Consider the following 144,179-nt stretch of genomic DNA (forward strand, 5'->3'; position numbering starts at 1 on the left):
GGAGATTTATACCCCGCCCTTCTCCCTGAATCAGAGACTCAGAGCGGCTTACAATCTCCGACGTCTTCTCCCCCCACAACAGACACCCTGTGAGGTGGGTGGGACTGAGAGGGCTCTCACAGCAGCTGCCCTTTCAAGGACCACCTCTGCAAGAGCTCAGGCTGACCCAAGGCCATTGCAGCAGCAGCAAGTGGAGGAGTGGGGAATCAAACCCGGTTCTCCCAGATAAGAGTCCGCACACTTCACCACTACACCAAACTGGCTCTCCTGCGGGCACCTCTGGAATAATGATGCAGGGTAGCGGGCATAACCACAAAATGGCGGCCACAGGAGGCGGAGCCACAATGCACATAACAAAAGGAAATCCAACTGTTGGGGAGAAGAAGGGTGGTTTAAAAAAAGAAATTGACCGGGAAAGAGAAGTGGGAGAATAAAACCATCACCGCGGTGGCAGCTGCTGTCAAAGCAATGTTATTTGAATCGGCACAGCCCATCAGATTTGCAGTGGCCAATCAGAAGTTCAGGGCTTTTCTTGTAGCAGGAACTCCTTTGCATATTAGGCCACCCCCCCTTGATGTAGCCAAACCTCCTGAAGCTTACAGCAGGCCCTATACAAAGAGCCCTGTAAGCTCTTGGAGGGTTGGCTACATCAGAGGGGGTGGCCTAATATGCAATGGAGTGCCTGCTGGAATTCTATCTCTGGACCCTGTATTAAGAGCCCTGTAAGCTCTTGGAGGGTTGGCTCCATCAGAGGGGGTGGCCTAATATGCAATGAAGTGCCTGATACAAAAAATGCCTTGGCTAGGCAAAAGTCCCACCTGGCAAAACCCAATTTCTGAAAACGTCTGGTGGGCACCACGCAAGATGTTTGTGGGCAATACGGTGCGTACGGGCACAATGTTGTGGACCCCAAGAAAAAGTGGTAATTCATGACTGCAAATTGACGGAGACCCATATATGTCTGAGAGAAGTACCTGAGGATGAAGAAACTGATTTGAAAGAATATATAATAAAAATAATTGCAGAATTTTTGGAGGAAGATCCTGAAGGGACTAGAAACATGTATGACTATATGTATAGAGTGACCTCACTATATGCAAAAAAAAAAAAAAATCTACCAAGAGATGTGGTTATAAGATATATGACAAAAGAAATGGTGAGAAAAATCATGAATAAAAACTTTGAAAAGACATTGATAGTGGGAGGCAGCAGAATAAGAATTATGAAGGAGTTGCCAAGACAAGTGATAAATGACAGAAGAGCATATAAGAAATTGACAGAAAAATGACGGGACAATGAAATGAGGTATAGATGGATAATACCTGAAGGTTTGAGCTTTGAGCTATAAGGATTACAATTACAAGCACACAGGAACTGCATGGATTTTATGAAGAACATAAAGAATTTGCATCATGATGGATTACAAATTATTATCTTGGAATGTAAATGGACTAAATTCACCACAAAAAAGAAAGGCAACGTTTCATTGGATTAAAAAGCAAAATTGTAATATAGTTTGTTTACAAGAAGTACATATCAAACAAAAGGATTACAAATTTTTATGGAATAAGCAATTGGGACTAGAATTTCATTCATTGGCTGAACAGAAGAAAAGGGGAGTGATTTTTTATATTAAACAAGAATTGGACCTGAAATTAGTGTTTAAAGATAAAGATGGAAGATTTGTAGCGGTAGAAATAATATTAAATGCAAAAAAACCCCCGTTGTTACTGGGACTGTATGCACCAAATGGAGCAAAGGATGCTTTTTAAAAAGACATTATACAACAATTTGATGAAGTGATATATGATCAAGTTTTGATAATGGGGGACTTTAATGGAACAATTAAGAACACACTGGATAGGTCTGGGGAAAAAAATAATAAGGAAGGAAAATTGCCAGTCTTTTTTTGAATTGGTTAAACAAGAAAACATGGAGGATATATGGAGGAAATTTAATCCTGAAGTGTGGGGCTATACCTTTTTTTCAGCAAGACATAAAACTTTTTCCAGAATTGACATGTTGTGGGGTACTAAAGATTTAGACCTTATAACAAAGAAAATAGAGATTTTACCTAAAATAGGGGCTGATCATAACCCAATAATGTGGATTACAAAATTGTCTAAAAAGTCGAGAAGATGGAGATTGAATGAAGATTTACTACAGAATAAAGAAATAGTGACATCACTAGAAAATGAAACTAAAGCTTTCTTCCAAATAAATGATAAAGAAGATATAGAATTTCAGACAGTGTGGGATGCTTATAAAGCAGTAATGAGAGGAATATTGATTACTTTGAATAATAAAGACAAGAGGGCAAAAGAAAAACAAATGCTGGACATTCAAAATGAAATAAAGAAAAAAGAAGGGGAACTGAGAAAAGGCCAGGGGGAAAAAAATTATGAGGGAGATTACAATATTACAAACATAAATGAGACATTTGTTAAATAAAGAACTGGAATGGAATCTGAAAAGATTGCAGCAGAAATCTTTCGAGGGAGCAAATAAACCTGGAAAATATTTGGCCTGGTAACTGAAGAAAAAGACAGAAAGTAAAATTATTAATAAAATTGTGGTGGATGGAAAATAGGTGGTAGATCAAGAAGGAATAAAAAGAGAATTTTTTAAGTATTATGCCAAATTATTTAAGGGTGTTAAAATAAAGAAAGAAAAGATGGAAGAGAATTTACAAAAGATTAAAATAGCACCCTTAACAGAAAATATGGGGAAAGTTTTGAATGACCCAATTGAAAAAATAGAAATTGAAGCAGCAATTAATGCAATTAAAAATGGAAAAGCACCTGTGCCAGATGGATATATAGCTAATTTTTTAAAAACTTTCAAAGAGGAGTTAATACCGAAACTTCAGACATTGATGAACACGATAGGAATAAAAGGGAAAATACCAAATACATGGAAGGAAACTGTTATTTCGTTGATTCCAAAGGAAGATAGAGATGTCACGAATGTAAAAAATTATAGACCAATCTCACTATTAAATAATGACTATAAAATATATACAAGAATCTTGGCAGAACGGCTTAAACAACATTTGACAAATTTTATAAAGGAAGATCAAGTGGGGTTTCTCCCCAAAAGGCAAATAAGAGACAATATTAGAACTGTTGTAAATATTGTAGAATATTATGAAAGACATCCAGAAAAGGAAGTAGCATTATTCTTTGCGGATGCAGAGAAAGCATTTGATAATTTAAATTGGGACTTTATGTTTGCAGTAATGGAGAAAATGGAGTTGGGGGAAAACCTTATAAGGATGATAAAAGCAATATATACTGAACAATGTGCAAGGCTATATATAAATGCAGATCTTACAGAAGACATGATAATTAGCAAAGGTACAAGACAAGGCTTTCTGCTTTCCCCACTGTTGCCTATAATGACTCAAGAAATCTTACTGATGCAAATCCAAGAAGATAAAGAAATAAAAGGATTAAAAGTAAAAGGATTCACTTACAAATATAGAGCATTTGCAGATGATATAATGTTTATAAATGAAAGTCCCATACAAGTCACACCTTTGTTGTTAGCTAAAATACAAGAATATGGGAAATTGGCGGGACTGTGTATTAATAAAGAAAAATCAAAACTTCTATGTAAAAATATGCAAGTAAATAAACAAAAGGAATTGCAGAGGCTAACGGGTTGTGAAGTTACCTCTAAGGTAAAATATTTGGGTGTGGAGATAACAATGAAGAATATTGATTTGTTCAAAAATAATTATGAGAAGCTATGGCGTAAAATGGATGAAGATATGTTAAAATGGAATAAACTTAATTTGTCATTGCTGGGCAGAATAGCTGCAATTAAGATGGATATTCTACCAAAAATAATGTATTTGTTTCAAACTATCCCGATTGTGAAAGACAGTAAACAATTTAATAGATGGCAAAGAAAAATTTCAGAGTTTGTGCGGGCTGGGAAGAAACCAAGGATTAAAATGAAAATTTTAACAGATGCAAAAGAGAGAGGTGGATTCCAATTACCAGATTTAAAATTATATCACGAAGCAGTTTGTTTAGTGTGGATAAAAGAATGGATGATGCTGTTAAACAAAAACTCTTAGCGCTGAAAGGTCATGGAAATAAATTTGGCTGGCACAATTGTATGTATTATGGGAAAAAAAAGATGGATGGTTTTTTCTCTCACCATTATATAAGAAATAATTTGCTAAATACATGGATGAAATATAAGAAATATGGAGATAAGAGAAAACCGTTATGGATAGTGCCAGCAGAAGTAATAAAGATAACATCTGAGACGGGAGAAGAAAAGTGGTTGTCATATAATCAACTATTAAAAATACAAAGTGGCAAAATAGAATTGAAAACTGCTGAAGAGCTGAATAATAAATATGGTTGGTTCCAAATGCAACAAATAAAGAGCTTGGTGGATAATGATATTAAAACGGAAGGAATAAGAAAGGAGCAAACAGAAATGGAAAAAGTTCTGCTTGGAGACAATGAAAAATTAATTTCAAAACGATATAAATTACTTTTAAAATGGTCTACGGAAGATGAAGTAGTGAAATCTCAAATGATTAAGTGGGCAATTAATGTAAATAAAGAAATACAGATGGAAACTTGGGAATATTTGTGGAAGAACTCTGAAGCTTTCGACGTGTCATAGTATTAAAGAGAACTGTTTTAAAATGATGTATAGATGGTATATGACTCCTAAAAAGTTGGCAAAGATGAACAATAAGATGCCAGACAGATGTTGGAAATGTAAAAAACATGAAGGTTCTTTCTACAATATGTGGTGGACTTGTGAAAGAGCGAAAAAGTATTGGCAGATAATTCAACAAGAAATTTCTAGGATCTTGGGATATGAATTTAAGAAAGTTGCAGAGACTTTTCTGTTGGGATTACAAATGGAAAAATAGAACTATAATTTGGTACTTGCTTTCAGCTGCTAGGACGTTATATGTGCAGTTGTGGAAGCAAGAAAAAATACCAGAGAAATGGGATTGGATTGTAAAAGTTATGACATGGAGTGAAATGGACAAATTAATAAGAATTTTAAGAGACTATGACTTAGAAGTTTTTAAGATGGAGTGGGAAAAGTTCAGAAGATATGTAGAAAAAGAGTGGAAAATAAAAGGACATTAGACAATTTTTGATAATGATTAAGTCTTAGAAGGAAGAAGAATGTAATTTTTTTTATTAGTTAAGGGTACCTTTTAATATTAGTATTATAAGTAAATAACACCGGCGGGGGTCAAATAACGGGGGGAGGGGTGGTTAGAAAGTAATATATGGGATAGATAAAAAGAAGTTATTAAAGATGCAGGAATAAGATATTGTTACCATATGTTACTAAATAAAAATTGTTTTAACCAATGTTGTGGACCCCAGCTCTAAACACTCTACTACAGTTTGGTGTAGTGGTTAATTGTGCAGACTCTTATCTGGGAGAACCGGGTTTGATTCCCCACTCTCCTCTTGCACCTGCTGGAATGGCCTTGGGTTAGCCATAGCTCTCCTAGGAGTTCTCCTTGAAAGGGCAGCTTCTGTCAGAGCTCTCTCAGTGTGTCTGTTGTGTGTGGGGGGGAGAAGATAGAGGACAGGGGTGGCTAACGGTAGCTCTCCAGATGTTTTTTGCCTACAACTCCCATCAGCCCCAGCCATTGGTCATGCTGGCTGGGGCTGATGGGAGTTGTAGGCAAAACCCCTGATATAGAAGATTGTAAGTCACTCCGAGTCTCTGATTCAGAGAGAAGGGCGGGGTATAAATCTGCAATCTTCTTCTTCGTCTTCTACAAGGCTCGCTGCTGTAAACAAAACAATGTTTACAGGCCGATGGGAAGTTATTATTTTGTATTTTTTAAGTGTCTCATCAAGCCTTGCTGAGACTGCATTTCAGCTCCCCGCTGAGAAGGCTGAGGTGGTTTCTCCTGACATTACTGCGGCTGAAGAAGACGGGCTCTCGTCTGCTCCGCCTCTCTCACCATGGAAGGCCCCGCTCTCTCCCTGCACACGTGTTTTATTGTGGGCAAACAAAGGGGGGGAAATGAATTCCTTTAGATAGCAAATGAGTTTAATAGAACTGGCGATGGAGTGAGAGGCTGAAGAGAATGCTAATCCCCGGCTCCCCGATGCGGACTGACTGCCAAGCAGGCTGGTGATGACAGAAGGAGAAGATGGAGCGTGGTTCCCAAATCCAGTCTCACTCTCAGGGTGGACAAGGCAGAGCAAAGGGGATGGAAGGGGCAGAGAGGATCCCTGGCAGAGGGGAATAGAGTGGAAAGTTGCCAGCTTCCAGAGGGGATTGGATCAACATCTGGAGCAGAGGTCCATCAGTGGCTCTTAGCCACAGCATATTGTTGGAACTCTCTGTCTGGGGCAAGTGATGCTCTGTATTCTTGGTGCTTGGTGTGGGGGGGGGCAGCAGTGGGAGGGCTTCTAGTGTCCTGGCCCCACTGGTGGACCTCCTGATGGCACCTGTTTTTTGGCTACTATGTGACACAGATTGTTGGACTGGATGGGCCACTGGCCTGATCCAACATGGTTTCTCCTATGTTCTTATATTCTTATGACCAGGCCTCGGATTCAGTGGGAGCTCACAGGAGCACAGCTCCTGAACCTTTCTGAGAGTTCCACCTCCTCCTTCTGAGAGTTCCACCTCTTTGTCCATTGAATAGTATGTGCAGCTGCATAACAATTCCTGGATGAGCTCCACCACCTATTTTTCTACAAAATGACCCCTGCTTCTTGCTTGCCTAGAAAGCCCCTTGCTGGAGTCACCATAAACTGGAAGCTAAGCAGGGCTGGTGCTTGAAAAGGAAACTACCGAGGATGGCTCCACAGGGGAAGGTGATGGTCAACCACCTGTTTCTCACTTGCTTTGAAAGCCCGTTTCTGGGGTCTCTTTAAATTGGAAGTGAAGCAGAGCTAGTACTTGGAAGGGAGACCACCAAGGGAGGCTCTGCAGAAGAAGGTAATGACAAACCATTTCTGCTTCTCACTTGCTTTAAAAGCACCTTGTTGGGTTCGACATAAGTTGGAAGCTAAGCAGGGTCAGAACTTGGATGGGAGACCACCAAGGAAGGCTCTGCAGAGGAAGGCAATGGCAAACAACCTCTGCTTCTCCCTTGCCTCCAGGTGGGACCACCATTGCTGGGATCACCATAACTCTTGGAAAGGTGACCACCACGGAAGGCTCTGCAGAGGAAGTCAATGGCAAACCACCTCTGCTTCTCACTTACCTTGAAAGCCCCTTGCTGGGGTCATCACAAGTTGGGTGTGACTTTCCTGCCTTGTGCAGGGGGTTGGACTAGATGACCCTGGAGTCCCTTCCAACTCTGTGATTCTATGATGGTACTTTACATGCTCATTCTAAAGTACAGGTGTCAAACATGTGGCCCAAGGGTTGAATCAGGTCCCCAGAGGGCTCCTATTAGGTCCCCGAGCATCCGGCTGTCACCTGCTTCCTTCTCCCTCTCTCTTGCTTGCTTCTGCATCACAGCTTACATTGGCAGGCTTGCTCAATCACACAGAGCAAAGCCTCTATTTTCTCCATTGTCTGAGGCTCCTCCCTTGGGGAGGAAGGGGGGGAGAATACCTTGCTTTGCCAGGCTCTCTCAATCGCACAGCAGAGCTACCGAGCCAAGCCTCTCTTCTTTCTGTTGGCTGAGAATCCTTCCTCTCCTTGTCCACTGGGAAGGAAGGAAAGAGGCAGAGCTTCCATTGCCCAATTCTCTGGATCCCAGGGGAGAGATACAAAGAAAACACCTATAAGACAACAAGTGCTAATATTTTAAGCATGTTTTAAGTTTTTAAAAAATCTTTAATTGTGTTTTGTCTGTGTTCTTTATAAAGGTTATATCTCTGCTACCTGCAGGGGTGGAATTCTAGCAGGAGCTCTTTTGCATATCATGCCCCACCCCCCTGATGTAGCGAATCCTTCGAGAGCTTACAAGGCTCTTTTTTGTAAGCTCTTGTAGATTGGCTACATCGGGGGTGGGGCCTAATATGCAAAGGAGCTCCTGCTAGAATTCTATCCCTGGCTCCTTGGCATTACATTTTATGACACACATGGCCCAGCCTGACAAGGTCTCATTTATTTCGAATCCGGCCCTCATAATGAATGAGTTTGACACCCGTTTAAAGAATACCATTGCTCCTGTCACAATAATGCCTTTTGCTAACAGGGGGTGTCATGATCCTGGGCCTAGTGAGGCCTGTGAGCCCCAGGGAAGCCTGTTTAGGAGTACTGGGAAAAGCCTACATTTTCCAGGATCCCCTCTATCTCTCTGACTGGGTAGCGAGGGTTTTGGACGGAAACAGGCCCAGAGAGGGGTGGGGCCTGGGAAGAGAATATAAAGGCCCAGCTCAGGAACTGGGGGTTCTTTCCCTGAAAGGCTGAGCTGGAGGTAGGCTGTGCCTGAAGAGCTTGAGCAGGGGAAAGGTCCCTCACCGATGGGAAGGGGTGAGTGCTGGTTAGTAGTTTAGGGGCTATAAGTTCAGACTTTTGTTTGTTTTCCCTTCACCCTTTTACTGTTTTATGCACCTTGTTAATTTATATTGCACTGACTTCAAAATAAACCTTTTTGTTGTTGTTCACTCTGCCTGGTCCTCACGCCTATTATTTGGCCTAAGCTACAAGAGGCTGGAAGGGCTTGGGAGGGGCCTTCTCAAGGGGAACCCTTAACCCAGAGTGGTGGCAGCAATTGGTAAGACCCCCCAGAGTTGTGACAGAGGGTGACCCCAGTCAACCATTGCTCTCATATTTCTTTAAGAAGCCGTTTGTCTGTCCAAAGGTAGCCAGAAGAATAATCTCTCTCTCCTCTTTTTTCCCTCTCTCTCTCTGTAGCGCTGTTCCATTTGGCAAGACTTTTCCTGACGCTTTCCTTGCTCCCTTTGGAAGGGAGAAGAGCTGCCCACGCATTGGCTGCCAGAGAGGATTTGGCTCTTTTGCTAACCTGACCTCGTTTAGTTCATTATAAACCTCCAGGACGTTGCGGCTCTAAACTGAATGGAGCGGGGGGAGGGGGGACAGGGAAAAGAATTCTCTGATCAATAGCACAGGCAACTGGAAAAGGTATAATTCAATTTGTCAGTGCACCATTGTTAGTTACTGTGATGAAGCTGTAGCGTCCGACGGGCTGCTGACTCTGAGCTCTTTAGGGCTGGGCAGAGGTAAAGCAGGAGGAGGACAGGAGGGTTCAAAAGAGCCAGTTTGGTGTAGTGGTTAAGTGCCCAGACTCTTATCTGGGAGAATGGGGTTTGATTCCCTACTCCTCCACTTGCAGCTGTAGGATCGCCTTGGGTCAGCCATAGCTCTTGCAGGAGTTGTCCTTGAAAGGACAGCTTCTGTCAGAGCTCTCTCAGCCCCACCTACCTCACAGAGTGTCTGTTGTGGGGGAGGAAGATAAAGGAGATTGTGAGACTCTGAGATTCAGAGTGGAAGGCAGGATGTAAATACAATATCATCATCATCTTCTTCTTTCTTCTTCTTCTCCCATTCTTTTAACACTGGCTTGGGTCAGATTAGGATTGCCAAATCCAATTCAAGAAATATCTGGGGACTTTGGGGGTGGAGCCAGGAGACATTAGGGGTGGAGCCAAGATCAAGGCTGTGACATCATTGAACTACAAAGGGAGTTCTGGCCATCACATTTAAAGGGACAGCACACCTTTTCAATTCCTTCCTTCCATAGGAAATAATGAAGGACACCTTCTTTGGGGGCTCATAGAATTAGACCCCCTGGTCCAATCTTTTTGAAACTTGGGGGTTATTTTGGGGAGAGGCACTAGATGCTATACTGAACATTTGCTGCCTCTACCCCCCCAAAAAAGCCCCCCCCCAGAGCCCCAGATACCCGCAGATCAATTCTCCATGATTTTCTATGGGAATAAATCTCCATAGGGAATAATAGAGTTCCCAGCAGACATTTCCCTCCCCTCCCCCCCGCTTTCTGATGACTCTGAAGCGGGGGGAGGGTCTCCAAATTGGGGGATCCCCTGCCCCCACCTGGGGATTGGCAACCCTAGGTCAGATAAAAGAGCCCCGTGGCGCAGAGTGTTAAAGCTGCAGTACTGCAGTCTTAAGCTCTGCTCACGACCTGAGTTCGATCCCCGGTGGATTTTCAGGTAGCCGGCTCGAGGTTGACTCAGTCTTCCATCCTTCTGAGGTGGGAAAAATGAGTGCCCAGCTTGCTAGGGGGAAAGCGTAGATGACTGGGGAAGGCAATGGCAAACCACCCCGTAAAAAGTCTGCAGTGAAAACTTTGTGAGAAGCAACGTCACCCCAGAGTCGGAAACGACTGGTGCTTGCACAGGGGACCTTTCCTTTCCTGGATTAGATATGGCACAAAACAGCATTTTGTTGTTGTGGCTGAAGCGATGGTCAGTTTGTTCTGACCTGGATAGGTGAGGCGAGCCCAGTTTCCTCAGATCTCTTAAGCTAAGCAGGATCAGCCATGACTAGTATTTGGATGAGCGGCCTCCAAGGAATACCAGGGTCGTGATGCATGGGCAGGCAATGGCAAACCGCCTCTGAAACATCTCTTGCCTTTTTAAAGAAAAGTCTAGTTCGCCACCTAGTGGTGCAGAATGCTAAAAGAGATAGAACATATGGCTGCCAGACAGTCTTAGGATCATCTGGCTATTCTACATACAATGGCATACGATGATTAATTAACTAATTCAGAAGCTAAGCTTGGTTGGCCCTAGATAGTACTTAGATGGGAGAGAGCCAAGAAAGTCTAGGGTTGCTATGCAGAGGCAGGCAAAGGCAAACCACCTCTGATCATCTCTTGCCCTGAAAAGTCATACTGTCCACCCTCCAAAGCAGCCACTTCCTCCAGGCGGACTGATCTCTGTCATCTGGAGATCGGATGTAGTTCTGGGAGATCTCCAGGCCTCGTTGGCAACACGAGCTCCTATTAGTCTCACCTCAGATGCAGAGAGAGGGAAGGGAGACCCTCAAAGACACGTTCACCCCCTCAAGTCTCTCACAGGATACAGACAAGAGGGGCTGCGGCTCGGAGGCAGAGCATCTGGCTGGCAACCAGAAGGTCCCAGGTTCAATCCCGGGCATCTCCAGTCAAAAAATGATCAAACAGTGAGTGATGGGGAAGACCTAGGGTTGCCAAGTCCAATTTGAGAAATATCTGGGGACTTTGGGGGAGGAGCCAGGAGACCTTGGGGTGGAGCCAGGAGACATTGGGGTGGAGCCTGGAGCAAGCATCATTGAACTCCAAAGGGAGTTCTGGCCATCACATTTAAAGGGACGGCACACCTTTGAAATGCCTTCCCTCCACTGGAAATAATGAAGGATAGGGGAAACTTATTTGGGGGCACCTTTCTTTCAAGGACAACACATTTCCTATCTGGAACCAATGCTCACAACAATATACACGCGACTAATGCCAGATAAAGAAACTGAGTAGTCGTGTGCATATTGTTGTGAGCATTGGTTCCAAAGAATATGAAGCGAATTGATCCAGACGAAGGTCTACGACCGAAATGCGGCTTTTTTTAAACCTAGGGAACGTGTTATCGTTTACACTTCGTTATAAAGACACGGCCTCATGCGTCGAGTCTGCAATGGACTGCAAATTAGTTTTTGACATCGTGGACGACATCCTCATCCATCAGGAGAGGCCAAAGTGCACCTACTAGAACTTTACACTCCTTGGAGCCTTTACTCCACATGGAATCTTTCATGATGAAAAATGGCAAATGCTTTGTTGTAATTTTGATTCATAAGTTTGGATCTATACGTTATATGCTATAAAATAGCATGAGATATTCCTTTAATGAGAGCCACTTTGGTGTAGTGGTGAAGCGTGCGGACTCTTATCTGGGAGAACCGGGTTTGATTCCCCACTCCTCCACTTGCAGCTGCTGGAATGGCCTTGGGTCAGCCATAGCTCTGGCAGAGGTTGTCCTTGAAAGGACAGCTGCTGGGAGAGCCCTCTCCAGCCCCACCCACCTCACAGGGTGTCTGTTGTGGGGGAGGAAGGAAAAGGAGATTGTGAGCTGCTCTGAGACTCTGATTCAGAGAGAAGGGTGGGGTATAAATCTGCAACCTTCTTCTACTTGTGGGCAAACACAACGACTTGATCCTGGAGAGCCAGTTTGGTGTATTGGTTGAGTGTGCGGACTCTTATCTGGAAGAACCGGGTTTGATTCCCCACTCCTCCACTTGCACTTGCTGGAATGGCCTTGGGTCTGCCATAGCTCTCTTATCTGGGAGAACCGGGTTTGATTCCCCACTCCTCCACTTGCACCTGCTGGAATGGCCTTGGGTCAGCCATTGCCCTGGCAGAGGTTGTCCTTGAAAGGGCAGCTGCTGTGAGAGCCCTCTCCAGCCCCACCCACCTCACAGGGTGTCTGTTGTGGGGGAGGAAGGAAAAGGAGATTGTGAGCCGCTCTGAGACTCTTCGGAGTGGAGGGCGGGATATAAATCCAATACCTTCTTCTTCTAATAGTCTTAATTTCTTTTTTTTTGTACTGAGCATCTACAGTATAGTCTTGTAAATTTCACCTGGGGATTGGCAACCCTAGGAAGACCTCTGAAAGACACCCTGGCAGACTACAATGATCTTGAGGGACCATGGATCTTATTCAGTAGAAGGTAGCTACATGCAGTCACCTGACAGGAAGACAGAGAGGAGCTATCTTCTCTACTCTACAGCGCTTGCTGGGCATTGTGCTCAAGGGCATGAGCGTGGATCGAGGCTTTATTTGGAGCAGGAACATATTTGCATATTAGGCCACACACCCCTGATGGAAGCCCGTCCTCCAAGAGGTGGTGTGCAGGCCTAATATGCAAACAAGTTCCTGCTATTAAAAAAAGCCCTAACGCTACTTAAGATCCACAGGTCAGAAGAGTAGAGCAGGGGTGGCCAACGGTAGCGCTCCAGATGTTTTTTGCCTACGACTCCCATCAGCCCCAGCCATTGGCCATGCTGGCTGAGGCTGATGGGAGTTGAAGGCAAAAAAATCTGGAGAGCTACCGTTGGACACCCCAGAGTAGAGGAAAGGAGGGAGGGTGGAAGGAAGGAAGGAATCATTTGCATTCTCCCTGTAGCCTGACCCAGTCTGGAGTCAATCCTTGCTGAAAACTTCCACATTGCCCAGATGCGATGCGCAAACTGATAGCTTCAGGAGAGCCAGGGAAGACGATGGCCAGGGCCATTTGGGTTGGCCCATGAAGATGCCAATTAATTCAGCGAACCAGGCTTGGAATGCTGGCAGATTTTGGGAGAGACCCTGGCCTTTGCTCAGTCAAGGGCCCTAAGTGTCTGTCCGACAGGGTGGGGGCTGGGAGAGCCCATAGAAGCCGGCAGCAGGACGTGACCTGGGTCCCCGCCATCGTCTCAAGTTCCTTCGGCCGGTGCAGGAACTGGAGCAAAGAGGCCGCACGGCAGGGCATGTTCGAGTGCTGAGAAAAATCAATTACCATGCCAAATGAGCGCCTTAGAGGCTTCGGGGTGCCTTATCGTAGGCCTTCGATTCCACTCTGTCTGCAGCCTAGCCTGAAATTACCTATCCACTGTTCCCGAGGTTCAACAAAACGGGGAAGGGGAGGGGTGAGACCGAGAATAAGGGCTGGCAGTGCGGAAGATAAAAGCAGGTTGCGACGGATTCCAATCCTGGCTCGGAGGCAGTTCTCTGTCTCCAAGCCCTGTCTCGTTTGCTCCTCCGACTCTCTGCGGATAAGCAGGTCCCCCTCGCGAAGACTCCGTCCTCCTCCCCAGTCCCCAGCCTCCGAGGTAGCTTCTTTCTGTCACTTCTGATCTCCGCTACTCTCGGAAGGGGGTCTTCAAGGTATCACAGATGTGCTCCGCCAGGTGCCGCGATAAGCGCCGCGACACGGATGTTTGCAGGCAGACTTCGTTATTTAATCTACCTGCAAATTGGAATAAATAGCTCTAATGATAATTGTAGAGCCGCTGTGTTGACAGAGAGCGACTCTTCCCGCCACGGTGAGCCAGAAATGCACATCGGGGGGGGGGGGTTGGGGGGGAGGAGGGGGGAGCTGAAAGATGTTGCCAACTTTCTTTAAAAGCCTGTGAAATTCGAGCGGTGCAGGTGACGCTGTGGCAAAGGGCACGCCTGTGACTCTCCGCGCCTTGAATCGAGCATAGAAGCATAGCGTTGGAAGAGGCCTCCAGAGTCATCTAGTCCAACCCCCTGCACTATGCAGGAAATTCACAAATCCCTCCCCCTAAGTTCACAGAATCAGCATTGCTGTCAGATGGCCATTTAGCCTCTAGTTTAAAAACCTCCAAAGGAGAGCCCACCACCTCCTGAGGAAACCTGTTCTGCTGAGGAACTGCTCTGTCCGGAAGTTCTTCCTAATGTTTAGTTGGAAACTCTTTTGATTCAATTTCCAACCCAATCCCCGCCTCCTCTTCCTCCTCCCTCCTCCTCCTCCAGTTTGGTGTAATGGTTAAGCGCGTGAATTCCACCCCTGCTTATTACCAAAATCAGACCCAACAGATCATGGGTCTGTCAAGGTATTTCCCAGTTCCTAATAGGGTTGCTAGTGCCTATTTGGGAAATCAGAGATTTGGAGGTGGAGCCTGAGAAGGGCAGGTTATGGGGAAGGAAGGGAGAGAGCCAGTTTGGTGTAGTGGTTAAGTGTGCGGACTCTTATCTGGGAGAACCGGGTTTGATTCCCCACTCCTCCACTTGCAGCTGCAGGAATGGCCTTGGGTCAGCCAGAGCTCTGGCAGAGGTTGTCCTTGAAAGGGCAGCTGCTGTGAGAGCCCTCTCAGCCGCACCCACCCCACAGGGTGTCTGTTGTGGGGGGAGACGATAGAGGAGATTGTAAGCTGCTCTGAGTCTCTGATTCAGAGAGAACGGCAGAGTATAAATCTGCGGTCGTCTTCTTCTTTTTCTTCTTCTTCTGCAGTTGCCACTGCAGCATGAGGATCTGTGGTGACCATTTTGTGGCTTTGCCCACCGCACTGTATCAGAATTCCCAAGTTGCCCATGAGCTCCAAAAGGCTGGAAACCCCTGGCCTAGGGAGAAGCAAGAGACAAGAGTGGGAAGCCAAGGAGAAGGAGGGATCTAAGACAGTCTTTTTCTCCGATGGTGACAACTGCACCAGCAGCTCAGCCTGCAGCCAATTATTTGCCTTCTCTACCCTAACGACCAGGGGGAACCCTTCTCAATCAACACTGGGAAGTCCCTCCGCACCCGACACATCAGCTGCCGCATGGAGGCTGACTCTTGTGCCATCTGCTCGGTGAATTCTCCCAAGGCCAGAGAGGAGGCATCTATAAATAAATGGGAAACTTATTAAAAAATTTACTGCCAAGTTGGCAGCTCCCTCCTCGCCATCACAACATTGCCCCTGGAGGTCTCTCTCTCTCATCTTCATCATGAAGAAGAAGAAATTGGATTTATATCCCACCTGATACTCTGAATCTCGGAGTGGTCACAATCTCCTTTACCTTCCCCCCTACAACAGACACCCTGTTTGGTGGGTGGGGCTGAGAGAGCTCTTACAGCAGCTGCCCTTTCAAGGACAACTCTGCAAGAATATGGCTAACCCAAGGCCATTCCATTTTTTTCCTTCCTTCCTTCCTTCCTGCTCTCAAACATCTGGTATTTATTCTGTGGCTCTTATGTTAAGCACATTTGGCCATCCCTGTTGTAGACCAAAGTACCTGTGTTTATTACAAAAACATATAAAAACCTTATAGGGGCCCAAATGAAGCCTCATAAGAACATAAGAGAAGCCATGTTGGATCAGGCCAATGGCCCATCCATTCCAACACTCTGCATGACAAAAAACCCACAGGTGCCATCTGGAGGTCCATCAGTGGGGCCAGGACACTAGAAGCTCTCCCACTGTGCCCCCCCAGCACCAAGAATACAGAGCACCACTTGCCCCAGACAGAGTTTCAATGATAAGCTGACGGACCTCTGCTCCATATAAGAACATAAGAGAAGCCATGTTGAATCAGGCCAGTGGCCCATCCAGTCCAACACTCTGTGTCACACAGTGGCCAAAAAAACCCCAGGTACCATCAGGAGGTCCATCAGCGGGGCCAGGACACTAGAAGCCCTCCCACTGTTGCCCCTCCCAAGCACCAAGAATACAGAGTATCACTTGCCCTATTTATCCAATCCCCTCTTGAAACTGTCTGCGCTTGTAGCTGCTGCCACCTCCTGTGGCAGTGAATTCCACGTGTTAATGTGTTCCGTGTGTGAAGGACTTCCTTTTATCCATTCTGACCCGCCTGCTCAGCAATTTCATTGAATGTTCACGAGTTCCCGTATTGTGTGTGAGAGAGAAAAGGACTTCTTTCTCTACTTTCTTTATCCCATGCATAATCTTGTAAACCTCTATCATGTCACCCTCATAAATCATCAAAGTAACAAATACATAGAAAAAAGAATGCTATATGACTTGACCCATTGTAGCCGGCAGAGGTAATCTTCAGAGGTCAATTGCCACAAATAACAACATATAATGAAGTCCCTATTACACTTGTCAGGCAATACACACTTAACATGGGACCCCAAATGGAGTGTTCCAATCCGGAAAGGAATGACACACCAAAAAAAAAAAAAATGTTTTTGAGAAGGCCACGAATGCATCTGGTCTTATGCCAGCAGCAATTACATGTACTGGAAATAGTAATATTACCAGCAGGAATTCATTTGCGTATTAGGCCACACCTCCTGATGCCAAGCCAGCCGGAACCGGTACCTTCCAGTTTAAGAGCCCCGTGGCACAGCGTGGTAAAGCTGCAGTACTGCAGTCCCAAGTCTGCTCACGACCTGAGTTCGATTCCGGCAGAAGCTGGTTCAGGTACCAGCTCCAGGTTGACTCAGCCTTCCATCCTTCTGAGTTCGGTTACAGGAGTACCCAGCTTGCTGGGGGAAAGGGTAGATGACTGGGGAAGGCAATGGCAAACCACCCCGTAAAAAGTCTGCCGTGAAAATATCATGGTGCGACGTCACCCCAGAGTCGGAAACGACTGGTGCTTGCGAAGGGGACTACCTTTACCTTTACCTTTTTACCTTCCAGTTTAGGTCCTAAGAGTACAAGTAAACTCTATCAGAGCCAGTGTAACATCAGTACGTATGTATCATTTGAAGAGTACAGCAGATGTTCTGCTCAGGATGTTAACTGCTTCTCTGGGGGGTGGGGATTAGAAGGGACATTTCTAACAAGTCCGGGTAGATCAGTTAGCCAAGAGAAGGGTGACACATGGCTAACAGGGCTTTTTTTGTTTTTTTTGAAGCAGGAACTCTTGGCATATTAGGCCACACCCCCTGAGCCAGTTTGGTGTAGTGGTTAAGTGTGTGGACTCTTATCTGGGAGAATGGGGTTTGATTCCCCACTCCTCCTATGGCCTTGGGTCAGCCATAGCTCAGGCAGAGGTTGTCCTTGAAAGGGCAGCTGCTGTGAGAACCCTCTCCAGCCCCACCCACCTCATAGGGTGTCTGTTGTGGGGGAGGAAGGGAAAGGAGATTGTGAGCCGCTCTGAGACTCTTCGGAGTGGAGGGCGGGATATAAATCCAATATCTTCTTCTTCTGATGTAGTCAATCCTCCAAGAGCTTAAAGGTAAAGGTGGTCCCCTGTGCAAGCACCAGTCGTTTCCAACTCTGGGGTGACGTTGTTTTCACGACGTTTCCATGGCAGACTTTTGACGGGGTGGTTTGCCATTGCCTTCCCCAGGTGCAAGTGGAGGAGTGGGGAATCAAACCCCATTCTCCCAGATAAGAGTCCACACACTTAACCACTACACCAAACTGGCTCAGGGGGTGTGGCCTAATATGCCAAGAGTTCCTGCTTCAAAAAAAACAAAAAAAGCCCTGTTAGCCATGTGTCACCCTTCTCTTGGCTAACTGATCTACCCGGACTTGTTAGAAATGTCCCTTCTAATCCCCACCCCCCAGAGAAGCAGTTAACATCCTGAGCAGAACATCTGCTGTACTCTTCAAATGATACATACGTACTGATGTTACACTGGCTCTGATAGAGTTTACTTGTACTCTTAGGACCTAAACTGGAAGGTAAAAAGGTAAAGGTAAAGGTAGTCCCCTGCGCAAGCACCAGTCGTTTCCGACTCTGGGGTGACGTCGCACCATGATATTTTCACGGCAGACTTTTGACGGGGTGGTTTGCCATTGCCTTCCCCAGGCATCTGCCCTTTCCCCCCAGCAAGCTGGGTACTCATTTGACCGACCTCAAAAGGATGGAAGGCTGAGTCAACCTGGAGCCGGCTACCTGAAACCAGCGTCCACCGGGGATCAAACTCAGGTTGTGAGCAGAGAGTTCAGACTGCAGCTTTACCACTCTGCACCAAGGGGCTCTTCCAAGAGCTTACAGGGCTCTTCTTACAGGATGTAAATACTTACGGGGGCGGGGGGGGGCTTATCTGCAAAGGCGTTCCTGCTACAAAAAAACCAACAACCTGGTTGCTAACTTTAGAAATTCCTGGAGATCTGCGGGTGGAGGTTGGGGATGGCATGGTTTGTGGAGTGACCTCAGTGGAATCTAAGGCCACTGCCTCCGATGCAGTCATTTTTCTCCAGGGGAAATGTCTTCTGTAATCTGGAGAGCAGTGGCAATTCGGAGACGTCTTCGAAAGTCGGCAACCGAAGCAGTCCCTCTCTCCTAGCTTAACTTATTGCAGAGTGTTGTCACAAGAAAGAAGAAGAAGAGAGTGGATTTATACCCCGCCTTCATTAGCCAAAGTAGTCTCAGAGCGGCTTAACATCTCCTTTCCCTTCCCCTCCCCACAACAGACACCCTGTGAGGTGGGTGGAGCTGAGGGAGCTCTGACAGAAACCACTCCTGAGCAGAACAGTTTTGAGAGAACTTGTAGCGAAACTATAGGATCTTAGCATTTATTTATTTATTTTATTATTTATATCCCGCCCTTCCCAACAAGTGGCTCAGGGTGGCATACAGCTGTGTAAATAAAAAAACCTCTAAAGAGACACCACAAATTTTAAACAACCAGACAATTTAATGTAGAGGTCAGTGGTGTTCTGACCACGCTTGCGCATAAAACTTCAAATAAACAAGAGCATGTAGCAAAAAGAGATTCACAGAAGACAGTTCAAAAACTGTCTTTCCAATCACAAAGGAGTAACAATATTCCAGTATTTAGTTCAGAGAACTAAAGGAAGCCCTTCCAAAGACATCTGTTCTAGATATAAAGACGTTTCATCCGTCTTTCTTCAGTTTGAAGACTTATTTATCACTGGAACCCAATCTTTACAATACATTCATAGAAGACCAACAAGGTTCAGAACATGTCTGTTAGATTTCCAGGTTCAACTTGTGGCTGAATCAAGGACACATCAGTAGGTCCATGTGGAGGAGTGGGAATCAAACCCAGTTCTCCCAGATAAAAGTGCACACACTTAACCCGTACACCAGGGGCGGGGAACATCCATCCCGAGGGCCATATACGGCCCTCGAGGTCACTTGCTGTGGCCCTCAGGGATTCCTGGGCTGAACCGAACAATGTAGCTGGCCAGTGAGGAACGTGGGGCCCAGCCGTGCTGTGCAGCAGCCTCCCCAGGGCCAGGCAGGGATCACAGGGCCCAGATGTACTGTGCGACAGCCTCCCTGGGGCCTGGCTGGCTGGCCAGAATTGCTGCAGGGCCTGGAAAAGTTACTGTCACAGTTCCGTTTGCACTTGATTATCCCAGATGGTGTGGCCTAATATGCTAATATTAGGGGATGTGGTCTAATATGCTACTGAGTTCCTGCTGGACTTTTTCTACAAAAAAGCCCTGGACCTATGCATTTGCCTAGGGCAGCGGGCCGGGTGTGTGTGTGTATGCCAGATTAGACTCTCCCCAAATGACTTCAAATAGAAAAACAATTATTTACATTAATTTTGCTGGCCTGAATCATTCTCCCTCGGCGGAGCACTCTTTTTTAAGTTGATAAATTTTTATGGCCTGCGAATGATGTTATCAATATCCATATGGCCCTTGGCAGAAAATAGGTTCCCCACCCCTGCACTACACCGAATTGGTGTTTATCTCCCAGAGAAGAGTTTGGGCACTTAACCACTACACCAAACAGAAGACTGAGGTGGTTTTTTTCCCCCTCTCTGTATAACTATGTTGTTGGGGTTTTTTTTAAACCCATAGTTATACAGATAGAAAAAAAGCAATCGGAGTGGGAATATTGAATCGGTAGCATGAATTTTGGTCTACTTAAAAAGGTGACTCTGATTATTAATTGAGCCACAGATTCTAATTGTTTAATACAGGAAAGGAAAGGTCTCCTGTGCAAGCACCAGTCGCTTCCGACTCTGGGGTGACGTTGCTTTCATAATGTTTTCACAGCAGACTTTTTACGGGGTGGTTTGCCATTGCCTTCCCCAGTCATCTATGCTTTCCCCCCCAGCAAGCTGGGGACTCATTTTACCGACCATGGAAGGGTAGGAGGCTGAGTCAACCTCGAGCCGGCTACCTGAACTCAGCTTGTGAGCACAGTTTAGGACTGCAGTACTGCAGCTTTAACACACTGCACCACAGGGCTCTCTTGTTTAATACAAGTGCTCATTTAAAAAATCACCTTACAGACAATAATGTTGTAGAAGAGACTTTCCCTCCCGCATGGAGGGCATTGGGCAAAGCGCCTCTTCTTCCAAGGGGCAACAGTTACCCCAAAGGGTAATTGTTGGATGGAGAATTCCATCTCTAGGATGGCACAAAGAGTTGGCAGAGGAACAAGCAGTCCAACCGGGTTCTGAGGTGGAGCTGGAAGATAAATTAACAGCAACTATGCTGGGAGGAGAGAGAGAGATCCTTCTGCATCATTCACAGCACTCAGTTAATTTCCTCGCAGAAATTCTGGCACTGTGGGAATGCCGGCAAGATGATGGACTGCCTAGAAATCAAGCTGGTGAGCCAAGCTGTGGGAAAGAAGGATGGCAAAGACACCCGCGATGTTTTCTCCGTCGACCTTTGATCCAGTATGGCACAGGAGAGGCAATGGCTGTTAGAACCGTTTATCGTTGCCAAGACAAAAAAAAGGAAGGATTTCCCTGGCTCTTGTACCACTGAAGGGAGACTCTGGAAGAGCTTCTGAAAATATAGAAATGTTGTTACCGGGTGTAGCACAGTTCAGCTCTGGCGTCATGGGTGAGCATGTCCAGGGGTGGAATTCTAGCAGGAGCTCCTTTGCATATTAGGCCGCACCCCGCTGATGTAGCCAATCCTCCAAGAGCTTACAAAAAAGAACCTTGTAAACTCTTGGTAGATCGGCTACATCGGGCGGGGGGGGGGGGTGGCCTAATATGCAAAGGAGCTCCTGCTAGAATTCCACCCCTGGTTCTCCCCACACAATAGGGCTGCCCATTCCTGGTTGGGAAAGGCCTGAGGAATTTGGAGGCGGAGCCTGGGGAAGGTGGGTTTGGGAAGGGGAGGGACTTCAATGTAGGGATGTCAGCTCTAGGTTGGGAAATACCTGGCGATTTGGGGGTGGAGCATCAATGGGGGAGTTGAGGGGAGGGGCTTCGGCAGGATATAATGCCAAAGAGTCCACCTTCCAAAGTGTCCATTTTCTCCAGGGGAACTGACCTCTGTGCTCTGGGGACTGGTTGTCGTTCCAGGAGCTCTTAAGCCACCACCTGGCCTTGAGCCTTTTGGCGTTTAGTGCCGTTTTGAAATCTTATCGGAGACTTTCTGTCCCATTTGTCCATTGGGAGTTCTATGTGCAGTCTTCGAATGTACTGAAAAAGAAGCTTGTGGGGTTTGCAGCTTTTTGCAACTGATTGATGCATCAGAAACGCTTTGATATTTTTGCTTAGCTTTTGCCTTCGGTTGAGACATGTGGTTGGGGCGCCCGATGCTAGGAGAGGATTCGAAGCAGCAGGGCTTCTCTGGAGCAGGAACGCAGTTCCGGCCGGCTTGGCGTCAGGGGGCGTGGCCTAATATGCAAATGAGCTTCTGTTGGGCTTTTTCTACAACCCCCCCTGTGTGAAACAGTGGTGGCATCAGGGGGTGTGACCCAATATGCAAATGAGTCCCCACTGGGTTTTTTCCTACCAAAAAAGCCCAGCGAAGCAGGAATCATCAAGTCGACCTCCTGTTCATTGGGACTCCTTTGATGGAATTGTGAAACTTTTGGGGGATTGTTATTGCTATTTAAAGAGCCCTGTGGCGTAGTGGTAAAGCTGCAGTACTGCAGTCTGAGCTCCCTGCTCATGACCTGAGTTCAATCCCGGCGGAAGCTGGGTTCAGCCGGCTCCAGGTTGACTCAGCCTTCCATCCTTCCGAGGTCGGTCAAATGAGTACCCAGCTTGCTGGGGGGAAAGCGTAGATGACTGGGGAAGGCAATGGCAAACCACCCTGTAAAAAGTCTGCCCTGAAAACGTGAAAACAATGTCACCCCAGAGTCGGAAACGACTGGTGCTTGCACAGGGGACCTTTCCTTTACCCTTTTTAAGATTGCTATTTAGTCTTCTATTGAACATATTTGTATGATTTTGTTTCACTACATTCTTAGTTAGTCGGTCAATATAACAATATAAGTTGTGTTGTCTTTATCCCACCCGGGAATTGGCAACTTTTCTGCGTAGTGAAACTCCCCTCCCCCACCCCCCCATGACATGAAACACCTTTTCTTGCTTGCTGCAACAGACTAACTCAGCTATTCCCATGGACTGCATGCACTCCCAAGCACCAGAATTCCCTGCGATGCAGAGCAAACACATGAGGGGGCTTTCACACCAAAGACGGTGAGGGGAGGGACGGTGGCTCAGTGGTAGAGCATCTGCTTGGGAAGCAGAAGGTCCCAGGTTCAAACCCTGGCATCTCCAAAAAGGGCCAAGGCAAGTAGGCGTGAAAATCTTCAGCTTGAGACCCTGGAGAGCCGCTGTAGGTCTGAGAAGACAATACTGACTTTGGTGGACCAAGGGTCTGATTCAGTAGAAGGCAGCTTCATATGTTCATAAGACGGAAAGCGTTCTCTGGAAGGAGAAAGTCTGAAAGCTGTTGGGGCTGTAAAACAAGCACCTATCGGAACAAAGCCCCCCCCCAAAAAAGGATTGACATTTTCTCACACACCCACGCACAAGTAATTTGCCCATTTGCGCCATCCGATCCGACACACGTGCAATGACTGCCTATCCACACCCTTGAACATGGTTGTGATGTGTTCTCGCACACACAAGCGAGCACGCGCACACAGAATCTTCCCTTCTGCTCAGTCCAAGAAATATTGATTCTTTCTCTCCCCGTAATATTTCGCTTGAGTGAGCAGATTTAGAATCAAGGAGGCAGACTCTGCCTGGAGACCAGAACCATATTTAATTCCACGGTTTAAGGAGCCCTGGAGCAGGTTTTTCTGGTTTTAAAATACCAGTGTATTTAAAGTCAGCGACAAGGGCGGGGGAAACTTAAGAGGGAGCAGAGGGGTGTGGCCTTCTGCTGGAAGTAGGAGACTGGGCCTTCAGTGCTACAAGAGTCATTTACCCCCTACAGTTTGGTGTAGTGGTTAAGCGTGTGGACTCTTATCTGGGAGAACTGGGTTTGATTCCCCACTCCTCCACTTGCACCTGCTGGCATGGCCTTGGGTCAGCCATAGCTCTGGCGGAGGTTGTCCTTGAAAGGGCAACTGCTGTGAGACCCCTCTCAGCCCCACCCACCTCACAGGGTGTCTGTTGTGGGGGAGGAAGGTAAAGGAGATTGTAGGCTGCTCTGAGACTCTGTCCTTGAAAGGGCAGCTGCTGTGAGAGCCCTCTCCAGCCCCACCCACCTCACAGAGTGTCTGTTGTGGGGGAGGAAGGTAAAGGAGATTGTGAGCCGCTCGGAGACTCTGTCCTTGAAAGGGCAGCTGCTGTGAGAGCCCACTCCAGCCCCACCCACCTCACAGGGTGTCTGTTGCTGGGGAGGAAGGTAAAAGAGATTGTGAGCCGCTCTGAGACTCTGTCCTTGAAAGGGCAGCTGCTGTGAGAGTCTGTCCTTGAAAGGGCAGCTGCTGTGAGAGCCCTCTCCAGCCCCACCCACCTCACAGGGCATCTGTTGTGGGGGAGGAAGGTAAAGGAGATTGTGAGCTGCTGAGACTTTTTGGACTGGAGGGCAGGATATAAATCTAATATCTTCTTCTTCTTCCATTTCACAGGGGCATCAGGGCGACACTCTAGGAGTCTCTGAAAACATTACGGTTTACCACGGAATTCTGGAGGACCCTAGAACGCCACTTCCAGGGCCATGCTGCAAGTGATGTTGCTCCCTGGAATGACTCCTATTTCTAGGGTTGCCAGCCTCCAGGTGGACAAAGCCAGCGCTTTTTCTTTTTTGCATAGAAAAATCCCAACAGGAGCCTATTTGCATATTGGGCCACACACCTCCTTACATCACCACTGTTTTGCAAAAAGCCCAGCAGGAACTTTTTTGCATATTAATCCACATCCCCAACTCCAAGCCAGCCGGAACTGTGTTCCTGCGTGGTCCTGCTCAAAAAAAAGCCCAGGACAAAGCCAAAGAAAAGCCACAAACAATAATGAAATGACTGAAATATCATTGTCAGCATCCAAGTCAAAATACAATATCTATATTGGAAAATCCCTACAAAGCTTCATAAAGTGGATCACATATCCAGCTTCCAAGATAAGCAGGTCCTCCTTTCCTCTCCTCAGTTCTTCCTTGAAAAGTACTTGTGCAGTCCCAGGTGTAACATGACACTCAAACAAACTTCATTTATTAGTTGTAGTAGATTTTCGGGGCTGTATGGCCGCGTTCACAGCACAGGAGGATGGAGGCTGAGAAGGCCAGGGTTTGGGGAGGGAAGGGAAGGGACTTCAATGGGGCATAATGACACAGGTCACCTTCTGAGGTTGCCATTTTCTCCAGGGCTGTTTTCGCACTGACCTTAATCAGCAGCGACGCCCCTCTTCACCGCGCAGGATCGGCGCGGATTTCGCACTAATTGCCGCGGAGCACCCGGAAAAGCCAGAAAGTCCCGCGGCTTTTGCGGCGCAAACGGAAACCGCCAAAAACCAGTTTCCATTTGCGCCGCAAAAGCCGCGGGACTTTCCGGCTCTTCCGGGTGCTCCGCGGCAATTAGTGCGAAATCCGCGCCGATCCTGCGCGGTGAAGAGGGGCGTCGCTGCTGATTAAGGTCAGTGCGAAAACGCCCCAGGAGAATTGGATTTGTCCCCTGGAAGTCAGCCGTAAAACAAGAAGAAGAAGATGACGACGATATTGGATTTATACCCCACCCTCCGCTCTGAATCTCAGAGTCTCAGAGCAGCCTACAATCTCCTCTCCCTTCCTCTCCCCCCCCCCACAACAAACACCCTGTGAGGTAGGTGGGGCTGAGAGAGCTCTCAAAGAAGATGTCCTTTCAAGGACAGCTCTGCCGGAGCTGTGGCTGACCCAAGGCCATTCCAGCAGGTGCAAGTGGAGGAGTGGGGAATCAAACCCGGTTCTCCCAGATAAGAGTCCGCGCACTTAACCACTACACCAAACTGGCTCTCAAGAGCGGAAGATTTCCAGCTGCTACCTGGAGGTTGCCACCTGATGTTAGACACTATGGAGTCCCCCTCCTCCCCAAACCCTTCCTCTTCCTGTTCCATCCCCCAAATCTCCAGGTATTTCCCAGCCCAGAGCTGGTTGCCCTACCAATTTCTCCTTTCCCCCCTTTTCGTCCCATCACTCTTTCTTTAGAATAGGAGGAGGTACAATTACAGTGGCGTAGAAATGGCTTAGATGAACAAAGGACTAAAGACCTGGCTGGCATCATTTCCTGGCTTTCAATCCCCTTCACCAGCCATTCGCTGAGCTTCTGTGTTGTCATGCCATGACTGCGGCACAGAGGACCAATGGGAGAAAGGAAGACGAGGAGGGAATTTTCTCGTAGCCGTTTGAAATAACCACCGAAATCTTTGCCAGCAGGCCTCCGCTTTAAATAGATACATTAATAACAGCATGGAGCTTTCAAATGGAAAGAGCGGCTTCATTTAAATAACTCTGTAAGCAATGCAGATGAATCCATTCTAATCTTGAGGTATCCAGCTGAAATGTCTCTGGGCTTCGTATTCGGGGCTATTTAATAGCAAATTTCAGCAGAGAGTCATCTCAGCAATCTGGAGAGCAAAAATCCTGCCAACACGGGTCTTCAGAAGCAATAGTGTCCTACAAATGGTTCAGCAACAAGCAACAGGGTGTTTCCAATCGCATCCTTAAATCTAAAGCAAAACTCTGCCTATACGTAAGATACTTATAAAAGCCAGTGTGTTCTCATAATGGTCTTCATAGAAGGGCAGACACTTGCACTGCAGAAATGGGAATTAAGAACATAAGAGAAGCCATGTTGGATCAGGCCAATGGCCCATCCAGTCCAACAATCTGTATCACACAGTGGCAAATATATATATATATATACACACACACACACACACACACAAACTGTGGCTAATAGCCACTGATGGACCTCTGCTCCATATTTTTATCCAGTCCCTTATTGAAGCTGGCTATGCTTGTAGCCGCCACCACCTTTTATGGCAGTGAATTCCACATGTTAATCACTCTTTGGGTGAAGAAGGACTTCGGGCATTTTCGCACTGACCTTAATCGGCAGCGACGTCCCTCTTCACCGCGCAGCATCTGCGCGGATTTCGCACCAATTGCTGCGGAGCACCCGGAAGAGCCGCAAAGTCCCGCGGCTTTTGTGGCGCAAATGGAAACTAATTTTTGGCGGTTTCCATTTGTGCTGCAAAAGCCGCGGGACTTTGCGGCTCTTCCGGGTGCTCCGCAGCAATTGGTGCGAAATCCGCGCAGATCCTGCGCGGTGAAGAGGGACGTCGCTGCTGATTAAGGTCAGTGTGAAAACGCCCTTCCTTTTATCTGTTTTAATCTGACTGCTCAGCAATTTCATTGAATGCCCATGAGTTCTTGTACTGTGAGAAAGGGAGAAAAGTACTTCTCTCTCTACCCTCTCCATCCCATGCATAATCTTGTAAACCTCTATCATGTCACCCCGCAGTCGACGTTTCTCTAAGCTAAAGACCCCCAAGTGTTTTAACCTTTCTTCATAGGTAAAGTGTTTCAAACCTTTAATCATTCTAGTTGCCCTTTTCTGGGCTTTTTCCAATGCTATAATATCCTTTTTGAGGTGCGGTGACCAGAATTGTACACAGTATTCCAAATGAGACCGCACCATCGATTTATACAGAGGTATGATGATACTGGCTGATTTGTTTTCAGTTCCCTTCCTAATAATTCCCAGCATGGCGTTGGCCTTTTTTATTGCAATCGCACACTGTCTTGACATTTTCAGTGAGTTATCTACCATGACCCCAAGATCTCTCTCTTGGTCAGTCTCTGCCAGTTCACACCCCATCAACTTGTATTTGTAGCTGGGATTCTTGGCCCCAATGTGCATTACTTTGCACTTGGCCACACTGAACTGCATCTGCTATGTTGACACCCACTCACCCAGCCTCAACAGATCCCTTTGGAGTTCCTCACAATCCTCTCTGGTTCTCATCACCCTGAACAATTTAGTGTCATCTGCAAACTTAGCCGCTTCACTGCTTACTCCCAACTCCAAATCATTTATGAACAAGTTAAAGAGAATGGGACCCAATACTGAGCCCTGCGGCACCCCACTGCTTACCGTCCTCCACTGCAAAGACTGCCCATTTATACTCACTCTCTGCTTCCAATTAATTAGCCAGTTTTTGATCCACAAGAGGACCTGTCCTTTTACTCCATGACTCTCGAGCTTTCAAAGAGCCTTTGATGAGGAACTTTATCAAAAGCTTTCTGGAAGTCAAGGTAAACAACATCTATTGGGTCTCCTTTGTCCACATGTTTGTTCACCCCCTCAAAGAACTGTAACAGGTTAGTGAGGCAAGATCTTCCCTTACAGAACCCATGCTGAGTCTTCCTCAGTAACTTGTGTTCATCAATGTGCCTACTCATTCTGTCCTTGATAATGGTTTCTACCAACTTTCCCGGTATTGAAGTCAGACTGATTGGCCTGTAATTTCCTGGATCTCCTCTGGAACCCTTTTTAAAGATGGGGGTGACATTTGCTACCTTCCAGTCCTCAGGAACGGAGGCAGATTTCAGTGAAAGATTACATATTTTTGTCTGGGTATTCAACCTGGGTAGGGTAGGGAACTTTCACTTACCACATGGCACCAGATTTGGAACTCGGGTGCTCGCTCCTCAATTTTTTAAAAATATTCAGCTCCAGGCTTTTAAGATGCAGACCAGATGGCACTACACTCCCTCTAGCTTAAAGCTAAAGGTAGACCGCTGTACAAGCACTGAGTCGTTACCGACCCATGGGGTGACATCACATCACAACATTTTCTTGGCAGACTTTTTACGGGGCTTGCTCTTGCCTTCCCCGGTCATCTATGCTTCCCTTCCAGCAAGCTGGGGACTCATTTTACCAACCTCGGAAGGATGGAAGGCTGAGTCAACCTTGAGCAGGCTACCTGAACCCAGCTTCGAACCCAGGATCAAACTCAGGTCATGAGCACAGCTTGGACTGTAGTAATGCAGCTTACCACTGTGCGTCACAGGGCTCCTTCCCTCTAGGTTGCATAAGATAAATAAGAACCTCATCGCGTTATGCTTGAAGGGATGAAGCCAAGTGGGCACATTCCAACACTGTGGGATGTCCTATCCAGGGATTCTTAGATAGGCTAGACATCTTAGCTAGGATGGGTATAATAGAAAATCAGGTCATCCCTTCTGCCTTGGATCTAGCCCTGCTAGAACTGTGGTCTGACTTCTCCCCAAATAAGGGTAAGCAGGGGTGGAATTCTAGCAGGAGCTCCTTTGCATATTAGGCCACGCACCCCTGATGTAGCCAATCCACCAGGAGCTTACAAGGCTCTTTTTTGTAAGCTCAAGGAAGATTGGCTACATCAGGGGTGTGTGGCCTAATATGCAAAGGAGTTCCTGCTAGAATTCCATCCCTGAGGGTAAGAAGGTTATGATTTCTATCTTACTGGCAATGGCAAGGTTAGCCATTGCTTCCAAATGGAAAGCCAAGGAAGCACCGACTTTAGAACTACTGTTTGATAAACTACGGACACATTTTGTGATGGGAAATATTGCAGATGGTCTAAAAACCCGGGATGATATGAACAACACCTTTGGAGGTGCCTGCCTGGCGCTAATACTCTCTCTAAGCTGTGGAGTCTTCTGAGCAAAAAATTCTACTTCGTGAGCTACTGTGTAAATTAGCTTGCTCTGGGGCCATTTTTCCTGCGCCAAGACAAAAATGTGTGAGCCGGAGGCTAAAAAACTGTGAGCTAGCTCACACTAACCCAGCTTATACTGCTTGGCTCCTGATTCTGCAATATTTAACTGGAAAGGAAAGGTCCCCTGCGCAAGCGCCAGTCGTTTCCGACTCTGGGGTGACGTTGCTTTCACAATGTTTTCACGGCAGACATTTTTACGGGGTGGTTTGCCATTGCGTTCCCCAGTCATCTACGCTTCCACCCCAGCAAGCTGGGGACTCCTTTGACTGACCTCAGAAGGATGGAAGGCTGAGTCAACCTCGAGCCGGCTACTTGAAAACCCAGCTTCCAACGGGGATCGAACTCAGGTCGTGAGCAGAGCTTAGGACTGTAGTATTGCAGCTTTAACACTCTGTACCACGGGGCTCTTTAATATTTAGCTGAGAATGAGATTATTCCATCTCATTTACACTTCCGGGACTGGATATATATCCGAGTGTATGGTCACTAACGGTTTCTCCGTTGGGGTTATGTACTGGCTTAATGCCCCTAATGGCAGGAGTATGGTACTTGCCTACCCTTTACCATGTAGGTGTTATCACTTCTTTCCTTTACTTTTTTTGTCACCTGATGATCTGTGTTTTTGTTTAAAGAAATCATGTTTTTTTTTTTAAATTTGGCGCTTTCCCCCACTCCATGTATAAGCAGCAGGACTGTCCACTCTGCAAGCTCCACAGCAACAGCGTGCGTTCTCGTTAACGAGATGTAATGCATTACCATCTGCTATCCTATTTGGTAGATTTAACAGGATTGAGTACTCTAATAGACACTGTCTTTGTAATTCCAAGTGTATTGAAACTATTTCCCATGTACTACTGAACTGTCCTCTTTATGATGATATTTGTTGTATATACTTGAAAGATATCTTAGCAGATATGTTGGGCTGTGTTGATTCAGGCAAAGTCCACAAACTTTTAAATGACACTTGCGCTGAGGTAACTTTAATGGTGGTTAGATTTCTCCAACAGGCCATGGAAATACAACAGAGAATGGTTCTGGAATGACCACATTTTATCTTTTAATTATTTAATTTGGCTAAACTCGACTCATATATATTTTACTTATTTTAGCTCCCTATGTACTTTATAATCTAGGATTTTATATTATTTATATGGCTATTTTACTGCTAAATCTGTTTTATGCCAACAAAGGCTTGCTATTTGCTATTTGATTTGACTGTCCACTCAGAGCTAGCAATCGGCAGGAGTTTTAGGGAGTGGGGACAAGCAAAACCAAAATTGTGGTGCTGACAAGATGTCGCTCCCAGTGCAAACCCAGAAGCGATGTCAGCGCTTCGCTGTGATACTCTAGGATTCTACCCAAACTCTAAGCCATGGCCCTGGAAGTAATGTTCTAGGACTCATCCAGAATTCTGTGGTAAACCAAAATGCTTTAGGAGACTCTATGGTTTTACTATAGAGTTTGGGTGGAATCCTAGAATGTTGCACCAATAGGCCTTCTCAGTTTATGCTGACATCGGTTTAATTTGATGTTAGTAGCAGCAAGACAAGTGATAGCAAGGAATTGGAAAGAAGCTGAGGAATTGACAATTAATCACTGGAGGGATAGAATGAATAATATAATTATTTTGGAGTATTTAACAATGAAGATACGAAGAATGAACGGATTAAAGGTTAGGGAACAGGAGGAGGGGTGGTTTAGGAAGATGGTGAGATATTTGGAAAAGTTTAAACAATTTAAGACGATTGGTTGGTTAATAAGAAAATGAATGGATAAGATGTTTAAATAGAGTGACGGAGTTGTATTTGGAAGAAATGTTAATAGTTATAAATTTATGGAATATTATAATGTATCTATGGCCTGGGACTCTCACAGAGGTGGATTGGTGGTGGAATACATAACAATAAAATTTTTTATAAAAAACAATAAAAAATTTTATATAAAAAAAAAAAAAGACATCGGTTTATGCTAATATCGTGACATCGTGGCATAGCCACAGTATCTATTTCATGGTGGACACCTGGGCTTCATGGCAGTGGGAGATCCCATGCTATAGAGGGAGACCCGGCCACCCTAGAGAGTAGACAGAGCCTCCCCCCATCCAAAAGCAACTGCATTGGTATCTGAAGAAGTGAGTAGTGACTGGGGCTTTTTTGTAGCAGGAACTCTTTTGCATATTAGGCCATACATGCCTGATGTAGCCAATCCTCCTGAAACTTACAGTAGGCCCTGTACTAAGAGCCCTGTAAGCTCTTGGAGGGTTGGCTCCATCAGGGGTGTATGGCCTAATATGCAAAGGAGATCCTGCTAGAATTCTATCCCTGGACCCTTTACTAAGAGCCCTGTAAGCTCTTGGAGGATTGGCTCCATCAGGTGTGTGTGGCCTAATATGCAAAGGAGCCCCTGCTAGAATTCTATCCCTGGACCCTGTACTAAGAGCCCTGTAAGCTCTTGGAGGATTGGCTCCATCAGGTGTGTGTGGCCTAATATGCAAAGGAGCCCCTGCTAGAATTCTATCCCTGGACCCTGTACTAAGAGCCCTGTAAGCTCTTGGAGGATTGGCTACATCAGGGGTGTGTGGCCTAATATGCAAAGGAGCCCCTGCTAGAATTCTATCCCTGGACCCTGTACTAAGAGCCCTGTAAGCTCTTGGAGGATTGGCTACATCAGGGGTGTGTGGCCTAATATGCAAAGGAGCCCCTGCTAGAATTCTATCCCTGGACCCTGTACTAAGAGCCCTGTAAGCTCTTGAAGGGTTGGCTCCATCAGGGGTGTGTGGCCTAATATGCAAAGGAGTTCCTGCTACAACAAAAAAAGCCCTGGGAGTGACTAATGAAAGCTCCTACCCTTATATAGATTTGGTTAGTCTTTAAGGTAAGAACATAAGAGAAGCCATGTTGGATCAGGCCAATGGCTCCTCCAGTCCAACACTCTGTGTCACACAGTGGCCAAAAAACCCCACATGCCATCAGGAGGTCCACCAGTGGGCCAGGACTACTAGAAGCCCTCCCACTGCCTTCCCCCAAGCACCAAGAATACAGAGCATCGCTGCCCCAGACAGAGAGTCCCAACAATATGCTGTGGCTAATAGCTACCAATGGACCTCTGCTCCATACGTTGATCCAATCCCCTCTTGAAGCTGTCTATGCTTGTAGCCGCCACCACCTCCTGTGGCAGTGAATTCCATGTGTTAATCACCTTTTGGGTGAAGAAGGACTTCCTTTTATCTGTTCTAACCCGACTGCTCAGCAATTTCATTGAAAGGTGCGACTGAGCTCTTGGTCTTTTCTATCTCGCTGGCAGTGCTTCTAACAGGAACAGAAGAAAAAGAAGGCAGGGAGTGAAAAGGGCAGAGAGGACAGGAAAGGGAAGGAAGGTAAATGACCGCGAAGAGGAAGGAAAGAACAGAGGGAAATGAAGGAGGGAGGGAGGAACAATGGCAGAAGAAGAGGAAGGAAGGGGGAAAGGCAGAACAGGGAGGAAGGAAGAGAACAGAGGGGGGGAAGATACCAAACAATAAGAATAGGGAGGGAGGAGAATGAGATTATTCCATCTAATGTATACTTCTGGGACTGGATTTATATCTGAGTGTATGGTCTCTGTTGGGGTTATGTACTGGCTTAATACCCCTGTTGTGTATGACAGAAACACACAGGCAGTAGAGTGAAAATAGCAGAGAAAGAGTCATCATCCTCATTTTCTATTTCTACTCATCTTATTTTTGGTCCTCATCGATTTATTTTTAAGAAGCAACCCAGCTCCTTCTCCAACCTGATATACCCAACTGTGCAAAAACTCGGTTCTCATCGCACATTCTCCCCTTTTTTGCTACACAAAACGTAGTGGGGCCATTCAGATTGCAGGATGACCCTCCTGGCTGTTCTTAAGAGTCTGTCTACCAGCCGCCCCTGGAGCAAAAGGCTCCCATGGTTCTGCCACTACACAAGTACGCAGTGCTGCTTTTTATGGCCTCTAAGTAAAGAAGATGGATGTCAGGTGTTTAGAGGGGCTGTGGCTCAGTGGCAGAGCATCTGCTTGGCATGCAGAAAGTCCCAGGTTCAATCCTCAGCATCTCCAATCAAAAGGACCAGGCAGGAGGTGATGGGAAAGACCCTGATCTGGGATCCTGGCTCAGTGGGAGAGCATCTGCTTGGCATGCAGAAAGTCTTAGGTTCTGTCCTCAGCATCTCCAGTTGAAAGATCTGACAGTAGGTGATGGGAAAGACTTCTGCCTGAGACCTTGGAGAGCCACTGCCAGTCTGAGTAGACAATACTGACCTTGATGGACCAAGCGTCTGATTCAGTAGAAGGCAGCTCCATGTGTTTCATGATGGCACTTAGGGTTTCCAACTGAGGAAGTCATAGAGATTTGGGGGTCGAGTCTGGGAAGGGTGGGGTTTGGGGAGGGGAGGGGCTTCAGTGGGTAGGGTGATATAGAGCCATAAAATACAAAAAACATAAGAGAAGAAGATATTGGATTTATATCCCACCCTCCACTCAGAGTCTCAGAGCAGCTCACAATCTCCTTTATCTTCCTCCCCCGCAACAGATACCCTGTGAGATGGGTGGGGCTGAGAGGGCTCTCCCAGCAGCTGCCCTTTCAAGGACAACCTCTGCCAGAGCTATGGCTGACTCAAGGCCATTTCAGCAGGTGCAAGTGGAGGAGTGGGGAATCAAACTCGGTTCTCCCGGATAAGAGTCTACACGCTTAACCACTACACTAAACTGGCCATGTTGGATCAGGCCAGTGACCCATCCAGTCTAACACTCTGTGTCACACAGTGGCCCAAAATCAGGCACCATCAGGAGATCCACCAGTGGGGCCAGGGCACTAGAAGCTCTCCCACTGTTGCCCCCCCCCCTCAAGCACCAGGAATGCAGAGCATCACTGCCCCAGACAGAGAGTTCCATCTGTACCCTGTGGCTAATAGCCACTGATGGATCTCTACTCCAGATGTTGATCCAATCCCCTCTTGAAGCTGTCTATGCTTGTAGTCACCACCACCTCCAGTGGCAGTGAATTCCACGTGTTAATCACCCTTTGGGTGAAGAAGTACTTCCTTTTATCCGTTCTAACCCAACTGCTCAGCAATTTCATTGAATGTCCACGAGTTCTCGTATTGTGAGGAAGGGAGAAAAGGACTTCTTTCTCTACCCTCTGCATCCCATGCAGAATCTTGTAAACCTTTATCATGTCACCCCGCAGTCGATGTTCCTCCAAGCTAAAGAGCCCCAAGCGTTTTAACCTTTCTTCATAGGGAAAGTGTTCCAACCCTTTCATCATTCCAGTTGCCCTTTTCTGCACTTTTTCCAATGCTATGATATCTTTTTTGAGGTGCGGTGACCAGAACTGTACACAGTACTCCAAATGAAGCGGCACCATCGATTTATACAGAGGCATGATGATACTAATACCCTGGACTGCAAGAATCAGTCAGTCCTAAGTGAAATCAACCCTGACTGTTCCCTGGAAAGTCAGATGCTGAAGCTGAAATTCCAATACTTTGGCCACCAAATGAGAAGGGAGCCCTCACTGGAGAAGACCCTGATGCTGGGAAAGACAGAAGGCAAAAGAAGAAGGGGACGGCAAAAGAGGAGATGGCTGGACAGCGTTACTGATGTCACTAACATGAATTTGAGCAGACTTCAGAGGATGGTGGAAGACAGGAGGGCCTGGCGTGACTTGGTCCATGGCGTCGCAGAGTCGGACTCGGCTGTGCGACTGAACAACATTATGATACTGGCTAATTTGTTACACAGTGGCAAAAAAACCCAGTGCAAGTAGGAGGTCCACCAGTGGGGACAGGACACTAGAAGCCCCCCCGCCACTTCTGCCTCCCCCCCCCCACAGCACCAAGAATAAAGAGCATCATGAATCCACCTTCTAAAGCTTCCATTTTTCCTCCAGGGGAACTGATTTCTGTATTTTGAAATTCCAGATTCCCAGGTGTTAGAAGCTGGCCATCCTGAGGGCACTTTTGCTCCCTGGACTCTGGGTGGGGGTACTCCCACCTGCCCACTCAAAGAGAGAAGAGACAGCAGCAATACGGTTTCATTAGGTTTTGTGATGTCCCGGGGAAAAATAGCTGGGAAATGCAAACTTCCCCTCCAGCCTGATCTCTCTGCCTTATCTGTTGTTCACAAACATCTAGGGAATACTTCGCTGTTTCTCCTCAGGTGAATTTCTTGGGTTTGTGGCATTCTAACTGAGGCTTTCAAAATGGAAAGACGCATGACGAGGGACTGCGCGCTGTTGTTGTTCTGCATTTGTGTCCTTTCTATTTTAGCTTGAGTTCATTTCAGAATGTATAACCCACCTGTAGAAAGCGCAAGGCCGTTTCTATTCATCGGAAGACGGTTAAGAATACTAACGCATTCATTCGTAGGGTCGCCGCCGTATGTCAGAAGTGAGTTGACGGCACTTAATGTACACAGCAAATACATATAGTGCAGAATATGGAGCTGCTATTAAAGTAAAAGCATATTGATCAGTAACAGCCTTGCAAGAATAAAATAGGGTTTTAGCATTCAAGGGCAGCCCTGTGTAGAATGTATTGCAGTAGTCTAGCCTAGAAGTTACAGAAGTATGGATTAGAATGGCCAGGCCAGTTCAGTCTAGAAGGTAGGGCAGTTTATAATGTTGATTGAAATGAAGGATAGCCAGATAGCCAACTATTATATATAACAGAAAAGCTGGGTTCAAGAGGACCAACAAGTTCTTCCCCAGACCAGAGAGGCATGCCCAAATCTAGGCCTCAAATCTGTTAACCTGAGGCAGGGATTTACCAGTCCTAGCCCCAGTGTCCTGCCCATGGGGCACTGAGGAGAAGAGGAAAAATGGCCTCACATAGTAGAACTCTAGGAATTTCCTCTAGTCTTTGTGAGAAAGACCATAGAGAAAAGGGACTCACTTCTAAACTTTTAGCTCTGTCTTTCAGGACCCACTTGCAAAGAAACTCCACACTCTGAATCATTGACTCCAACTGGTAAGAGGCTCCAGAGCAGAGATCCTTGATTTGGAAACACATAAGCAGAACATGAGCATCTTACTAAAAATCAGCAAAATGTCAAATCCAGCTCACTCTGCTCTAGGGTAGCTAGCACAGCCGGGAGGTTTAGAAGCAGTGCCTGGGGAAGGCGGAGTTTGTAGAGGATGTGACATCACTTCTGGGTGCTGCTCTAGGAATTTCCCCTGATCTTTGTGGTGTAGACCATAGAGACACGAGGACATTCCTGGAACATCGTGATGGAGGGCATTTTCTGGTTTCTCTCTGTCTCTCTATTCCCTCAGGAACTCTTAGCCTACCCTGCCCAGTTTTCTGCAGTGGTGAGATTAGAGTTGCCAACTGCAGCTTGGAAAGTTCCTGGAGATTTGGAGGAGGTGCTAGGGGAGAGAAGATCGGGGGAGTGACGAACTTCGGCAGGGAAGTTCAGCCATACAGTCTGCCCACTACAGCCGCCATTTCCCCCAGGAGTACAGAAGGCTGGTGATGAGTTGTAATTCTGGAGCCTGGCAACTCTAGACAGAAGAAGCTGCCTGAGAAGCTCACTTAGCTATTCCCGGCCTGTGCTTCAGCTTTCCTCCATGTCATCTCTCATCCATCCCATCACAAGGCATTTCCTGCCTTGCTGCATCGATATTCCAGCCTGCGGAGCTCTTGTTCGGCTCTAGCCCTGGAATGAAGGGTCCCCGTTGACAGCTAAGCACTGTCCAGGGGCCCATTCCAGCCAATCAGAGCCACAGATGCAGATGAGGCCGCCGCCGTTATGAATATGAATATGCGCAGCCATCAGGCAGCCCTTGGGCCCTGCCGCTTTGTTAAGCTACCGATTGAAGGGGAAGGGAAGCGATTGGCTGGAATTAGAGGCTAATTTGCCTGCAACATTCCATCCTCTCCGCCCCCCCCCCATACTTTTTCTCTACATGAGACTGAACAGAGACTCATACAGGAATGAGCCCAGAGGGGTTAGTCATGGCACCGCTTTTCGTACTGCGTGCGGAAGGTGGTGGGGGTTGGGTTGCCAACCTCCAAGCGGTGGCTGGAGATCTCCTGAGATTGCAACTGGTCTAAGGGTAGTTCCCTGGAGAAAATGACCACTTTGGAAGGGGGACTGTATGGCATTATACCCTGCTGACGTACCTCCCCTCTCCAGTTTGGTGTAGTGGTGAAGTGCACGGACTTTTATCTGGGAGAACCGGGTCTGATTCCCCACTCCTCCGCTTGCAGCTGCTGGAATGGCCTTGGGTCAGCCATTGCTCTCGCGGGAGTTGTCCTTGAAAGGGCAGCTTCTGTGCTGCCAATCCCCAGGAGGGGCAGGGGATCCCCTGGTTTGGAGGCCCTCCCCCCCTTCAGGGTCATCAGAAAGTGTGTGTGTGTGGGGGAATGTCTGCTGGGCACTCCATTATTCCCTATGGAGGTTTACAAGATAATGCATGGGATGGAGAAAGTAGAAAAAGAGGTACTTTTCTCCCTTTCTCACAATACAAGAACTCGTGGGCATTCAATGAAATTGCTGAGCAGACAGGTTAAAATGGATAAAAGAAAGTACTTCTTCACCCAAAGGGTGATTAACATGTGGCATTCACTGACACAGGAGGTGGTGGCGGCCACAAGCATGGCCACCTTCAAAAGGGGTTTAGATAAAAATATGGAGCAGAGGTCCATCAGTGGCTATTAGCCACAGTGTGTGTGTGTGTGTATGTATGTATGTGTGTATATATCTATATACATATATATATATATATATACATATATCTATCTATCTATCCATCCATCCATCCATCCATCTATCTATCTATCTATCTATCTATCTATCTATCTATCTATCTATCTATCTATCTATCTATCTATCTATCTATCTATCTATCCATCTATAATTTTTTTGGCCACTGTTTGACACAGAGTGTTGGACTGGATGGGCCATTGGCCTGATCCAACATGGCTTCTCTTATATTCTTATGAGACTGATTCCCCTAGGGTATACTAGATAATTGATCTGTGGGTATCTGGAGCTCCGGAGGGGGCGGGGGGAGGCTGTTTTTTGAGGTAGAAGCACCAAATTTTCAGCATAGCATCTGATGACTCCATCAAGTTTCAAAAAGATTGCACCAGGGGGGTCCAATTCTATAAGCCCCCAAAGAAGGTGCCCCTACCCTTCATTATTTCCAATGGAGGGAAGGCATTTAAAAGGGATGGAGTCCCTTTCAATGTGACGGCCAGAACTCCCTTTGGAGTTCAATAGTGCTTGCCACACCCTTGTTCCTGGCTCTGCCCCCAATGTCTCCTGGCTCCACCCCCAAAGTCCCCAGCTGTTTCTAGAGTCGGGCTTGGCAACCCTACCTTGTGTACTTACTGACAATTACTGGCAGGGAGTGACAAAGGTTGCTCTAGGAATTTCCAGAAACTCTATGATTTTCCCATAGAGTTGCCACAGACTCCTGGGAGCTATGAACATATGAACATCTGAAGCTGCCTGCTGCTGAATCAGACCCTCGGTCCATCAAAGTCAGTATTGTCTACTCAGAGTCAGCGGCTCTCCAGGGTCTCAAGCTGAGGTTCTTCACACCTATTTGCCTGGACCCTTTTTTGGAGATGCCGGGGATTGAACCTGGGACCTTCTGCTTCCCAAGCAGATGCTCTACCACTCAGCCACCGTCCCTCCCTATCTTGAAATTTGTCCTACCCTGGATAGCCCAGGTTAGTCTGATCTTGTCAGATCCCAGAAGCTAAGCAGGGTTAAGACAGGAGACCACTAGGGTCACAATGCAATCACCAGGGTTCTGCTGCAGTCTGCAGGTCGAGTGAAGCCTCTGGATAGGGGCAGACAGAAGAGAAGGACTTGGCCTTCTGCCCAGACATGCCTTCGAGACCAGTGGTTTCCGCTTGGGCACATTCTAGCCTTGGCCATCAGGATTCTTGTTTGGAAGAACGGCATGCTGGAGTCTGGGGGTTTGCTATGTTTGCCCCTACTATGAGAGCCAGTTTAGTGTAGTGGTTAAGCACATGGACTCTTATCTGGGAGAACCAGGTTTGATTCCCCACTCCTCCACTTGCAGCTGCTGTAATGGCCTTGGGTCAGCCAGAGCTCTAAGTGTGCAGACTCTTATCTGGGAGAACCAGGTTGGATTCCCCACTCCTCCACTTGCAGCTGCTGGTATGGCCTTGGGTCAGCCAGAGCGCTAAGTGTGCAGACTCTTATCTGGGAGAACCAGGTTTGATTCCCCACTCCTCCACTTGCAGCTGCTGGAATGGCCTTGGGTCAGCCAGAGCTCTAAGTGTGCAGACTCTTATCTGGGAGAACCAGGTTGGATTCCCCACTCCTCCACTTGCAGCTGCTGGTATGGCCTTGGGTCAGCCAGAGCTCTAAGTGTGCAGACTCTTATCTGGGAGAACCAGGTTTGATTCCCCACTCCTCCACTTGCAGCTGCTGTAATGGCCTTGGGTCAGCCAGAGCTCTAAGTGTGCAGACTCTTATCTGGGAGAACCGGGTTTGATTCCCCCCTCCTCCACTTGCAGCTGCTGGAATGGCCTTGGGTCAGCCAGAGCTCTAAGTGTGCAGACTCTTACCTGGGAGAACCAGGTTTGATTCCCCACTCCTCCATTTGCAGCTGCTGGAATGGCCTTGGGTCAGCCATAGCTCTCGCAGGAGGTGTCCTTGAAAGGGCAGCTGCTGTGAGAGCCCTCACAGCCCCACCCACTTCACAGGGTGTCTGTTGTGGGGAGGAAGGTAAAGGGGATTGTGAGCCGCTCTGAGATTCAGAGCATAGGATGGGATATAAATCCAATATCTTCTATTAAAGAAAAAAATAAAAGAGGCAATACGGAACTTCAAAGACAAAGGCTGGGAAGATTACAACGCGCCCTACTCCCCTCCCCCCCCCTCCTTTCCCTAAATGGCTAGATGAAGGAAAGGTGTTAAGTAAGTTCCTTTCTCCAATGTCAAATTGACAGCATTTGTTCAGAGAGCCTGGCAAAGAATGCAAATCACCCCCTTGTGTACATTTTTCCTTTGCTCTGGGGCTTTGCGTTAAAAGCTCTTCATTGGCTGCTGGCACTTTGGGGGCTCTTTGATGTGTCTTCATCGCCGTGTTTGATGTGCATCCTCTCTGGTCCTGACAAATCTCGCCTGCTCTCTCCCTCCACCCCTCCCCCCTCCACGTTCTCTAATCAATGCCTCATCCCCAGGGGAGGTAGGGCTGTTTATTGTTGTCAATCCACAGGTAGGATTCATCTGGCTAAGTGGCTGCGCTTTTCAAAGCCTCGGGGAGGTGGGGAAAGGAGGGTATCGAACCCACTGGGGAGCTCTGAAAATCTCGACTCGCTTGTCCAAAAATCACACGGAGAAGTTGAGTTCAAAGCCAGGGAGACTGAGATTTAATGGATGAGGCCCCTGTGGAGACTGGGTAGGGAAAATGCGAAGAATCCACAGCAGAGCTGAGATTCTGACACTAGAGAGCCAGTTTAGTGTAGTGGTGAAGTGCGCAGACTCTTATCTGGGAGAATCAGGTTTGATTCCCCACTCCTCCACTTGCAGCTGCTGGAATGGCCTTAGGTCAGCCATAGCTTTCGTAGGGATTGCCTTTGAAAGGGCAGCTGCTGTAAAAAGCTCTCTCAGCCCCACCTCCCTCACAGGGTGTCTGTTGTGGGGGGTAGGGGGGGAGGTAGAGGAGATTGTGACCGCTCTGAGACTTTGAGATTTGGAGTATAGGGCAGGATATAAATCCAATATTTTCTTCATTTTCTAGACTTCAAGAGCACAACACGGGGAATAGGGATATAGACACAAACGTCTCTGATCGTGGGAAGAGCAGAGCTCATTTTGGGCAGGAGCTCACAGAGCGGAGCTCTGGAACCTCTAAATGTTATTTTGCTCTTTCTTTCTTACCCCCCCCCCCCAAATACTTGCTTCTGGGCTCCATTGTTCAAACCCCCTGTGAGAATTTTGCTGCACTCTAAGATTTGACAAATTTTCTAATATTTTTCCCCACCAAAAAAATGAGAAAGTAACCAAAACATATAAAAGCGGAGAAATGGAAATCTTCCTCCTGCCACTGTGGTCACATAGGAGAAAGTCATTTTAAAAGTACGATGGGAGTAAGGTTTTATTATGACTATTATCATCCGAGAAGCTTTTTAAGGTAGATGCCAAGCTGATATAATTTAGTCCACCTTCCGGTGGTGTCAGGGTGTGTGTGGCAGATGCCAGTGAGTTGTGCAAATGAGTTGTGCTAGTGAGTTGTGCTAGTGAGCTGTGGCACCTCGTTTTTCTACAAAATGACCCCTGGAGAAGAGTACACCACTGAATTATAATTTCACACATTACAATTTCAGATGCATATACTGGATTTTTTTGGGGAAGGCCAAGCTGATATTTGCAAGCTCGGAAGTCACACACTGGGAAGGGGAGTCCAACTCAAGCCGTTTCTGGGATTTATACGTAGACAGACGGACATAACCTTTATTGGCATAACAGAAAAGAAAAACAAGGTCCAAAGGAATTTCAAAATGGGACATACAAACCACAGTAATTTGCAAGCCCAACCAGCATGGGAATACAAGGTTACATGCAAAACCTAGCTAAGAAAAGTGTGGCAAGGTATTTCCTTAGCTGACTCCATTTTTAATTTCTTTCTCATTCACTGCTAGGGCCAGAAATCCTGCAACCTGCTCCGTAATTGAGGGACATTTGTCAGCCAACAAAAACTCGATCCTTTTGCTTGTCACCAAGTTGAGGGTTAAGAGGAGAGGTTTGATCAGGCGCCGTCGGCGCTGGGAAAGTATCGGGCAGCCTAGTCGAATGTGCCGTATAGCAGGGGTGGCCAACAGTAGCGCTCCAGATGTTGTTTGCCTACAACTCCCATCAGCCCCAGCCATTGGCCATGCTGGCTGGGGCTGATGGGAGTTGTAGGCAAAAAAAACATCTGGAGAGCTACCGTTGGCCACCGCTGCTCTATAGAGTCAAGGGAGACCAGCTCAAGCCGGTTCTGGGATTTATACATAGACAGTAATTGATGACACTCAAGACACGGTCTGCTTACGGCAATCCTAGAGGGTTTTCAGGGCAAGAGATGTTCAGAGGCGTTATGCCCATGCCTGCCGCAGTATCACAACCCTGGACTTCCTTGGTGAACATATGAACATATGAAGCTGCCTTATACTGAATCAGACCCTCGGTCCATCAAAGTCAATCTTGTCTACTCAGACTGGCAGCGGCTTTCCAAGGTCTCCAGCTGACGTTTTTCATGCCTATTTGCCTGGACCCTTTTGAGTTGGAGATGCCGGGGACTGAACCTGGGACCTTCTGCTTACCAAGCAGATGCTCTACCACTGAGCCACCGTCCCTCCCCTCCAAGTATTGACCAGGATTGATTCTGCCTAGCTTCTGAGATCTGATGAGATCAAGATAGCCTGGGTCAGACAAAAGACATAGATACGTGGTTTGCCCTTGCCTGCCTCTGTGTAGCGACTCTGCTATTCCTTGGTGGTCTCTCATTTAAGTACTGACCAGGATCAACCCTGCTTAGCTTCTGAGATCTGATGAGACTGGTCTAGCCTGGGCTATCCAGGTCAGAGTGCAGAGCTATTACGTCACTTTTCTTCTTTCTTTATCTTCTTTCCCCACAACAGACATCCTGTGAGGTGGATGAGGCTGAGGGAACTCTCCCAGAAGCTGCCCTTTCAAGGGCCACTCTGTGAGAGCTATGGCTGACCCAAGGTCACTCCAACAGCTGCAAGTGGGGGAGTGGGGGAATCAAACCCGGTTCTCCCAGATAAAAGTCAGCACACTTAACCACTACATCAAACTGGTCTCTCTCTCTCTCTTCTTTTGACTGCAACCTGAATGCAAACTGGATCTCCTTAAATAAATCTCAGTTTCCCTTTTTTTTGCAATATACATCTTGGGAGATTTATTGCCCGCACTCGGTATCACACTTCTAGGACTCGGCAAACTCTGCTGTGTTAACCAAACATCCCAATATTTCAATGCCATAATACCGCCATCGAATCCACCTTTTATTTCCTCCAGGTGAACTGGCAGATCTCTCCAGCCACTACCTGGAGGCTATACAGAAAGAGATGGCTATACAGAAAAGTGATATTCTAACAAAAGGGGGGAAAAAAACCTGTACGAAAGTAACAACCGTTGATACAAGTCTTAAGCTTGCTACTCTATATTTTGAAACAAACCATTTCTTATCAATATTATCGACAGAAAAGCGCTGCACACTAGATGCCAGATTTTAACAACACTGGCAAAATTATAATAGAAGGTTGATGTTACAGCAAGAGCAGCGGCAGTGGATCGCCTAGGTAACCAGCCATTTCATTCGCCTTCTCCAGGCTGCGGTACACTAGGTAAAGCCTTGATTTCAAGAATGGATTGCCCAGTATAGCCTTCACATTTATATTTAGACACTCCAGCTTTTACAATTGTTGTGTAGAGAGTTGCAGTTGGAGCCTCAGAGATCAACAATCTTCCATTAGGGGTTACCCCGTGGCACAGAGTGTTAAAGCTGCAGTACTGCAGTCCCAAGCTCTGCTCATGACCTGAGTTCGATCCCCGGTGGAAGCTGGGTTTTCAGGTAGCCGGCTCCAGGTTGACTCAGCCTTCCATCCTTCCGAGGTCAGTAAAATGAGTCCCCAGCTTGCTGGGGGGAAAGCGTAGATGACTGGGGAAGGCAATGGCAAACCACCCCGTAAAAAGTCTGCCATGAAAAGGTTGCGAAAGCAATGTCACCCCAGAGTCGGAAATGACTGGTGCTTGCACAGGGGACCTTTCCTTTCCTTTGTCAGATTCAAAATGTCTCTGTGCTAAGCTCATAGAATCCAGCTTCCATTTCCTCCAGGTGAACTGGCATATCTCCAGCCACCACCTGGAGGCTGGCAACCCTAGCCCTGCTTGGCTCTGGATTCTGGCACCGACATTGCTCCTCTCTCCCCCGTTTTCCTACCGAAACGTGCTCAGCTCACCATCCTGGGTTCTGGCACATTTACTGTATAAAATATGAACTTGTGCTGATTTTATAAGCCTTTCCTGACTCGGATCATATTGTAATTCTAAACAGCTCTAAACTCATTTAAAATCCTAATAAAAACACTGGCCTGCATTTGCATTTGCTCTTCTGCAAGCCCCACCCCCCCCCTCCCCGCAGCTGCCGTGACAGCAGTTTCTCTAGAATTGATAACACTCGGGACTTTGTGTACCGGAAAACCATCTTTCATAGACCAGGAAGCTTTCCAAGTTTAATGGCGTGGCAGGGGGGGGGGGGAATGTGTACCCTTAGCAAGGTGCCTAACTAATTTTGAAGAGGGCTCAGGGGGTGTTCAAGTTAGCGCGGAAAAATGCAGCTGACTAATATTCCGTAGGATCATCTTCTTCCAAACACAGCAAGAACCAAACCTTTCTGAACTTCTGTGTCCTCATTGGCTGGGCCACATGCAGCAAGTGGCGGCTAAGAGGATAGGACCGGATGTACCAACGACAAAAAGCCACCACTGATTCGTTGGGCGCCCAGGATTTCGGGAATCTATAGTTACTTATGGCTGCCGAATCGTCCTCAGATTCTTCCCTCACACATCCCTTCAGTTTCTTTCCTGTGAATCCACAGCTGGGTTCTGGTCTTCTAGGCCAGGGGTTTGTAATCTTTTTGAGCCTGTGGGCACCTTTGGAATTCTGACATGGTGGGATAGACATAGTACAAAATGGCTGCCGCAGGAGGCACCGGACATAAAATGGCTGCTGCAACTTACCTGAAGCCACCAAGTCTTTGTGCTGTGGAAGAAGAGGAAGAAGAAGAGAGATTGGATTTATACTCCACCCTTCTCTCAGAGCAGCTTACAATCTCCTTTCCCTTCCTCTCCCCACAACAGACACCCTGTGAGGTAAATGAGGTTGAGAGAGTTTTGAGAGAATTGCGCTTGAGAGAACAGCTCTGAGAGAATTTGTGACTGACTCAAGGTCACATTAGCATGTGCATGTGGAGGAGTGGGGGAATCAAACCTGGTTCTCCCAGTTTTGAAGAAGATGAAGATATTGGATTTATATCCCGACCTCCACTCCGAAGAGTCTCAAAATGGCTCACAATCTCCTTTACCTTCCTCCCCCACAACAGACACCCTGTGAGGTGTCTCAGACATCCAGCAGCGGCCCTTTCAAGGACAACCTCTGCCAGAGCTATGGCTAACCCAAGGCCATTCCAGCAGATGCAAGTGGAGGAGTGGGGAATCAAACCCGGTTCTCCTAAAGAGTCCACACACTTAATCACTACACCAAACTGGCTCTGGTTTTGACTCTGTACTCCTAACCACTACACCAAACTGGGTCTCAGATGCTGCCAAAGCAATGTTTTTTGTTGCTGTTTTTAATCTGCACAGTGCCCAATCAGAAGCCTGCTGGGCAAAAGCCCCACCTGGCCCAAACCCACTTTCTAAAAATACTTGACAGCCATCCAATATTTCCCATTTTTTCTTTCCTCTTTTCTGATCCATTAGGGTTGCCAGGTCCATCTCAAGAAATACCTGGGGACTTGGGTGTGGAGCCAAAAGACTTTGGGGGTGGAGCCAGGAGCAAAGCTGTGACAAGCATAATTGAACTCCAAAGGGAGTTCTGGCCATCACATTTAAAGGGACTGCACAGCTTTTAAATGCCTTCCCTCCACTGGAAAAAATGAAGGATAGGGGCAACTTCTTTGGGGGCTTATAGAATTGGACCCCCTGGTCCAATCTTTTTGAAACCTGGTAACCCTACAACCCATGTGGTGTAGACGTTAAAATGTCAGACTAGGATCTGTGAAATCCAGGTTCGAATTCCCATTTGTGCCATGGGCCAACCCTCATCCTAACCCACCTCACAGGGTTGTTGTGAAGATGAAATGGAGCAGAGGAGAATGTTTTAGCCTGCTTTGGGTCCCCATGGTGGTGAAACAGGTTATAAATGAAGGGAATAAAATAATTCTCACCGGAGTTTTGAATCACGGCTGCCCTATTGTCCTCTCCTCCCGTTCACCACCCCCGCTCCTGCCCCCACCTCAACCTTTCCTCTCCCCTGTCAGGCGCCCTCTTCCCCTGGCTCGGTTCCTAACAAAGCCCATTGTCTGCACTCGCATTAATAAGCTCCCAGGAAAAACAATGAGATTATGAGCTATGCCTTTGCGGCAACAGAATTACTAATTATTGCCGAGATAAATGGGAATATCAATGATGAAAGTCAATATTATTGTCTTCTTTGTTCCTGCTTGTTTTTATTTTCAGATGAAAAGAGCACTCGGCCTCGTCTCACCAGGATGTGGCGGGGAGCTGGAACCGTTCCTATTGGCAGGCGCACCCGGCAGAAAAGGCTACGATAAGAAATCATATTACGCACGCGCTCGCAAAAGCCGCTTTAAATCATATGCCCGAACCAACACCTTTGTCTTAGATTAATTCATTAAAAAAAAAGAGAGAGATCCGGCCTTTGCCCCTTCCACAGCTGAAGAAAGTCTTGTGGACTGCACAAACGAGGGAGGGGAAAACATGAGCCCAAAATCAGCGCAGTGCCTCATTGCTGTAAAATTGGGCTGGATCAGTTCCCACAGGAAATTAATACATCAAATACTGAGAAGACAAAATCTGCAGTTCCTTCAGCTCAGAATAGCTCATGTCATTGTCTGAAACCATCACTTGCAAGTGGACTGGATTTTCCCACACAGGATAACCGAGTTAAGGGTGACTGCTATTGCACACGTTTGCAATAGAAATGATTGCTATTGCATGGCGCTATGAAATAGCCACGGATGTGTGGATGCAGCCAATCGTTGCAAACTGGGAAGCCAAAACAACCGAGAGACGCATACGTGAACGAATCCAAAATTAAACAAAGCGAGGAACACATCTCAATGAGTTCTCAGTGCGGTCTAAACCTTTGCCAGGGTTATACCACTTCTGAACTCTCTGCTGGACTGTGTGTAGACATGTGTTTCCTATAAGATAATGTGCAGAACAAGTTTTTTCTAGTGGTCTCAGAAAGGCAGGTCCATTCATACTGGTGCATTCAATGCCCAATATCGAAGGCCCCCTCAAGCCAACCGGCAATGTAGCTCCCTGAAGACCACTGAAGGGACCCGGGTTCACTTTTCTCTGCTTGCAAGACTCTTCTCTCTATGAATCCTCTCCTTACAAAGGGGAAATAAAAAGAAATGGTCTGGTAGGTGCAATTATCCTGAATTGAGCGCATGTGTGTGTTTAAAAGTAGCGGAATGTCCTGAATATTTCATGGAAGGTAATTTCTTTAAAAAGCATTTTTTAACAATCTTCCTTCCCTCCATTGTGCATGTCGAGGTGTAATTAACCAGAAAGGGTCGGCACACAGGCCAAACGACGAATCCACTGCAAACGCAGCCGCCTCGTGCTCTCCTCCACGCCAGTTCTTTCCTCTCGTTTAACATTAAAGTGACATTCCGGGCTGAGCGAGTGAGATAACTATTTCCCTCTTTGGAGACAGGGAGTTCACTGACCAATTGGCAGAGGGGAAAGTAACGTAGGATGGTTTTCGGTCTCAGCTACATTAAACCCGAATCTTCTGGAGGGGCAGCCATTGGAAAATTAAAAGCCCCTGTCTCTGTCCTCCCCTCCTTCTATGCATCGCTTTAGAAGTTCAGTCCCGCTGTACACCACACTGGTCAAACTGCACCTGGAGTTCTGTGTGCATTTCTAAAAGGAGAGGGACAGAATGGAGCGGATGCAGAGGAGAGCGATGAGGACAATCCCAGGCCAATGGGGAAGGCCGAGGGATTTAGGAATGTTCAGTCTGGACAAGAGAAGGGTGGGAGGAGGGAATGATTGCACGGGCTCTTATCTGGGAGAACTGGGTTTGATTCCCCACTCCTCCATTTGCAGCTGCTGGAATGGCCTTGGGTCAGCCTTGAAAGGGCAGCTTCTGGGAGAGTTCTCTCAGCCCCACTTACCTCACAGGGTGTCTGTTGGGGGGAGGGGGGTGGAAGGTAAAGGAGATGGTAAGCCACTCCAAGACTCTGAGATTCAGAGTATAAATCCAATATCACCATCACCACCACCACCATCTTCTTCTTCTTCAGTATTTGAAAGGCCATCACTTAGAAGAGGACAGCGAGTTGTTCCTATTGGCAGCATGGGATGGGACTCGTAACAATGGTTTTAAATCACAGGTGAAAAGGTACTGGCTGGATATTAGGAGTTTATTTTTTACAGTAAGAGTAGCTGAGCAGTGGAATTGGCTGCCTAGGGACCCAGATGAAAAGGGGAAGTCAAAATATTGACCTGAATCCTAATATACACGACCACAGCAAATCACATAGATGGAAGTTCTTGACTTCCTCTTGAGAAGAGGGGGGTGAATTCTACAATGAGACAGAGAGAACTGCCAACAAATGACCCATCTTACTTCCATGGGCAGAAGGAAAAATCTTCCACAAAACAAAGTGACGATGAGGATCTAAGCCATTTTAAAGAAATAATGTTATCACCATCAGAAGATGAAGATGAAGATATTGGATTTATATCCCGCCGTCCGCTCCAAAGAGTCTCAGAGTGGCTCACAATCTCCTTTACCTTCCTCCCCCACAACAGACACCCTGTGAGGTGGGTGGGGCTGAGAGAGCTCTCACAGCAGCTGCCCTTTCAAGGACCACCTCTGCCAGGGCTATTCCAGCAGGTGCAAGTGGAGGAGTGGGGAATCAAACCCGGTTCTCCCAAATAAGAGTCCATGCACTTAACCACTACACCAAACTTGCTCTCCTGCTTCTTTGCAAAGCATTCGGCTAGCCTAAAGTGCTAGCCTAAAGGCCTAGATGGTAGCTGGAGATCTCCTGGGATCACCACTGACCTCAGAGAGACAGAGATCAATTTGTCTGGGAAAAATGACCACTTCGGAAGGTGGAGCCCAGAGCATTATACCCAATTGAAATCCCTCCCTTCCTGAACTCCCACCCTCAAAAATCTCCAAGTATTTCCCAACTCGGAACTGGCAACCCTAGCAAAAATACTAATTGTGAAACTGAAAGTGAAATGGAACAGTTGGTTTGGGCTCATTTTTATCTCATTGTTCACACAGATCTTATTTGCACTTATTTCAATCCTGATGCTTCAAGAGGACATTCAAAGAAATCGTTGAGCCTTCTGATCCGGGTCCAGGTGATAATAACCACTCAACACTTGAAGAAACTAGAGAAACCCAGTTGGTATGAGCTGTTTCTGCTGACCAAGCCTAGTTTGGTGTCATGGTGAAGTGTGCGGACTCTTATCTGGGAGAACCAGGTTTGATTCCCCACTCCTCCACTTGCAGCTGCTGGAATGGCCTTGGGTTAGTCATAGCTCTTATAGGAGTTGTCCTTGAAAGGGCAGCTGCTGTGACAGCCCTCTCAGTCCCACCTCACAGGGTGTCTGTTGTGGGGGAGGAAGGTAAAGGAGATTGTAAGCTGCTCTGAGACTCTGATTTAGACAAAAGGACGGGGTATAAATCTGCAGCCTTCTTCTTCCTGGTTGGGTCAGAGATTGTGCTGTTGACAGAAAACTTGCTACTTACTTCTCATTTCTTTTCTTTGAGGGAGCAACCAGGCATCACCCCCAGTGGAACTGTCTGGATTCACATTTGCCTGTTTATGGTGGGACACCTGTCGATAATACGCTTGCCCACCAATGCTCAGCTAATCATGGGCAGACACTGAGACTGGGGGTGGTGGTGGGAGCAATTATCCTGGGGAGAGAAGTTAATCAGAAAAATAAGGCCTCAGCTACTTACAGAAAGTTCAGGCCCCAGAGTTTCTGGTGATTCCAGAGCTGCCTGGAAGTGACAAGGGTAGCTCTAGCAATCACCAAAAATTCTATAGTAATCTCACCACAGAGTTCCTGGCAATTCCTAGAGCTACAAGGAAGTGACAAGAACAGCTCTAGGTATCACCAGGAGCACTAGGGATTGCCAGGAACTCTATGGTAAGATTACCATAGGGTGCGGTCACACTCACCATTAAATCCATCTGCAACGCGCCTGTATTATAATCCGCACAACCAATTTTCCGATCAGACAACAGCCAGGCTCCCATTCTATCCCATGTGGGTCCCGTCGCTGGTCGATCAGATTGCTCTACCGGACCTCGTTTCATGAGACGTCAATCTGCATTAGTGCAGGCACAGTGATGCCCGCTATCTGCAGCGCGTCGCTTTTAAATGGATCAGATCACTAAAGTTTTGCTAGTCCATTGGCATTACTTTTCCAGCACTTTTCCAGCACTTCCGTTGGCATTACTTTTCCAGAAAAGAATCCAGGAATTCAAATCAGTTCACATCTAGTTCACATCTACTTTCAAAAGTGATTTTTGTTTCCGGACATAAGGGCGGGTAAACGATTTATCGAGCCAACATTCGCTCGCTCATTCACCAGTGCAGTGATATCACTTGCAGGGGCTTTGGGAGGGAAGCGGTGGTGCGCTTCCGACGAGTTGCCAACGATGGAGCGTTCAAACAGAGAAACTCCGCTCAGGAACCATCAGAAGGATTTTGTTCCTGATTTAAAGCAGTATCAAATTAGTCCGCGCACCAGTCGTCTCAACGTGGGACTCGAACGAGCTTACCACCATTCGCAGATGCTGACGTTTGGACAACCGCTTAAAATCCAACATGCTTCCGGACTCCACTCATGCTCGTAGCGGGATTTTATGAACGTCTGACCTCACCCATAGTGTTTCTGGCCATTGCTAGAGCTACCCTTGTCACTTCTAGGTAGCTCTGGAAATTGCCAGGAACTCTAGGGTCAGGACTTCCAGTAAGAAGCTTTATTTTTTATTTTTCTCCTGGGACTCTGCTGTGTTCCAAAATCATCCTGCTGGTGCCTGGCAACTCTACCTATAGAGCTCCTGAGACAGGTAAAAAAGGTAAAGGTAGTCCCCCGTGCAAGCACCAGTCGTTTCCGACTCTGGGGTGACGTTGCTTTCACAACGTTTTCACGGAAGACTTTTACGGAGTGGTTTGCCATTGCCTTCCCCAGTCATCTACACTTCCCCCCACAGCAAGCTGCGGACTCATTTGACCGACCTCGGAAGGATGGGTGGCTGAGTCAACCTGAGCCGGCTACCTGAACCAGCTTCTGCTGGGATCGAACTCAGGTCATGAGCAGAAAGTTCAGACTGCAGTACTGCAGCTTTACCACTCTGCGCCACGGGGCTCTTTCCTGAGACAGGAGGAAAGGAAAGGTCCCCTGTGCAAGCAGCAGTCATTTCCGACTCTGGGGTGATGCTGCTTTCACAACTTTTTCACGGCAGACCTTTTTACGGGGTGGTTTGCCATTGCCTTTCCCGGTCATTACACTTCCCTCTCTAGCAAGCTGCATACTCATTTGACCGACCTCGGAAGGATGGAAGGCTGAGTCAACCTCAAGCCGGCTACCTGAACCAGCTTCCGCTGGAATCGAACTCAGGTCATGAGCAAAGGGCTCCGACTGCAGTACTGCAGCTTTATCACTCTGCACCATGGGGCCCTGAGACAGGAGGGAAGCCTAAAGTCTGCCATGGCTAAGAGAGGAAGTTGTCTCTCCCACATTGATTTCTCTTCTTGCTGAGTGAGCAGATAGCTCACAAAATGAAGTTATTGGCGGATGGAATGTTTTCTCCACCTGACAACCGATATTGTTCACTCTCCAATAAAGCGTTGACCTACACAATGATGAGTGATCCCTAGATAGACACGTTTCTGTAAATGAGCCCTCTCCCTTGACCGTGAGGCTGGAACTCTCGGCCGCCCTTTCATTCCTATGTCTATCTTTTCCTCACTTTCTCTCGTTTCAATAACACAGGGCACGTTTCCAGCACAAACTGAAGCTGGTTTAACAGTCGAGTCCTTCTCTCCCAGGGAACCCAAGGAGCTTCCATTCAGGGAAGGTTGGACCAAGGATCTCTCCTGTAAATTCAAAGCCCTATACGGCCTGGGACCAGGATAACTTTGGGACCGCCTCTCCCTGTATGAGTCCCAAAGGTCTTTACAATCAGCGACCCAACAGCTTTTGGTGATACTCGGCTCCAGAGATGTCCATCTGGCCTCGAGGGCCAGGGCCTTTTCAGCCCTGGCCCCTGCCTGGTGGAATGAGCTCCCCCTGGAGATCCGGGCCCTGTGGGATCTGCTTGAATTCTGCAGGGCCTTTAAAACAGAGCTCTTTCACCAGGCTTTCAGCTGAGACAGTGGACGTCGCTTGTTACTGGCCCCGCCCCTTCATTCCATCCCAGTGCTATAAGACCTGCTGGACCTGGGCAATAGGCCGTGTCTGTGAGGCAGAACCTGCCATTTTAGTCTCTATTGTCACTTTGTAGTTTTAGATATTATATATTTTAAATTGGTGTTTTATTGTTTTTACTGTTGATTGTTCTTATGATGTAACCCGCCCTGAGCCTGTCCTATGGGAAGGGCGGGTAGAAATAGAATAAAACAAACAAACAAATGCATGCATTCATTCATGCATTCTCAGAATTCCTGGATAGACACCGAGGAATGGTCCCTTCATCTCTCCTAAAGAGTTCTCTGACCTTCCCCTGATAAGAAAGGAAAATACTTTCACAAAGAGTTGCCAACGTCCAGGTGGGAGCTGGAGATCTCTGGGATTACAACTCTTTTTCAGATGACAGGAATCGATTCTCCCGGAGGAAATGGCTGTTTTAGTTGGTGGGCTGTGTGATATGATACACTGAAGAGGTCCCCCAACCCAGCCTCCCCAAGCTCCACCCGTGAAATCTCCAGGTATTTCCCAAACAGGAGTTGGCAACCCTAATCCCTGCACTATTCCAAATCATGCCATCCCTGACAACAATCCTGGTGCCCTCAAAGAATGAAATGCAAATCATAGATCATGTGGACAAAAACTCTCCCTGACCCCAGTGTTCTATGTGACGAGCCCAGAAGGTCTCCAGAAGTTACAAGACAACTGCAGTCCTTTTGCAAAGCTGAGCCTAGGCCAAGGGTGGCCATACTTGCTTAACCTAAGAGCCACATAGAATGTTTTAGAGCCGCAAGACATGATCATCCTATGTTTGAGGGAGGGAGGGAGGAGGAAAAGAAAGAAAGAAAGAAAGAAAGAAAGAAAGAAAGAAAAGAAAGAAAGAAAGAAAGAAAGAGAGAGAGAGAGAGAGAAAGAGAGAAAGAGAGAGAGAAAGAAAGAAAGAAAGAGAGAAAGAAAGAGAGAGAGAGAGAAAGAAAGAAAGAAAGAAAGAGAGAGAGCGAGAGAGAGAGAAAGAGAAAGAAAGGAAGGAAGAAAGAGAGAAAGAAAGAAAGAAAGAGAGAGAGAAAGAGAGAGAGAAAGAAAGAAAGAGAGAGAGAAAGAAAGAAAGAGAGAGAGAGAGAAAGAAAGAAAGAGAGAGAGCGAGAGAGAGAGAAAGAGAAAGAAAGGAAGGAAGAAAGAGAGAAAGAAAGAAAGAAAGAAAGAAAGAGAGAGAGAGAGAGAGAAAGAGAGAAAGAGAGAGAGAGAGAAAGAAAGAGAGAAAGAAAGAGAGAGAGAGAGAAAGAAAGAAAGAAAGAGAGAGAGCGAGAGAGAGAGAAAGAGAAAGAAAGGAAGGAAGAAAGAGAGAAAGAAAGAAAGAAAGAAAGAAAGAGAGAGAGAAAGAGAGAGAGAAAGAAAGAAAGAGAGAAAGAAAGAGAGAGAGAGAGAAAGAAAGAAAGAGAGAGAGCGAGAGAGAGAGAAAGAGAGAGAAAGAAAGAAAGAAAGAAAGAAAGAAAGAAAGAAAGAAAGAAAGAAAGAAAGAAAGAAAGAAAGAAAGAAAGAAAGAAAGAAAGAACTTTAAATTAAGTCTCCAAGCTGCTGGCTGGCTTGGCTTGAAGATGTGATTTAAAGAGACAAATGCCTTCTCCAAGCTGACTGAGAGGGCGGTAGAGGCTTTGAGAGCCACACATGTGGCTCCTGGGCCACAGTTCGGCCACCCCTGGTCTAGGACATCTTCGTCTCCTTTGCCAATGCATTCCCTCTTCCTAAGACCAAGCCAGCGAGTGAGCTTGGACTTGGAGCGGATCTGGATTCTGTGACTCTCTTTGCTCTAAAGGACTTTATTGATTTTATTTTAGCATATTTCTATTCCGCCCATTCCTCATAGGGCTCAGGGTGGAGTACAACGTACGATAAAACAATAAAATACAATGGAACCGTTTAAAAAACAGACAACTCAACAGCACTCAAAGAAGTTTACCGTATCATCCCATATTGCCCAGCCTGCCCGTCTCACATCATGATATCTCATAGAGATGGCAGATGAGAATCCATTTTATAGCACAGGTGGGCTATACGGGAGGCCAACCAGATCAAGAATAGACGCCCGTAGCCTCAACTAAAAGCCTGGTGGAAAAGCTCCGTTTTACAGGCCCTGCAGAAGGCTAATAAGCCAGGTAGGGCCTGAATCTCTGTAGGGAGCTGATTCCACCAGGTCGGGGCCAGGACTGAAAAAGCCCTGGCTTCCAAAGCTCATGTGTCCTTCGCAACAGGGAAGCAATGCCACAGCTATCTGAGAGCCTCGGTGTGTTTTCCCTCCCAACTGTGTCATGTTGATGAGCTGGAATCCTCCGCCCACTCTTCTCATATGCTCTCACCCCTTTGCTATGGGCTGGGCTGGCACCGTTAGGGCACGACCCGAAATGAGCAGATGTGTGCCCACATGAGTCAAACTGAGAATCCCAAGAATCCTGCCATCTGCTAAATATTATGGTGATGAAGCGCAGAGATGATGGGCGATCATTACTCCCCTTCCCGATGGCGCCTGCACATCAAACACACTCCATCATGCTGATCGTGGCAGCAGAAGGCATCGTGGGGAGAAACGAGAACGAGAAAAATGATGGAAAGGGTAACGCCGTGAGAGTACCGGCAAGGCAAGAAGATGCTTCCCAATGGAGGAGAAGCAAATGCTTTCTCCAAGCTGACTGAGAGGGCGGTAGAGAAGATGTTCCAAATGGAGGAAAGCAATCACATGACTTCGAGAGCCAGTTTGGTGTAGTGGTTAAGTGTGAGGACTCTTTATCTGGGAGAACCGGGTCTGATTCCCCACTCCTCCACTTGCAGCTGCTGGAATGGCCTTGGGTCAGCCATAGCTCTAAGTGTGCAGACTCTTATCTGGGAGAACCGGGTTTGATTCCCCACTCCTCCACTTGCAGCTGCTGGAATGGCCTTGGGTCAGCCATAGCTCTAAGTGTGCAGACTCTTATCTGGGAGAACCGGGCTTGATTCCCCACTCCTCCACTTGCAGCTGCTGGAATGGCCTTGGGTCAGCCGTGGCTCTCGTAAGAGTTGTCCTTGAAAAGGCAGCTGCTGCGAGAGCCCTCTCAGCCTCACCCACCTCACAGGGTGTCTGTTGTGGGGGGAGAAGGTGTAGGAGATTGTAAGCCTCTCTCAGTCTCTGATTCAAAGAGAAGGGTGGGGCAGAAGAAAACCATAGATTTATACCCCGTCCCTGGGCGAGCAAGGCCTGCTTGGGCTGGGTAGAGATCCAGCTAGCCCAAGCAAGCCTCCTCACCTGGGGCTCTCCTGGACTGCCCCCCCCCCAGCCAAAAGGCCAGCAAGCCACCTGCCACCCAAAATCACATCAGAAGTGGAGAAAGGGTGGTGCAGGCTTCTCCAGGGGTTAATGAGGGCTGCTGGGGGTGTGGCAAAGCTCCTGGTGGCTGGCTGGCCACTCTACTAATTCAAGGATTGTTATGCAGCTGCACCTGCTATTCAATGGATAAGGTAGGTGGGTGGGGAGGAGGGGGGCTGTCAGAAAGGTTCAGGAGCTGCACTCCTGTGAGCTCCTGCTGATTTCAAGGCCTGAGGCTACCTGTGCAGTTGGATCATTGACATGAGAACCCACTGACTGCTATCTCGAGTCTATTGTATTCTTCTGCTGCTTAGTTCTGCATTACACATAGCCTAAAGCTGAGCATTTGTAATGCGATGTTGGGTTGTTGTGGTGATGGAGGAGAGTTTTATGGAAACTGGATCACCAGAAATACAAATCAGTGGGTTCTAGATCAAATAAAGCATGAACTCCCCCTAGACACTAAGAAGACTAAACTGAGACTATCATACATTGGTCATGTCATGTGAGAAGGTGTGCATTCGAAATATGAATTTGGGATGTTGTGGTGCTGGAGGACAGTTTTACGGAGACCTTGGACCACCAAAAAGACAAATCAGTGGGTTCTTGATCAAATCAGACATGAACTCTCCCTAGACGCTAAGAAGACTAAACTGAGGCTGGCACTGGAAGAGACAATCAGGCTAGGGAAAGTTGAAGAAGAAGAATTGCAGATTTATACCCTGCCTGTCTCCCTGAATCAGAGACTCAGAGCGGCTTACAAGCTCCGATATCTTCTCCCCCACAACAGGCACCCTGTGAGGTAGGTGGGGCTGAGAGGGCTCTCACGGCAGCTGCCCTTTCAAGGACAACTCATGAGATAACTATGGCTGACCCAAGACCATTCCAGCAGGTGCAAGTGGAGGAGTGGGGAATCAAACCCGGTTCTCCCAGATAAGAGTCCGCACACTTAACTACTACACCAAACTGGCTCAGGAAAAGGCAACAGGAAAAAAGGAAGACAGAACCTGGGATGGATGGACTCCATCAAGGAAGCCGTGGCCTTCAGTTTTCAAGGCCCTAGCAAGACTATGAATGAGAGGACATTAGGAAAGGAAAGGACAGCAAAGCAAAGCAAAGGAAAGGAAAGGTCCCCTGTGCAAGCACCAGTCGTTTTCAATTCTGGAGTGACGTTGTTTTCACAACGTTTTCACAGCAGATTTTTTACGGGGTGGTTTGCCATTGCCTTCCGCAGTCATCTACACTTTCCCCCCCAGCAAGCTGGGTACTCATTTTACTGAACTCGGAAGGATGGAAGGCTGAGTCAACCTTGGGCCGGCTACCTGAATCCAGCTTCCGCCGGAATCGAACTCAGGTCGTGAGCAGAGAGTTCAGACCGCAGTACTGCTGCTTTACCACTCTGCGCCACGGGGCATTAGGACATTAGAGAGGACATTAATTCACACTATTCGCCTAAGTTGGAAATGACTCGACAAAACGTAACACACACAAAGGTGTGCAATCTCCCTGCACACACACAGAGTTGTAGGAGTCTTATCAATGTTCGGTTAGCTTCCTCAAAACTCCTGTATTTCACCCTCACTTTGAAGGTAGAACACAACATGAAGAAGAAAAGCATTTGTTCATAGTCCATTGTTTCCAGGAGTGGAATTCTAGCAGGAGCTCGTATGAACATCTGAAGCTGCCTTCTACTGAATCAGACCCTCGGTCCATCAAAGTCAGTATTGTCTTCTCAGACTGGCAGCGGCTCTCCAGGGTCTCGAGCCGAGGTTTTTCACACCTATTTGCCTGGACCCTTTTTTGGAGATGCTGGGGATTGAACCTGGGACCTTCTGCTTCCCAAGCAGATGCTCTACCACTGAGCCACCCTTGGTCCATCAAAGTCAGTATTGTCTACTCAGACTGGCAGTGGCTCTCCAGGGTCTCCAGCTGAGGTTTCTCACGCCTATTTGCCTGGTTGGAGATGCCGGGGATTGAACCTGGGACCTTCTGCTTACCGAGTCTACCACTGAGCCACCGTCCCTCTCATTGAGCTCCTTTGCATATTAGGCCACACACCCCTGATGTAGCCAATCCTCTTGGAGCTTACAGTTGGCTCTGTACTGAGCCTTGTAAGCTCTTGGAGGATTGGCTACATCAGGGGGGAGTGGCCTAATATGCATAGGAGCTCCTGCTAGAATTCCACCCCTGCTTGTTTCTAAACTTGATCTAGAATGAGGCCATGGCCTTCCCTCTTCGCCCTATCAAAGCCATGCCGCAGAATTCAACGTTCAATGTGGGACGTTCCTAGAATCTCACCCTAGGAAGGATAATGGCATCCCCAGCCCTGTTGCCAGAGATCACAGTGCCTTTCGCCGACACAAAACCTGATTAGTGTCGTCCCGACATGATTTCCCGGCCATGGTCCTGGCGTGCAGCGGAGAAGAGACTGCTTGAATCATCCTGATGCTTTTTCATTAAGGGCCTAAATTCCATTCTGCATTGAAAGATCCCTTTTGTTCCCTCCGGAGGACTGTTGTGCTGGGGAAAGGGCCCGAGCCCAGTCATCTCTGATGTTTGCCGTCTCCCGCACCGCCTGTATTGAACTGACAGCTCGCAGATTTGAGTCGGGGATTCGCTATGTACAGTACAAGCTACAACCTGCTCCTGTCTCTTCCGAGCGTCCGGGAGAGAAGGAGCAGGGAGAGGCAGGCTGTGCATCGTGCGGGAACCAAGAAGGACGGGTTGTGAGTGGTAGCAGAGATCTCTCTTGTAGCCCACTGGCTGTTTATTCTTGGAGACACACCCCCTCCCCAACAATCTGTGTCTCAAGGCACAAGGAGATGGCAAATAGAATGCAATGAATAGCAGCAAGCAATGCCCTAGGGCAGGGGTGTCAAACATGTGGCCTGGGGGCCGAATTAGGCTCCCGGAGGGCTTCTATCAGCTCCCCTGAGCAACTGGCTGTCATCTGTTTCCTTCTCCCTCTCTCTTGTTTCCTTCGCATAACAGCTTGCTTTGCAAGGCTTGCTCAATCACACAGCAGCTATAGAGCAAAACCTCTATTTTCTCTATTGGCTGAGGCTCCTCCCTTGGGGAGGAAGGGACAGCTTGCTTTGCCAGCCTCTCTTAACTGCGCAGCTACTAAGCCAAGCCTCTCTTCCTTCTATTGGCTGAGGCTCCCCACACCCATGGTCCCCTGGGGAAGGAAGGAAAGAGCCAGAGCTTCCTTTGCCCAGTTCCCTGGATCCCACAGGAGAGATACAAAGAAAGCATCTTTAAGACCAACGAATGCTAATGTTTTAAGCATGTTTTAAGGTGGTTTTTTTTTAAATGGTGTATGTCTGTGTCCTTTATAAAGTTTATATCTCTGCTACCTAAACTTAAATAGGTACACATATGGCCCGGCCCGACAAGGTCTCAATTATGTCAGGTCCGGCCCTTATAACAAATGAGTTTGACACCCCTGTACTAGGGAATCAGTCCTTGCTCACCCTAAAATTTGAATGCAAAATGAATAGTATATAGAAACTGGTGCTGTGATTTCTCTTCAAAGCAACAAAGATCCTGTCCATCTCTTCCAGGGGAAGAGTTTCTTGTATATATAGCAAGAGCAAGTCTGAGAGTGCTCTTTGAATACTTACACAGCTCTCCGAAGTAAGAGTTACAAAGTTCACTTAAGATTTAGAAAGGTGTCAAAGACTTGCCATTTGCCCATGAGTTCATTACGCTTTGCCTACCAACACCTGAAATGCCAGTTCGAGGAAATGGGGTTTGGGGGCAATGCACTGGCATTGCATTAACATTCCTTCCTGGAAAACCCAGACGAGATATCAGGGATACACTAGGATTTTCACAAAACTCAAACACGACTTGACAGCATTTAACACACACACACTGAAAAAATATCCATTGGGACTTGATCCAGATTCAGTGGGACCTCCATCCCTCCAGTTTCCTTCAGTCACTGGTGGGAACAACATGGGACAAGCAGGAAGAACTTGGACACTTCCTGACCACCTTGAGGACCTGGTCCACCATAGAGTCCCCTTACCATAGAGTCCACCATACAGTCCCCTCTGCACACAACACTTGCACGGAATTTTAATGTTGTCTGCATTTTATTTTATGCCCCCTGAGCTCCTCTGAGAGACAATCTTGGTCAGGAAGAGGGATGAAGAAACAGACAGCTGAACAAAACACATCCCCTTCCCCAGATTTGTATCCTGAAAACGTACAGTCCAGAAGATGCCTTCTCCTTCTCATGAAGACGTTTTGTTCTCCTGTCCTATTCAACTTACACATTGCAAAACAAAAAGCGGATCACAACGTAACATGTTCCACGAAGAGCTGGAGTTCTCAGAAATAGATATGACCCCCCCCCTCCCAAAAAAACCACAAACTCCTGCAGTATCAACGAGGGCTGCGCCAACTTGGATGGAAGCAGCCCTTCCGTAAAGAGAAGAGGATTGACTTACTGTCAGATGGTGTCCGGAGAGGAAGGTGCCTGGCTTCTGGAACTGCAGTGGGTCGTCTCCTCACTTCGACTTCCCAATCATGCACTGAGGAGAAAAACAAACAAACTAACACATCCATCACATCCAGAGTTTCCTGAACTGCTTTGGTTGTATCTCTTATGCAACTGACATGAGCCAACCGGAACCGTTTCTCCATCCGCATCAAAAGGGCACTCCACGCTATCTTGGCTGGCGTTAGAACACTTTAGTTGAAGCTACATGTAGAATGGAACACAAAAGTTAAGAGAATGGCCACAGACAGGATTCCACAGTGTACGGCTGGACTACTGCAGCGATGCCGTATCTGGGGCTGCCCTTAAAGATAATCTGGAAACTACATCTAGTTTAAAATCTGGAAGCAAGGATTGATGGTTGGAAGAAGGAGGAGGAGGAGGAGGAGAAGAAAATAACTGCAGGTTTATACCCCACCCTTCTCTCTGAATTAGAGTCTCAGAGCGGCTTAGAATCTCCTTTAAATTCTTCCCCCACAACAGACGCCCTGTGAGGTGGGTGGGGCTGAGAGAGCTCTTAAAGCAGCTACCCTTTCAAGGACAACTCCTACAACAGCTATGGCTGACCCAAAGCCATCCCAGCAGGTGCAAGTGGAGGAGTGGGGAATCAAACTCAGTTCTCCTAGATAAGAGTCCGCACACTTAACCACTACACCAAACTGGCTCTCAGAAGGAGGAGGAGGAGGCAGAAGATATGGAGATTGGATTTATACCCCAGCCTTCACTTGGAGTCTCAGAGCGGCTTACAATCACCTTCCCTTCCTCTCCCCGCAACAGACATCCTGTGAAGTGGGTGAGGCTGAGAGAGCTCTGAGAGAACTGTGACTGGCCAAGGTCACCCAGCTGGCTGCATGTGGAGGAGTGGAGAATCAAAGCCAGCTCTCCAGATTCTCTGTTGCTCTTAACCAACACATCATGCTGGCTCTCAACAATGAAACTGACTCCAGGGCTTTCTGATTAGTGTCTGGTTTCGATTCAAAGGGCTGAGGCTCGTCTTTCACACCCTGCCTACTCTTGGACCATCATCTCTGAAGGTTAGTTTTGCCCCTAAGTGGCCTCCTGGACAACCGTACCTGTTGAAAAATGCTTCTCTTAGAAGAAGAAGAATTGCAGATTTATACCCTGCCCTTCCCTCTGAATCAGAGACTCAGAGCGCCTCACAATCTCCTATATCTTCTCCCCTCACAACAGCCACCCTGTGAGGTGGGTGGGGCCGAGAGAGCTCTGAAGAAGAAGACTGCAGATTTATACCCCGCCCTTCTCTCTGAATCAGAGACTCAGAGCAGCTTGCAATCTCCTACATCTTCTCCCCCCACAACAGACACCCTGTGAGGTGGGTGGGGCTGAGAGGGCTCTCACAGCAGCTGCCCTTTCAAGGACAACTCCTACAAGAGCTATGGCTGACCCAAGTCCATTCCAGCAAATGCAAGTGAAAGAGTGGGGAATCAAACCTGGTTCTCCCAGATAAGAGTCCGCGCACTTCACCAAACTGGCTCTCTCCTAGAATGACGTGTTCGGCTGCACCCGCTTCCTGCGCCTTCTCTGTAACCAGCTATCAAAATTAGTCAACCACTGTGGAGCTCTTGCAGCTATTAGGAGGCGAGTGGGTTCAGGGTGGAGGTAGACGTGTCATAGAAACAAACCCCACAAAGCATTCTCAAGCTGTTCCACAAGGACCGCAAATGACAGATGTGAATATCAGAGAATCAAACCCCCGGCAGAGGCTCGGAATGCCTCTCAGAGCACTGACATAACTGGCGTTTCTTCTGCCAATTTTCTTGCCCGGGCAACAGTCACCGAGACAGAGGAGTCCTCACATGCCTCCCTTCTTGTCTTATCATGGAGACAAAGAAAGAGTGCCACGGCCCCGAGTTCAAGAAGTCCGCATTAACAACGGCCTCGATAAGATCAGGCACGTCTGGAGGAGGGAGAAGGAGAGAAGGACGGCATATAAATGGAAGCGCAGACTGAAAGAACCGTCTTGGCATGCAGAGACGGTGCCAGCTTTGCGTTCAACATTTCCAGGCAGATGGCACCAGCTTGGAGACTTTACTCAAAAGGTGACAAGAAGTTCCAGCCCTAGCAACCAGCGCATCTATGGGCTGACTACGGTTATGAACATATGAAGCTGCCTTCTACTGAATCAGACCCTTGGTCCATCAAAGTCAGCCTTGTCTACTCAGACTGGCAGCAGGCTCTCCAGGGTCTCAAGCTGAGGTTCTTCACGCCTACTTGCCTGGACCCTTTTTAGTTGGAGATGCCGGGGATTGAACCTGGGGTCTTCTGCTTACCAAGCAGATGCTCTACCACTGAGCCACCATCCCTCCCCAAACATATGAACGTAAAAAGCTGCCTTATACTGAATGAGACCCTCTGTATTGTCTACTCAGACTGGGAGCGGCTCTCCAGGGTCTCAAGCTGAGGTTCTTCACGCCTACTTGACTGGACCCTTTTTAGTTGGAGATGCCGGGGATTGAACCTGGGACCTTCTGCTTCCCAAGCAGATGCTCTACTACTGAGCCACCATCCCTCCAGCTCCAGGTTCCTGGCTGAAGGCCCAAAATGTGATCAAGGGAAGGAAGGAGAGGAGGTTGGGTCTCACTTCAAGGTTGTCTTGAATCCTATGGGGATGGTGGGCGGGTGGTACTCAGAAGCAAAGTGGATCTGGCTAGGGAACCCAAGCAAGTAAAGATAGTGGTTAGAGTCTGGGATTAAGAGTGGGGAGATCAGAACTCAGCTCCCTGTTCCACTCATTTTGGGCCAGAGATTTTTTCTCATCTGTCACTTTGGTGTAGTGGCTAAGTGCACGGACTCTTATCTGGGAGAACCGGGTTTGATTCCCCACTCCTCCAGATGCAGCTGCTGGTATGAGCTTGCATCAGCCACAAGTCCTCTCAAGGCTGTTCTGCTCAAGGGCAGTTCTGGGAGAGCTCTCTCAGCCCCACCTACCTCACAGGGTGTCTGTTGTGGGGAGAGGAAGGGAAAGGAGATTGCTTAGTGAAGGGTGGGGTATAAATCCAATCCCCTCCTCCTTTTCTTCTTCAGAGGGCTGAAACTGGAGCAACTCTGCATGAGATTGCACTAAATGTGGCCTAATTAGGATCCTTGCATATATCTTCACACGGACACATGGAAGTCGCCTTATATTGATGGAGACTATTGGCCCATCAAGTTGAGTATTTTCTACTCAGACTGCCCATGGCTTCCCAGGGTCTCAGGCAGAGGAATTTCAGATCAGTAACTTCCTGGTCCTTTTAACTGGAGATGCCTGGGATTGAACCTGGCACCTTCTGCATGCCAAGCAGACGCTCTGCCTCTGAGGCACAGCCCCAAATCAAGGTCTTTCCCATCACCTCCTGCCTGGTCCTTTTAACTGGAGATGCAAGGGATTGAACCTGGCACCTTCTGCATGCCAAGCAGTTGCACCGCAGGTAAGCCATAACCCCTTTCCTGATTGTCTTCAAGTTGCCTTCTACTGAATCAGACCCTTGGTCCCTCAAGGTCAATGTTGTCTACTCAGACTGGCAGCAACTCACCAGGGTCTCAGTCTTTCCCATCACCTGCTGCCTGGTCCTTTTAACTGAAGATGCCAGGGATTGAACCTAGACTTTCTGTACACCAAGCAGATGCTCTACCACTGAACCATGTCTCCTCAAATTCAATATTGTAGATTGGCAGTGGCCTTCCAGGGTCTCAGGTGGATGTCATTCACATCACCTCCTACCTGATCCTTTCAACTGGCGATGATGGGGCTTGAACCTGGGACCTTCTGCATGCCAAGCAGATGCTCTTCCCCTAAGCCACAGCCCCTCTCCAGCCTGCTTTATTTGTGCAAACTGACACTCATCCTGCTTGCTTCCCAGATTCAAAATCCCTTTATCCAGTCGACAGGGGCTTCCAGGTCGTTCAGGTAAAATGCAGCTAATACATCGGGAGTTCCAATCATCTTGTCGTTTTTATGGCCCAATTTTGCATGGGATGTTATGAGTTTGCCCTGCTTATTATAAGACGGCACTGCTGGACAGACGATAAACTAGCGGGGAGGCTTGACACAGTTCTCTGCTGCTTCACCTCCACTGAATCTCCCCTTCCCTCTGAACAAAATTTGAGTCCAGTAGAGGCCAAGAACATTTACCAGAGTAGAAAAGATCAAGAGTCCAGTGACACCCTAAGGACTAACAAAATCTATGGCAGGGGATGAGGTTTTGTGAGGCACTGCTCACTTTTTCAGTGATGCAGTGCAGTGACTCCCAAAAGCTCCTCCCTTGCCACAAATTTTGTTACCCTTTCAGGTGTTCCTGGACTTTGGCTCTTTTCTGCTACTGCAACAGACAGACAAACATGGCTACCCATCTCGGTCTCGTTAGCAGGGTATAAACACCCAGGAGGCAGAGCTCACTTGGTCTGATACAAACGAGAATGAAATCCCTTTGCATTTGAAGAAGTGAACGTTGAATCACGAAAAATATACCCCTCGGAAGTTTTTGTTGGTCTTCAAGGTACTACTGCCTTTGCTTTTTTTTCTTGCTATGACAAAAACAAAATGGCCTCCTGTTGGAAGCCACCTTTCCTTTGAATCGCCTGTGGGCACCCTAGCATTGATACAACACTGCAAAACAGCAGCAGAAGAAGAAGAAAAAGAAGAGGAGGAGAAAGAAGAATATATATTGGCCACTGTGTGACACAGAGTGTTGGACTGGATGGGCCATTGGCCTGATCCAACATGGCTTCTCTTATGTTCTTAAGAAACTGAAGCAGCACCAGCAGAAGAAGAGGAGGAGGAAGAAGGAGACGTTCGGCTGTAGAAGCAGCAGCAGAAGAAGAAGAGGAGGAGGAGGAAGAGGAAGCTGAAGCAGAAGAAGCTGAAATAACAGAAGGAGGAGGAGGAAGAAGAAGCTGATGCAGAAGAAGAGGAGGAGGAGGAAGAAGAAGCTGAAGCAGAAGAAGAGGAGGAGGAGGAGGAAGAAGAAGCTGATGCAGAAGAAGAGGAGGAGGAGGAAGAAGAAGAAGCTGAAGCAGAAGAAGCTGAAACAGCGGCAGAAGAAGAGGAGGAGGAGGAAGAAGAAGAAGTTTGGATGTAGAAGCAGCAGAAGAAGAAGAAGAGGAGGAGGAGGAGGAAGAAGCTGATGCAGAAGAAGCTGAAGCAGAAGAAGAAGAGGAGGAGGAAGAGGAAGAAGTTTGGATGTAGAAGCAGTAGCAGAAGTAGTAGTTCAGATGTAGAAACTGCTAGCCTACTCCCAGATTTGGGAAGGATATTCCAGTAATTTATCATGCTCAGAGATCTCAAGTCGCTGTGAAGCAATGGTGACACATTGATCTTGTGTTCTGTTTTTGCCGCCCTCCCTCTGGGTAAGAGAGCTCCTTGGTCCCCAATTCCTCCCCTGCTCCCAATGGGAAGGTACTTATGCAGCATTATTAAATCACCTCTTTGCCTTCTATTTTCCTAAACTAAAGAGATGGATGCTCTCTCATCTGGCCCACTGCTTTCCCCAGTCTTCTAATCATCTTCTATACAGCAATTCCCATTCACCAAGCTCAGCATGCTCTAGAACGCATTAATGAAGCAAATTTCACAGCACAGATACAAAGCCAGAATGAGCAGCACATGGCAACTGGAGACGGGGCACAGCCTGAGCCGGGATTTATTTGGCTTCACTTTGAAACTGGTTTCTAATGCGGGGATTTCATTCCGAAAGTCATGCAAAGATCTCTGAGCATCCACAGAGTGCTGTTTCTCTTTCCTGAATAATTCATCCCCCCAATGTTTTGGGTTACCATGTAGGTTTGAGCCCCATTTTTAAAGACCACCCCCCCTCATTTTTTGTTCCATTAAAAAATACCAGGGCCAAAAAGGTGGGTTCAGGAAGATTCCATTACACTGTGTTCACTGTATCGAAAAAGAAACAAAAATCATCTACCTCCCACCCAACATGTTTTGTTTGGGATATTGTGGGATCTTAACGTGGCAGAAATGATCAGGTCATGTTACCCTGAGTCAAAACACAGTGCACCATCCAACTCTGAGCTTAGAAAAAGGAGAATGATTGCAAATTGAGAAGCTTTTGACATTTGGAAGTCCAGAGTATCACAGAGAGAGCAAGCCAATGAAACGGAATAAAGGAGCGGGAAGCTTCCAATGGCTAATCACCAGGGCTTTTTTGTAGCAGGAACTCCTTTGCATATTAGGCCACATACCCCTGATGTAGCCAATCATCCTGGAGCTTACAGTAGGCCCTGTACTAAGAGCCCTATAAGCTCTTGGAGGATTGGCTACATTATAGGTGTGTGGCCTAATATGCAAAGGAGCTCCTGCTAGAATTCTATCCCTGGACCCTGTACTAAGAGCCCTGTAAGCTCTTGGAGGACTGGTTCCATCAGGGGTGTGTGGCCTAATATGCAAAGGAGCCCCTGCTAGAATTCTATCTCTGGACCCTGTACTAAGAGCCCTGTAAGCTCTTGGAGGATTGGCTACATTATAGGTGTGTGGCCTAATATGCAAAGGAGCTCCTGCTACAATAAAAGCCCTCGGTGTATGATTTTTTAAAAAGTTCATTATAAAAGGCCACCTGTTCCACAGAATTTCTGCCTGAAATATTGAAGAGTTACTTTTAGAGTTATATTTTTAGAGTTTTTTTTGGGGGGGGGGGGTTGGAGCAGAAATGCACAGGAACGCAGTTCTGGCTGGCTTGGTGTCAGGGGGTGTAGCCTAGTATGCAAATGATTTCCTGCTGGGCTTTTTCTACAAAAAAAAACCCTCTGTGCAAAACACTAGTGACATCAGGGGGTGTTGCCTAATATGCAAATGAGTTCCTGCTTTGCTTTTTTTATTTAAAAAGCCCTGGAGTTATGTATAACTTTTCTCTCTGACATTTAGTCACTGGCTTTGCCTAGGGTTGCCGGGTTCATGTCGCCTGTGGGCAAGGGGATGGGAGGACATTCCAGGAGAAGGAAGTCATGTCATCCATTCCCACCAAACAGCAACATCACATGCAACATGCCTGCATCGCCCAGAAATATTGGCATGTTGGTGATATTGGGGATGATGCTCTGGTTTCTGGGCAAAACTCTTTGGTAAAATCAGCTTGGACCATAGAGTTTTGCCCAAAAACCAGAGCCTCCCCCAACATCAGTGGTATGCTGACATCACTTCTCGGTGACGTAGGGACATCACATGCAGTATCACTGTTTGGAGGGGAATGGGTGAATTCCCACTGGCCAGCTGGCCGGTGGTTGATAGGAGTCCACAAAAATGGAGGAATGCCCACCCCACTGAGCAATTGGCAACCCTAGTTTTGCCCCCTGTGGCAACCATTTTGTAGTTGGCTCCTCCTCCAGCAGCAACCTTTTTGTGCCTGGGTCTGTCTCCTTTGGCCGCCATTTTGTGGTTGTGCCCACCACGAGTCAGAATTCCAAAGATGTCTTTCTAAAAACACTTTGTGGGCACTGAGAGGTGGGTTCAGCTCCCACTTGGCCACAAAGCTCATGGCATGCCCCTTGGAACCAGTCTTCCTCTCCCAGCCTAACATGCCTCACAGCGTTGTTGTCGTTGTGCACTGAAAAAGGATGGTGCTTCAAACCAATGGGAGGACAACAATCCCCTTGCACAAGAAAAGTCAAGAGACAAACAGTACCAAAGCTTTGCACATTAAAAATAAAAAGCTCTTAATTTTAGATCTCTTCCCTGGTATAGAAGGGTGGATCAGATCCCCAGGCTGTTTGTACCACCCACTTCCATCTGTCTTGGAATGCTGGGACAGAAAGATAATGAGTCTTGTCTCTTCTTCCCAAATCCTTGTAGCTTGGTGTCTGCCAGGGGCTCCTGAAGGATGAGCCCAACAAGATGGTGTTGGAAAGCACCATCAGGTCACAGCTAACTTATGGCAAACCTGTAGGGTTTCCAGGGCAAGAGACTTAACAGAAGTGGTTTGTCATTGTCTGCCTCTGCGTAGCGACTCTGGACTTCCTTGATGGTCTCCCATCCATGTACTAACCAGGGTCAACCCTGCTTAGCTTCTGAGATTCAATGAGATCAAGCTACCTCGTGCCATCCAGGTCAGGCCAAAATAACGTGGTGGGAAGTGTTGTAAAGTTGCAGCTGACTTACGGTGACCCCATAAGGTTTTCAAGGCAAGAGATGTTCAGAGGTGGCTGACTGTTGTCTGCCTCTACGTAGCAACCCTGGACCTCCTTGGTGGTTTCCCATCCAAATACTGACAAAGGTCAACCCAGCTTAGCTTCTGAGATCTGATGAGATTAGGCTAGCCTGGGCCATCCAGATCAGGGCAGACAAACAGAGGTGGTTTGCCACTGACTGCCTCTGCGTAGCAACCTGGGACTTCCTTGGAGGTCTCTCATTCAATTATTGATCAGGGTTGACCCCAGCTTAGCTTCTGAGACCTGATGATCGGGCTAGCCTGTGTCATCCAGGTCAGACCCTCAGAGGTAGTTTGCCATTGCTTGTCTCTGCACAGCAACCTAAGTCTTCCTTGGAGGTCTCCTGGCCAAATACTAACAGGGGTCAACCCAACAGTTTCTGAGATCTATCTAATGAGATCAGGCTAGCCTGAGCAATCCAGGTCAGGGCAGACAGAAATGGTTTGCCGTTGACTACATCTGAATAGCTACCCGGGATTTCCTTGGAGGTCTCTCATCCAAATACTGAGCAGGGTTGATCCTGCTTAGCTTCTGAGAACTGATGAGACTGCGCTAGCCTTGGCCATCCAGGTCAAGGCAAGAGACACGTAGAGGTGATTTGCTGCTTCTGCGTAGCAACCCTGGACTTCCTTGGTGGTTTCCCATCCAAGCACCAACCAGGGCTGACCCTTCTTAGCTTCCAAGATCTGACAAGATCAGGCTAGCCTGGGCCATCCAGGTCAAGGCAAGAGACGGACAGAGGCGGTTTGCCCTTGCCTGCCTCTGCTCAGCAACCCTGAGCTTCCTTGGTGGTCTCCCATGCAAGCATGAACCAGGGCCGACCCTGCTTAGCTTCCAAGATCTTGCAAGTCAGGCCCCATCATTGTCTATGCCAGAGTTCATTTCCCTCTCACTGGCAGAATCAGTGGCACCAGTCCCTCCTTCCTCTAAGCTCTCCAGTTCCTTCACTTGATAATTGATCTCCAGGACACTGCTTGAGGTCAAGGTGATAGCTCTGTCCCAATCGGACAAATTCCTTGACATTTTCTGTACGCATCTTCTCTGCTTCCCTGCTTGCTGGGGAGTTAGCAAGGGAACAGCAAGTCGTCTTGCGGACAGTGTCCCCTCTAAACTGAGTGAGTGTGAGCTAGCTCGCAGTTTTTTGAGTCTGCGGCTCACACATTTTTCTCTTCGCTCAGGAAAACTGGCCCCAGAGCAAATTAATTTCTGCAGTCGCTCACAGTTTTATTGCCAGTAGTCCACAGCTTTATTCCAGTAGCTCACAAAGTAGAATTTTTGCTCACAAGACTCCACAGCTTAGAGGGGACACTGCTTGCGGACATGCGCTTCTAGCAGAAACAAGGCAGTTAGAGCAACTCTGTGTTCTGCTAAATATGCTGGGGGGGGGGGTGTTTTCTGCCGCTGAGGTTTCTGGGATAGCTTTCACACCTCTTTTTTTTTTTTTTAAAGGACACCCCTGAGCGAAGTAATATAATTATTCGTCAAGGGGGCTGGCAGGAGGGGAAAAAATAAGACGGCGCTTAACAACTTGTTTTGCCCATCAGAAATCTTGGGACAGGTGGTCAACCCAAACGGGAACACAATTCTCTCTTACAGACTGCTGCAGTTATATGTGTACCTGGAGGGGGAACAGGAATGCAACACACGGCACCATGTAAAATAACGAGGGAGAGCTTGAGTGTGGAAGGACGTTCTTTGCTTGGCATAATATTATATTATTTTTGAGAGCTCCAGGGTGGCATAACGGTTCGTCTGGGACTGGGGGGGAGCTGGGTTCGAATCCTCACTCTGCCGTCGAAGCCCATTTGGTTTTTTTTTTTTAAAGGCCAGGCACCCTTTCTTGATGTCACCAACCTCTCAGGGTTGTTGTGAGGGGAACATGGTGAGAAGAGTCACTCGGAGCTCCTTCGAGGGAGGACAGATAAAAAAGGTACTCGAATGATAATATCCCCCCTACTGTTGCCTCAAACCTGACTGGGCTTCTTGGAATGTTCCAAATGCCTCGCCAGCAGCTAGTGTGTGATCATGGGAAAGTAAGTTGGGTCTGGGGAGAAATGCAGTGATATTTGGGAGGCACTGCTGTGGGGAGGGTAGCGTTTCAGGCAACATGACCCCACATCCTCTGCGCTGCTCTAGAAATCCCTTCAGTCTCTATAGGAAAGATCATAGAGACTGGGGAAATCTCCCTAGAACAGCATGGGGAGGGCTATGTGTCATCACTTCTGGGTGGTGGTTTGGAGAACGTGATAGGGCTTCCAGGTGCTGCTCTGAAAAGCCCTGCAATCTCTGTGGTCTTTAGCATCGTGAACGGGGGAATTCCTTGTTGTCTCCACCAATACTAAAGAGTCCAGTCACACCTTGATGCCTGACAAATTTTGTTGTAGCGTAAGCTTTCGAGAAATGCAGCTCTCTTCATCCGATGCATGGTGGGTATGTAAGAACTGGCCAGAGATGTAAAGGTGGTAAAGGGATGGGGGAGTGGATTCAGGAAGTTAGTGCCATGGAAACGCAAAGCAGTTGCTAAAGTCATGAATAAGAAAAGGCAGAATGCGTAATCCAGGCTGAGTATGACCACGTCCTTCTGTTTGATGAATCTGAATGGAATACCTGAAGAGGAAAGGCCTGGGTATGGTCAAATCCAAAACCATCCCAAGTGGTTATCTCATTGCTGAAAGTAACTGCCTTCCCCTTTTTGCAGCAACAAACTAACACAGCTAACTCCTCTGGATCGATGTCCATCAGTACTCTAATTTTGTCTGCTGCTGCTCAAATCGTTGAGGGGATCGGGCCAAGGGTGGAAGTTTGCCTGTGATAGGGTTGCCAATCCCCAGGTGGGAGCAGGGGGTCCCCCGATTTGGAGGCCTGCCCCGCCGCTTCAAGGTCATCAGAAAGCCGGGGGGGGGGATTGTCTGCTGGGCATTCCATTGTTCCCTATGGAGACCAATTCCCATAGGGTATAATAGATCATTGATCAGTGAGTATCTGGGGCTCTGGGAGGGCTGTTTTTTGAGATAGAGGCACCTAATTTGCAGCATAGCATCCAGCGCCTCTCTCCAAAATACCCTCCAAATTTCAAAAGGATTGGACCAGAAGGTCCAATGCTATGAGCCCCAAAAGAAGGTGCCCCTGTCCATTATTTCCAAATGGTGGGAAGGCATTAAAAAGGGGGTGCAGTCCCTTTGAATGTGAGGGCCAGAACTCCCTTCAGAGTTCTATTATGCTTGTCACAATCTTGCTCCTGGCTCCACCCCTCAAAGTTTCCTGGCTCCACCCCCAGAGTCCTCAGATATTTCTTGAATTGGACCTGGCAACCCTTGCCTGCAGTGCGTGGGAAAACAGCAAGGATGCCAGCGTCCAGGGGGGACCTGGAGATCCCGCAGAATTACAGCTCATCTTGAGACTACAGAGATTGGTTCCCCTGGAGAACATGGATCCTTTGGAAGATGGACTCTCTGGCTTTGTACCCCACCATTCTCCCCCGGCTCCCATCCCCAAATCTCCAGGAGTTTCCCTGCCTGGATCTGGCAACCCTCCCCCTCATCTCCTGCTGGTGGCAGGGGGGCTGGCAACCCTAGAAAATGGCAAATCTAATTCAGTGGGGCTTACAGTGAACTTGCATAGAATTCAATCATGTCTCCGAAATTATATCTTGTATTTAAAGTGCAGGTAGGTGGAAGGGACAGGGAGCGAAAGAAGAAAAACGCGGAAGGAAAGGGCGCTGGTGATTAATTCTGAAAATGAGACATGTCAAAAGGAATTCAGCCTGCCATCCAATCTTGCCCTGACCCCAAAGCCCTTCTATCTTCATCCCAGAGATGCAACACCGCTCTGCTGTGGGGGAGAGAAAGATTCGACACATGCCCAGGCCACTTGATTTTCCCCACCCCCATGTGTTTGTTGAGCTAAACTCTCCATCGGAAAACTCTTTCCACCAGCAGAACGTCAGCTCCAAGAGCAGCAGTTCTTGTGCAAAGGAATTTCAAAGCAAAATTAGAAAAACTGCTGAACAGCAACTGCCAACGAAGCTTGAAGCAATGAATCCTCCTGGACCGAATAGAGACTTAGGTTTCCTGTCCTATTTCCAATGCTTATTCCTCCACACCTGCCACCTCTCTGCATATCATGCCTAATCCAATCACACCTGCTATTGTCACTTGCCTCTTCCTGTCATTCAATCCGAGAGAGGTCACTATAATGGATAACACAACAAAAAATGCAAGATAGTGACCAATTTACTAAGAAGTATATAAAAATCAGTCCAAATGTCCAAAACGTACATTCAAGTCCCAAAGTAGTGTGGTGACAAGCCAATCGATTAAGTACTTGTTTCTTTCCAGTCTTCATCAGACCTGGGACCAATATTGATTCAATTATATAGATTTTTTACACAATTTTTAAAAAGAAGGACGCAGAGCGTCTCCAGCAGCAATTTTACATCGGCTACAGCTCAGTATGTGACTTCTTGTGCACATCCCCCTCCCCACAAAGAGGGCTCCAAATACCTGTGCAAATATCCAAAGGTTCCCAGCATCTTGTCCCTGCTATTCCAGGGTGGACTCTATGGCAGCATTTTCCACTGGCAGGGTCATGACCCAGCACCGGGCCATGCAGGCATCAATGCTGGGTTGTGGGGCCTCCCGTCAATGTTCTGCTGGCCAGCAGAGGTCAGTGCTGAGACCCTGTTTATATGCATGCAAAAGAACCACCCCCAAGATCCCCATAACAAATCCCGGCAAGTTTCACGCCAAGACTGCTCATTGGTTACTGTTAAGCATCCAGATCTCGTGATGTATCAAAGTAGGAGTGGCCAGACTTGCACAGAATAAACGTCAGATGTTTGAGAGCCACAAGACATGAATGTCAGATGTTTGAGAGCTGCAAAGAAGGAAGGAGGAAAGAGAGCAAATAGATGGGGGAAGGGAAGGTGGAAGGAAAGCAGCTTTAACTTTCAATGCATTCTCCAAGCCATCAGCTGGTTTGGCTTGGAGAAGTGATTTAAAGAGACAAATGCCTTCTCCAAGACGGCCAATGGGATGGCGGAGGCTTCAAGAGCCACACAATTGGTGTGAAAGAGTCGCATGTGGTTCCCGAGCCACAGTTTGGCCACCCCTGTATCAAAGAGTCTCTAGCATTCCCACTGCAGCTTGGGTGGATGTGAAAGTTTCCTGCCAGACATAGGCTGTGATCACACACACACCAAATAATGCACTTTCAATCCACTTTCAATGCACTTTCCAGTTGGGATTTTACTGTGTGAACTTGCAAAATCCAGTTGGAAAGTGCATTGGAAGTGGAATTGAAAGTGCATTATTTAGTGTGTGTGATCACAGCCATAAAGTCCAGTACATAACAACATTCTTAACCGTGATTCTCTGTTGTGGTTGCTCAGCCTCCAGTTGGGGCCTGGAGATCTCTTGTTTTTCACAACTGACCTACAGCTGGCAGAGATCAGCTGTCCTGGAGAAAATGGCGGCTTTGAAGGGTGGACACTAGGGCATTGTCCCATGCTGAGGCCCCTCCCCTCCCTAAACCCCACCCTCTCTCAGATCCACCCCCAAAATCTCCAGGTATTTTCCAACACAGACCAGGCAACGCGATATCCCAAAGTACACTCAAATAGGATCTTTCTGTTCTTGATAAACAGGGACAACTGGAAGAAGTGAGGGAGGCAGAAAGGTAAAAGATAGTTTTTAGGGGAAAATAAATAAAAAGGAACAAGCAGTGAAGTCAGATGGAGCTGAAAAGATGTGAAAGGGGAAGTAGAGAAGAAGAAGAAGATATTGCATTTATATCCCACCCTCCACTCCGAATCTCAGAGTCTCGGAGTGGCTCACAATCTCCTTTACCTTCCTCCCCCACAACAGACACTCTGTGAGGTAGGTGGGGCTGAGAGAGCTCTCCCAGAAGCTGCCCTTTCAAGGACAACCTCTGCGAGAGCTATGGCTGACCCAAGGCCATTTCAGCAGCTGCGAGTGGAGGAGTGGGGAATCAAGCCTGGTTCTCCCAGATAAGAGTTCGTGCACTTAACCACTACACCAAACTACACCTTTGACTCTCAGAAGCTGATACCCCAAAAACTGCTACAAAAAAAAAAAAAGCCCTGGTTAAGAGAACTCTCTCTCTTTCTTTAACACAATAATTACAACTCATCTCCAGGTGACAGAGAAGAAGATTACAACGATATTGGATTTATATCCCGCCCTCCACTCCAAAGAGTCTCAGAGCGGCTCACAATCTCCTTTCCCTTCCTCCCCCACAACAGACACCCTGTGAGGTGGGTGGGGCTGAGAGGGCTCTCCCAGCAGCTGCCCTTTCAAGGACAACCTCTGCCAGAGCTATGGCTGACCCAAGGCCATTCCAGCAGGTGCAAGTGGAGGAGTGGGGAATCAAACCCGGTTCTCCCAGATAAGAGTCTGCACACTTAGCCACGACACCCAACTGGTCCTCCTAAGAGAAGCCAGGCAAGCCGAGGCGTGGCCTTAGACACGAATGAGTTTCCAGCTTTTACGAATATGTTTTCAGGAGAGAAAATGAAAGCGCCTGATAGATCCATGCTGAGATTCCCCGCCCCGCTGCCGGGTGCCCAAGAAACATCCTCAATTGCGGCACACGCATGCGGTCAGGCAGAAAGGGATTCGGCTTGGCAGGGTCAACCCTGCGCTGGGAATTACAAAGAAACTTTGTGGCTTGCGGGCCGAAATTCTCCTCTGATGAGCCCGTGGGAAACAACGCTCAGCAGCCTTTCAACTCTCGAAACCCGGTTGTTGCCCTTCAGCTTCAACCCGCCTGGGGGGAGGCAGGGCCTCCTATATTTGTCCTTCTCTGGGCCCAGGCAGAAGGTCAGGGAAACAGAATACATAGCCCCAAGCTCTGGCTTCTGAATGAAGTGGGAAGAAGAAGAAGAAGAAGAAGAAGAAGAAGAAGAAGAAGAAGAAGAAGAAGAAGAAGAAGAAGAAGAAGAAGAAGAAGAAGAAGGCGAAGGCGAAGAAGAAGAAGAAGAAGAAGAAGAAGAAGAAGAAGAAGAAGAAGAAGAAGAAGAAGAAGAAGAAGATATATGAACATATGAAGCTGCCTTATACTGAATCAGACTCTTGGTCCATCAAAGTCAGTATTGTCTACTCAGACTAGCAGCGGCTCTCCAAGGTCTCAACCTGAGGTTTTTCACGCCTATTTGCCTGGACCCTTTTCAGTTGGAGATGCCAGGAATTGAACCTGGGACCTTCTGCTTACCAGGCAGGTGCTCTACCACTGAGCCACTGCTCCTTCCCTACAAGAAGAAGAAAAAGAAGAAGAGGAGAAAAAGAAGACACCTGCAGATTTATACCCTGCCCTTCTCTCTGAATCAGAGTCTCAGAGCAGCTCACAATCTCCTTTATCTTTTCCCCCCACCACAGACACCCTGTGAGGTAGATGAAGATATTGGATTTATATCCCGCCCTCCACTCCAAAGAGTCTCAGAGCGGCTCACAATCTCCTTTCCCTTCCTCCCCCACAACAGACACCCTGTGAAGTGGGTGGGGCTGGAGAGGGCTCTCACAGCAGCTGCCCTTTCAAGGACAACCTCTGTCAAAGCTATGGCTGACCCAAGGCCATTCCAGCAGCTGCAAGTAGAGGATGACTGTTAAAATGGGAAGAGAAGGACCAGCCCCAGAACCTGGGGATTTGAGCTGCAGAAAGAGTTTGTTTCTTTTCGAAAAATGATGCTCTCATAGGGTTGCCAGATCTGACTCAGGAAATATCTGGGGACTTTGAGGGGGTGGAGCCAGGAGCAAGGTTGTGACAAGCATGATTGACCTCCAAAGGGAGTTCTGGCCATCAGGACTGCACGTCTTTTCAATGCCTTCCCTCCATTGGAAATAATGAACGATTGGGGCACCTTCTTTGGGGGCTCATAGAATTGGGCCCTCTGGTCCAACCTTTTTGAAACTTGGCGGGTTTTTTGAAGAGAGGCACTGGATGCTATGCTGAAATTTTGGTGCCTCTACCTCAAAAAACAGCCCCCCAGAGCCCCAGATACCCACACCATTATTCCCTACAGGAATCAGTCTCCATGGGTGTTACGATCCTGGGCCTAGCGAGGCCTGCAGGTCCCAGGGAAGCCTGTTTAGGATTTACTGGGAAAAGCCTACATCTTCCAGGATCCGCTCTGTCCCTCTGATTGGGTAGCGAGGGTTTTGGAGGGAAACAGGCCCAGAGAGGGGTGGGGCCTGGGAAGAGAATATAAAGGCCCAGCCCAGGAAGTGGGGGTTCTTTCCCTGGAAGGCTGAGCTAGAGGTAGGCTGTGCCTGAAGAGCTTGAGCAGGGGAAAGGTCCCTCACCCAAGGGAAGGGGTGAGTGCTGGTTAGTAGTTTAGGGACTGTAAGTTCAGACGCGTTAGGACTTTTGTTTATTTTCCCTTCACCCTTTTACTGTTTTATGCACCTTGTTAATTTATATTGCACTGACTTGAAAATAAGCCTTTTTGTTGTTGTTCACTCTGCCTGGTCCTCACGCCTATTATTTGGCCTAAGCTACAAGAGGGCAGAAGGGCTTGGGAGGGGCCTTCTCAAGGGGAACCCTTAACCCAGAGTGGTGGCAGGAATTGGTTAATACCCCTCTGAGTCGTGACAATGGGGAATAACGGAGTGTCCAGAAGACATTTCCCTCCCCCCACCCCCGCTTTCTGCAGACCCTGAAGCGAGCAGGAGGAGAAGAAGAAGATATTGGATTTATATCCCGCCCTCCGCTCCGAAGAGTCTCAGAGCAGCTCACAATCTCCTCTACCTTCCTTCTCCACAACAGACACCCTGTAAGGTGGGTGGGGCTGAGAGGGCTCTCACAGCAGCTGCCCTTTCAAAGACAACCTCTGCCAGAGCTATGGCTGATCCAAGGCCATTCCAGCAGCTGTAAGTGGAGGAGTGGGGAATCAAACCCGGTTCTCCCAGATAAGAGTCCGCACGCTTAACCACTACACCAAACTGGCTCTCCAAACTAGGGGATCTAGGGTTGCCAAGTCCAATTCAAAAAAATATCTGGGGACTTTGGGGGTGGAGCCAGGAGCAAGGTTGTGACAAGCATGACTGAACTCCAAAGAGAGTTCTGGCCATCACATTTAAGGGGACCGTGCTCCTTTTAAATGTCTTCCCTAAATAGGAAATTATGGAGGATGGGAGTGGCTTATTTGGGGGTTCATAGAATTGGACTTCCTTGGTCCAATCTTTTCAAAACTTTGGTGTTTTTTTTTAAATAAGCATCAGATGCTATATTGAACATCTGGGTGCCTCTACCTCAAATTATCCATTATACCCTATGACAGGGGTGTCCAGATTTGCTTAATGTAAGTGTTGGGTTGCCTAGGGTTGCCAGGTTTGACTGAAGAAACAGCTGGGGACTTTGGGAGTGGAGCCAGGAGACTTTGGTGTGGAGCTGGGAGCAAGGGTGCGGCAAGCACAAATGAACTTCAAGGGAGTTCTGGCCATCACATTTAAAGGAACCCCACATCTTTTAAATGCCTTCCCTGCATTTGGCAATAATGGAGGATAGGGGCACCTTTTGGGGGGCTCACAGAATTGGGCTCCCTGGTCCAATCTTCTACCTCAAAAAATAGCGCCCCCCCCCCAAGAGCCCCAGATACCCATGGATCAATTCTCCATTATACCCTATCGGTCTTCATAGGAAACAATGGAGTGCCCAGCAGACATTTCCCTTCCCCCACTGTTTTCTGATGACCCTAAAACAAGGGGAGGGTCTCCAAACCTGGTTTGGATCCCCTGCCACCATCTGGGGACTGACAAACCTACAAGAGCCGCATAAAATAAACGTCAGATGTTTCAGAGCTGCAAGACATGAACATCAGATGTTTGAAGGAAGGAAGTCTACTAGATTTTATCATTGACTCTTGGTACTGGGAAAGTGGTAGGAATGAATTTAAATTACTCATATCTCCCTTTTTAACCCTTAAAAGTGCTTATTTTCGCTTTTGCTTCTCCCTTGTGCAAACTACATCCAAGATTCATCATCTTCCCACCATTTCCATGACACAGATTATTTCCCCCCAAACAGTATGCTTTGTGTGATGTTCACAATGTGTCAATAAATCCGCTTGATAAGAAAACTGACAAATGTTATACCCATAAACGACATATTGTCTCTCTAATAGCCACGTATGCTGCCTGCCCCAAAGATTGAAACATCTGTGCAGCAGAGTCACGTGGGGCCAGCGTGTCAGTTTCTACAAATTTCTGGGGGAAATTTAAAGTTTTGCAAAAAAAAAAAATGCAATCATTTAAAATTTGGGGTGGGGCATCTAACAAACCCTTACGCCACTAAAAGAGACATCTGCACACATTCAAATCATTTCAGAGGGCAGCAAGGTTGGTCTGAAGTAGAAGAACCAGATTCGAATCCTGTAGTATCTTAGAGACCAGCAAGGAAGTTTTTGGGGTATCAGCTTCTGAGAGTCAAAGGTGTAATTTGGTGTAGTGGTTAAGTGTGTGGACTCTTATCTGGGAGAACCAGGCTTGATTCCCCACTCCTCCACTTGCAGCTGCTGGAATGACAAAGTCAGCCATAGCTCTCGCAGAGCTATCCTTGAAAGGGCAGCTTCTGGGAGAGCTCTCTCAGCCTCACCTACCTCATAGAGTGTCTGTTGTGGGGGAGGAAGGTAAAGGAGATTGTGAGCTGCTCCGAGACTCTGAGATTTGGAGTGGAGGGCGGGATATAAATCCAATATCATCTTCTTCTATCTGATGAAGGGACTATGAGGGAGGATGGATCAATGAAGGGACATGGGGGTGGCAGGGAAAATGGATCTCCTCTCCCCCATGAATCCTGGTATTCTCCCCACTGAATTTGCAATCAAGATAGACGAGACAACAGGGAAAAGAAGCAGACCGCGGGAATCGATGACTAAAATACAACAGAACAGAAAAAAGGAGAGAGAACCTCAATGGAGAACAGTTGCTTATCCCTAAAAAATGGCATATTAAAAAAAAAAAGTGAGAAAGTAATAACTGCGGAGGATGTACGAGAGGCAATAAGAAAGTTAACAATGGATAAAGCACCTGGCATCAACAAAATGATTGCCGTATATTATAAGAAGTCCAGCCAATCTTGCCAAGTTTCTAAATGAGAGAATAAACTAATGTTTGCAATACAAAGACAAATCCTTAAACCCCAGAGGGGAGCCAGAACGAAAGCGATGCCAGCCACAAATAAAGATCCGTCAACTGTCTTCCCTTGCAAGTCCGTAGCATTCTCAACAAGGGTTGTAAAACATGTATTATGAAATTGGCATCGGAGCTAAAGAAATGACTTCCTCGCTCAGACAAAGACAAGGCGGGCTTTGGTCCAGATTGAGAATGACGCTGCAACATTCAAGACAAACTTAGAAATCTTGTGGGTCGCCATACAAGATGTAAGAGCATGAAATTTTGAATTGCATTTCTGGATCAACCGGAAGTTGCTTGAGAAATTAAAGGGATCGTTTCTGCATGAAATGGAGCAACCAAATCTTCACCAGCTCTGGAGAGCAGAAATACCTTGAGATTTTGGGGGTGAAGCCTGAGTAGGGTGGGGTTTGGAGAGGGGAGGGGCTTCAGTGGGGTACAAAGCCTTAGAGGTCACCCTATAAAGCAGCCATTTTCTCTGGGTGAATTGATCTCTGTCACCTGGAGATGAATTGTAATTATTGTGTTAAAGAGAGAGAGAGAATTCTCTTAACCAGGGTCTTTTTTTGTAGCAGAAACTTCTTTAAATATTAGGCCACACCCCTCCTAGGTAGCCAATCCTCCTGGAGCTTACAGGACTCTTCGTACAGGGCCTCCTGTAAGCTCCTGGAGGATTGGCTACATCAGGGGTGGCCTAATATGCAAAGGAGTGCCTGCCACAAAAAAGCCCTGCTCTTAAGAACATAAGAGAAGCCATGTTGGATCAGGCCAATGACCCATCCAGTCCAACACTGTCACACAGTGGCCAATATATGTATGTGTGTGTGTGTGTGTGTGTATGTATGTATGTATGTATATATATATATATATATATATATATATATACACACACACACACACACACACACACACACACACACACATATATATATATACTGTGGCTAATAGCCACTGATGGACCTCTGCTCCATATTTTTATCCAATCCCCTCTCAAAGCTGGCTATGCTTGTAGCTGCCACTACCTCCTGTGGCAGTGAATTCCACATGTTAATCATCCTTTGGGTGAAGAAGTACTTCCTTTTTTCCGTTTTAACCTGAAAGCTCAGCAATTTCATTGAATGCCCACGAGTTCTGGTATTGTGAGAAAGGGAGAAAAGTACTTCTTTCTCTACTTTTTCCATCCCATGCATAATCTTGTAAACGTCTATCATGTCACCCCGCAGTCGACGTTTCTCCAAGCTAAAGAGCCCCAAGCGTTTTAACCTTTCTTCATAGGGAAAGTGTTCCAAATCTTTAATCATTCTAGTTGCCTTTTTCTGCACTTTTTCCAGTGCTATAATATCCTTTTGGAGGTGCGGTGACCAGAATTGTACACAGTATTCCAAATGAGACCACACCATCGATTTTTACAGGCACATGATACTGGCTGATTTGTTTTCAATTGCCTTCCTAATAATTCCCAGCATGGCATTGGCCTTTTTTATTGCAATCGCACACTGTCTTGACATTTTCAGTGAGTTATCTACCACGACCCCAAGATCTCTCTCTTGGTCAGTCTCTGCCAGTTCACACCCCATCAACTTGTATTTGTAGCCGGGATTCTTGGCCCCAATGTGCATTACTTTGCACTTGGCCACATTGAACCTCATCTGCCATGTTAACCTTTTTGCTCCCAGATACTCTTGCAGACAGAGTTACAATATTCAATAGTAATAGCGGGAGATCTCCAGCCACTACCTGGGGCTTGGAAAATGTCAAACAAACTTGCACTGAAGAATAATATATATTAATATATGGATACAGTATGCATCCAACATATAATATCAAAGACACAGTGTGTGCACACTAGCAACAATAGAATAGCTGCCTCCCTGGATTTCTGTGACTGTCTCTTTAAATGTGTCTTCAGTTGAATCCATGTACATAAGAACATAAGAGAAGCCATGTTGGATCAGGCCAATGGCCCATCCAGTCCAACACTGTGTCACACAGTGGCCAAAAAACCAACAACACCAAGTGCCATCAGGAGGTTCACAAGTGGGGCTAGAAGCCTTGGCAGGGAGGACGGGGTATAAACTGAATTAAACATAAACTTTGCCCCCTCTCCCCCAAGCACCAAGAATACAGAGCATCACTGCCCCAGACAGAGAGTTCCAACAATATGCTGTGGCTAATAGCCACTGATGGATCTCTGCTCCATGTAGCTTTCTCTTCCTTATCAATCACCCCAGTGAAATTATTAAAAATCCAGACGATAACGTGAGAAAAGATGCACCAGGAAATCCATGGTAAGTTCACAACAAAAGAGAGATAAACGGAATGGGACCGCTCTTCCGGACATGATTTCGAGTCTTCATCAGCCTGGACTCTCTATTTACGTATTTTGTGGAGCCACAGAGAAAAAAATGTCACACTCAGATCAGCACATGTGTGCTTCCAGTCTCAGCACCCGGATGCTTCTCTTTTTTTGTGGGAAAAGCCCAGCAGGAACTTATTTGCATATCAGGCCACACCCCATGACACCAAGCCAGCCGGAACTACATTCCTGTGAGTACCTGCTCAAAAAAAAGCCCTGTTGTCGGACTTCCAGAGGAACTGGTTGGTCACTGTGTGGTACAGGATGCTGGACTAGATGGACCACTGGTCTGATCCAGCAGGGCTCTCCTGATGTTCTTATGAAGGCCTCGGCCTCTCTGCCCTGTTGTTGGCCCTCCAGAGGAACTGGTTGGCCGCTGTGTGAGATAGGTTGCTGGACTAGATGGACCACTGCTCTGATCCAGCAGGGCTCTTCTGATGTTCTTATGAAGGCCTCGGCCTCTCTGCCCTGTTGTTGGCCCTCCAAAGGAACTGGTTGGCCGCTGTGTGAGACAGGATGCTGGACTAGATGGACCACTGCTCTGATCCAGCAGGGCTCTTCTGATGTTCTTATGAAGGCGTCAGCCTCTCTGCCCTGTTGTTGGCCCTCCAGAGGAACTGGTTGGCTGCTGTGTGAGACAGAATGCTGGACTAGATGGACCACTGGTCTGATCCAGCAGGGCTCTTCTGATGTTCTTATGAAGGCCTCGGCCTCTATGCCCTGTTGTTGGCCCTCCAGAGGAACTGGTTGGCCACCATGTGAGACAGGAGGCTGGACTAGATGGACCACAGGTCTGATCCAGCAGGGCTCTTCTTATATTCTTACAGAGGGCATAAGCAGTGTCTGAGGACAATGTTATTTGGAGAGGGGGCTCAGCAGCTTATTATGCAACACCGTATCCTGGGTGTGACCGTCCACTGCCTGCCCCCTCCCTTCACGCCATCCTATGCTTAGGCAAGCGGCTTGTCCTCCCCCCCACCCACCGCCATGCTATTGTTTCAGTTTTTAATTAATGAAAGGGAGAGCTAATCATTGAATTAAACTTCTCATTACTCGAGCTGAATGCCCGTTAAGCAAATTTAATTACTGTACGGATTGGGCCTCTCCTTGGCTGTTTCATTAGCGGCTGATAAAGCATTGGGAGGGGGTGCATGAGGGGGAGGAGAGAATAATAATGGGGAAAGGTGGGAGGGGGGGTGATTGATTGAGCAGAAAGCACAGTGCTGAAAGGTTAGTTTAGAGCCAGGTTGTGGGGGCGGAGAGCGGCCCCTTCCCTTCCCTTGGCTCCCAACAGCCCAGGGATAAAAACCTGCCTTACGCTTGTGCCACTTGCTTACAGCTAAAGTTGCAGCTCTAAGTTGGGAAATACCTGGAGATATTTTTTTTTTTGGGGGGGGGGTGGAGTCTAAGGTATAATACGGTCGAACTCACCCCCTCCCAGGGCAGTCATGTACTCCAAGAGAACTGATCGCTGTAGTCTGGACCAGCGTTCCTTCTAAGCTGAGTTAGCTTGAGCTAGCTCACGGATTTTTAGCCACCGCTCACCCATTTTTGTCTTGGCTCAGGAAGGATGACCCCAGAGCACAATAATTCATGCAGCCGCTCACAGCTGTAATGCCAGGAGCTCACAACTTGAATACCAGAAGCTCACAAAGTAGAATTTTTGCTCACAAGACTCTTCCGCTTAGAGGGAACATGGGTGAGGACTGGAGATCAGTCGAAATAGCAGGGAGTAATTTCATAAAAAAAGAGGTGCTGGATCTCATTAGCCCAACCCATTTGCTGAACTCATTTGCAGAGGCCACACACCTGACATCACCGGAAGGGGTACTAAATCATATCAGCTCAGCATCTGCCTTAAAATGCTCCTTGAAACAGAATTGTCCTAATAAAACTTTACTCCCATCCAACGTTCCCTCTAAGCTGCAGAGTCTTGTGAGCAAGAATTCTACTTTGTGAGCTACTAGCATACTTTTCTCCCCTTTCTCGCAATATGAGAACTCGTGGACATTCAATGAAATTGCTGAGCAGTTGGGTTAGAACAGGTACTTCTTCACCCAGAGCGTGATTGGCACATTGAATTCATTGCCACAGGAGGTGGCGGCGACTACAAGCATAGACAGCTTCAAGAGGGGACTGGATAAGCATATGGAGCAGAGGTCCATCAGTGGCCATTAGCCACAGGGTACTGATGGAACTCTCTGTTTGGGGCAATGATGCTCTGCGTTCTTGGTGCTGAGGGGGGCACAGTGGGAGGACTTCTAGTGTCCTAGCCCCACTGGTGGACCTCCTGATGGCACCTGGGTTTTTTTGGCCACTGTGTGACACAGAGTGTTAGACTGGATGGGCCGTTGGCCTGCTCCAACATGGCTTCTCTTATGTTATGTTCTTATGTTCTTAACTTGCTCTGGAGCGATTTTTTCCTGAGTTAAGACTAAAATGTGTGAGCTGGAGGCTAAAAATCTGTGAGCTAGCTCACGCTAACTCAGCTCAGAGGGAAGACTGCTCCCGGCGTACTTTTTCCAATTACTTTCTCCTATGCGGCTACAGTGGCATGATGAAGATTACCATCTGTCTGCTTTGGACGTTTTGGTTATTTCCCCCATTTTTTTTTTGTGCATGAAAAATATTAGAAAGTTTGTCAAATCTTAGAGTTCAGCAAAGGTCTCACCGGGGGCTTGAACCATGGAGCCCAGAAGCAAGTATTGGGGGTGGGATGGGGGTTAAAAATAAGGAGCACAATAAAATGTCGAGGTCCCAGAGCTCCGCACTGGAAGCTCCTGCCCAAAATGAGGCCTGGCTGGAGGTCTCTGGGTGGCCCATGGAGGTTAGCAAACCCTACTTATGGCAGAGGAGGCTCATGGCAGACTCAAAGGGTGGCAAGCACCCAAACTGAGTGGCAGCACCAGGCTGACCAGATACACTGGGGGAGGTCTGCCAGTTCTTTCCACTCCCCGCCACCTCCGCTCATGGGCCTGAAACAGCAGTTGCAATGGCTGACCTTTAAGAAGAAGAAGAAGAAGAAGATATTGGATTTATATCCCGCTCTCCACTACGAAGAGTCTCAGAGTGGCTCACAATCTCCTTTATCTTCCTCCCCCACAACAGACACCCTGTGAGGTGGGTGGGGCTAGAGAGGGCTCTCACGGCAGCTGCCCTTTCAAGGACAACCTCTGCCAGAGCTCTGGCTGACCCAAGGCCATTCCAGCAGGTGCAAGTGGAGGAGTGGGGAATCAAACCCGGTTCCCCCAGATAAGAGTCCGCACACTTAACCACTACACCAAACTTTAACCAGTGCCTCTTCCTTTTTTAGTGGAGACAGAATTTTTCTGCTCAGTTCTGCTACTTCAGTCCATCTTGATTTCAGTAAGGCTTTTGATAAAGTTCCACATACTATCCTTGTTGACATGTTGGTAAAATGTGGTTTGGATCCTGTTACCGTTAGGTGGATCTGTCACTGGTTGACAGATCGCACCCAAAGAGTGCTTGTGAATGGTTCCTCATCCTCTTGGAGAGGAGTGACAAGTGGAGTGCCTCAAGGATCTTTCCTGGGACCTGTTTTGTTCAACATCTTTATCAATGATTTGGATGAAGGAATAGAGGGAATGCTTATTAAATTTGCGGATGATGCGAAATTGGGAGAGGCTGCAAACACAGAAGAAGACAGAAAGAGGATACAGGATGACCTTGACATGCTGGAAAACAGGGCTAAAATCAATAAAATGAATTTTAACAGGGATAAATGTAAAGTTCTGCATTTAGGTAGGAAAAATCCAGTGCATGGTTATAGGATGGGGGGGACTTGTCTTAGCAGTAGTATGTGCGAAAAGGATCTAGAGGTCTTAGTGGATCATACGCTGAACATGAGTCAACGGTGTGATGCAGTGGCTAAAAAGGCAAATGCAATTTTGGGCTGTATCAACAGAAGTATAGTGTCCAGATCACGTGATGTGATGGTATTGCTGTACTCTGCTCTGGTAAGACCTCACCTGGAGTATTGTGTTCAGTTTTGGGCACCACATTTTAAGAAAGATATAGACAAGCTGCAACGGGTTCAGAGGAGGGCAATGAAGATGGTGAGGGGTCTGGAGACCAAGTCCTATGAGGAAAGGTTGATGGAGCTGGGAGAGGAGGCGGCTGAGAGGTGATATGATCACCATCTTCAAGTAAGAACATAAGAACATAAGAGAAGCCATGTTGGATCAGGCCAATGGCCCATCCAGTCCAACACTCTGTGTCACACAGTGGCAAAAATTTTTATACATACACACACACTGTGGCTAATAGCCACTGATGGACTTCTGCTCCATATTTTTATCTAAACCCCTCTTGAAGGTGGCTATGCTTGTGGCCGCCACCACCTCCTGTGGCAGTGAATTCCACATGTTAATCACCCTTTGGGTGAAGAAGTACTTCCTTTTATCCGTTTCAACCTGACTGCTCAGTACTTGTCATATAGAGCAGGGGTGGCCAGCGGTAGCTCTCCAGATGTTTTTTGCCTACAACTCCCATCAGCCCCAGCCATTGGCCATGCTGACTGGGACTGATGGAAGTCGTAGGCAAAAAAACATCTGGAGAGCTACCGTTGGCCACCCCTGATACAGAGGATGAGGTGGAATTGTTTTCTGTGGCCCCGGAAGGTAGGACCAGAACCAACGGGTTGAAATTTATTACAAAAGAGTTTCCGGCTCAACATTAGGAAGAACTTCCTGACCGTTAGAGTGGTTCCTCAGTGGAACAGGCTTCCTCGGGAGGTGGTGGGCTCTCCTTCCTTGGAGGTTTTTCAACAGAGGCTGGATGGCCATCTGACAGCGATGAAGATCCTGTGAATTTAGGGGGAAGTGTTTGTGAGTTTCCTGCATTGTGCAGGGGGTTGGACGAGATGATCCTAGTGGTCCCTTCTAACTCTATGATTCTATGAACACGGTGACTCACCAGAATCTCAGTTGCGCCCACCCCCTCACTGGTTAGATGCTGCGGGTCGCTGCTCACCCTTCCGTTTCATCTTGCATAGCACCTCCTTGCTTTGTTCTCTTCCAGCTCTCATTTTAAAATTGGCATCTTTTGGTCCAGGAAGTCGAATTTCAGCCACCCAGGCAGACAGAAGCACCGGCTGAGGCTGGGGAATTGCAGTTTAGGATTCCAGAGTGTCGGATGGAGTTCGCCGCTAACGAATGCAAAGGACACGCATTAAGGCAGACGTTAGCGAAGAAAAAGATGCCCTGTTGTGCATTTGGAGAATCATTAGAAGGCCCCTCTGCTGCGACAGGAACATTAATATGTATGCTTTCTTCCCAAGAGTATCGCTCTTTTGCTGGCAGAAATGAAAATCTTGCCTCGATTCTACACCTTCCGAGCTCACATGTATTTTTTAAAAGCGCTTTGGTCCCTCTGAGGTTTCTCAGGTTCTGCTGCTCTATGTGCTGGTTTGGAGAATCCTCGGCAGCCAGCGCGGTGTAGTGGTTAGAGCAGAACTGGGGGGGGGGGACCCGAGTTCAAATCCCTTCACTGACATCAAGTTCACTTCAAGAGTCAATGTGGCACAGTGGAGAGAGCAGTGGGCTAGAGCTCTGGGACACAAGATCACAAGAACATCAGAAGAGTCCTGCTGGATCAGATCAGTGGTCTGTCTAGTCCAGCATCCTGTCTCACACAGTGGCCAGCCAGTTCCTCTGAAAAACCAACAAGAGGGCATAGAAGCTGAGGCCTTCATAAGGACATCAGAAGAGCCCTGCTGGATCAGACTAGTGGTCCATCTTGTCCAACCTCCTGTCTCACAGAGTGGCCAACCAGTTCCTCTGAAGGCAACAGGGCAGAGGGGTAGAGGCCTTCATAAGAAGAACCCTGCTGGATCAGACCAGGGGTCCATCTGGTCCAGCATCTTATCTCACACAGTGGCCAGCCAGTTCCTCTGCAGGGCCAACCACAGGGCAGAGAGGCCAAGGCCTTCATAAGAACATCAGAAGAGCCCTGCTTGTTCAGACCAGTGGTCCATCTAGTCCAGCATCATGTCTCACATAGTGGCCAACCAGTTCCTCTGGAGGGCCAACAACAGGGCAGAGAGGCCGAGGCCTTCATAAGAACATCAGAAGAGCCCTGCTTGTTCAGACCAGTGGTCCATCTAGTCCAGCATCATGTCTCACATAGTGGCCAACCAGTTCCTCTGGAGGGCCAACAACAGGGCAGAGAGGCCAAGGCCTTCATAAGAACTTAAGAAGAGCCCTGTGAAATCAGACCATAGAAGATCCATCTAGTTCAGCAGTCTGTCTCACTCTGTGGTCAACAGATCCAAGCGGGCAGCCGTGTTGGTCTGAAGCAGTAGAACAAAGCAGAAGTTAATTTGCACCTTTAAGACCAATGAAGTTTTATTCAGAATGTAAGCTTTTGCATGCATGCCTATTTCTTCTATTCGTCTGAAGGCAAATAGATGAGGGGAGAGGGAGAGATGGAAAGAAAATAACTTTAAATGAATTCTCCAAGCTGCTGTCTGGCTTGGTTTGGATAAGTGATTTAAAGAGACTTTAAATGCCTCCTCCAAGCTGGCCAGTGGGGGGCGGGGGGAAGGGATTCGGGAGCAACACAGTATGTGTGAATGAGCCACATGTGGCTCCCAAGCCACAGTTTGGCCACCCCTGGTCTATATCCTATGGAGTCTTTTACCCAACCCCAAACATGGCTATTCCAGCCATCCATCGTTGTATAAAGCAAATGCAACCTACTCAATTTTCTTTCCTGCCCAAAAAGAGAGAGAGAGAGAGAAACAAAAAAAGAGGGGGGGGATCACATATAATTATGGCATAATTCAAATTTAGTACCGTTTGTGTTAACCTACACAACCAACCCCGCATATGTTTTAACAAGAAACTTCTATGGGTTCTCCAAGGGAAGTCAATGTATAATAACAGGTTTTGATTAGTGCAGTGTTTCTATAAGAGCGATGGTGGGGAGCCGAAAACGGAGTTTGGTAAAGTTTTATTTTAAAATGTCTTTGTTCTCCAGCTTCGTTTCATGGGGTCTATAAGGCACACAGAAATACCTGCTGCCTATTCTACCTGAACATAGGAAGCGGCCTTACACTGAATCAGACCGCTCTCCAGGGTCTCAAGCCGAGGTCTTCCCCATCACCTGTTCCTTGATCCTTTTAATTGGAGATGCCGGGGATTGAACCTGGGACCTTGTGCATGCCAAGCAGATGCTCTACCACTGAGCCAGGGTCCCACGTCAAGATCTTTCCCATTTTCTGCTATGCTGTCCTTTCAACTAGTGATGCCCGGGTTTGAACCTGGGACCTTCGACATGCCAAGCAGAGGCTCTACCACTGAGCCTCCGCCTCCTCCAAATGCTACTACAGAGTCAGCTCACTTTGAGGTCTAAGGAGCTGGGAATCTCTTGTGTTGGAGAAGAGATGCTTGCAAGGTGATCCAAGGGATGTCACTCATTTGTTATGAGGGCCGGATCTCATTTGTTATGAGAGCCAGTTTGGTGTAGTGGTTAAGTGTGTGGACTCTTATCTGGGAGAACCAGGTTTGATTCCCCACTCCTCCACTTGCAGCTGCTGGAATGGCCTTGGGTCAGCCATCGCTCTCTTAGGAGTTGTCCTTGAAAGGGCAGCTTCTGGGAGAGCCCTCTCAGCCCCACCCACCTCCCAGGGTGCCTGTTGTGGGGAGAGAAGATATAGGAGATTGTAAGCTGCTCTGAGTCTCTGATTCAGAGAGAAGGGCGGGGTATAAATCTGCAGTCTTCTTCTTCAGAACTCTCTCAGCCCCACCCACCTCACAGGGTGCATGTTGTGGGGGGAGAAGATAGAGGAGATTGTAAGCTGCTCTGAGTCTCTGATTCAGAGAGAAGGGCAGGGTATAAATCTGCAGTCTTCTTCTTCAGAGCTCTCTCAGCCCCACCCACCTCACAGGGTGCCTGTTGTGGGGGGAGAAGATAGAGGAGATTGTAAGCTGCTCTGAGTCTCTGATTCAGAGAGAAGGGCGGGGTATAAATCTGCAGTCGTCTTCTTCAGAACTCTTTCAGCCCCACCCACCTCACAGGGTGCCTGTTGTGGGGAGAGAAGATATAGGAGATTGTAAGCTGCTCTGAGTCTCTGATTCAGAGAGAAGGGCGGGGTATAAATCTGCAGTCGTCTTCTTCAGAACTCTCTCAGCCCCACCCACCTCACAGGGTGCCTGTTGTGGGGGGAGAAGATAGAGGAGATTGTAAGCCGCTCTGAGTCTCTGATTCAGAGAGAAGGGCGGGGTATAAATCTGCAGTCGTCTTCTTCAGAACTCTCTCAGCCCCACCCACCTCACAGGGTGCCTGTTGTGGGGGGAGAAGATAGAGGAGATTGTAAGCCGCTCTGAGTCTCTGATTCAGAGAGAAGGGCGGGGTATAAATCTGCAGTCGTCTTCTTCAGAGCTCTCTCAGCCCCACCCACGTCACAGGGTGCCTGTTGTGGGGGGAGAAGATAGAGGAGATTGTAAGCCGCTCTGAGTCTCTGCTTCAGAGAGAAGGGCGAGGTATAAATCTGCAGTCGTCTTCTTCAGAGCTCTCTCAGCCCCACCCACCTCACAGGGTGCCTGTTGTGGGGGGAGAAGATAGAGGAGATTGTAAGCCGCTCTGAGTCTCTGATTCAGAGAGAAGGGCGGGGTATAAATCTGCAGTCGTCTTCTTCAGAACTCTCTCAGCCCCACCCACCTCACAGGGTGCCTGTTGTGGGGGGAGAAGATAGAGGAGATTGTAAGCCGCTCTGAGTCTCTGATTCCGAGAGAAGGGCAGGGTATAAATCTGCAGTCTTCTTCTTCAGAACTCTCTCAGCCCCACCCACCTCACAGGGTGCCTGTTGTGGGGGGAGAAGACAGAGGAGATTGTAAGCCGCTCTGAGTCTCTGATTCAGGGAGAAGGGCGGGGTATAAAACTGCAGTCTTCTTCTTCATCTGACATACATGAGACCTTGTTGGGCCGGGCCATGTGTGTCATAAAATGTAATGCCAAGTAGTGGAGATATAAACTTTATGAAATATACAAACAACATTCAGATTCTTTGTGTGTGTGTGTGTGTGTGTGTGTGAGAGAGAGAACTTTCACTGAAGAAGTCGGCATTAAAGAGATCAAGTCTTTTTGCCACGGTTTCTTAACACCCGAGTCCTTTGGGTCTCAGCCTGTGGGAATCCTCCCTGGTTCTAATCCCCACATATCTCTGTAACCAGAACCACAGCCATGAGACGGTCAGCAGTGGCACTCCTCTGTACTTTTAGCCCCGTGTTTGTTTTATAGCCATCGTATATACCCGCCACCAGAGCAAGGGAGATCGCAAAGAGCAGATTACCCTTCTCTTCCCAGCCTGGCTTCAGCGCAGAGAACAAGCACATGGTGCCTACGTAAAGGTCACGGAGAAGCCAACACTCCCCGTAATGTGATTTTGGGAGCATTAGAAGAGCAGCGAAGGGCTGTGATAACTCTGAAATTGACCTGGAGGAGGGGGTGTGTGGAATTGTGTGACTCTTTTGAAGGCTGGAGGAGAGCACAAGGCCTTCCCACCCCCAAAGCTGTGCTCTTCTCCTCGGTAAAGAGGGGGAGAAAAATCCTACACATTCCCTTCCTGAATCTGAGATGGCCACATGGGCCTCGAGGGTGATACGTAGAAGTCAAAGCTGGGATGAGATAATACACCCAGTTCATGCCAATGCCTTAAAACTCCCCTCCCCCAATGTCTGAGACACGATGTCGGATTTCACCAAGATTCTCTACTGAGTTTAAAGATTCCACTCTTGAAGAGAGACATTTGGGGTAGTGATTAAGTGTGCGGACTCTTATCTGGGAGAAGCGGGTATGATTCCCCGCTCCTCCACTTGCACCTGCTGGAATGGCCTTGGGTCAGCCATAGCTCTCTTAGGAGTTGTCCTTGAAAGGGCAGCTGCTGTGAGAGCCCTCTCAGCCCCACCTATCTCACAGGATGTCTGTTGTGGAGGGAGAAGATATAGGAGATTGCAAGCCGCTCTGAGTCTAATTCAGAGAGAAGGGCGGGATATAAATCTGCAGTCTTCTTCTTCTATTTAAGATTAAACTGGAGGGGAGGGGAGTTGTGTATTTAGAACATGCCATCCAAGTTACTGCCTAATAATTATGGAGATGTTGGGCAGAAAACTGAACCAAACAGTGAATGATGGGGAGAACTCCTCGTGGTCCCTGTTGTGTATGTGGACCAATGTAGATATTATTATTATTATTAGACCAACCAATTTTTATTTAGAACGTAAGCTTTCGTGCGCTCTTAAGCACACTTCATCAGACGAGGAATCCAGCACAGTGAGCACTGTGCTTAAGAGCGCACGAAAGCTTACGTTCGAAATAAAAAAAAAACGGTTGGTCTTAAAGGTGCCACTTGACTCCTGCTTTGTTCAACTGCTTCAGACCAACACGGCTGCCCGCCTGGATCTATTATTATTAGAGTTCCTGTCTGGCTCACTGGAGCTTTGAGGACTGAGAGCTTGGGGGACTCAGGAACGATAGGCAGTTGGATCCAAACCCCTGCGGCCCAGCTCCAATCACGGGCCCCCTGCTAGTTTGAATGATCCAATGGCGTCCTAGCACGGGAACCTTGAAGTGTATATAGTTGGCCCAGTTCAGCAATCTTGGAGTTCAGCTCTTACTATGCTGTACTGAATAAAGAGAGCTATGAACACGGCGACTTCATCTCTTTCTTGCGTTGAACCCACTCTATTATAGTCCCCAACCTATTTGAGCCTGCACTCACCTTTGGAAGAAGAAGAAGAATTGCAGATTTATACCCTGCCCTTCTCTCTAAATCAGAGTCTCAGAGTGGCTTACAATCTCCTGTAACTTCTCCCCCCCACAATGGAATATTCTGCAAGGTGGGTGGGGCTGAGAGGGCTCTCCCAAAAGCTGCCCTTTCAAGGTCAACTCCTACAAGAGCTATGGCGAACCCAATGCCATTCCAGCAGGTGCAAGTGGAGGAGTGGGGAATCAAGCCCGGTCTCCCAGATAAGAGTCCATGCACTTAACCGCTACACCAAACTGGCTCTCTCTTCCACCGAACTGGAATTAGTACACAGCATGGTTGGCACTATCACAAAATGGCTGCCACAAAATGGCTGCCGCAGCTTACTTTCAGTCACACAATGAAGACGCAACTCCTGCCAAAGTAATTTAAAAAAAAATCTGCATAGACTAATTTTCAATGGCCAATCAGAAGTCTTGCTGAGGGAAAATCCGATTTAGACCCACGCACTTTCTGAAACACTTGGCAGGCACCAAGAAGTGTGTTGGCGGGTGACCTGGCACCCACGGGAACCACTTTGGAGAGCTCTGGTTTAATAGAACACCTTTCAAGAGAAACATATTGCGGGAAAATATTTTCTAGCGTCCACGTCACTTACCTTCAGTCTTCACTATGATGCCCCTCATGTTGCTACGGCAAGTGGCTGCCAAAGGAATTTTTAAAAATCTGCACAGCCAATCGGAAGCCGCCCGGGCAAAAGCTCAACCTGGCCTGACCCACTGTCTTAAAACCGTCAGCAGACACCAGGAAATACTTTGCCAGACCCCAGGGCCTTTTTTGTAGAAGGAACTCCTTTGTATATTAGGCCAAACCCCCTGATGTAGCCAATCCTCCAAGTGCTTACAGTAAGCCCTGTACAAAGAGCCCTGTAAGCTCCAGAAGGACTGGCTACGTCAAGAGGGTGTAGGGTTGCCAATCTCCAGGTGGGTGCAGGGGATCCCCCAGTTTGGATGCCTTCCTCCTGCTTCAGGGTCATCAGAAAATGGGCGGGGGGGGGGAGGGAAACGTCTGCTGGGCACTCCATTATTCCCGATGGATTCCCATAGGGTATAATGGAGAATTGATCTGTGGGTATCTGGGGCTCTGAGGGGGCTGTTATTCGAGGTATAGGCACCAAATTTTCAGCAAATACCCCCAAATACCCTCCAAGCTTTAAAAGGTTGGACCAGGGGGTTCAATTCTACAAGCCCCCTAAGAAGGTGCCCCTATCCTTCATTATTTCCAATGGAGGGCCAGTTTGGTGTAGTGGTTAAGTGTGAGGACTCTTATCTGGGAGAACCGGGTTTCATTCCCCACTCCTCCATTTGCACCTGCTAGCATGGCCTTGGGTCAGCCATAGCTCTGGTGGAGGTTGTCCTTGAAAGGGCAGCTGCTGTGAGAGCCCTCTCCAGCCCCACCCACCTCACAGGGTGTATGTTGTGGGGGAGGAAGGGAAAGGAGATTGTGAGCCGCTCTGAGACTCTTTGGAGTGGAGGGCGGGATATAAATCCAATATCTTCATCTACCTCACAGGGTGTCTGTTGTGGGGGAGGAAGGGAAAGAAGATTGTGAGCCGCTCTGAGACTCTTCGGAGTGGAGGGCGGGATATAAATCCAATATCTTCATCTACCTCACAGGGTGTCTGTTGTGGGGGAGGAAGGGAAAGGAGATTGTGAGCCGCTCTGGGACTCTTTGGAGTGGAGGGCGGGATATAAATCCAATATCTTCTTCTTCTTAAAAGGTGTGTGGTCCCTTTTAATGTGATGGCCAGAGCTCCCTTTGGGGTTCAATTGTGCTTGTCACAACCTTCCTCCTGGCTCCGCCCCCAAAGTCTCCTGGCTCCACCCCCAAAGTCCCCAGATATTTCTCGAATTAGATTTGGCAACCCTAGGAGGGGTGACCTAATATGCAACCAAGTTCCTGCTATGAAAAAAAGCCCACGTTGAGGGTCCCTGCACCAGATCCGCTACAGGCCCTCAGATGTGCAGCCATGTTGACCTTTGAGACTGACCTTGGCCATCGTCTCTCTCCCAACTGAATGGCAGAAATAAGGTTGTGTTTATGAAAGTGGAGGTGTGTGTGCGAAGGGGGGGAGTACACCTAGGAGGGACAGATAATGAAATGCCCGATCAGTTCTGACGCGGCACTTCTCTCTCGTTCAAAGTTCCACTCCAACATTAGCAGGCTAATCCTCACGGCCCTCTTGGGAGACGGCTCAACGGTATTATCCTCCCATTTCGCACGACGCAAACGAGTGAAAGCCGAGGGGTTAGGCAATTTGTCCAAGGTCGGCGAGTTAATCAGTGCCGGGGTCATGTCTCCCATTCCGGTTGCCTGCCCATTAGCCGGCTGATCCGACAAGGAAGAGAGACGGTGGCTTTGTTCTGCTGTCACCCTCTGCTCCAAAGAAGCGGCCGGCCGGTGATGTGTTCTGTCTTCTATTTCCTTCCCATGTCTTTGGTGCTATGTGCTCGGGGCTTCTTCCCTTTTTTCTCCACAACAACCCCGCGGTGTTGCTTAGGCAGAGGGAACGACTGATCCAAGATTACCCTGCTTTTACCTAGCTTTTGATCAGCCATTATGAGATTTGAATGGCTGTGCAGATTTTTTAAAATGCTGTTTTACAGGGCTTTTTGCAGCAGCAGGAACTCCTTTGCATATTAGGCCACACACCCCTGATGTAGCCAATCCTCCAAGAGCTTACAGGGCTTTTCTTACAGGGTTTCCTGTAAACTTTGTACTCCAGTTTGGTGTAGTGGTTAAGTGTGCGAACTCTTATCTGGGAGAACCGGGTGCGATTCCTCACTCCTCCCTTTGCACCTGCTGGAATGACCTTGGGTCAGCCACAGCTCTCGCAGGAGGTGTCCTTGAAAGAGCAGCTGCTGTGAGAGCCCTCTCGGCCCCACCCACCTCACCTGGTGTCTGTTGTTGGGGGAGAAGATATAGGAGATTGTAAGCTGCTCTGAGTCTCTGATTCAGAGAAAAGAGTGGGGTATAAATCTGCATTCATCATCTTCTTGGAGTATTGGCTACATCAGGGGGTGTGGCCTAATGTGCAAAGGAGTTCCTGCTACAAAAAGGCCCTGGTGCTTTTTGCAACAGAGGTCCACAACCTTGCACTCTTTTACTTTTTCTGCACCCACCAAGTATTTTTTTTAGAAAGTGGGCAGGGCCAGGTGGGGCTTTTGCCTAACAAGGTTTCTGATTGGCCACTGGAGATTTGATTGGCTTGGAAGCGGCTGTCATTACAGCACATGGATCTGTACTGTGTAACTGTTTATTATTGTTATTACAGTCAGAGACCAGATCCGACTGACACGCTAAATGCCTTCCATCCATTGGAAATAATGAAAGATAGGGGCACCTTCTTTTGGGGCTCATAGAATTGGACCCCACAGTCCAATCTTTTTGAAACTTGGAGTGCCTTTTGAGAGGAGACATTGGATGCTATGCTACAAATTTGTTGCCTCTACCTCAAAAAACATACCCCCTAGAGCCCCAGGTACCCGCAGATCAATTATCCATTATTCCCTGTGGGAATCGGTCTCCATAGGGAATAATGGAGTGTCCAGCAGACATTTCCCCCCCCCCCACACACACTTTCTGATGATCCTAAAGCAGGGGGAGGGCCTCCAATCCAGGGGATCCCCTGCCCCCACCTGGGGATTGGCAACCCTGGCCATCACCCCCACGGGTTGGTAATGACTCGGTGCTCGCACAGGGGACTACCTTTACCTTTTTACTGAACACCAACTATGGCTTTGCCCCGAGGGATGAAATGCATGGGCTCCCCACCTGTCACTAAGATATGTACACACTTTTTTTTTTTAGTGCAATGAGCTCTGTTGCAAGGAGAGAGGTGTGTGCATGGCGTCTCGAAGCAGAAATGGCTATTAGGGTAAAAAGGGCTTCCCAGCATGAAGCACTTTCCTTACGCAGGGGTTGATTGCTTTCTAAATAAATGTTGCTTTCCTACAGGGTTACCAAGCAATTAACTTGCATGGGGAAAGTTTGCTGAGATTTCCAGGGAGTCAATTGTCTTGCTAATTCCTTTGCTGATAAGGAACTTCTTTGCCAAAGGTGAGCGCATCCTGAGATCTGGAGAAGGAATGGGGGGGTGGGGAAAATTAAAAGCAGGTGGGATGGAGGGTTAAAGAAACAATCAGAAGAAAAAGATTCAAATTAAATCTCGGGATGCAAATCTGCTCGGCTTTCTTCTGAACACAGAATTTAACTGCTTCCTTTGGCCGTGCCTTGATTTGATGTTTCTTCTCCCTACGCGAATCTGGCACCGCACTAGGCAAAGGCGGATATTTCTCTAATGTATTTTCCTGTAATAACAATCCCATGAATGTAATAATAATTTGCACCTATCTCACAGGGAAGGCGCAGAGTGGTAAAGCTGCAGTACTGCAGTCCGAGCTCTGACTGCGGGACTTTTTCTACAAAAAAGCCCTGGACCTATGCATTTGCCTAGGGCAGAAGAAGAAGATATTGGATTTATATCCCTCCCTCCACTCCGAAGTCTCAGAGCGGCTCACAATCTCCTTTACCTTCCTCCCCCACAACAGACACCCTGTGAGGTGGGTGGGGCTGGAGAGGGCTCTCACAGCAGCTGCCCTTTCAAGGACAACCTCTGCCAGAGCTCTGGCTGACCCAAGGCCATTCCAGCAGGTGCAAGTGGAGGAGTGGGGAATCAAACCCGGTTCTCCCAGATAAGAGTCCGCACATTTAACCACTACACCAAACTGGCTCTGGGCCGAGTGTGTGTGTGTGGGGGGGGGGGGCAGATTAGGCTCTCCCCACAAGACTTCATGACCTGAGCAATGTTCCCTCTAACCTGCAGAGTCTTGTGAGCAAAAGTTCTATTTTGTGAGCTATTGGTATGAAAGTCGTGAGCTACTGCCTAAATCAGTGTGCTCTGGGGCCGTTTTTCCTGAACTAAGACAAAAATGCATGAGCTGGAGGCTAAAAATCTGTGAGCTAGCTCACGCTAACTCAGCTTAGATGGAACACTGGACTTGAGTTCGATCCTGGCAGAAGCTGGGTTCAGGTTGCCGGCTCAAGGTTGACTCAGCCTTCCATCCTTCTGAGGTCAGTAAAATGAGTCCCCAGCTTGCTGGGGATAAAGTGCAGATGACTGGGGAAGGCAATGGCAAACCACCCCGTAAAAAGTCTGCCAAGAACCAACTAATGACTCTGTGTGTGCACAGGGGACCAATGCTCCCTCTAATACAGGGGTGAGGAACCTCCATCCTGAGGGCTGTATGCGGCCCTTGGGGATTGCTGGACTGAACTGAGCCATGTGGCAGCCTCCCTGGGGCCTGGCTGGCCAGCGAGGATTGTGGGGCCCAGCCGCACTGTGCAGCAGCCTCCCTAGGGCCAGGCAGGGATCACAGGGCCCAGGTGTACTGTGCGGCAGCCTCCCTGGGGTCTTGCTGGCTGGCCAGAATTGCTGCAGGGCCTAAAAAAGTTACTGTCACAGTTCAGTTTGCCCTTGATTATCCCAGAGGGTGTGGCCTAATATGCTAATGAGTGTGTGACCTAATATGCTAATATTAGGGGATGTGGTCTAATATGCTGTTGAGTTCCTGCTGGGCTTTTTCTACAAAAAAAGCCCTGGACCTATGCATTTGCCTAGGGCGGCGGGCCGTGTGTGTGTGTGTGGGGGGGGGGGCAGATTAGGCTCTCCCCACAAGACTTCAAATAGAAAAACAATTATTTGCATTAATTTTGCTGGCCCGAATCATTCTCCCTCAGCGGAGCACTGTTTTTTAAGTTGATATTTTTTTTATGGCCCGCAAATGATGTTATAAATATCCATATGGCCGTTGGCAGAAAAAAGGTTCCCCACCCTGCTCTAAGCTGTGGAGTCTTGTGAGCAAAAATTCTACTTCATGAGCTACTGGCATTCAAGTTGTGAGCTACGGCATCATTTCGTTTGCTCTGGGGCCATCCTTACTGAGCTGAGACAAAAATGTTTTGTTGGAGGCTAAAAAACTGTGTGCTAGCTCACACTAACTCAGCTTAGAGGGAACACTGCAGGGGACTGCCTTTTTATCTCACATGGAACCTTAACCCGGATGCCTCAGGCTAGCCTCTGCTCTTGGTAGAACTTGGAAGCTAAGCAGGGTCAACCCTGGTTAGTATTCGGATGGGAGACCTCCAAAGAAGTCCAGGGTTGCTACGCAGAGGCAGGCAATGGCAAACACTTCCGATGGTCTTTTGCCCTGACCTGAATGGCCCAGGCTAGCCCAATCTCATCAGATCTCAGAAGCTAAGCAGGGTCAGTCTTGGTTGGTACTTGGATGGGAGACCACCAAGGAAGTCCAGGGTTGCTATGCAGAGGCAGGCAATGGCAAACCACCTCTACTTGTCTCTGTCCTGACCTGGATGGCCCAGGCTAGCCCAATCTCATCAGATCTTGAAAGCTAAGAATGGTCAGTTCTGGTTAGAACTTGGAGGGGAGACCACCAAGGAAGTCCAGGGTTGCTACGCAGAGGCAGGCAATGGCAAGCCACCTCTGTTTGTCTCTTGCATCGATTTAGATGTCCTAAATTGGCTGGATCTCATTAGATCTCAAAAGCTAAGCTGGGTCAACCGTGGTTAGTATTTGGACGGTATTCCATTACTATTGTCTGCAGACTGCAACTAGATTTTTTTTTAACTAGGACAGAAAGATACACAATCGAACCATTATTCAAAGGTAGTGTAGCTGACTACGACAGTGAATTATCTAAAATGAGGCCTCTGATTCATAGTTCTGCCTTAGGTCACAGATATTGATTATAAAGCAATCTCACTGTGGTTTAAGTTTAAGAAATGGCTGTATTATTATAAAGTCGGGAGTCATTATGTAACAACACTGAGGAAGGCCAACTGGCTGTTTGGGCAGGGTCAATAACAGTCTATCTTTGGGATAAATGTATGGTTTTAGCAGCAGTAGTAGTAGTAGAGGAGGAGGAGGAGAAGATTGGATTTATACCCCGCCCTTTACTTAAAGTCTCAAAGTGGCTTACAATCTCTTTTCCCTTCCCCTCCCTACAACAGACACCCTTTGAGGTAGAGCTAAGAAAGCTCGAACAGAAACTGCTCTTGAGAGAACAGCTCTTTCGAGAACTTGTGGCTGACCCAAGGTCACGCCAGCAGCTGCGTGTGGAGGAGTGGGGAATCAAACACAGTTCTCCCAGGTTACGAGTCTGCTCTCCTAACCACGACACCAAAGTGCTGTGTTAAATGAAGAATATTACTTGGGCCTAATTTGCCATTATTAAATTTGTTATAAATACATGTGATTTTTTTTTATATTTGGTAATAATTATGCTTCAAGTTTAGATACTGATTGATTGGGCCCTTATATTCTGATTTCTATAACCTTTTCAATGGGAGACCACCAAGGAAGTCCAGGGTCTCTATGTAGAGGCAGGCAATGGCCCATCACCTCTATTTGTTTCTTAAGAACATAAGAAAAGTCACGTTGGGTCAGGCCAATTGTGCATACAGTCCAACACACTGTGTCACACAGTGGCCAAAAGAAAACGACGTTCACAACTGAGGCTAAAAGCCCTTCCACTTTGCCCCCCCCCCCCCCCGCCGCAAGCACCAAGAATACAGAGCATCACTGCCCCAGACCGTTCCAGTAATATGCTATGGCTAATAGCCACTGATGAACCTCTGCTCCATATTTTTATCCAAACCCCTCTTGAAGCTGGCTATGCTTGTAGCCGCCACCACCTCCTGTGGCAGTGAATTCCACGTGTTAATCACCCTTTGGGCGAGGAAGTACTTCCTTTTTTCCGTTCTAACCCAATTGCTCGGCAATTTCATTGAATGCCCACAAGTTCTTGTATTGTGAGAAAGGGAGAAAAGTACTTCTTTCTCTACTTTCTCCATCCCATGTATAATCTTGTAAACCTCTATCATGTCACCCCGCAGTTGACGTTTCTCCAAGCTAAAGAGCCCCAAACGTTTCAGCCTTTCTTCATAGGGAAAGTGTTCCAAACCTTTAATCATTCTAGTTGCCCTCTTCTGGACTTTTTCCAATGCTATAATATCCTTTTGGAGGTGTGGTGACCAGAAGTGTACATAGTACTCCATATGAGACTGCACCATTGATTTATACAGGGGCATGATGATACTGGCTGATTTGTTTTCAATTCCCTTCCTAATACCCTACCTCGGTGGGGTAGGGCGGGATATAAATCGAATAAAATTAATTAATTAATTAATTCCCAGCATGGCATTGGCCTTTTTTATTGCAACCGCACACTGTCTTGACATTTTCAGTGAGTTATCTACCACCACCCCAAGATCTCTCTCTCGGTCAGTCTCTGCCAGTTCACACCCCATCAACTTGTATTTGTAGCTGGGATTCTTGGCCCCAATGTGCATTACTTTGCACTTGGCCACATTGAACCTCATCTGCCACGTTGACGCCCACTCACCCAGCCTCAACAGATCCCTTTGGAGTGCCTCACAAACCTCTCTGGTTCTCACCACCCTAAACAATTCAGTGTCGTCTGCAAACTTGGCCACTTCACTGCTCACTCCCAACTCCAAATCATTTATGAACAAATTAAAGAGCATGGGACCCAGTTCTGAACCCTGCGACACCCCACTGCTTACCGTCTTCCACTGCAAAGATTGCCCATTTATACTCACTCTCTGCTTCCTATTAATTAGCCAGTTTTTGATCCACAAGAGTACTTGTCCTTTTACTCCACGACTCTCGAGCTTACTAAGGAGCCTTTGATGAGGAACTTTATCGAAAGCTTTCTGGAAGTCAAGGTAAACAACATCTATTGGATCCCCTTTGTCTTACTTTGAACGCTTTAGGGGATTGCTGTACATTGGTTGCTATTCGGCGACACTTCCCACAACTATCTCACAGGGTTGTTTTGTGGATTTAAAAATGGAGAATTTGTGCTTCTCTGAGCCTCCTCGGAAGAAGTGCCACGTCAAATGAGACAGATTACATCCAGCATTGTCAGTGGTCAAAGCTTTGTTATGTATGTTGGATGTCAACAACCATCTAAGATTGGTTTAGATTGTTGCCCCCTCTCTGGCTCATAACCTCTCTAGGGTTTCCAATCCCCAGGTAGGTGCAGGGGATTCTCTGGTTTGTAGGCCCTTCCCCCGCTTTAGGGTCATTATAAGGTGGAGGGGGGAAGGGAAATGTCTGCTGGACACTCCAATATTCCCTTTGGAGACCGATTTCCATAGGTATAATGGATAACTGATCCATGGGTTATCTGGAGCCCTGGGAGGCTGTTTTTTTTTAGATAGATGCACCAAATTTGCAGCCTAGCATCTGATGCCTCTCCTCAAAAGACCCTCCAAGTTTCCAAAAGATTGAACCAGGGAGTCCAGTTCTATGAACTCCAAAAGAAGGTGCCCCTATCTTTCATTATTTCCAATGGAGGGAAGGTATTTAAAAGGTGTATGGTACCTTTAAATGTGATGGCCAGAACTGCCTTTGGAGTTCAATTATGCTTGTCACACCCTTGCACCTGGCTCCATCCCCCAAATCTTCTGGCTCCACCCCCAAAGTCCCCATATATTTCTTGAATTGGACTTGGCAACCCTAAACGTCTCCCTCCATATCGCTGGTTACCAAAAGGGAGTTTGAAAAAACAACAACAACAACCATTGTTTCTGGGAGATGCTCAGATCTTGGGAAGTTTTTAGAGGAAGACAAATCCGCAGAGCTCTCTTCTTCTGTGCAGCCTCACCGATTTAATTTGGCACAAAGATGGCGGGCTTACAACCCAATCCAGTGCATATTTACTCTGAATAACTCCCACGATTTCAACAGGATTTATTCCCAAGGCGGTGTGTGTAAGATTGCAGTCTTAAGACAGCATTATTGGTTGTTTTTAAAAGATCACGGTGGAACCATGAAAGGTGGAGGCGGGTCTCTCGGGAATGTCTTACAATCAAGACGTTGCATTGTGATTTTATGGTTTGCGATTAAAAAAAAAAGAGCCAGGACCAATAAGACTGGAAATGAAACGTCCTTCTGACTCATAAAAGATGGCTGAATCAGAGGAAAACCACACGCCTTCAGAGAGATCTGTCATTCGCCTCTTACTTTTCCTTCAAGGAGCTCAGGAGAACTTAATGTGGTTCTTGTTTCTCCAATAAGCTTGCTAATCCTCAGTTCCCAGCGGGGGTTTGCCCACTTTTGCAGGCTCCTTCTCGCCCCATGACGCAGAGTGGTAAAGCAGCAGCACTGCAGTACTGTGGTCTGAACTCTCTGTTCATGACCTGAGTTCGATTCCGGCGGAAGCTGGATTCAGGTAGCTGGCTCAAGGTTGACTCAGCCTTCCATCCTTCTGAGGTCGGTAAAATGAGTACCCAGCTTGCTGGGGGGAAAGTGCAAAAGACTGGGGAAGGCAATGGCAAACCATCCCATAAAACGTGAAAGCAACATCACCCCAGAATCAGAAATGACTGGTGCTTGCACAGGGGACCTTTCCTTTCCTCTCATCCCCAGTCAGCTGACCGGCAGAGTTGCTCCAACAGCCGCTGTGTGCCTTTTCCAGGGGTCCCCCCCCCAAGAAAATACTCAGCAGAATTTGCATATTAGGCCACACCCCTTGACAACAAACCAGCCGGAACGGCATTTCTGGGTGTTCCTGCTCAAAAAAAGCCCTGGGCCTTTTTCACTTTAGAAGGCTTAAGAAGAGGCTTGGAAAGGCTTGCTTTTTAGGCAGTGTGTCTGTGCCTTTAAATCGAGGAGCCAGGCTGAGTGGGCTGAGGTTAGCCTGCAGAATAATACATCCGTGAGCTATGAAGCTGTATAGAAGGAAGGAAGCACCTTTGTTTGTTTTGTAATCTTTTCAGAAGTTGTTTGCATAGGAAAAGGTAAACTAGAACCTTGGTTTTCCTCTGCTAGTCTGAAGAACTTGGAACGTCAGCAACTCGTGAGTAAAGTGCTTTAGTGAGACCACACAAGTGGCACACGACTGGCAGCAGCTCTGTCTCTTCCTTCCTTCCAGGGACTCATGCAGGTCTTTCCCATCACCTATGGCAGATCTTTCAACTGGAGATGTCTGGGCTTGAACCTGGGACCCTCTGCACACCACAAAGATGCTCTGTCACTGAGCAACACCCCCTCTCTGCCACAGCCCCTCCTTCCCCTTCTCACCAGTGGGGAAGAGGTTGTTTAAGCTTTTCTTCAGATGCCTTTTTCCAGATACTTTGCCCTGCTGTTGGACCTCCAGAGTGACTTGTTGGCCCTTGTGTGAGACAGGAGGCTGAACTAGATGGACCATTGTCTGATCCAGCAGGGTCTTCTGGTGTTCTTGTGAAGGCGTTGGCCTCTTTGCCCTATTGTTGGTCCTCCAGAGGAACTGCTTGGCCTCTCTGTGAGACAGGACGCTAGACCATTGTCTAATCCAGCAGTGTCTTGTGAAGGCCTTGGCCTCTTTGCCCTGTTGGTGGACTTCCAGAGGGACTGGTTGGCCTCTGTGTGAGACAAGACACGGGGCTCTATGGACCGCTGGTCTGATCCAGCAGGCTTTTTCCGATGCTGTTATAAGGCGAAGGCCCCCTTTTGCCATGTTTTGGTTGCCCTTACAATACCACTCACAGTAGCAACGAGGGGAGAAACTTTGCAGTTTTGGAGAAATAAAATGTATCGACTGTTGCTCATAATTGGATGCTGGCTGTTAAGTAATAGCAGGGCCACAGGAAACGTCTAGACAAGTTTAAACCACTGGGTTTCAAAGTTATCATTTGGGTTGAATATTCGGTGTAGGGGAATGAAAGTGAAAATTAAATATAAGTATATTCCTCATGGCATTTTTTTTTAAAGTTAATTATCGGTATCACTCAGTGAGGCTGAAAGTTAAAAAAAAAGGGAAGCCAGCAGAACCAGCTTTTCAAAGATAAGAAATTGCTATCTTTGCAACAATATAAGAAAAAAAAAGAGAGAGATACATTTATATAATTGCAAGGTTCTGCAGCCAGGGTGTTTTTTGCTGCGGTTGCATTCTCTTGTCCCTCTCCCGTTAGCCCACTGGAGCATATTGGAACATGTTGCCAGTGGAGTCCAAGAAGCATTAACTAGTAGGGTTGCCAAGTCCAATTCAAGAAATATCTGGGCACTTTGGGGGTGGGGCCAGGAGACTTTGGGGGTGGAGCCAGGAGACATTGGGGGCGGAGCCAGGAGCACGGGTGTGACAAGCAGAATTGAACTCCAAAGGGAGTTCTGGCCATCACATTTAAAGGGACGGCACACCTTTTAAAATGCCTTCCTTCCATAGAAAATAATGAAGGATAGGGGCACCTTCTTTTGGGGCTTGTAGAATTGGACCCCCTGGTCCAATACTTTTGAAACTTGGGGGGTATTTTGGGAAGAGGCACTAGATGCTATACTGAAAAATTGGCACCTCTACCTCAAAAAACAGCCCCCCCCAGAGCCCCCGATACCCGCGGATCAATTTCCCATCATTCCTTATGGGAATTGTTCATGGAGGTGCATAATGGCTGTGGGGGTGGGGCTTCCCCCGCCGGCCAGCTGGCTGGGGGAGGGGGGAAGCCTGTAAACCCGGAGGATCCCCCGCTGGGACCTGGGGATCGGGAAGCCTATTAACTAGCCCTGCCAAGTCTGGATTGGGAAATTCCTGGAGATTTTTTTGGGGGGGCGTGCAGCCTAGAGAGGACAGGGTTTGAGGAGGGGAGGGAGCTCAGTGGGCTATAATGTCCTAGAGCAGGGGTGGGCAAACTGTGGCTCGAGAGCCACATGTGGCTCTTTCACACATATTGTGTGGCTATTATTTATTTATTTGTAATTTATATCCCGCCCTTCCCACCAGGTGGCTCAGGGCGGCTTACAACATATAAAATCTAACATAAGAGTATAAAATTAAGCATAAAAGTTTAAGCATTTCATAATTCACATAGCTAAAATCTAAACATTTCACACATTTATATACTTAAAACATTAGAAACATACAGCGATCTTACAAACTACACTCAGTTTCAAGTTTCAGTGCCGGTTAGTTGTGAGCCAGCCGGAAGAGAGCTGTCTTACAGGCCCTGCGGAATTGAGCAAGGTCCCGCAGGGCCCTTACCTCTTCCGGCAGCTGGTTCCACCAGGAAGGGGCCATTACGGCCCCTTCCTATTGAAGCCCACACTGGCTGACCTGGAAAAGACATTTCTCTCTTTAAATCACGTCTCTAAGTCAAGCCAGCTGGCAGCTTGGAGAATGTATTTAGAGTTAAAGTTGCTTTCTTTCCACCTCTCTCATCCCCATTTCCTTCCTTCCTTCCCTCCCACCTTCCAGCTCTCAAACATCTGATGTTCATGTCTTGAGGCTCTCAAACATCTGATGTTTATTCTATGTGGCTCTTACATGAAGCAAGTTCGGCCACCCCTGCCCTAGAGTCCACCCTCCAAAGTAGGCATTTTCTCCAGAAGCACTGATCTGGATGATCCGGAGATCAACTGTAACAGCAGGAGAGCTCCAGGTGCCACCTGGAGGTTGGCAACCCTCAGTTCAACCCCTGAATGCTGGCAGGGAAGCCAAACTCCAGGTGGCATCCGGAGATAATCTATTGCAACTGAGCAATAGTTGACCAAGATGAGATCCCCTGGGGGGTGGAGATGGCTGCTATGGAGGGTGGAGTCTAGGGCGTTATACCTTTTCCCAAACCCCGACCTCCCCAAGCACCACCCTCAAAAACTCCAGGTATTTCCTCACCCAAAGTTGGCATCCCTGGGTGCTGCAGAGATCTCCAAGCAGAGCTGGTTCATGACGTTCTTGCTTTCTTTCCGCCCCTCCCTCCCACCCCAACTACTTGCCTTCCTTCCCTCCCTCCCTCCGCCCTTCCTTCCAGTTTGGTGTAGTGGTTAAGTGCACGGACCTGCTGGGATGGCCTTGGGTCACCATAGCTCTCTCAGGAGTTGTCCTTGAAAGGGCAGCTACTGTGAGAGCTCTCTCAGCCCCACCAACCTCACAGGGTGTCTGTTGTGGGGGGAAGGTAAAGGAGATTGTGACCGCTCTGAGACTGAGATTCAGAGTATAGGGCGAGATATAAATCCAATATCATCATCATCTTCTCCTTCCTTACCTCAAAAATCTGAGGTTCATGTCTTACAGCTCTCAAATATCTGACATTTATTCTATGTGGCTCTCACACTAAGCAAGTTGGCCACCTCGACCCTAGAGGGAAATCTCCAGGCCCCACCTGAGGGTTGTCAACCCTAGAAGGTACCCAGATAGGTTCTCCAAAATCCCTGGCATTCTCTCTTACCTTCAGAAGGCAGGGAGGCCTGTAAATTAAAGAATGTTTCGGGGGGAGCTGCAAATCACAAGGATCTATGCTGTGCCCCTTAGGCCTCTGCCATCAATATTTTTCTCCCAGCAGCCAGATGTCAAAATGACACCAGTCCTTCTTCGGCTCCAGGCTGGATTCCCCCCTGCCCCTAAAAATGTTCATTAATTTCTTTTATTGATTCCATAATTTATATTTCATCTGTCAGCCGGGGGAGGCCCCTCAGGTGGCTAACAAGCAGGGGGGTGGAACGTATAAAACCCTTCAATGCATAAAGGGGTTGCTCCCTATTAGTGGTGCGCAAAAGCCCTGTACACACACACACAGGGAACAAAGGACACTCTAAGAAACTCTTAGATTACTCCGAACACATGTATGGAAATACTATGTTACACAGAGAGTGACTCAAATGTGGAATTCGCTCTCAGAGGATGCAGTGATGACTAGCCACTGGAATAAACAGCAGCAGCAGCAGCAGAAGAAGATAACATAAGAACATAAGAGAAGCCATATTGGATCAGGCCAATGGCCCATCCAGTCCAACACTCTGTGTCACACAGTGGCCAAAAAACCCAAGTGAGAAGAAGAAGAAGAAATTAGATTTATATCCCGCCCTATACTCTGAATCTCAGAGTCTCAGAGTGACTCACAATCTCATTTACCTCCCCCCCCCCCACAACAGACACCCTGTGAGGTGGGTGGGGCTGAGAGAGCTCTGACAGCAGCTGCCCTTTCAAGGACAACTCCTACAGAAGCTATGGCTGACCCAAGGCCATTCCAGCAGCTGCAAGTGAAGGAGTGGGGAATCAAACCCAGTTCTCCCAGATAAGTGTCCGCACACTTCACCCAAAGGGTGATTAACGTAGAATTCACTGCCACAGGAGGTGGTAGCAGCTACAAGCATAGCCAGCTTCAAGAGGGGGTTAGATAAACATATGGAGCAGAGGTCCATCAGTGGCTATTAGCCACTGTGTGTGTGTGTGTGTGTGTGTGTATATATATATAATTTTTGGCCACTGTGTGACACAGAGTGTTGGACTGGATGGGCCATTGGCCTGATCCAACATGGCTTCCCTTATGTTCTTAAATCCAGTTCTTCCAGATAAGAGTCGCACATTTAACCACAACACCAAACTGGGGGTTAGACAGACTCATGGAGGGTAAGTCAATCAATGGCTACTAGTCATGGTGACTGAGGGGAATCTCCACATTCAGAGGCGTTAACCCTCTGAGTCCCTGAGCCAGGAGGCAACATCTGGAGAAGGCCTTACTGTTTATGCCTTGTTGTTGGACCTCCAGAGGAACTGATTGGTTGCAACATGAGCTAGGAAGCTGGACTAGATGGACCACTGGTCTGATCCGACAAAGCTCTTCTGATGTTCTTACAAAGGCCTCAGCCTCTATGCACCGCTGTTGGCTCTCCAGAGGACCTGGTTAGCCATTGTGTGGCACATAGAATCATAGAGTTGGAAGGTACCTCTAGGGTCATCTAGTCCAACCCCCTGCACAATGCAGGAAACTTACAAACACCTCCCCCAAAATTCACAGGATCTTCATTGCTGTCAGATGGCCAACTAGCCTCTGCTTAAAAACCTCCAAAGAAGGAGAGCCCACCACCTCCTAAGGAAGCCTTTTCCACTGAGGAATCCCTCTAATAGTCAGGAAGTTCTTACTAATGTTGAGCCGGAAACTTTTTTGATTTTATTTCAACCCATTGGATCTGGTCCTACCTTCCAGGGCCACAGAAAACAATTCCACACCATCCTCTATAGGACAGTCCTTCAAGTTCTTGAAGATAGTGATCATATCACCTCTCAGCTGCCTCCTCTCCAGGCTAAACATCCCCAGCTCCTTCAACCTTTCTTCATAGGACTTGGTCTCCAGACCCCTCACCATCTTCATCACCCTCTTTTGGATCCATTACAGCTTGTCTGTATCCTTCTTAAAATGTGGTGCCTGAAACTTAACACAATACTCCAGGTGAGGTCTTACCAGAGCAGAGTAAAGCGATACCATCACATCACGTGATCTGGACACTATACTTCTGTTGATACAGCCCAAAATTGCATGATGCTGGAGTATGTGGACCACTGGTCCGATCCAGCAGGACTCTTCTGATGTTCTTACGAAGGCCTCAGCCTCTCTGCCCTGCTGTTGGCACTCCAGAGGAACTGGTTGGTTACTGTGTGAGATGGGAAGCTGGACTAGATGGACCCTCACTGGCCTGATCCAGCAGGGCTCTTCTGATGTCCTTATGAGAAGATGCACAGTGTTGGACTTTGAAGAGTATGGAAGGTTGAGGGATGGTTTGGCTCTGCTGTAAAACTTGTTGGATGGTCTTGGGCCAGTCATAAGAGTTGTTTTAAGGATAAAACTGCAGTAGGGGTGGGGACACCCCAATGAAATTTAGGAATGGGCTGTGGCTCACTGACAGAGCATCTGACTTGAATGCAGTAGGTCCCAGGTTCCAACCCTGGCATATCCAGTCAAAAACAACCAAGCAGTAGGCAATGTGAAAGATCTCTGGCTGAAACCCTGGAGAGCTGCTGCCAGTCCGAGTAGACAATACTGACCTTGATGGATTAAACATCTGATTTAGTAAAAGATAGCAGCATTTGTTTGTCATTTTTTTAAAAAAATTATTCACCCAAAGAGTAATTCAAACGTGGAATTCACTCCCACAGGAAGTGGTGGCAGCTGCAAGCATAGATGGCTTCAAGAGGAGTCTGGAGAAACATATAGAGAAGAGGTCCATCATTGGCTGTTAGCCACAAAGTATAGATGGAATACTCTGTCTGGGCCAGTTATGCTCTGTATTCTTATTGCTTGGGGCGTCACAGTGGGAGGGTTTCTAGAGTTCTGGCCATCAGGTGGACCTCCTGATGGCCCCTGGGTTTTGGCCCCTGTGTGAGAATAAGTGTTGAACTGTTTGAGCCACTGGCCTGATCCAACATGGCTTCTGTTACGTTCATATATGGAGCAGAGATCCATCAGTGGCTATTACCTACAAGATACAGATGGAGCACTCTGTCTTTGTGCTTCAGGGGGCAACACTGGGAGGGCTTCTGGAGTTCTGGCCCTGCTGGTGGACCTCCCGATGGCACCTGGGTTTGGACCACTGTGTGATGCACCATGTTGGACTAGACGGGCTATTGGCTTGATCCAACATGGCTTCTCTTCTGGTGCTCTGAACTCTTTGGGGGGAAACGACGGGATAAGGAGAGATCAGCAAGAGAAGAGCAGCACGAAACCCCTGCTGGTTGGCTCCGAAGCTTTCTAGATATTCCAACCTCGGCATCCGTCACCTGCCAGAATGCGGTTTCGTCGGTTAGACCAGTCCGAGGACAGACAGCTTGCAACCTTATTTGTGAGCGGTTATAAATCTCCCCAAATTCATCATGGAGGATTTACTACTGCTGGGGGGAAACAAATACCACGGAGAATAGCCAGGGCTTTCTTGCGGCTGGCAGCTGAGTGGAATAAATCTACCCACAGAGGATAAATTGTTTAAGCAAAAGATCTTTCTCACTTGAATATTTTTGGGGAAGGAGGGAAAAAAATATAGAGGGAGAAAAAATGTATCGAGTCAAGGTCAAAGCCATAATTCTCGTCTATTAAAAAGGGAGGAGGGCGGGAGATCTCCTAGCTCGCAAAGTTGAGCCAAAGGAAGCTAAAGAATCGGGAACAGGAGTGTATCACTTGCCTTGGCCGACCTGTCTGGTTAGATTAAGCAAAAGGGCTCAACCTAATGGGAAATTATGGTCGCGGAAGCCGGGTTATGTAAGTTGCTCAGTACGGCAGTGGATCAAATGTACCTTTCCCAGCCCAAAAGGGGATATTGCACAGGGATAGAGTTAGGGTTCCCAACTTCCAGGTTGTGGCTGGAAATCTCCTTTGATGGCAATTGATCTCCAGGGAACAGAGATCACCTGGAGATACGGGCTACTTAGGAAGGTGGATTCCATGGCATTCTACCCCACGAAAGGAAGGAAGGAAGGAAGGAAGGAAGGAAGGAAGGAAGGAAGGAAGGAAGGAAGGAAGGAAGGAAAGGAGGGAGGGAGGAAGGAAGGAAGGAAGGAAGGAAGGAAGGAAGGGAGGGAGGGAGGGAGGAAGGAAGGAAGGAAGGAAGGAAGGAAGGAAGGAAGGAAGGAAGGAAGGAAGGAAGGAAGGAAGGGAGGGAGGGAGGAGGGAAGGAAGGAAGGAAGGAAGGAAGGAAGGAAGGAAGGAAGGAAGGAAGGAAGGAAGGAAGGAAGGAAGGAAGGAGAAGAAGACTGCTGATTTATATCCCACCCATCTCTCTGAATCAGAGACTCAGAGCGGCTTACAATCTCCTGTATCTTCTCCCCCCACAACAGACACCCTGTGAGGTGGGCGGGGCTGAGGGCTCTCAAAGCGGCTGCCCTTTCAAGGACAATTCCTGCGAGAGCTATGGCTGACCCAAGGCCGTTCCAGCAGCTGCAACTGGAGAAGTGGGGAATCCAACCCGGTTCTCCCAGATAAAAGTCCGCACACTTCACCGCTTGCCGAAACTGGAGGGAAGGAAGGAAGGAAAATAGATGGGGAGAAAGGGAGAGGTGGAAAGAAAGCAATTTTGGTTTTAAATGCATTCTTCAAGCCACTATCTGGCTTGGCTTGGAGAAATGACTTCAAGAAAGAAATGCCATCTCCAAGCCAGCCAGTAGGGCAGTGGGGGCTTTGAGAACCACACAATATGTGCAAAAGAGCCACATGTTGCTCCTGGGACACAGTTTGGCCAGCCCTGGCCTAGAAAAGCTGAAGGCCATTCCTTCAGTTTCTGGTTCAAGTGTTGGGAGCTTTGTGACCAAGGGGGCTTTGACTCTCATAGGGCAACTGATCGTCAGCTTGCGAGGAGGTTTCATCTACCAGGCCTCTGAAGCCTCTGGAGCGGAAAGTGGCTTTGTGAGAGTACTGATGCTTGAAACAACCTGGGTACACCATGCTGAAAAAGCATCAGCCGAACGCCTCTCTTTCTAGGTGAAAGAGCTAGCAAAGGCCTGCGGGTGGGGAAGCACGAACCTGAAGACAAAAGGTTGCGTTCAGAGAAGAGGGCAAGATACTGAGCTGGCTCCTGAAGACAGAAGGAAGGTGCAAAAGGGAAGAAAATGGCCTGGTGAGGTGAGGAACGCTCTTCCTTGAGAAAGTGTTCAAAACTTGGGATCGCTGGAGACACAGGGAAGACCTCTCTAGGCTGGGAGTGTAAAAGAAGAAGATGAGGAGGAGGAAGAGGAGAAAAAGAGGAAAAGGAGGAGGGGAAGAAGAGGAGACGAAGAGGAGGAGGAGGGGAGAAGGAAGAGGAGAAGGAGGAGAAGAGGAGGAGGAGGGGAGAAGGAAGAGGAGAGGAGGAGGAGAGGAGATGGGGAGGAGGAAGAGGAGAAGAAGAGAAGGAGGAGAAGAGGAGGAGGAGGAAGAGGGGAGGAGGAGAAGGAGGAGGAGGAGAAGAACAGAGAGATGGTGCCTCAGTGGTAGAGCATCTGCTTGGTAAGCAGAAGGTCCCAGGTTCAATCCCTGGCATCTCCAACTAAAAAGGCTCCAGGCAAATAGGCGTGAAAAACCTCAGCTTGAGACCCTGGAGAGGCACTGCCATCTGAGTAGACAATACTGGCTTTGATGAACTGAGGGTCTGATTCAGTATAAGGCAGCTTCATGTGTTCAAGAAGAAGAGGAGGAGATTGGTTTTATACTCTGCCGTTCACTACCTGAGGAGTCTCAGAGCGGCTTACAATCTCCTTTCCCTTCCCCTCCTCATAAGAGACACCCTGTGAGGTAGGTGGGGCTGGGAGAGCTCTGACAGAAACTGCTCTTGAGAGGAACAGCTCTGCGAGAACTTGTGACTGACTCAAGGTCACATCAGCAGGTGCATGTGGAGGAGTGGGGAATAAAAAAAAAAGTAGCACAAGGACAAGCTCTTGGGAAGGAGGAGTGCTGGAGGAAGAGGTAAAGGACAAGCAAAAGGCCGTAAAGGAGGGATTGGAGAAAGTCTTTGTGGGGAGTAGCAGGACCAGTGAAATAGGGTTGGGAAATACTGGGAGCTTTTTGGGGTAGAGCTTATTTAAATTCCGCTACCTACTCCTCCGAAATCAAACACCTAAGTTTTATTTTCATGCCGTTGCGTCCCTCGCCTCGAAACCCGCGCCATTTCCCGTAAAACGCCTGCATTTTTTCTCATTGTCACATCAGAATTATTCATTATGTGTATATTATTCATATAAATGACATACATTGTAGGCATCAATGAAGTACAAATTGCATAGACAAATTACGCCGCGCAGTCCAAACGAAGCTACAAAACAAACAATGCCAAACAGACGGCTGGAACCGTCGACAAAGGGAATCTGGAAGAAAGGAAGACAACGGGCGACATTGCCTCATCCTTGCTCTCAATTTGTGGAACACGAGATGATGGACACGGAGCCGAACCGGAGATGTTCCTTGCAATGATTCAACGTCCCAAAAGAACCTAATGTCTTTTTGGTACTACCTTGGTTGAATCAATCCAGTCACTCTCCAGGGCAAACTTCGAGGAGACCAGAGGATTAATCACCGTGACTGATTAGTGTTCTGATTGCTCAGGAAATTTCCATCCTCAAAGACGTCACTCTTACGTTCTGGGGGTGAAGATGGGTAGCGTGCACCAGAACTCTATCAGAAGGTCTAATGAAGCCTAATTGAATATTGATTGTCCCAGACTGGCTTTCTGTCCTTACTTCTTGATGCATCCCAGTCTGTGACCTTCGTTCCTCCAGCTCTACCACCCACGGGTCTTTTGCTCTCTGAAAAGTCTCCACCATCTCTGTGAGGTAAGTAGGGTTGCCAGAAGGAGGGCTGTGGGAAGGGGGGTGGGGTTCGACTCCAATTCTGGCACCGTATCACTTCTGATAAGAAAATCCTAAGTGACGGAGGTAGTTCTAGGGATCACCAGAAACTCTATGGTTTTACCATAGAGTTTCTGGCAATTCCTAGAGCTACCCTATGTCTTCTTCATTCCTTCCCTCCCTCCTTCCTTTCCATTTTTTCTTACCAGAAGTGCACTGGCACAGCGGAGAGCCCCTAGAAGTCAGTGAGACTAAGCATCACAGACTAGCTCCAAACATGTGACGTGTTTTGCTTTAAGGTTGGCAGGGGATTTGAACCCAGACCTAGCTGATCCCTCTGGCCTCTACACCGTCCCTTGTGAATGGCAGGCAAGTGTGTGAGAAATAGCAACCAGGTGGCACCATGCTCTCCTCATTCTGCCACTTCCCATGGGGACAAGTTTAGCGATGTTGGCATGGCCTGATTAAAAAAAGGAAAATAGGTTAGGCTGGTCTGCCGGCATCCTTCACTGGCCCACTGCAAAGAAAGCATCCCTCCTTCCAGGCCACCCCCCCACCATGTCATTTCCATTCATTTCAAGGGTACCGTTAAAAATGATGTTTCATATAAGGCAAGTGCGAGAGGCCTCTGGGGAGTTCTTGCCTGCCTGCAGTTGACTGGAATGGGGTCAAAACCCAGGGAGGCAGATTATTTTTTTTTAAGAGGGGGAGACTAAGTCATGTTTGGGGGGCCCCACAGCAGCATCTTTTGTTTGGGGGTGGCCCAAGCACTTTCTCTGCTTCTCGGGGCTTTTTTAGTAGCAGGAATTCCTTTGCCTAATTAGGCCACCCCCCCACCCCCGATGTAGCCAACCCTCCAAGAGCTTACAGGGGCCTACTGTAAACTCTTGGAGGATTGGCTAAATCAGGGGTGTGTGGCCTAATATGCAAAGGAGTTCCTGCTACAAAAAAAGCTCTGTTGCTTCTCTGAGGGACCTGAGGGACCGTCTTTCCCCATATGAACCCCAGAGAGCACTGAGGTCAGCCGGGAAAAACCTAATGACCATCCCTGGGCCGAAGGAGATCAAATACCAGAATACTAGAGCACGGGCATTTTCAATCGCGGCCCCTACCCTATGGAACCGACTCCCCGAGGAGGTGCGGGCCCTGCGGAACCTTGATCAGTTCCGCAGGGCCTGCAAGATCACCCTTTTTAAACTTGCACACTTGGACTGCTAAGAAGATCGATAATTAAAGATCCGCCAATGCGGTTTGAAGACCTATACCGCTGAATAACTGTACTTATTGGATTGGTTTTAATGTTATTAAGTTTAATGTTTTAATGTTTTATATTGTTAAATCTAAAGGTTTTTTATCTACTATTGTATGTTTTTATAAAATGTTGTTAGCCGCCCTGAGCCTGCCGAGGTGGGGAGGGCGGGATATAAATAAAATTTATTATTATTATTATTCTCAAGTAAAGCAGCAGCCCCCCCCCCCATTTGTCTAACAATAAACCTTCCAGGGGGATCTGGCTTCATAGGCTTCTCCCCCCTCCCCTTGCCAATCTGAATCTCCTCCAGTAGCAATGATGCACTTGTTCAGAGCAGCAGTAAAGGGGGCAGATTGGAGGGGACACACGGATGGAAGGGGGCTCGAATGGAGTGGCCTGGCCCCTTGCCCTGCCCCCCCCCAATAGCTACGGGTCTGGAGAAAGCCCAGAAACTGAGGTGAAGTTCTGTATTAGCACTTTGCTCTCTGCAAAATCGCTAACTGCAAGACGGCAGAGCTGGACCCTGTCTGCCAAGCCATTCTGGAAATATCCGAGCTACGCCGCCCTTCACCCGGCACAGAGCCCTGAGCCCTTTTCAAACAAACGGGCCCTTCACTGCTTAGTCCTGGTTCATTTTTCTCCCTCCCCACAGGCCCAGCCAGTCATTTTCTTACTTTGGAACAGGAGTGGAATTCTAGCAGGAGCTCCTTTGCATATTAGGCCACACACCCCTGATGTAGCCAATCCTCTGAGAGCTTACAAAAAAGAGCCTTGTAAGATCTTGGAGGATTGGCCTACATCAGGGGTGTGTGGCCTAATATGCAAAGGAGCTCCTGCTAGAATTCTACCCCTGCTTTGGAAAGCCACTGGATGCAGGCACAAATGGTACCTTATCCAGTTCTTCAGGCAAGTGGCAAAAGAGATAGAGGAAGCCAGAGAAGATAATCTGACAGAGGCTGAGGCCTTCCGCTGATGTTGCCTCCTGATCCTTGTCTTCAAAGGTTGACTGCCTTTGAATGTGGAGGATCCCTTCTATCACCATGGCTGGTAGATGCTGATAAATCAATCCTCCATGACTCAGTCTATAATCCTCCATAACCGTCTCTCCCCACATGTTCCCCAGAGAGTACTCAGATCTGGTTCCCAAAATCTGCTAGTAATCCCTGGGCCGAAGGAGGCCCGTCTGAAGTCAACTAGGCATAGGGCCTTTTCACTCACAGCCCCCTGCTGGTGGAACCAGCTACCGGAGGAGGTGAGGGCCTTGCGGAACCTTGGGCAGTTCCGCAAGGCCTGTAAAATGGTCCTCTTCTGGTTGGCATATAATTGACTGGTATTTAAAAACTGTGGAGGAAGGCTGTGAGAATAGCACCGAACTGTTAGACTGTTTCTTCTTGTTTTACTGTTTTAACTATTGTAAATTATTGAATATGTATTTTAATATTTATTAATCTTAATTGTTCTGGATTTTATGTTGTAAGCCGCCCTGAGCCTGCCTCGGTAGGGATGGTGGGATATAAATCCTGAGCTGAGACAAAAATGTGTGATCCGGAGGCTAAAAAATTGTGAGTTGGCTCACACTAACTCAGCTAAGAGGGAATACTGCTCACAGCCCCTTCCCTAGAATCACAGACTGGAATAAGTTCCTTGCAATTACGCAATTCTTACAAAGTTTAATTGACATTCGGGAAGCCTCTTGAAGCCCGCTTTCTTTCCAGAGGCATCCAAGGTGACATACAACACACACACACAAACACACACATTCATAAAGAAAAGCAAGCCCAGAGTTGCATAAAACCACTCCACATTGCACAACGGTGCTGCCAAAACGTAGCCTCATCACTTGATATCACACCTCTGGCTGTGATGTGTGAACAAGTCTGAGACAACGGGGTGGGGAAATGTTCAAACTCCAGAATGCAAAAGTGAACCTGTCAAACTTTTCAAAGGTTCTCTTGCTAGGGGAAAGAAAATGTTCACTGCATCCTACATACTTTTTTCGTCAATGGTGTCAGCTTGCGGCTTTTCGTAGTTGGCTGTGTAGATGTGTTGATGATGCATGTGCATCTCGTGTGCTTCACGATCAGGGCTTTTTTTGTAGCGGAAACTCCTTTGCATATTAGGCCACACACCCCTGATGTAGCCAATCCTCCAAGAGCTTACAGTAGGCCCTATACTAAGAGCCCTGTAAGGTCTTGGAGGATTGGCTACATCAGGGGTATGCGGCCTAATATGCAAAGGAGTTCCTGCTACAAAAAAAGCTCTAGTAAAGGATACAACGTAAAGATGCATGTGAGTTACTGTCACGTATATGGCTAGCACCAGGGTATTAATTCACAAGCAAAGTGCAGAAATGTGCATACTTTATGTGGGGAACACTGGCATGAGGAGGCAAAATATGGCCCAGAAATGAAGAATCCTGGGTTTGTTCCTCCAAGGGATATTTGAAATGGAGAACATCAAGACACAACAGCAGGCCTAGATAATTCTATACTGATCAGTCCTTCCAAACAAATGGTGTCTGACCCTTTTTATTCCAGCTTTCCTATTAAGAGCACAGGGCAGATTATATGGTTTTCCTTTCCTCTATTTTACCCTCACAACCAGGGGGTTTTTTTGGTAGGAAAAGCTCAGCAGGAACTCATTTGCATATTAGGCCACACCTCTGATGTCACCATTGTTCCACACAGGGCTTTTTGGTAGGAAAAGCTCAGCAGGAACTCATTTGTGTATTAAGCCACACCCCTGATGTCACCATTATTTCACACAGGGGTTTTGTTGTACAAAAAGCTCAGCAGGAACTCATTTGCATATTAGGCCACACCCTCTGATGCCAAGCCAGCCAGAACTGCATTCCTGCTGAAAAAAGCCCTGCTCACAACAACCTTGCAAGGAAGACGAGGTTACAATAGAGGAATGGGTCCAAACTCCTTCCCTCTCTCCACCTCCCCTCTGCTTCTCTCCCCTCCCCTCTTCCCCTTCCCCTTCCCCTCTCTCTTCTCCCCTCCTCTCTTCCCCTCCCTCTTCTACCCTTTCCTCCTCTCATCTCCCCTCCTCTCCTCCCCTCTCTCTTTCCCTTTTTCTCCCAACGAGGACCCAAATCACCTTGCAGTGTCCTCCTCTCCTCTGATTTATCCTCACAACAACCCTGGGAGGCAGGGTAGGCTGAGAGTGTGTGAGTGACCCAAGGGTCACCCAGCCAGCTTCCATGCCAGAGTGAAGATTCAAACCTGGGTTTCCCAGAAGCTCCTCTGACTCTTTAACCACTATACCACACTCTGTGCTTTGGGGCCGAGTGGGTTTTTGAACCTGGGTCTCCCCACTCTTAGCCCAGCACTTGAACCCCTACACTGCAACGGATCTCTTCCCCTAAGCATCAACCGTAATATTTCTCCCCCCGTCTGGCATCCTTGCATGCTTGGCTGTGGCCTCTTAGGAGGAGACATTCCCGGTCTGTTTAGCCCAATCAAACATCAAGATAGACTCTCTGGGGCAGCAGCGAAGCCATAATTTCATTCCAGAGCATCACATGACAGGGTTTGGTAGAATTATTGCCCCAGTGCCAAACGGATTGCGGGCACAGTATTTACAAATAAGGGATGGTGAGAATGCCCACGCGGAAACTGAGGTTTATGTTGTTGGTTGCATTTCACAGATTGGATTCTATAATATGGTGCAGGGGTGGCCAACAGTAGCTCTCCAGATGTTTTTTTTGCCTACAACTCCCATCAGTCCCAGTCAGCATGGCCAATGGCTGGGGCTGATGGGAGCTGTAGGCAAAAAACATCTGGAGAGCTACCGTTGGCCACCCCGATATAGTGAGTTCAACGCATGGAAGAGGCGAGGTGGTACAAATCATAGTTCCTTTATTAAGTACAGCATGGCAAGGGCTGAACTCCAAGACTGGAGAACGGGGCCAACTATACACACATCCAGGTTCCCGCGCAAGGATGCCATTGGATCCTTCAATGGTCCGTGACTGGAGCAGGGCAGCAGGGATTTGGATCCTATTGCCCGTTGTTCCCCCAAGCGAAGTCCTAAAGGCTCCAATGAGCCAGGCAGGAACACCATTAATAATACACAACTTTAGTTCATATAGAAGAGCCCCGCGGTGCAGAGTGGTCAAGCTGCAGTCCTGCAGTCAGAGCCCTCTGCTCACGACCTGAGTTCGATCCCAGCGGAAGCTGGATCAGGTCGCCGGCTCGAGGTTGACTCAGCCTTCCATCCTTCCGAGGTCAGTCAAAGGAATCCCCAGCTTGCTGGGGAGAAAGTGTAGATGACTGGGGAAGGCAATGGCAAACCACCCCGTCAAAAATCTGCCATGAAAACGTGAAAGCAACGTCACCCCGGAGTCGGAAACATAACATAAGAGAACCATGTTGGATCAGGCCAATGGCCCATTCAGTTCAACACTCTGTGTCACACAGTGGCCAATATGTGTGTGTGTGTGTGTGTGTGTGTGTATATACCGTGTTTCCCCGAAAATAAGACACTGTCTTATATTTGTTTTTTCTCAAGAAGACACACTAAGGCTTATTTTCAGGGGATGTCTTATTTTTTCTTAAGTATGATACAACAATCTACATTTATTCAAATACAGTTGTAGCTGATAAAAGGTATTTCAGTCTTCCTTACCACTGCGCTCCGAAATGCAAGGCGTGGCTATGCAGATACGCTGCATAGCCACACCCATCACTAGGTCTTATTATCGGGGTAGGGCTTATATTTAACAACTGCATAGAAATCCTGCTAGGGCTTATTTTTTGGGTAGGTCTTATTTTCAGGGAAACAGGGTATATACTGTGGCTAATAGCCATTGATGGACCTCTGCTCCATATTTTTATCCAACCCCCTCTTGAAGCTGGCTATGCTTGCAGCCGCCACCACCTCCTGTGGCAGTGAATTCCACACGTTAATCACCCTTTGGGTGAAGAAGTACCTCCTTTTATCCATTTTAAGTTCAAGTTCAAGTTTATTTATAGCCGCTTCCCATCGAAGCGGCTCAGGGCGGCTCACAACACATAACTTGACTGCTCAGCAATTTCATTGAATGCCCACGAATTCTTCTATTGTGAGCAAGGGAGAAAAGGACTTCTTTCTCTACCTTCTCCATCCCATGCATAATCTTGTAAACCTCTATCATGTCACCCCACAGTCGACGTTTCTCCAAGCTAAAGAGCCCCAACTGTTTCAACTTTTCTTCATAGGGAAAGTGTTCCAGACCTTTAATCATTCTAGTTGCCCTTTCCTGGACTTTTTCCAATGCTATAATATGCTTTTTGAGGTGCGGTGACCAGAATTGCACACAGTATTCCAAATGAGACCGCACCATCGCATCGATTTATACAGGGGCATTATGATACTGGCTGATTGGTTTTCAATTCCCTTCCTAATAATTCCCAGCATGGCGTTGGCCTTTTTTATTGCAATCGCACACTGTCTTGACATTTTCAGTGAGTTATCAACCACGACCCCAAGATCTCTCTCTTGGTCAGTCTCTGCCAGTTCACACCCCATCAACTTGTATTTGCAGCTGGGATTCTTGGCCCCAAGGTGCATTACTTTGCACTTGGCCACATTGAACCTCATCTGCCACGTTGACGCCCACTCACCCAGCCTCAACAGATCCCCAACGACTGATGCTTGCACAGGGGACCTTTCCTTTCCTTTAAGTTCATATACACAACTGATTCCAAAAGAGCTTACGGCCAACGGGAACCCACAGCTTGTGTGGCAGGGCATGGACATTGTTCATTGATGCTGCCTTTTAGCAACAACTGAGCCTAGAGGAGCCCCAGGAACCAGCGAACAGAGCAACCCTGGTGGAGATGGTGCCCCACTTGTCCACAATAGCTGCTTAAGCAGGGATTCCCAGCACACTGCCCATGGGCACCCCAGTGCCCTGCCTTTCCTGGTGCCCACCATGTACATTTAGAAAACGGTGCAGGTGCCTTGCAAGCAGCGTTCCCTCTAAGATGAGTTAGTGTGAGCTAGCTCACAGATTTTTAGCCTCTGGCTCATACTGTTTTGTCTTAGCTCATGGGAAATGGTCCCGGAGCAAACTAATTTATGCACTATCTCGCAACTTTAATGGCAGTAGCTCACGAGGTAGAATTTTTGTTCCCAGGACTCTGCAGCTTAGAGGGAATATTGCTTGGCAGGGCTTCCAGATGACTGCAGATGAAAAAAGTATCCTGTGAAACAGAACTTCTGCTTCAAGTGGTGTACCGGTTAAGTCCATTGGACTACTGTCTGAGAGACCCAAGTTTGCATCCCCACTTGTGCCATGGCAGCTTGGTGGGTGGCCTTGGGCCAGTTCCTCTCTCTCTGAGCTTAGCCTACCTCACAGGGGTGTTTTTGAGGATAAAACAGAGGAGAGGAGAATGACTTAAGCCACGCCGAGTCCCCACTGAGACAAAAGGTGGGGTACAAATGAACCAGCTTGGTGTAGTGGTTAAGTGTGCAGACTCTTATCTGGTAGAACCGAGTTTGATTCCCCACTCCTCCACTTACAGCTGCTGGAATGGCCTTGAGTTAGCTATAGCTATAGCAGGAGTTGTCCTTGAAAGGGCAGCTATTGTAAGATAAGATTTTGGATTTATATCCCGCCCTCCACTCCGAAGAGTCTCAGAGCGGCTCACAATCTCATTTACCTTCCTCCCCCACAACAGACACCCTGTGAGGTGGGTGGGGCTGGAGAGGGCTCTTACAGCAGCTGCTCTTTCAAGGACAACCTCTGCCAGGGCTATGGCTGACCCAAGGCCATGCTAGCAGGTGCAAGTGGAGGAGTGGGGAATCAAACCTGGTTCTCCCAGATAAGAGTCCGCACACTTAACCACTACACCAAACTGGCTCTCCACACCAAACTGGCTCTCCTACTGTAAGAGCTCTCTCAGCCCCACCCACCTCACAGGGTGTCTGTTGTGGGGGGAGAAGATAAAGGAGATTGTAAGCCGCTCTGAGTCTCTGATCAGAGAGAAGGGCGGGGTATAAATCTGCAGTCTTCTTCTTCTTAACAGATGAGAAATTAACTGAATTGTGGAGCCCAAAGCAGCTAAAAGAGGTGCCTCCCACCATAAGGCATTGATGCGCGGCTGTGCATTTGTGCCCCCAAAATGAGCTCTGCGGCATCGGTTAAAACATCACCTGAAGCCACGCTGAAAGCCTCATTTATTCATTTTCAGATAACGCGGCCTAACCAGCCTTTACAATACAAGCCTGTAATTTTATAGACGTTTTTGATGCCATCAGCAACCGAGAGAGAGAGAGAGAAATCCCAGGAAAGGATTTTTATTCCAAAATATATTGGAAGAGCCAAATAATAAAAAAAATACAGCTAATAAGACAGGAATCTCTTAAAATGTCAGCGAGTTGTAAATCTACTGATCTGGCATTCGAACGTTAACTTTTTTAAAAAAAAAATCTGTACAGTATCCTGACAGGAGATACAAAATGGTCCAGATAAGTGCTGAGCCGTAGCATTCTCAGCAATGTCCAAAACCTTTCTTCTAAAACTTTTTCTGGCAGCCCTTGCCAAAACGTCTGGGTATTTATAGCATGTGATGTTGCTTTCATTCAATGCAAACTATGTTTGCTCTCAGGGATCCCTGAATGGCTGGTATTACTCATGTGACCAACCCAGAATGCATTGCAGCTTAGACTGAATTGCCCTCCTCATCACATAGATGAATTCTAACACCAATGGACTTTAAAAATGCTGTTCTGATCTGGGTGGCCTAGGCTAGCCCAATGTCAGCAGATCTCAGAAGCTAAGTAGGGTTGGCCCTGGTTTGTATTTGGATGGGAGACCTCCAAGGAAGTCCAGGGCCTCGACACAAAGTGCAGGAAAAGTGGGAAAGGTGCATAAAAGGGGCAACTAGACCATTGGCCTGATCCAACAAGGCTTCTCTTATGTTCTTATGTGACACAGAGTGTTGGACTGGATGGGCCATTGGCCTGATCCAACATGGCTTCTCTTATGTTCTTATGTGACACAGAGTGTTGGACTGGATGGGCCATTGGCCTGATCCAACATGGCTTCTCTTATGTTCTTATGTGACACAGAATGTTGGACTGGATGGGCCATTGGCCTGATTCAACATGGCTTCTCTTATGTGACACAGAGTGTTGGACTGGATGGGCCATAGGCCTGATCCAACATGGCTTCTCTTATGTTCACAGAGGCAGGCAATGGCAAGTGCTTGTCTTGCCCTGACTTGGATGGCCCAGGCCAGCCTGATCTCGTCAGATCTCAGAAGCTAAGCAGGGTTGGCCCTGGTTAGTGTTTGGATGGGAGACCACCAAGGAAGGCCAGAGTCGCCATGCAGAGGCAGGCACTGGCAACCTACCTCTGCTCATCTCGTGCCCTGATTTGGATGGCCTGGGCCAGCCTGATCATGTCAGATCTCAGAAGCCAAGCAGGGGTGGACTTGTCTAAAGTTTGGATGGGAAACCACCAAGGAAGTTTGCGGTTGCTTTGCAGAGGTAGGCAATCACAAACCACCTCTGTTTGTTTCTTGTCCTGGTTTGGATAGGCCGGACCAGGCTGATCTCATCAGATCTTGGAGGCTAAGTGGGTCAGACCAGGTTAGTGTTTGGATGGGAGACCACCAAGGAAGTCCAGGGTTGCTACGCAGAGGCAGGTAATGGCGAACCTGACAGGGTTGCCGTAAGTCAGCCCCAACATGACAACACTTTCCACCAACAGGCAGTGTGAGTTGTGTAGGAAAGTTTAGAACACTTAAGAATCATTCCAAAAAGCAAACAGCATCTTATATAAGAGGCATTCCTCCGTCTGTCAGACGCAGGCAGGAATGTCTCTTCTGGTACGGCTGCCCACTGAGACAACAGAGGCAAATCCTCTTTTTCAAAGGGTAATGGATCTGAAGCCCTTTGACCACAGAAAGTGTAATATAAGTTGTTGTGGATGTGGACTCATGCTATGCTCCTTTATTAATGTTCCTGTCTGGCTCATTGGAGCCTCTAGGACTGAGCTTGGGGACTCAGGAACAATGGAAAGCAGGATCCAACCCCCTGCTGCCCTGCTCCAATCACGGGCCCCCTGCTGGTTTGAATGGACCAATGGCGTCCTAGCGCAGGAACCTTGATCTGTATATAGTTGGCCCCATTGTTCCGGTTCAGCAGTCCCCAACCTTTTTGGCGCCAGGAACCGGTTTTGTGGAAAACAATTTTTCTATGGACCGCGCGCGTGTGTGATGCTTTTCGGATGATACAATTGTGCACTTTATTTCTATTAGTTTGGTGTGGTGGTGAAAACTCTTATCTGGGAGAACCAGGTTTAATTCCCCACTTGCAGTTGCTGGAATGGCCTTGGGTCAGCCATAACTCTTGCAGAGTTGTCCTTGAAAGGGCAGCTTCTGGGGAGAGTTCTCTCAGCCTCACCCATCTCACAGGGTGTCTGTTGTGGGGAGGAAAGTAAAGGAAATTGTGAGCCACTCTGAGATTCTGAAATTCAGAGTGGAGGGCAGGATATAAATCCAATGTCGTTTTGTTGTTATTATTATTATTATTATACTACATTGTAATATATAATGAACTACGTATTTTTTGGTCCATAGGACGCACTGGACCATAAGACGCAGGTGCCTGGCTGGGAGACAAGCGGCGACTCCCTCCGCCCCCACCGCAAACCCAGCACTTCGCAGGGAGCGATCTCGCCGCTTGTCTCCCAGCCAGGCACGCAGGCATGGGGGAAGCACGCCTGGCTGGGAGACAAGCGGCGAGATCGCTCCCTGCGAAGTGCTGGGTTGGCGGTGGGGGCGGAGGGAGCGATCTCGCCGCTTGTCTCCCGGGGGCTGCAGGCCCCTCCCCCCTCATCTTTTAGTATTCGGACCATAAGACGCACGCACTTTGCCCCCCCCTCCACTTTTTGGGGTGGAAAAAGTGCGTCTTATGGTCCGAAAAATACGGTAATTATACAACTCAAGGCTCGGTTGCTAACAGGGCATGGACTGGTACTGGTCCATGGACCGGAGGTTGGGAACCCCTGTTCTAGTTTACATGGTACCATGCTGTAACTAATAGAGCTATGATCACTGCAACCGCGTCTCCTCTCTACATTGACCCCGCTGTATTATATAAGTGCTAATTATTATTCATATTGCCATCTTTAATTTGTTTTTCTTTTACTATATAATTATGCAGATAACAGAAAATAAAAAGGGGAAGGGGATAAAAGTAGTCATTAGTCATCCAAAGCTTTTACAATGTCCAAATGTGTCAAGGACACCTTTGTAATATATAATAATATACACGACGTAATATACATACTACATAATATATAATATAAAGCTCAAGAGGAGAATAATTAAGATATTTCTCTTCTCAATTCAGTTGTATAAATATATCACAATGTATATAGGTGTACACAGGGCTTTTTTGTAGCAGGAACTTGCATAGTGCGTGAATTCTTTTGCAATGATTTTATTGCACTTTGATTTTAACACTCTGTTATTTTAATTATTGTTAGCCACCCTGAGCCCATTAGGGGAGGGTGGGATACAAATGCAAGCAAGCAAACAAACAGATATTAAGCCACACAACCCTGATGTAGCCAATCCTCTTGGAGCTTCCAGTAGGCCTTGCACTAAGAGCCCTGTAAGCTCTTGGAGGATTGGCTACATCAGGGGTGTGTGGCCTGATATGCAAAGGAGCCCCTGCTAGAATTCTATCTCTGGACCCTGTACTAAGAGCCCTGTAAGCTCTTGAAGGATTGGCTCCATCAGGGGTGTGTGGCCTAATATGCAAAGGAGCCCCTGCTAGAATTCTATCTCTGGATCCTGTACTAAGAGCCCTGTAAGCTCTTGGAGGATTGGCTCCATCGGGGTGTGTGGCCTAATATGCAAAGGAGCCCCTGCTAGAATTCGATCTCTGGATCCTGTACTAAGAGCCCTGTAAGCTCTTGGAGGATTGGCTCCATCGGGGTGTGTGGCCTAATATGCAAAGGAGCCCCTGCTAGAATTCTATCCCTGGACCCTGTACTAAGAGCCCTGTAAGCTCTTGGAGGATTGGCTACATCAGGGGTGTAGCCAATATGCAAAGGAGTTACTGCTACAAAAAAAGGCCCTGAGTGTGTACACACGCACACACACACACACACACACACACAAAGAGAGAGATACAAACCATGTAATTAGTTCTCCAAAGAGAGAATTCTACATGTTAATTATATATTAATTAATTATATGCGGATTAATTGCATGTTACTTAAATGTTATTTACATGTTAATTAATTACATGTCAATTAATTAATTACATGTTACTTACTTAGGTATTGTCATTTTTTTAAACTTCCATATCAAGGGGACTCTTCTATCCAGATCTCCAAAGAAGCTTGGACCATTCTTTGGAACAAAATATTGGCATAGGATGGAGACCTTCTCTCCAAATAATGCCCCTGCAATGGTTGTTGGAATGACACCCGGGTCATTAAATAGGTAAACAAATTGACAACGGCTGTCTTTGATACTGGTCTCTGGCACCACCACCTTTTTTGCAGCTTTCTGGAGCGAGAGGAAGCTATTTCATGGCTCTTGATTTCAGAGACCCCATTTATAGGTTTTACAAATATCGCAATGTCACTGTGGTGGAGCGGTTGGAGAGTCAGACCAGGACTGAGACAACTGGGGTTCAGATCCCCACAAAACTCTCTGAGAGAGATTGGGCCAGCCATACGCTCTCTCTCAGCCTGACCTACCTCACAGAGTTGTTGTTGGAGACAAAAGCAGACCCCATGTTCTCCTTCCGGAAAGAGGAGGGTACAAAATCGGGTGGCTCCTTATCTTACGTGCTAAGAAGGTATCTCGGATGACAAATCCTTTACCTCTCTTCTTGAACATATGAACCTATGAAGCTGCCTTCTACTGAATCAGACCCTCAGTTCATCAAAGTCAGTATTGTCTACTCAGACTGGCAGCGGCTCTCCAGGGTCTCAAGCTGAGGTTTTTCATGCCTATTTGCTTGGACCGTTCTTGGTTGGAGATGCTGGGGATTGAATCTGGGACCTTCTACTTACCAAGCAGATGCTCTACCACTGAGCCACCATCCCGTCTTCTAGGCAAGCAGTAAAACTAGGCTCTTTGTCAAGCTCCTGATGGGTCAGTACTCATGGTTGATTTACTAAGTCAATGGATGGACAGGCATGGACTGGGAGGGTTACAGTCCTTCTTGGTAGGAACACTTAGGAAAAAAGCAAGTTCCTCGAGAGTTTGGTCATGTTCAGTTCCAGTGGTGTGGCGTTCACCATGATAGAAGAAAGCAGGGGTGGAATTCTAGCAGGAGCTCCTTTGCATATTAGGCCACACCCCCATGATGTAGCCAATCCTCCAAGAGCTTACCAAAAAGACCTTTGTAAGCTCTTGGGAGGATTGGCCACATCAGGGGTTTGTGGCCTAATATGCAAAGGAGCTCCTGCTAGAATTCTACCCCTGGAAGAAAGTATGTTTTCAGTTTGCAAATATACTATCACGTCCCTGTCTACCAAACCGAATATTGACACAGATGAGGACTCATCGGTCCAGTCCTTAAAACAGGCCCACATAGCCTGGCTGAACCATCAAAGGGGAGGACTGCTTGCGGGTAAACAGCATCTTGGAAGCAGAATCAGTCGTTTAGGTTCCATCCCCAAGTGCCTACCTGAAGGCTCCACAAGACCTGTCCATCTGATAGCATCCAAGGTCACTGTCATCAAGTCCTACACGCTTGAAGAGCAAAAGAACCTGCCGAGAAGTTGCAGAGCAACACACGAGAACCATACTCCAAGACCAAGCTTGGGTTAGCCTAGGTCATGCAGGTCAAGATAAGAATTCATGGGCATTCAGTGGTGTGCATGAGCAGTGGGCTTAGAACAGATCAAAGGAAGCACTTTTTTGCCCCAAATGAGGAAATAATACATGGAAGTGTTGGTAGCTACAAGCATAGGCAGCATAAAGAGAGTATTGGATAAAAGTATGGAACGGAGTTCCATTCATGGCTATTAGCTACAAGGTATAGGTGGAAAACTGTCTGGAGCAGTGATGCTCTGTATTCTGGGTGCTTGGGGGGGGGGGCAACACTGGGAGGTCTTCTAGTGTCCTGGCACCACTGATGAACCTCCTGATGGTACCTGGGTTTTGGCCACTGTGTGACACAGAGTGTTGGACTGGATGGGCCATTGGCCTGACCCAACGTGGCTTCTCTTATGTTCTTAGGTCAACAAACTACAGAGACATTCAACTTTAACTCCCACCCTCGTACTAACCGGGGTCAACCCTGCTTAGCTTCTGAGATCTGACAAGACTGAGCTAGCCTGGTTCATCAGGTCAAGGCTCACACTTCCTACTGCTCAGTTAATCAGAAGCAGCTTTTTTGTTGTTCAAAACTATTTTCTTTTATCTAGGCAAACTTTCGCTGTGAGAGCGCTCCAAAGAGAGGCCCGCCGAAGCATCCAGAGCCAGTTTGGTGTAGTGGTTAAGTGTGTGGACGCTTATCTGGGAGAACTAGGTTTGTTTCCCCACTCCTCCACTTGCACCTGCTGGAATGGCCCTAGGTCAGCCATAGCTCTGGCAGGAGTTGTCCTTTGAAAGGGCAGCTTCTGGGAGAGCTCTGTCAGCCCCGCCCCCCTCACAAGGTGTCTGTTGTGGGGGAAGAAGATAGTCAGGCAGTCAAGATTTATTGTGGCATTGAGCCATTTACAGAAATATAAAATAATGGGAGCATATAAAGTTCAAAATTTACACACACACACACGGGTCTCTTGTAAGGATCTCGGGGAAGAAGATAAACGAGGTTGTAAGCCGCTCTGAGACTCTGATTCAAAGAAAAAGGTGGGATGTAAATCTATGGTCTTCTCCTCCTCTTCTTCCTCCACCTTCCTCTTCTTCTTCTGCTATAGATCTCCAAAAGCGTGTGCACAATCAGATCTAGCACGCCGCTATCTCTCAGTCAGCTTTATTGCATTCTAGGGCTACTCAGCATGTTTCCTGGCATGAGGGAGAGAAAGAGAGAGAAGAACCAGAGAGCGGGGAGCCAAGAAATTGCCGCAGGCCCCGGGAATCTGCAGAGGGGATGCCAACGAAGATGACACACTGATCGGCAGGTTGGGACGCCCTGGTGGGTTACCATGGCAGGCCGCTTCTTGGCAGGCCTCTTGGCCGGTGGCGGAGGCTGTTTCCCTTTGCAGGGAACACTTCCCACCTGGCACCATCCGCTGCCCACTCCTCCGTGCACAATTAGTCATTCCCTCTGTTAATTATGATTAATTGTTGGGAAACTGTCCCCAGTCTGTGCCAGCAGCTCCGGCCTTTCTAAGTTCTAGTTGCTCACAGAATGGCAAGCTTCCTTTTGTGTATTCCCCCCTCTCCCCGCCCTTTTCCCATGATTCAGAGGAGGGGTATTGGAGCACCTGCCAGTCCAACACACACCTTGCTTGTCTGTAGCCGGCTGTTTGGCAGGTAGTTCAAGCTGCCCATGGGCAGTTTAAGCTTGTTTGAGGGTTTGCCTGTTGTGCACGTGGACAGTCCTATGTAGGATAGGTTAGGACCCCTCTGTGTTCACCGCTGCCTCACCTTGCTCCACCATCAATTATTTCAATGAAGGAGAAAAAAAGTTCACAATCAGGGCTTTTCTCATAGATGGAAGTCCTTTGCATATTAGGCCACGCCTCTCTTATGTAGCCAATCCTCCAAGAGCTTACAGGGCTCTCATTACAGGGCCTACTGTAAGCTCTTGAAACGATTGGCTAAACCAGGGGTGTGTGGCCCAATATGGGAAGGAGTTCTAGTACAGGGCCTACTGTAAGCTCTTGAAGGATTGGCTACATCAGGGATGTGTGGCCTAATATGCAAAGGAGTTCTAATACAGGGTTTGCAGTAAGCTCTTGGAAGATTGGCTACATCAGGGTATGTGGCCTAATATGTGAAGGAGTTCTAATACAGGGCTCGCTGTAAGCTCTTGAAGGATTGGCTACCAGGGGTGTGTGCCTAATATGCAAAGGAGTTCTAATACAGGGTTTGCAGTAAGCTCTTGGAAGACTGGCTACATCAGGGGTGTGTGGCCTAATATGTGAAGGAGTTCTAGTACAGGGCTTGCTGTAAGCTCTTGAAGGATTGGCTACATCAGGGGTGTGTGGCCTAATATGCAAAGGAGTTCTAGTACAGGCTTTGCTGTAAGCTCTTGTAGGATTGGCTTACATCAGGGGTGTGTGGCCTAATATGCAAAGGAGTCCCTGCTATAAAAAAGCTCTGCCCACAACCACATTGATTTTAAAAGTCTTACCATTTAACGTCCATGTGCCTGTGTGAACAACGTATCTTGGAAGGCTCTGCTTTCGGTGCCCACCCCTTCTGAGATTACATTGGTGGTAACCCAGGAGAGGGCCTTCTTGGTCAGAGCACCAAAGCTCAGGAATGTCTGGCGGCATTCAGCCTTTGAATCCCAGTGCAGAAGGCAACATCAGGGGAAAGCCTTGACCTCTATGCTCTGTTGTTGAACCTCAAGAACTGGTTGGCCATGTGAGAAACAGGATGCTGGATTAGATGGACCCTGCTCTGATCCAGCTGGGCTCTTCTGATGTTCTTAACTCCCCAGGAAGATTCAAGTGTCTCCTTCTGTTGCCATATTTCCCCAGTGGATGAAGACTTTTTTTTGTTGCATGTGGCATTTCCTCAATGATCCCTCTTTTCTAACCAACCTTTTAATGCTTTGGCATCTGGAGCAGAGGTCCTTCAGTGGCTATTAGCCACAGCGTATTGTTGGAACTCTCTGTCTGGGGCAAGTGATGCTTTGTATTCTTGGTGCTTGAGGGGGACAACCGTGTGAGGACTTCTAGTGTCCTGGCCCCACTGATAGACCTCCTGATGGCACCTGAGTTTTTTGGCCCCTGTGTGACACAGATTGTTGGACTGGATGGGCCATTGGCCTGATCCAACATGGCTTCTCTTATGTTCTTATGTGACACAGAGTGTTGGACTGGATGGGCCATTGGCCTGATCTAACATGGCTTCTCTTATGTTCTTACATGACACAGAGTGTTGGACTGGATGGGCCATTGGCCTGATCCAACATGGCTTCTCTTATGTTCTTATGTGACACAGAGTGTTGGACTGGATGGGCCATTGGCCTGATCCAACATGGCTTCTCTTATGTTCTTATGTGACACAGAGTGTTGGACTGGATGGGCCATTGGCCTGATCTAACATGGCTTCTCTTATGTTCTTATTTTGTATTTTATCTGTTTTGTAGTTATTTGAACTCTGTTTTTAAACTGTATTTTTAATCGTTTTTAAATGTTTGGGAGAGCGGTTGATTGTAATGGCCTTTCATTACAACTTTATTATAGATATTTTAAATTTTGAGCTGAGCTGGTGGCCCTTGTAAGGACAGAGAGGTGGGATACAAATGTACATAACTGAACCTCCTTTACTTGCACCTGTCAAAAATGACATCCGACAGGCAGCCATTTCCTCACAAAGCACTTTCTTGATGTCATCTTTTTTGGGAGGGGGCTTGTAATTTGGACCCTGTAAATCCAATCCTCACCAAATGTTTAGAGGAAGTAGCGGAAAGTCAGCTAGGGATTCCACGTGAGTTTGGAATCCCTGGTACACCTGGGGGGTGTTCTACCAGGCGACAAACCTTATAAACTGAACTAGTTCAGAAGGGAAAAAAATGTGAGGGTTCATGGTACATTAATGGAGAAGAAGAAGAAATCGGATTTATATATCCCACCCTCCACTCTGAATCTCAGAGCGGCTCACAATCTCCTTTATCTTCCTCCCCCGCAACAGACACCTTGTGAGGCGGGTGGGGCTGAGAGGGCTCTCACAGCAGCTGCCCTTTCAAGGACAACCTCTGCCAGAGCTATGGCTGACCCAAGGTCATTCCAGCAGGTGCAAGTGGAGGAGTGGGAATCAAACCCGGTTCTCCCAGATAAGAGTCCGCACACTTAACCACTACACCAAACTGGCTCTCATGAACACATCATGGAGCACATCATGAGCCACAAATGGATCCACATTTTCCAGGTTTGTGCCCTCCCTAGTCGTCATAAGTCACTGGTGACTTGCTGGCACTTTGCACAAATACCATGTCTCCCGACACCTAATGCTTAATCTTAGATTGTGAGAATCTTGTGGTTTGCTTGTATTTGTTCTGTGAAATATTATGCATGTAAATAGCATTGTGCAGATAATAAGATATAATCTCAATAAAGCAGCCAGTCCTAATGAATCAGTGCTCCTATTGGAATCACATGCACACTGCACACCTTCATAAAAGACCTCCATGTCAGCCCAAATGCCCCTATAATATAGAGCTGCTCAGAATTAGCATCAGGAGACCACAGCTTTTCCCTCCCGCAGCCAGGAAAGGGCTAAGGACCATCTCTCCCTCTTGTAACAACTTTTCTCCAGGGAGCAACTTCATTAGGCATGCATGTCTTTGACCTTTTCAGTGTTCTGCCATCTGATTGGCTATCCGAGCCACCTCTGAGGCTGCCGGTGCCTAATTAGCCTCTGGGGACTGAGGAGAAATGGACAGCCAATCAAAATGCAGAATACTGAAAAGGTCAGGGCTGTGCAGATGTGATGCCGTAACTCATGAAACTTTCTTTTTTTAAAAAAAGAGTTGCAGTTCCTGGTGGCATCTGTCATTTGCTGACCTAGGACAATAAAGCATGGGCCAGCGGAAATTAGTTACCTGCCCAAGGTTCTTTTTAATAATGCAGTTTACTCCTGCAAGCGGGAACAAGGTTCATATTTCATACAACACTGACTGTTGCGTGTTTAACTAATGCCCCAATGCCCAGGGATATCACAAGTGTACCATAATCTACTTCCTGGGTGGGAGAACACCATTCCCTTCGCTCCCCCCCCCCACAGAATTACAGTTATAGAGACTCTTCACACAAGCCAAGGAAGCTCGGATGACCTTGGACCAGTCACAGTTTGATCAGAGTTCACGCTAGGGTTGCCAAGTCCCTCTGCCGCTGTGGCGGGGACTTGGTCTTCGCGCGTGTGGCACAATGACATCACCCGAACGTGACGTCATTGCATTGGGTTTGTCGCACTGTGGACGCTCTAGGACTTGCAATAAAACTCTATGGTACATAGATTTGTTTTTGCATGAGTCCTAGAGGGTCCCCGGTGTGATGACGTCACTTCCAGGTGACATCAGCACGCCAGGGATGGTGCACACTGATGAGGTTCTTTGGGGACGGGGATTCCCCCAGGGGCCTGCTCCCTGCTGGTGGGTTGAGGCCCTCCTGGGCAGGGGATTCCCCCATCCCCAGTGGGAGCTGGGCAGCCCTAGTTCACTCTGCTCCCCCATCCCTACCTCACAAGGGGACTGTTGTGCGGAAAGGAAGGGGAAGGGAAGGCGATTGTAAGCTGCTTTGAGACTCCTGAGGGTAGAGAAAAGTGGAGCATAAACAGGGCTTTTTTGTCGCAGGAACTCCTTTGCATATTAGGCCACCCCCCCCCCAATGTAGCCAATCCTCCTGGAGCTTACAGGAGGCCCTGGACTAAGAGCCCTGTAAGCTCTTGGATGATAGGCTACATCAGGGGTATATGGTCTAATATGCAAAGGAGTTCCTGGTGCAAAAAAAGCCCTGGGTATAAAAACCATCTCTGCATCTCCTTTCTTCTCTTCTTGAGGACAGGGGAGTCATTATTAATTCAGTTGGTGTACAGAGATGCCTTCAAATCCCAGCCTCTCACTTTTGGCAGCACAAACAAATAAAAGGATAAACCCTGGCTGAACTCTTGATATGCCATCCTATTTTAAGATTAATTTCCCTGAGACACATACTAATTCTGCTAGTTTACTACCAGATAGTATTCAGCTATTCTCTGGCTGATCTTTTAGCAGTATCCTGTACTGAAAGACCCATAGTGTGGATTCGTTACAGGTCAATGTTTTGGGGAAGAAAGAAGTAGAGGAGGAGGAGCTGGTTGTTATACCCTGGTTTTCTCTACCTTAAGGAGTTTCAAAGTGGTTTACAATTGTCTTTCCTTCCTCTCCCCCAAATAAGGAACCTTGTGAAATAGATGAGGCTGAGAGAGTTCTGAGAGAACTGTGAGGGGGCCAAGGTCACCCAGAAGCGTGGGGCTGAGAGAGCTCTGAAGAAGAAGAAGACTGCAGATTTATACCCCGCCCTTCTCTCTGAATCAGATACTCAGAGCAGCTTACAATCTCCTATATCTTCTCCCCCCACAACAGACACCCTGTGAGGTGGGTGGGGCTAACAGGGCTCTCCCAGAAGCTGTCCTTTCAAGCAAGAAAGAGCACAATAAAATTGAGAGATTCTGGAGCTCCACTCCTGTGAGCTGCCACCCAAAAGGAGGCCTGCTTGGTACTGATACTCTCTTTCTCTGATCAGTTTCCGTTATTTGACGGCTTTGATCCTACAACTGCCATTTATATTCCATGATACACATTCATCACTTTCTCCCTCTTGTAGCAAACCTTCCTCCAGAGAGCCTAGGTCATCCAGCTCAAGGTAAGAGAGGGACAGAGGTGGTTTGCCAGTGCCTGCCTCTGAATAGCCACCTTGGACTTCTTTGGTGGGTCTCCCAATCAACACCTTTGCATAATAGGCCACACCCCTCTTATGTAGCCATTCCTCCAAGAGCTTACAGGTCTCTCATTACAGGGCCTACTGTAAAGTTCTTGAAGGATTGGCTACATCAGGGGTGTGTGGCCCAGGGGTCGTTTTGTAGAAACATAGGTGGTGGAGCTCATTAACATAACTCATTAGCATATGCCACTCCCCCACCAGCCAAAAGCAACCTGACACAAGAAAAGAGAGCCCCAGGCGAGCGAGGCCTGGCTAGAAATCTTGGCAGCCCAAGCAGGCCTCACTCACCTGGGGCTCTGCTGGGCTGCCCCCCGTCAAAAGGCCAACAAGCCACCCGCCACCCATATGCCACTCCCCCACCAGGCAAAAGCAACCCAACAAAAGAAAAGAGAGCCCCGGGCGAGCAAGACTGGGCTAGAAATCCTGCCAGCCCAAGCAGGCCTCGCTCACCTGGGGCTCTGCTGGGCTGCCCCCCCGCCCCCGTCAAAAGGCCAACGAGTCACCCGCCACTTAAGAAGTGAAGAAAGGGTGGTGCGGGCTTCTCCAGGGGTTAATGAGGACTGCTGGGGGTGTGGCAAAGCCCCTGGTGGCTGGCTGGCTAGCCTAATCTAGGGATTGTTATACAGCTGCACCTACTATTCAATGAACAAGGTAGGTGGGGAGGACTAGAGGAGGGGGAACCCTGCGCTCCTGTGAGCTCCTGCTGAATCTGAGGCCTGGTGTGGCCTACTAGGCAAAGGAGTCCCTGCTACAAAAAAAAAAGACCTGCAGTCAAGTATTAACCAAGACTGACCTCGTTTACCTTCCCTGACAACAGTGGGCTCTCCTGAGCCATCCAGGTAAGTCCCATTACTCACTACCTACTGAATTATATCTCCCCCCCCCCCCGCAATCCTACACAAATGGTATGGCAGGTAGTCAATGGGAGATCAAAAGAGCTCCACACTAAAGTCTCGATACAGACGGGCGGGCGGCCCAATTTTAATTTGAGCAACGCCTCCTCCCTGCTCCGTCAATACGAGCCTCTTTCGGTATAATATGAACAAATGGGCACGGGCCGGCAAAAGTTTTTCCTTGCCTTCACGGCATTTATCGTTATTTACAGGAAGGAAAATAAACTAATTAAAAAAGATGAGAGTGCCATTGCGTTGGGGGAGAGGGTTAACCATATTCAATTAGCTTTTGGATCGATCTGCCTGCGGCGAAATCTGGAGAGAGACAGGGAAGGAAGGGACAGCCCCGAGAAGGGCTGGAATCGAGAGATGATGTTTCACAGGCAACTCATTTATTCAGGTTTTTTCCACCCAGATCTCTGGCACCTCAGTTGTTCAGGCCGGTAAGAAAACCAGATATGAAAAGCAGAATCAATCCGCATTCAAGGAAATGTTTAAAAACGACTGCGCCTGGTTTAATATCTACCGGTGGCTTAAATTGGATAATCTCACAGCAATCTTCAGAGGGGAGAAATCCTACCAACCTAGGTTTCCGCGGGAGGAAAGAAAGAGGTGTCCACAAGAGGAGCCATTCACAGCACGAGTCAAAGACACACCACTGTGTATATTCATGGTTACAGGAAGTGACATCAACATGGCATGTGATGTCACTTCCGCCCCTTTCTCTCTTACCAAAGCTCCAGAGGGTGTGAAGCCCTGGCCCAACAGCCTCAACAACATGTCCTGGTTGGATCTGAAGCTCATCCTATGTTGCCAGATGAAAGGGATGGAATGTGGGAATGCCTTGCCAAGAAAAGGTTGGCCAGAATGGGCCACTGTGCGGGCAAGCATGCAACTCGAATCCCAGCCAGCTGAATAGCTGGCATCCCCTCTTGGAAAAGAAGGTTGGAAGCAAACTCACAGTTCTCATCCAAAAGGCAGTGCCTTGATTTGCCAGGTCCTCTCTGGACACCAGCAGGGACTGGGGTAGGGTGGCCAGATTCAGGTTGGGGAACCCCTGGAAATTTACGGACGGAGCTTGGGGAGGACAAGGACCTCAGTGGGGTACAATGCCATAGAGCCTCCTCTCCAAAGCATCCATTTTCTCCACTGGATCTTATCTCTGTAGTCTGGAGATAAGCTGTAATTTCGGGGAATCCCCAGGTCCCACCTGCAAGCTGGCATCACAAGAACATAAGCGAAGCCATGTTGGATCAGGCCAATGGCACGCAGTGGACAAAAAAGCCCAGGTGCCATCAGGAGGTCTACCAGTGGGGCCAGGACACTATAAGCCCTCCCACTGCTGCCCCTCCCAAGCATCACGAATACAGAGCATCACTGCCCCAGACATAAGAACATAAGAGATGCCATGTTGGATCAAGCCAATGGCCCATCTGTGTCACACAGTGGCCAAACAACCCCAAGTGCCATCAGGAGGTCCACCAGTGGGGCCAGGACACCAGAAGTCTTCACCCTGTTTCCCCTCCCCAAGCACCAAGAATACAGAGTATCAGTGCCCCAGACAGAAGAACATAAGAGAAGCCATGTTGGATCAAGCCAATGGCCCATCCAGTCCAACACTCTGTGTTACACAGTGGCCAAAAGACCAGGGACCATCAGTGGGGCCAGGACACTAGAAGCTCTCCCACTGTTGCTCCCTCAAGCACCAAGAATGCAGAGCATCACTTTCTATCTCTGGACCCTGTACTAAGAGCCCTGTAAGCTCTTGGAGGGTTGGCTCCATCAGGGGTGTGTGGCCTAATATGCAAAGGAGCCCCTGCTAGAATTCTATCTCTGGACCCTGTACTAAGAGTCCTGTAAGCTCCAAGGGGGCTGGCTACATCAGGGGTGTGTGGCCTAATATGCAAAGGAGTTCCTGCTACTAAAAAATCCCTGTATATTGGTAAAAGCAGACCATATAAAACTGAAATCTAAGTCCTGTGTTGTAGGGTTTCCCATTCAGGGTTGGGGATTTCCTGGAGATTTTGGGGGTGAAGCCTGAGGAAAGCAGGGTTTGGGGAGAGGAAGGACTTCAGCAGAGTGTACTGTCACAGAGCCCACCTTCCAAAGCAGCCGTTTTCTTCAAGGGAATTGATCTCTGCCACTTGAGATCAGTCGTAATCAGTGTCCCCTCTAAACTGTAGAGTCTTGTGAGCAGAAATTCTACTTTATGAGCTACTGGCATTAAAGTTGTGAGCTACTGCATAAATTAGTGTGCTCTGGGGTCATCCTTCCTGAGCTAAGACAAAAATGTGTGAGCTGGAGGCTAAAAATCTGTGAGCGAGCTCACACTAACTCAGCTTAGAGGGAACACTGGTCGTAGGCTTCCCAATCCCCAGGGCCCAGCGGGGGATCCCCCAGTTTTACAGGCTTCCCCCCTCCCCCAGCCAGCTGGCCAGCGGGGGAACATAAGAACATAAGAGAAGCCATGTTAGATCAGGCCAATGGCCCATCCAGTCCAACATTCTGTGTCACACAGCGGCCAAATATATATATATATATATATACACACACACACACACACTGTGGCTAATAGCCACTGATGGACCTCTGCTCCATATTTTTATCTAACCCCTTCTTGAAGGTGGCTATGCTTGTGGACGCCACCACCTCCTGTGGCAGTGAATTCCACATGTTAATCACCCTTTGGGTGAAGAAGTACTTCCTTTTATCCGTTTTAACCTGTCTGCTCAGCAATTTCATCGAATGCCCACGAGTTCTTGTATTGTGAGAAAGGGAGAAAAGTACTTCTTTCTCTACTTTCTCCATCCCATGCATTATCTTGTAAACTTCTATCATGTCACCCCTCAGTCGACGTTTCTCCAAGCTAAAGAGCCCTAAGCGTTTCAACCTTTCTTCATAGGGAAGGTGTTCCAGCCCTTTAATCATTTTAGTTGCCCTTTTCTGAACTTTCTCCAATGCTATAATATCCTTTTTGAGGTGCGGCGACCAGAACTGCACACAGTACTCCAAATGAGACCGCACCATCGATTTATACAGAGGCATTATGATACTGGCTGATTTGTTTTCAATTCCCTTCCTAATAATTCCCAGCATGGCGTTGGCCTTTTTTATTGCAAACGCACACTGTCTTGACATTTTCAGTGAATTATCTACCATGACCCCAAGATCTCTCTCTTGGTCTGTCTCTGCCAGTTCACACCCCATCAACTTGTATTTGTAGCTGGGATTCTTGGCCCCAATGTGCATTACTTTGCACTTGGCCACATTGAACCGCATCTGCCACGTTGACGCCCACTCACCCAGCCTCAACAGATCCCTTTGGAGTTCCTCACAATCCTCTCTGGTTCTCACCACCCTGAACAATTTAGTGTCATCCGCAAATTTGGCCACTTCACTGCTCACTCCCAACTCTAAATCATTTATGAACAAGTTAAAGAGGATGGGACCCAGTACCGAGCCCTGCGGCACCCCACTGCTTACCGTCCTCCACTGCGAAGACTGCCCATTTATACTCACCCGCCCCCAAAGCCATTATGCACCTCCATGAACGAGTCCCATAGGGAATGATGGGGAATTGATCTGCGGGTATTGGGGGCTCTGGGGGGGCTGTTTTTTGAGGTAGAGGCGCCAAATTTTCAGTATAGCATCTAGTGCCTCTCCCCAAAATACCTCCCAAGTTTCAAAAGGATTGGGCCAGGGGGTCCAATTCTATGAGCCCCAAAAGAAGGTGCCCCTATCCTTCATTATTTTCTATGGAAGGAAGGCATTTTAAAAGGTGTGCCATTCCTTTAAATGTGATGGCCAGAACTCTCTTGGAGTTCAATTATGCTTGTCACACCCTTGCTCCTGGCTCCGCCCCCATGTCTCCTGGCCCCACCCCCAAAGTCCCCAGATATTTCTTGAAATGGACTTGGCAACCCTAACTGGTCGTAATCCCAGGAGATCTCCCTCCACTACCTGAGGGCTGGCAACTGTGTTAGCATCGCCAGATATCTTCACAGCATTGAGGTGCCGCAGCTGAATTATATAGGCAGAAATTCTCCTGGAAGGTCTTCTGAATATTCTCCAGGAACTTCTCTCCTGGAAGTTCTCCTACGTATACCACACCAGAACCAACGAGAGCTGCAGTTTCACACACGCTTGCCCGTTTTCCATTCAGTTGGAAGGGGTGTGCATAGGAATGTGTCCTTACAAAAAAGTGCAGGGACGGATTCTTCAGGATAAAGGCGGAGGCCTGGAAATGTTATCTCGGCCGATTTCTGAACGAGGGTAAATATCACAGTTCTGGCAGCAGAAATACTTTTCTCTAACAAATGTTCAGGGTTTTTTCTTTTCTTTTGTAGGATTTTTTTTTAATGATTCTGGGCAAAGGCACAAAATTTAGTGACAGATGGGCTGATTTTTTTTTTAAATGCTTGAGTCATGCATGTAGAAATGAAAAGCAACTTAACCTCTTCAAAGCTGCTGACAGGAGCGTAGGTTAGGGGCCTTTCCCCCACAGGATGGCCAATCTGCCGTCTCTGGGAGGGGTGTGTGTGAGAGAATGCCAAAATAGAAAGCTGCAATGATCGGGGCAGAAAGGTTCTCCTTCAAGGCAACTTGATTTGGTATCCTTCTAACAAGTGAGGGCAAAGCCCTCTTGGCAACATTCACAAAAAACGTTGCCTGGAATAGGGAGTTCCTCAGTAGCTGATGGGAAACATCTTATGACTAAACCAGGGGTTCCTAAGCTTTTTTGAGCCTTTAGACACCTTTGGAATTCTGACCCCGTGTGGAGAGTACAGTCACCAAATGGCTGCCAGAAAAAGGCTGCTGTGGGAGGTGGAGCCAGCCACAAAATGGCTGTTGTGGGAGATGGAGCCAGTCACAAAATGGCTGTTGTGGGAGATGGAGCCAGTCACAAAATGGCTGCTGTGGGAGATAGAGCCAGTCACAAAATGGCTGCTGTGGGAAATGGAGCTAGTCACAAAATGCCTGCTGTGGGAGATGGAGTCAGCCACAAAATGGCTGTTGTGGGAGATGGAGCCGGTCACAAAATGGCTGCTGTGGGAGATGGAGCCAGTCACAAAATGGCTGCTGTGGGAGATGGAGCCAGTCACAAAATGGCTGCTGTAGCTTAACCTTCATTCACTGTCCTCTCCTCATGCTGTAGTGGCAAATGCTATCCAAAGCAACATTGTTGAGGCCAAAATCTGCACAGCCAATAAAATCTCCAGTAGCAAATCAGAAGCCTTTCTGGACAAAAGCACCACAGGGAACTGCCCACTTTTGAAAAACATTCAACAGACGCCGGGAAAGGCATCAGCGAATGTGTGGTAAACTTGGGCACATCTTTGGGGACCTCTGACTAAAACCCTGGACTGTTCCCAAACCAATCTCTTAGCCCTGCCATTTGAATTCACCTCGAGATTGGATTATTGCAATGCCCTCTACAATGCCCTTGTCTCAAATCCAGAAGCTCCAACTAGTGCAGAACGCTGCAGCCAGGTTGTTAACGGGTCTTCCCCTATGGGAGCACATCCAACCTGTGCTGAAAGCACTGCACTGGTTGCCCATTGCATACCGGGTTTGTTTCAAGGTGCTGGTTCTTACCTTGAAAGCCCTATATGGCCAGGGACCTACATACCTTAGGGACCACCGTTCCCCACATGTTCCCTGGAGAGCACTTTGGTCTGGGTCTAAAAACCTGCTTTCAGTCCCCTGCACTAAAGAGGCCAGGCTCACGACAGCTAGAGCTAGGGCCTTTTCTGTAGCAGCCCCACACTGGTGGAATGAGCTCCCTGAGGAGGTCAGGGCCCTGCGAGAGCTCGTACAGGTCCGCAGGGCCTGTAAGGCAGTTCCACCAGGCATTCGCAATTTAGACTGCTGGCTACTGCAGTTTCCGGAAATATCTGGACCATCTCTTGCAATCTGCTCTGTATAGAACATCTGGACCACCAAGATTTGCTTTGCAGAAAACACCTATCTAGAATAGCAAGGCAACACAACTTAAGATACCTTAGGGACCACCTTAAGCACCTGTAATGTTATTTTCTATGTTTTCAATTGCTTTTATTGTTTTTATTATATGTTTATACTCATGCATACACAAGAGCATATGTGAGCCGCCCTGAGCCTCCCTCGGTGGGGAGGGTGGGATACATATTGAATTAGATAAATAAATAAATAAATTCTACAGAAGCACATAGAGAAATGTAAAAATGGGTGCAGCCCATAAACTCTCCCTGGGGCTTTAAAAGCTGGAAGTGATTACAGAGATATTGTCCAGGTTGGGCTCGGTAAGGTGTTTGTCTCTGTCTTCGCTGCTCTTAATAAAGTTTGAGGGGTGTTTCCTTGGGTTTTATCAGAAGAGCCTCATGGCATCTTAAAGGCTGACAAATTTATAAGGGCAGAACCTTTCATATGCTAGCGTTTGCTTCATCAGATACATGAATGGTAGCACTCTCAGGGCATGGGGGTTTACAGCAAGGATTACAAACAACAGAAGAGGTGTTACTGAAAGGTTAGAAGACCTGGCTTCCCAGGACAAAGATATGTTACATGCCATAGGGAGCCAGTTTGGTGTAGTGGTTAAGTGTGCGGACTCTTATCGGGGAGACCCGGGTTTGATTCCTCACTCCTCCACTTGCAACTGCTGGGATGGCCTTGGGTCAGCCATAGCTCTGGCAGGAGTTGTCCTTGAAAGGGCCAGTTTGGTGTAGTGGTGAAGTGCGTGGACTCTTATCTGGGAGAACCGAGTTTGATTCCCCACTCCTCCACTTGCACCTGCTGGAATGGCCTGGGCCAGCCATAGCTCTCACAGAGGTTGTCCTTGAAAGGGCAGCTGCTGTAAGAGCCCTCTCAGCCCCACCCACCTCACAGGGTGTCTGTTGTGGGGGAGGAAGGTAAAGGAGATTGTGAGCTATTCTGAGACTCTGAAATTCGGAGTGGAGGGCGGGATATAAATCCAATATCATCACTAATATTATCATCACCGCACTAGAAAGGTGACAATGGGATATACTAAAAAAAAAAAAGAGGAACGATTCAATCAATGTGGTCAAGGGCTAGGGTTTCCAATCCTTCGATGGATCCTACAGTTCTCCTGCTGGAATTACAGCTGGTTTTCAGATGATAGAGATTGCTTCTCCTGAAGAAAATGACGGCTTTGGATGGCGGATTCTCTGGCATTATACCCTGCTGAGGTTTCTCTCTAAACCTGTCCTTCCAAATCTCCATCCCCAAATCCCCAGGAAATTCCCAACAGAAAGTTAGTGATCCTGTATGTATTACTCCTAGTGGGTGATGAATTATTGAAGTGGGATGAATGTGAATAGTGTACTTAAAGCATTCTGCAACCAGCTAACTATCCCACATTTCTATCGTGTCCAAGTTTGATAGGCTAACTAGTATCAAGTCCAACATTATCAATTCCAACTCAACAACTTCACATTGGAATCTCCTTTTGGTACTTCTCTGCTGGTTCTACATTCATTACACAAAATAAAATGGGTAGTCTGGAATTTCACAACCCAGGGAGAAATTCGGAAGAGGAGAATTTTAGAAGTATAATGACTTGCTCCAAAATACACTAAGCCAACCAACCCTGGCACCTTACACAAATCTCCAAGAATTTCCCAAGTTGGAATTGGTAACCCTAAAATGTAATAATTCCCACTATTATTCCCCTAATATGTAATAATTCCCACGTGCCAATAAATCAGCTTTTTATTCACATATAATGGGAGACTGTGGAATTACAGGATGGAGAAAATATCTGAGCATCTCACACACAAAATTCTCCCTTTAGGTTCCTGGGGCCATGAGTAGGCTGTTCTCTCCTTTCCCCCTTTAACTCAACATTCATCTGCTCTCAACATCCCATGTTCTTGGGGCATATTTATTCCTCATCAGGATTTTTAAAAAGTTGATCCCTCTTTTTTCCCATTTTGGTTAATTTATAAAGTCTTATTTCCCTGCATACACAGAAGAAGAAGATATTGGATTTATATCCCGCCCTATACTCTGAATCTCAGAGCGGCTCACAATCTCCTTTACCTTCCTCCCCCACAACAAACACCCTTTGAGGTGGGTGGGGCTGAGAGAGCTCTCCCAGAAGCTGCCCTTTCAAGGACAACCTCTGCCAGAGCTATGGCTGACCCAAGGCCATTCCAGCAGGTGCAAGTGGAGGAGTGGGGGATCAAACCCAGTTCTCCCACAAAAGAGTCCGCACACTTAACCACTACACCAAACTGGCTCCTAAGTACATAAAGACACCTCTGTTATCTCTGGGGGAATTTTTTTTGCTGCATTCATTATCAAAACAAGGGCCCAGCCATTTTTCTATTAGCTTAAAGGGCCTATATCCACAAATGGCACAGATTTTATGTATGGATCTTGCATTGATTGAATATGAAAACCGTACTGAATGCAATCAAACGTACAAAACCAAGAGTGAAGAGTACTGAACTTCCTGAGGGAAAACACCCAGGAATAAAATGGATCATGATAAAGAACATTTGCTTTTTCTCGATTTTCATCTCCGATGAGACTAGAACAATTTTGAGAAGACGACTGTGTTGCTGTAACGCCCCACAGGAGTTCTTGGAAAATCAGAACAAAAGAATTCCGGGGGCAGAGACCTACATTTGACCCATTCCTGTGAGGTCACATGAAAAAGTATGAGGGCA

Source organism: Heteronotia binoei, chromosome 19 (assembly GCF_032191835.1).
Source record: "Heteronotia binoei isolate CCM8104 ecotype False Entrance Well chromosome 19, APGP_CSIRO_Hbin_v1, whole genome shotgun sequence".
Classification (NCBI taxonomy): domain Eukaryota; kingdom Metazoa; phylum Chordata; class Lepidosauria; order Squamata; family Gekkonidae; genus Heteronotia; species Heteronotia binoei.